Source organism: Mytilus edulis, chromosome 9 (genome assembly GCF_963676685.1).
Source record: "Mytilus edulis chromosome 9, xbMytEdul2.2, whole genome shotgun sequence".
NCBI classification, from domain to species: domain Eukaryota; kingdom Metazoa; phylum Mollusca; class Bivalvia; order Mytilida; family Mytilidae; genus Mytilus; species Mytilus edulis.
The window spans coordinates 4,918,044-5,062,222 of NC_092352.1; the positions used below are offsets into that span (position 1 = coordinate 4,918,044).

At 32.9% G+C, this 144,179-nt stretch overlaps 2 protein-coding genes across 2 annotated transcripts; one reads left to right on the forward strand and one right to left on the reverse strand.

Annotated features, from left to right (window-relative positions):
• Nucleotides 1-22,658: 22,658 nt before the first annotated feature.
• Nucleotides 22,659-88,448, forward strand: LOC139489453 (uncharacterized). Its single transcript, XM_071275784.1, has 25 exons — nucleotides 22,659-22,788; nucleotides 33,493-33,678; nucleotides 35,994-36,155; nucleotides 37,676-37,852; nucleotides 39,441-41,055; nucleotides 42,894-43,075; nucleotides 54,259-54,432; nucleotides 55,916-56,059; nucleotides 56,798-56,922; nucleotides 64,798-64,947; nucleotides 65,262-65,426; nucleotides 69,239-69,376; nucleotides 70,293-70,395; nucleotides 71,123-71,343; nucleotides 72,152-72,382; nucleotides 73,109-73,565; nucleotides 74,118-74,257; nucleotides 75,758-75,991; nucleotides 76,738-76,926; nucleotides 77,623-77,783; nucleotides 79,246-79,948; nucleotides 81,416-81,545; nucleotides 83,577-83,830; nucleotides 86,210-86,384; nucleotides 86,947-88,448. Exons 1-25 carry the CDS (start codon nucleotides 22,752-22,754, stop codon nucleotides 88,320-88,322), a joined length of 7,629 nt encoding a protein of 2,542 aa, XP_071131885.1. The 5' UTR covers nucleotides 22,659-22,751; the 3' UTR covers nucleotides 88,323-88,448.
• Nucleotides 88,449-99,729: 11,281 nt separating this feature from the next.
• LOC139489404 (zinc finger MYM-type protein 3-like) lies at nucleotides 99,730-100,404 on the reverse strand. The gene has a single exon (XM_071275721.1). It carries the CDS (start codon nucleotides 100,402-100,404, stop codon nucleotides 99,730-99,732), a length of 675 nt encoding a protein of 224 aa, XP_071131822.1.
• Nucleotides 100,405-144,179: the final 43,775 nt, after the last annotated feature.

Below are 144,179 nucleotides of genomic sequence, written 5' to 3' on the forward strand. Positions count from 1 at the left end.
CGGGCATCATAGGAAGATCTCCCATCTCTGACTCAAAATATGGATAATTTTATGTCAAGGGTTTTATGATTCTCCCTGACAATTTCAGACATAATAATTTTGCATCTTCTATTTTTTTTAAATAGACAATCCAATTTAGAATGGAAATGGGAAATGTGTCAAAGAGATAATAACCCGACCATATATAAAGAACAGACAACAGCAGAAGGTCACCAATAGGTCTTTAATGCAGCGAGAAACTGCCGCACCCAGAGGCGTTCTTCAGCTTGCCCCTAAACAAATATATATATACATGTACTAGTTTAGTGATAATGGACGCCATACTAAACAAATTAAAAACTAAAAACCTAATTTAAAAATAATACAAGACTAACAGAGGCCAGAGGCTCCTGACTTGGAACAGGCGCAAAATAAGTGGGGTTAAACATGTTTATGAAATTTCAACCCTCCCCTGATACCTCTGACCAATGTTGAAAAGTAAACGCATAACCATACACCCAGTAAAATTCTGTTCAAAAGAAGTCCGAGTCCGATGTCAGAAGAGGTAACAAAAGAAAATAAACAAAATGATAATAACACATAAATAACAAGAGACTACTAGAAGTTACTGACATGTCAGCTCCAGACCTTAATTAAACTGATTTTAAGATTACGTCTTCATCATGGGAATATCAGGCAACTCCCGTTAGGGGTTCAGTATTATACAAATTATAAAATATTTAAGAGAAGAATATAACCCGTGTCATGCCAACAACTGGTTTTTAAAAAATATGTTTAATCCCGATGTAAAGACCCTATAAGTGAAACAATATCAAAACCAAAATATGCAAACTTTAATAACCTGACAACCACAACAGAATCGTACTATATCCCTTCTTCCTAAGTCTGTTTAACAGGTTTTTTTTTTTATCTTCTATAATGTTCCTTGTTGTCGTTAGTTTATGTGATTCATAAGTGTTTCTCGTTCTGTATATAGATTATACCGTTGTTTTTCCCGCTTGAATCGTTTTACACTAGTCATTTTGGGAACAATTTATAGCTTATTGTTTTATGTGAATCATGACTCTGTATTGAAGACCGTACGTTGACCTATAATGGTTTTTATTTTAAAAATTGTGACTTAGAAGGCAAACTGTCTCATTGGCACTCATACCACATCTTCTTATATCTAGAGAAATGTAAACTAGCTTCACATTTGAAGTTAATTTTTAGCTAAAATGCCACCGCACATTCATTCCAAATAAAAGAAAATCTGTCTCAAAATGAACAAACTTTAAGTAATCAGCAATATCAGTCTTGACAACATTAAACATATTTTGACTATACATTGACACAAAATGTACCAAATAAACCATACTATAAAAATAAAAGACCACAGGAACAATTATACAGCTACATTTTCAAAACTTGTCTCCTAAAGACAGTCGTATCTAATTCCACCGAGCACTGACTCAAATGTCTGCTTTATTTCTGATTAGTTTTCCCAAAATAATGTATTTCAGTTAAAAACAGAAAAATCGCTGTAAAATTCAACATCAACCTCGCGGGACCAACATTTAGCATTAGTAATTCTGATTGAGATTCGGAGATGTAAACCACAGCTTGTTCTAGTTGTAAACAGAGACGATTGATGCCAAATGTTAAAGCACTATTGGTATTAAAATAGCTAAGTAATACTACCCCCCCCCCCAAAAAAAAAACCAGTGAACAAATTATTTAATTCATTTTATCTAGTTAAGAAAGGGAGCATTCAATGACTTCCAAAATGAGCTGTATTTAGAAGGAAAATGGCTTATTAATCAACCTTATACAGAGACACTGGGAACAGAACAGCTTTTCTAGGTGTTGTTTTTATCTTTACATATTTTCTAGGTTGTCAACGAGGGTATCACCAAATCCTTAGCAATTGCATGAAAGTACGAAATCTTATGTTACAATATTTTCATTTACTATTTAGTGATGAATAGCTCTCAGTTTTGGTGAAGCTATTTAGCTTTCCGCTATGCTAAATCCTTTAATGGCAATAACCGAACCGTGTTGTTACGAGCAGGGTTATATATACCTTGATCTAAGCGTGTCCGTATTGCTCAGATGTTATCTTAAATGTATATTAACTTTTTAAAGAAGTTTACAAATGTTTTGCAACGGTGCAAATACTAAACTTTGGAGTAAAAATAAATATCTCTATCAATGAATTAAACAAACCAATATCCATTTGAATTAACAGATATAACGAGAATATGTAGTTAACCTGAATGTGAATAACAAAATAGGGAAATATAAAGTTAAGGGTTTTAAGCAAGGGAAATAACAATAATTTTTTGCATAATAATCCTGCGCCACATCACAAAATTTTGCTGGTGCGTTGTTGTACTCCTATCTTTTCGGGGTAAGGTAAAAAAAATGTATACACGGGTTCACACATACACATATGTGTATTATATTCAAAGTATAAAAACAAAACTTTGATTAAACAAATTGAAAAATCCTCAACACAAAAAAAACATTAGAGATGAAAATTCAACATTTTTCATTTTTCAATATTTCAAAGCAAATTGAAAAATGCTCCACATTGGAGCATTTTTCATTTTTCAATTTTTTAAGGCAAATTGAAAAATGCTCCACGTTGGAGCATTTGTCATTTTTTGATTTTTGAAGGCAAATTGAAAAATGCTCCACGTTGGAGCATTTTTCATTTTTCAATTTTTAAAGGCAAATTGAAAAATGCTCCACGTTTTAGCATTTTTCATTTATCAATATTTTATGGAAAATTAAAAAATGCTTAAGGTTAGCAATTTCAATATTTTGTCCTTAAGAAGGAGATTGAAATTTGTTTCTTTTCTAAAACAAGCAAATTCAAATGTTTTAATTAATTCAAACTGTTGATAAGATGAAATCTTTTTAAGACAAACTTATCATTACTTTTAATATTATCCTCGTGAAATTAAATAATGTAATGTCATGAAAATTACAAATTTCAATTCTCATAACGAAAATGATTTTTCAGAAGTGACTTCAACAGATGTTTGTTACATTTATCAAACCAATTAATTTTAAAATGTGTAGGGTATTTTCAAAATCTATTTGTTCAGCTTAAAATGAAAAATGTTTGGCGTAAATATACACGGTCTATGAATGGTGTGTAATTGGTGACTGACATTATAATGTATTATAATGTAATATATAAACAAGATACTTGAAATGATAATTTTATAGAGGAGGCATGTTGTCAACTATTATAATAAATATTAATAATCTTAATTTTTTTTCAATGCTACATGTTTGTATTGTTTTGTATCTATTGCTTTGTTATTTATATGTTTATATGTTTGGTTTTTTTTTGTTTTTTTTTGTGTATTTAGTAACAATCCTAATGTTTGAAATTTAAACCAATAAAAGTTCTTATTCTTCTTTTTCTTCTTAATGATATATAATAAATATTGCACTGCTTTTGATGTTAATTTGATTCATGAATAAGTCATTAGAGCTTTGTTCAGACATCTATCAAGAAATAGTTAATAATTGTCACAATAGTTGTATCTGTTAAACTCAAATATGGTTATTTTTGTTGATGATATATCATTGGCAAATATCGCAGATAGCAGAACGTAGCCGTTGTTATATATGTTTCTCACGGCAGTTGATCAATGTCGCCTTTCTTTCTTTTCGCTTTGTTATCATTTTTGTTTGATGGGGGAGGTGTTGCGTCCAACAAAAAATATCAAATAAATCCTCAAATCAAACAAGTTACTCAGTAGGCAGGAGAAAAACACATGCACACATATAAAAATCAGACCCATAAACTAAACACGTCAAACAGTTTAATGACATTATTACACTATTATTATTATTAACAGATGAAGATATGCGGTTTAAGTTAATGACATTACAACCTAACGACAAAAATAACAAAAGACGATAAGAAGGAAATAAATACCTTCAACAATAGACATGTATAATCTAAACAATGTGTTAAGCTCTTCCCGAGAGTATATAAAAGTATCATCTAATCTATACAATATGTTAACGTGTTCCCGAGAATTAAAACAGAAACAATCAGAGATTATTTATGTACTGAACAATATGTGATGGTTTTTATATCTGGAACAAAAGAAAACTACGAGACATTAGGTTTTACAAGGAACAGAGATAGTGCGAACTCATGAATTTAATTCACAGCAGGGCCATTTTCAAAATATCTTTCAATCTTTTATTCAAATTTATATACAGCGTATTATATCTCAGCATAATGTGTGCACCCTAGGGTTTTAACAATATAATATCTTATTTCTAATATATCACCTAGTTCTTAAAATTAGCACAATCGCTTTAAGCGTTAAAGATCATCAGTTACTTAGAAAGTTCTGCATAGGGAATCTTTGTAGCATTAGGTCGATTACAAAGATCTTTTGATTTTGAAACTTATTTCATATTCAAGGCTGTATTGATTTTGGAAAGACCGTTGGCAAAGAAGACAAAGTTGTTTTAAATGGAATAGCAAAATTTAATTTTGAATAATCCAGATAAAATTTAAACGAGGTTTTGAAACTTTATCCTTTCATCTAAGTCTTGATTTCCGCAAGAAGCTTAGATTAGAATTCCAATTAAGAAAACCATTAGGTTCTATTGGTAAAATAATATTTGAGACGCTTGCCTCATAATACCACCTCTTCCCCCCCCAAAAAAAAGAATAATATGAAAACAACTGTTTTCAAATTTCATGAGTCCGAAGCGCTTTTCTGGATTGACCTAGCTTCATCAGGAACGCCCAAAGCCGAATATTTGAAAGTATATAGTTGCTCTATGGTTTTGGTTTTGATCATTGTTAAAGGTGAAATAATGACCTATGTTTGCTATGTTGTATCTGGTAAATAGTTGTATCATTGCCAAATATAACATATATTCATATTTTTACATTGTCATCTTTCGGTAGTGTTTTTTCAATCGGGAGAAATCTCCATGATTAACTAAGGTATCCCAGAATTGAAAATACATCTTCATTTTTAGTGCATGATTTCGACAACAGAGACGCATTCAAAAATGCAAGTAAGTTACATTACTAAATGTCATTTTATTTTTTAGGACTTTGGCATTTTCCAATTGAAATTCAGATCTGTGATTCTGTTATCCTTGACATCGTTTTATGATTGCATTTTTATTCTCGATATAGACATACATTATTTGATTGACTGTATCATGTTCATTTGTTCATCTATCTCGCTCATTTCCTATGTATATATATATATGATATTAAAGTCTTTACACACATGGCCATTTTTTTTCAGAATATTTATAAGCAACTGTAAATTATAATGTGTTGTCACCCACAGAAAAAAGAACATTTTTAAGGAGAAAAACAATAACCCAACGTTTAAAATTGTCGCATGCAAGAGTAGATGTTTCATATTATTGAATCAAGAATACAAAATTGACATCTACAAACATAATAGCTATCAACAAAGCCACTTACCGGGCGAAATTTATCTTCATGACTTCTTTTAGGAAATTATTCAGTGTTCACATTTTGTCATTGTTTGTCAATCAAAAACACTAAACCATATCGTAAGGCCATGACAACATCGCTGTACTAAACGCTCCTCGATATGACGATGTTACTACCCGTGATGACTTCAGCATAAAATTCTTGATACTCGTTTTACATACTTTAGACATATGCTCTCTTCTTTTAACCTAATTTAAAAAAAAAAAACGTACATGAAATGTTCTATAATTTTTCATGCGTTTAAAGGGGCATTAGGTGTCAAATTCATGTTCGCCAATTTCACCCAAATTATATATTTTACAACATACTAAATCATATATTCTAATTACGAAGATTAACAACGCATGGATTTATCAACATTCCGTGCGTTATTTTTTAGAACGCCATTTAATAATCCATCGAGATGACACCAATTAAGAGATTACCGATGGTCATATGGGGATCATAAATAAACAAACATGCACGTGCTTTTGTATAATGACGATTTTTTCATATGCTTGTTGAAATTCTCGTTATAGATTAAAAATATACTGAACGCATGCGCAACCATCTTCACTTAAGGTGAAATTAAAGGTTGTATAACTACGGATTCAAATGAGTTGAATTTTGACTTGCAAGCCTACAATACATTATAGATGTTTTTTTCTTAGCTTATTTTGATGAAGTTGAAACAAACTGTCTGCTTTTAGCAAAATATTATTTCATTATTCCGCTTTTAAAAATGTTTGCAGACATTTTAACGATAACATAATTTATTTTTTGTCTAACTCGTTACTATAATCCCCTTTAATAGTTGTATAATTATCGGACGATTTGAAATAAATAATTCGACTTATTTGCAAGAATTACTTTTAAAATGTATGAATAAATTTGGTAGTCATTTGAAAAAAAACATGAATAATTGATAATATAAAAAAAGATCATTAAACAAGAACTCAAAATGTTTTTGTCTGCAAAATAGTTTTGTCTGCAAAATGTATCATGTGGAACCATATTGATTGTCCATATTGTCCAAAAGTACAGATAATAATAACGAATAATAATGGAAACTATTAAATAAACATGTTTCGTGATATAAACGTTACATCCCAATAATTTATATAACGCATTATGATAGAACAACATCTGCTCTATTCTATTTTTTATTTGTAAGGATTCAAAGATTATGAAATTATATAATCATATATTTATGTGTTTATAATATTTTGATTGTCTGTACCAACTGTAATATATCACTGACGCGCATTTCGATAATTTCGATCAATATCTCGTCAGTGATGATCATGGCCAAAATCTTTGAAAATTCCAAACAAAATTTGAATAGGTGTTAGAACTAAAAGGGACAAAGAATATAGCCATAGCCTGATGAGAAATCATAACTTTGAATGAGGGATAAAAGTCCTTATTCAAAATATAAATTTATAAAAAAATAAATATAACCTGTTAAAATTAATTCCAATATCCGTAAGAATATTTTAAGCCATTCAATACAATGAACATAGCTTTATAGAAGGATGATTATAGTGTTGTAACATTTTATCATGATTTATAACATATCTGTCTTCTATTTACGTACAATATTCTTGGGTTTGTGCGTTCCTGATACAGGTAAATCTAGAATATATTATACAATGGTTTTAAATATGGTTTTCGTACACATTATACAGGCCCAAGGGTTGCTTATGAAAGCAAAAATTTAAAGTCTGTTTTACAAGATCCAAGTTTAGCTTGGAGAAAAGTCATGAGTGAAGTGGAAAATAGCAGAATTGCGGGCCCCTTTTATTATCGGCCTATTTCAAATCTACGAGTTTCTCCTATTGGCATCGTGCCAAAGAAAACGGGTGGTTTTCGTATAATAACACACTTGTCTTCACCAGCTAATGGCGGTGTCAATGACTTTATCGATGAATTCTATACTTCAGTAAAATATTCAACTTTTGACCATGCAGTAAACATGATAAAAAAGCTAGGTTTTAAGGCGGAAATTGCAAAAATGGATATAAAGTCCGCCTTCAGAGTATTGCCAATGTTTCCTGGCGAGTTTGATTTATTGGGTTTTAAAATTGAAGATTGGTATTTTATAATGAAAACGTTGCCTATGGGGTTATCTGTATCGTGTAGTCATTTCAATAGATTTTCATCGTTTTTGCACTGGGCTGTAGAAAGAAAATCGGGAATTAGTGATATTGATCACTATCTAGACGATTTATTATTTGCTGGAGCGGAAAATACCGACAACTGTCGAAAATTTATGAGCACGTTTTGCAATGTATGCGTTGAATTAGGGGTTCCATTAGCTGAGGACAAAACTGAAGGGCCAAGCACGAGAATAACATATCTAGGTATAACAATTGACACAGAAAAAATGCAAATTCAAAGCCCAGAAAACAAAATAATTGAATTACTCCAAAAGTTGAACGATACCAGTAATCGTAAAAAGATAACGTTAAAACAATTACAATCTTTAAGCGGTTCATTGACCTTTTGTACCAGAGCTTTACCAGCCGGACGTGCTTTCAGCAGACGTTTATATATTGCATGTCAGCGAGGGAAAAAACGCATCATTTAATCAGAATATCAAAGGATATTTTGAATGACATTTCAATTTGGAAAATATTTTTAGAAAATTATAATGAGATTTCTTATATTTTGGACGACGAGTGGTTGTCGAGTTCTGTTTTAAATCTCTTTACCGATAGTGCTGGGGGAATAGGAGGCGGATTTGGTATACATTTTAATGGAAAATGGTCGTATTTACCTTGGCCTATGTATTGGAAGGAAGACGTTTTCAGAGACATAACTTATTTAGAAATGATCCCTATCGCATTAGCGATTTATTTGTGGGGTAGCATATGGCAAAGAAAGAAAATTATGTTTCATTCAGATAACCAGTCCGTTGTTAAAATTATCAATTCCTGCTCATCAAAATCACCTTTCGTTATGTCACTTGTTAGACACATCGTATTGTGGTCTTTGCTGGGTAGTTTTCACATTAAAACCGTTCACATTCCTGGTTATAAAGATGTTTTTGCTGATTTAATCTCTCGTGGAAAATTTCAGAAATACAAGGAATTGGCTTCATGTGCAGAACCTCACCCAACTTTAGTTCCAGCGGACTTTTGGACAATTTTAGACCAGAAGTGCTGAGCCTAATTGAAGCCTCAAATTCTCCAAATACTTGGCTTATGTATCAAAATGGACTAAATTCATTTCAAAACTTTAAACATAAAGTAAATTTGTACGACGTATGGCCATGCCCTGTTTCACATTTAGTTAATGATATAGCTTACATGTTTAAGGAAGAATATTCTTATTTAACTGTGAAAGCGTACCTTTCGGGCATTAGTTTTTATCATGGTTTAATCAAGATTAATGGTTTGTTGGACAACACTCAATGTTTCATAGTTCAAAAAATGCTCCGTGGCATGCTTCGTTCAGATAAACGACATGACTGTCGTAAGCCTATTACCATTGTTATATTAACTAGACTTTTAGATGCACTGAACTTAATATGTTATTCAGTATAAGAAACATGTTTATTTAAAGCTTCATTTTCAGTTGCATTTTTTTGGATTTCTTCGTGTAGGAGAAATTGCAAAATCTAATTTTAATGAGAATCATATCGTAAAACAATCTAATATAACATTTGGAAATAATTCAGGGTCACTATATATAGTAGTTCCTTCTTCTAAAACTGATCAGCTGGGTAATTCAGTAACGATCGTTCTGGAAAGGTATAAAATTAGTTCAATTTGTCCTGTTCAGTTGATGTCGGACTATATTGCCATGGGACATAAAGATGATGGACATTTATTTTGTCATGCAAACACGAAAACCCTAACGAGGTACCAGTTTTCTAATATTTTAAAGAAAACACTAGCATTTCTAGGTTATAATCCTTCTGAATTTGATACACATTCATTACGTATGGAGCTGCAACACAGTCTTTTCTCGATGGTTTAGATGAAAATAGTATTAAATTGAAAGGTCGATGGAAATCGGCTGCTTACAAAGGTTATATAAGAACAAACCTCACATTAGGCCTATAGGTGATTCGCTAGGATTAGAGAAAATTGGATGTGAGTTAATTTGGATCGGTATGTCGGGTATGAAATGGCAGAACTTGGTTAGTTTAGTACAAAGTATTCTCAATTGGAGAAGTATTCCGTTTTCTGTTATCATTCACTGTGGGGGTAATGACATTGGGGACACACCATGTGGTGAATTACTCTACCATATAAAGTTTACCATAGCCATTCTTTCAAAGATGTTACAGGACACTGCTGTAGTATGGTCAAATATTTTACCTAGATATAAATGGAGGTTCTCTAATAATACTGGAGCTATGGAAACTACTAGACGGAGAATAAATAGGGGAATGCGTTCTTATTTGCTAAAAATAGGAGGATACGTTATAAAACATATTGATTTTGAAGATAAACATGTTGGCCTTTTTAATGATGATGGGGTTCATCTTTCCTTCATCGGCAATGATATATACTTAAATCAGATTCAAGTAGCTCTATAAATGTTTTTCAAATTTCCTCATTGTTTGGTTTTCCCTTACAATGAATAAAATAACTTAGATGTTGATAATATTGAATTTAAGTTGATTTTAATATTTCAATTAAATTGTCTTATAACTTTTATAGTATTGTATTTACTTTAAGCTGCTATGGATTACCCAGTGGCTCCTGATATAACTTTATTACTGCTGGATCGCCTTTCAGTATTCCAATCGTCATCAAGTTTTTATTGACAAGTTGGTTGTGTTTCTTTGTTGCAATAAATGCCATGACAAATTTACAGCCAAATAAATCTTAGTTTCTTTATGCCTTTGATTCATAGTTTAATTGTTAGATTCATTACGTCATAAGGTCAAACAATGAAATTACATAATTATACCTACAAGTACACTTGACATTTTATCTAGCTAAGGCCTCCTTTTCAATCTATGTGCGCGTATATATATATATACAATATTAGAATTTAATTCAATAATAATTAAATTCGGTTATTGTAATTATATAACTTGGTATGATTTTAATTGCCGGTGTGTTTGATTTTATTTTTTACTGGTCACTTTTATATGCTAATTAGTTTAGCCCGCGAAATGTTAGTCCATGCAATTTACCTCGTGTAGTTTGGTCATTTTGATTCAAACCTTACACGGAGCTTGACCAAAGCTATAAGACTTACCCGCCCTCCCAGATTCCCATTATGAATTTTTTCTGCTGCTTTTCATTTATCTTTTCAGTTTTGGAAGAATGATTATAGAACCAGCGTCATGGCATAAATAACAGACTCGAGTTTAGTGCTTTCGTTTATTGTGAATGGTCAGGCCGAATTTACTTTAAGCTGCTATGGATTACCCATTGGCTCCTGATATAACTTTATTACTGCTGGATCGCCCTTATGTAATTCAATCGTCATCAAGTTTTGATTGACAAGTTGGTTGTGTTTCTTTGTTGCAATAAATCCCATGACAAATTTACAGCCAAATAAATCTTAATTTCTTTATGCCTTTGATTCATAGTTTAATTGTTAGATTCATTACATCATAAGGTCAAACAATGAGATTACATAATTATACCTACACGTACACTTGCCATTTTATCTAGCTAAGGCGGAGCTCCTTTTCAATCTATGTGCGCGTATATATATATATATACACAATAATTGGAAACAAAGAATCGACTTTTGTTTTAAATTTTTGTATAGAGTTTCCCATGTGAAACTGAAATATTCAAATCTACAAAATGACATTATTGCTGTCTGTATTAGAATTATGTAAAGTATGTTTCTTTGTGTAAATTGTTGCAGTAAAGTTAGAAAAATATTGAGTAATTTAAGCAAAAGTATTTTTAAGGTCACGGTAAGTGTTTTAAATTTATCAATCAAATGTAATTTAGACGATCTTAACTGAGTCATAAACTGCGATTCACATCAGTACAATACATTATACTATTTGAGGAGCGCAATTGGGGTCCATATGAATACATACAACCTGTCGATAAAAAGTATTGCCGAAACATTCATAGATGTTGTCAAGGAGAAAATTTGCTTGAATCAACTTATTATAGTTCCAGTAAGTATATCTGGCATGTTTTCCTTTTTCATTTTAGAAGAATGCTTTATATGACATGAGTTGCAGCAAATAAGTCTACGACCAGTTTTTAGAAGATCATTTAATTATATAAGAGAAAATCTGTCAAAAAAAATTGTATGGTAGAGTAGTGTTCAGAGTGGACAAATCCTAACTGTCAATTATGAACGGACCAAAAATATTTAATTTCATTATTTTCATATGCTTTATTAGAAAAAGATATAACAAGTTCTTTAATAAAAGTAAATGAACTACTTAACAACATAGAAAAATAAGTCGATAACACTTACTAGAAGCTGAAGTGAAACAACATTTGTACGGGTTTTTGTGTAGTTTAGGACGCCAATACATGACTTTCAAATTGTTAGAGGAGTCTTTATGCCGAGGTATGGTGGTGACATCACTATAACTATTTGTTAGAGGAGTCCGTATGCCGAGGTATGGTGGTGACATCACTATTACTATTTGACTCTCTGTGGAACGCAAGGCCTTGAATGCAGAGGAATGAAGAATTTCGTTCTTAATGAATTCCGTGTTGTTTTGAAGACACCCATTATAAGGTTAGATGATTGATAATTAAGTTGACTTAAAATATTCGTATTAAATGTCAAGATATCTAAGTATCTTAGAAGTAATTTAACGTATTCGGTTATAGATAATGCATATTTTAAGGTTTTTCTTGTCGTAAAACACACCGAGAGGTTCTACGACAAGAAAAACCTTAAAATATGCATTATCTGACCTATATACCGTCAAAAATATTATTTCTTATAAAGATTTGCAAAATTTAGTATCCTATTTTACCGATCACACTAAATTGGGATACTCCTGTCTAATGCATTAAGGTTTTAATACGGCCTTCGGCTCATTTAGAATGTGAAATAAAACTCACTAATTAACTAATTAATCTAGATATAAACCTTTTAAAAATTACTATCCCTACACAATGAAAATACTACTGTAACTGCATGAAGGAAGAAACAAATGAATTGTTACAATCCGATAACGGATATATGACTAATACAAGACACGGTGCAAGTAATTCATTGTACCAACTTAGTTTGAGGGAAAAAGGAGGGTATGTGTTTTTTTCTATTTGTTATGACATTTCTAATTTTTCAACAATTTTAATTGTATCAAAGAAATATTCAGAAAGATTGTCTTTTGAATAGCAATACATTTTTTAAACAGATAATCAGGATATAGTCATATACCCTCCCCACCCGACCCTATTGTGAGTTACGTGAATAATTTTCAATAGAATATAAGAATTTCTTATTAGTTGATCAATTGATAGAGTAAAAGGTAAACATAAATTTAAAAAAGTTAAGAACTGACACGAAGACGAATATAACTACATGTAAGTCACAGTATGATTTCCTATTCAGTGGGTTTCGTCCTGAACATGTATGAAATATTTCCCACTGGATGTAAAGCACAAGCAACCAACAATCAATCAACCTATCGAGTGTGACTCAATAAGATTTCAAAATCTTACACACGAATATGTTAAATCTGGCTTTATTTTATGAATGTCTTCATTAAAATTCATCCCACTCATATGAAAATGTTTCTGTATTGAAGCGATCAATTATCAAAACTTCACGTTATATTTGTTTTTAAAATCAAAATGCGGGCAAAGACGTTCCCAAAGCGTTAAAAATAAATTATAAGACGAATATAATTTTGAAGTAAATTATAGATTGCTTTTTATCAAGGAAAATAATGACCTTACACACAGGTCATTATTTTATGCCTTGAAGCATATTTCTTTGAAACATGGTATCGTCCAGGTTGAATCTGAAAAAGAATGACCTATGGTTCTGAAAGAAAATAACTTCATAAGAATAAATGTCCGGTTAATTAACTCGGTACCTTTTGACTAACTTCATCAACTGACTACTCAGAAAGATATTGATTATCTGAAAATATGTTTTTTCATCAATGCAAAATTAACACTTCCATCAAAACAAGATGGTTTATTTGAAAACCTTATTAATCGTGTTATATATTTCAAAGAACAGAAAATAATACCTTAATTTATTATGCAAATGTAAATTATACTCATCAACAAGATTTCAAAGGATTTAATTAAAAAAAAATGAATACATTATAAGTAGCAATAAAGTTTTCCCACTAATTCAACTTGTTTAATTAAAAAAATATTATGCTCAATAAACACCATTTTCCGCTTTTTATAACAGGTAAAAGGGAAGCTTTAACAAGACAATTTTTTCTAGTGAAATTGAAGAATATTTTAGAACTTTGCGGTTATGACTCAAACTTGTATACTGGTCATTCTTTCAGATCTGGTGCCGCAACTAGTGCGGGGAAAGCACGCGTAGAAGATCATATGATTAAAGTACTTGGTCGATGGAAATCAGATAGTTTTTGTAGATATATCAGGATTTCCCCAACTTCTATCATATATGCTCAACAAAGTTTAACTGAGTCGTAAATTTATTTTTACATTTGTATATACTCATTGTGTTATATAGGATTGTTTGCTTCTGTATATTAATACACTTTATTTTAGTTTACGCGGTTAACTTTTACTTGTCTTTGAAACATGTTTATTATTGTTGATATATTGAAGGCTAAACCACCTCACATCATCCTCGGGGGCACTCAGCTGATTCTCATCTGAGTTTTCGGACATTAATGAATTTTATTGTCTGGATCTATAAACCAAATTTCATTTATTCCCCCAGTAACTCAGTTGTCTCATCACCACCGTCAGTTCAACTCGTTCGGCAGCCATGCTGCGCTGTCTTAAGCAGTAGGGAGCCATGATGTGTTCCCTCGAAACCATGCTGTGTTCCTTCGAACTGACCGGTGTGTCGTTGCCTTTGACGTTTGCTTCTCGTGAATGCTAATAAACTTTTTAGGCAGGGACCGGTCAAAATTTATACATAGCTGAGATGATTCCCGAGGGCCAAAAATAATTGTATAATCATAAACTAATGTATATCTATTGAATAAAATTTGGTAGTCTGTATTCTCAATTTTATGTTTAGAAGTACTTGATTTTTCACTGGGTGATGTTGACCACAAATCGCCAATGAGACATATTTATTACTCTCGCGGTCTTTATCAATGATCTAAATATTTAATAATAATATTTGTTTTACAGTTTAACTCACACACAGATTATGTTCTCTACAGATGTCTATTACTCTCGCGGTCTTTATCAATGAACTTAATTTTTATTTGTTTTACAGTTTAACTCACACACAAATTTTGTTCTCTACAGATGTCTATACTTTTGTGGTCAGTCAAAACTTTGATGTATCACTATTGAATCAGTATTTCGATAGGTACGTGCATAGTATGAAAGAGATATTCCGGACATTAAGCTGTTCTTCATCTAATTATAGAGTTTCAAATGCACGTAGAATCTTGGGTCATTTAGGGTCTTTCACCTCAAGGATTCCGAGATGATTGACAGGAATAAATGTAAGCTTACGTATAATTTAGGCCTGGTTTATTCGTGTAAAGAAGCTCGTGTCTGCATGTTCTACTCTTTTTGGTTGTTCCTTATTTAGAAGAGATACACGTGGCAGAACTCATCTTTGTTATTTTGTTTGGATAGAAGGACGCTATTTTATATTGTGAAGCAAATATTTTCTGTAACCGCCGCTTCACCACCTCACGCTTTCAATATATCAATGATCAGGGAATTATTTCAGCTACTGGACATTAATGAAATTTTATTGTCTGGATCTATAAACCAAATTTCAGTTATTCTCCCAAGAATTCAGTTGTCTCATCAACACCGTCCGTTCAACTCGTTTGGCAGCCATGCTGCGCTGTCTTAAGCAGTAGGGAGCCATGCTGTGCTCCCTTGGAACCATGCTGTGTTCCCTTCGAACTGACCGATGTGTCACTGCCTTTGAAGTTTGCTTCTCATGAATGCTAATAAACTTTTTAGGCAGGGACCGGTAAAAATGTATACATAGCTGAGATGATTCCCGAGGGCCAAAAATAATTGTATAATCATAAACTTATGTAAATCTATTGAATAAAAGTTGGTAGTCTGTATTCTCAATTTTATGTTTAAAAGTACTTGATTTTTCACTGGGTGATGTTGACCACAAATCGCCAATGAGACATATTTATTACTCTCGCGGTCTTTATCAATGATCTAAATATTTATTTGTTTTACAGTTTAACTCACACACAGATTATGTTCTCTACAGATGTCTATTCTTTTGCGGTCAGTCAAAACGTTGATGTATCACTATTTAATCAGTATTTCGATAGGTACGTGCATAGTATGAAAGAGATATTCCGGACATTAAGCTGTTCTTCATCTAATTATAGAGTTTCAAATGCACGTAGAATCTTGGGTCATTTAGGGTCTTTCACCTCAAGGATTCCGGGATGATTGACAGGAATAAATGTAAGCTTACGTATAATTTAGGCGTGGTTTATTCGTGTAAAGAAGCTCGTGTCTGCATGTTCTACTCTTTTTGGTTGTTCCTTATTTAGAAGAGATACACGTGGCAGAACTCATCTTTGTTATTCTGTTTGGATAGAAGGACGCTATTTTATATTGTGAAGCAAATATTTTCTGTAACCGCCGCCTTCACCACCTCACGCTTTCAATATATCAATGATCAGGGAATTATTTCAGCTACTGGACATTAATGAAATTTTATTGTCTGGATCTATAAACCAAATTTCATTTATTCTCCCAAGAATTCAGTTGTCTCATCAACACCGTCCGTTCAACTCGTTTGGCAGCCATGCTGCGCTGTCTTAAGCAGTAGGGAGCCATGTTGTGCTCCCTTGGAACCATGCTGTGTTCCCTTCGAACTGACCGATGTGTCACTGCCTTTGAAGTTTGCTTCTCATGAATGCTTATAAACTTTTTTAGGCAGGGACCGGTCAAAATTTATACATAGCTGAGATGATTCCCGAGGGCCAAACATAATTTTAATCATAAACTTATGTATATCTATTAAATAAAATTTGATAGTCTGTATTCTCAATTTTATGTTTAGAAGTACTTGATTTTTCACTGGGTGATGTTGACCACAAATCGCCAATGAGACATATCTATTACTCTCGCGGTCTTTATCAATGATCTAAATATTTATTTGTTTTACAGTTTAACTCACACACATATTATGTTCTCTACAGATGTCTATTACTCTCGCGGTCTTTATCAATGAACTTAATTTTTATTTGTTTTACAGTTTAACTCACACACAAATTTTGTTCTCTACAGATGTCTATACTTTTGTGGTCAGTCAAAACTTTGATGTATCACTATTTAATTAGTATTTCGATAGGTACGTGCATAGTATGAAAGAGATATTCCGGACATTAAGCTGTTCTTCATCTAATTATAGAGTTTCAAATGCACGTAGAATCTTGGGTCATTTATGGTCTTTCACCTCAAGGATTCCGAGATGATTGACAGGAATAAATGTAAGCTTACGTATAATTTAGGCATGGTTTATTCGTGTAAAGAAGCTCGTGTCTGCATGTTCTACTCTTTTTGGTTGTTCCTTATTTAGAAGAGATACACGTGGCAGAACTCATCTTTGTTATTCTGTTTGGATAGAAGGACGCTATTTTATATTGTGAAGCAAATATTTTCTGTAACCGCCGCCTTCAACCACCTCACGCTTTCAATATATCAATGATCAGGGAATTATTTCAGCTACTGGACATTAATGGAATTTTATTGTCTGGATCTATAAACCAAATTTCATTTATTCTCCCAAGAATTCATTTGGCTCATCAACACCGTCCGTTCAACTCGTTTGGCAGCCATGCTGTGTTGTCTTAAGCAGTAGGGAGCCATGCTGTGCTCCCTTGGAACCATGCTGTGTTCCCTTCGAACTGACCGATGTGTCACTGCCTTTGAAGTTTGCTTCTCATGAATGCTAATAAACTTTTTAGGCAGGGACCGGTAAAAATGTATACATAGCTGAGATGATTCCCGAGGGCCAAAAATAATTGTATAATCATAAACTTATGTAAATCTATTGAATAAAAGTTGGTAGTCTGTATTCTCAATTTTATGTTTAGAAGTACTTGATTTTTCACTGGGTGATGTTGACCACAAATCGCCAATGAGACATATTTATTACTCTCGCGGTCTTTATCAATGATCTAAATATTTATTTGTTTTACAGTTTAACTCACACACAGATTATGTTCTCTACAGATGTCTATTCTTTTGCGGTCAGTCAAAACGTTGATGTATCACTATTTAATCAGTATTTCGATAGGTACGTGCATAGTATGAAAGAGATATTCCGGACATTAAGCTGTTCTTCATCTAATTATAGAGTTTCAAATGCACGTAGAATCTTGGGTCATTTAGGGTCTTTCACCTCAAGGATTCCGGGATGATTGACAGGAATAAATGTAAGCTTACGTATAATTTAGGCGTGGTTTATTCGTGTAAAGAAGCTCGTGTATGCTTGTTCTACTTTTTTTGGTTGTTCCTTATTTAGAAGAGATACACGTGGCAGAACTCATCTTTGTTATTCTGTTTGGATAGAAGGACGCTATTTTATATTGTGGAGCAAATATTTTCTGTAACCGCCGCCTTCACCACCTCACGCTTTCAATATATCAATGATCAGGGAATTATTTCAGCTGCTGGACATTAATGAAATTTTATTGTCTGGATCTATAAACCAAATTTCATTTATTCTCCCAAGAATTCAGTTGTCTCATCAACACCGTCCGTTCAACTCGTTTGGCAGCCATGCTGCGCTGTCTTAAGCAGTAGGGAGCCATGCTGTGCTCCCTTGGAACCATGCTGTGTTCCCTTCAAACTGACCGATGTGTCACTGCCTTTTAAGTTTGATTCTCATGAATGCTAATAAACTTTTTAGGCAGGGACCGGTCAAAATGTATACATTGCTGAGATGATTCCCGAGGGCCAAAAATAATTGTATAATCATAAACTTATGTATATCTATTGAATAAAATTTTGGTAGTCTGTATTCTCAATTTTATGTTTAGAAGTACTTGATTTTTCACTGGGTGATGTTGACCACAAATCGCCAATGAGACATATTTATTACTCTCGCGGTCTTTATCAATGATCTAAATATTTATTTGTTTTACAGTTTAACTCGCACACAGATTATGTTCTCCACAGATGTCTATTACTCTCGCGGTCTTTATCAATGAACTTAATTTTTATTTGTTTTACAGTTTAACTCACACACAAATTTTGTTCTCTACAGATGTCTATACTTTTGTGGTCAGTCAAAACTTTGATGTATCACTATTTAATTAGTATTGCGATAGGCACGTGCATAGTATGAAAGAGATATTTCGGACAGTTAGCTGTTCTTCATCTAACTATAGAGTTTCAAATGCACGTGGAATCTTGGGTCATTTAAGGTCTTTCACCTCAAGGAATCCGGGATGATTGACAGGAATAAAATGCAGAATTAAACAACAAAAACAAATTTAACCGTATCAAAAATGTGTACTTGAAATATGATTAGCAAAACAACCTACAGTATTTAAGATAAAGGCCGTCTCTTCATTGATTTATTGTTATCGTTGGATCGCATTGCGTAAAACCGCACATCCCTTTTCCTGTTGCATTGCGGACCAGGCGTCTGATATAAAATAAAAGAATTTGAATTTCACCCGTCAACACCCCTTTCCATTTTGTTTGTCCACCAGACGGTGATATAACAATTGATCAATAGCGCGTGTGATTATCGGGATCCTAATCGGGCTTTTAAAGATGAATGATATACTCGAATTAAAGCACCATTATCACATTGATCATTGTCAACAAAATTTGATAAATAAAAGACTTAGGTAAATACTACTTGCTTGAAATATATCTACGGGATAGTGAAAAAAATTGATTATGTATTATATATAAAAATTATTAAAAGGGTTATTATTGTAACGGATGGTTGAGTGAAATAAACAGTTTGAATATGATTTTGATGTCATGAATAAGATGCTACATCAGTGCTATCAGCTCTTTGATTCATTTATTTTATCACATAACAATGAAAATTTTCATTTATATTCCTAATCGAAGATTTCAATCTTACTATAATTAATTTGTTCATATTCAGTGAAATGCTTGTAGATTGTATAAAAGTGAAATGCTAAAACTTTTATTCTTATCTGATACTGGTTATAATATTGAAACGTTATGACATTTTTTTTTTATACAAATATTTGTGGTTATGATTCATTGCATCGGGTTGCATTCGAATTCTCTATAAGGTTTCTTCAACAATCTGATCACATACTTGCCAGACTTTATTTATTCTTTCACGGTCATTAATATTTCAAATAATGGCCGCGAAGTAGAAAAAAGCAAAACGTCGATAATTGTTAAATTAAACCAATCGTACTTATTTTTTGTTCTATGGTGGATAGTATTCTAATTGGCAATCAAACAACACTTCCTCTTTTTTTTGCATTAATAATGATAAATCAATGGACGTTGTATACAAAGTAAAGATCAGATACATATTACATTACAATATAATGTGTGATATTAAAGAGGTCACGAATAACCCGGTTGTTTGTAATTGAAAAAAAAGATACTAACCGCAAAGAAATCAGTGAAATTGATTTTTTGCTGAAATGATACATTGAGATAGTAATGTTCTTTACCTGGAAACATTTTTCTGCTATTTAGCTGAAATAGCTAAAGATTTTCTACCTCAGGAAGATATTACCGTAGCTTCCACAACTTTTTTTACTTTTTTTTTTTATTCGAGCGTCATTTATGTTGTAAATGTTATCCTTGTATATATAATAAATTTAAAATAAAATCTTGAAAAATAATATGATTATTATCTGTGTTGATCCTTACATCGTTTATAGCTTTGGAAAAGGAAGGCGGAAGACAATAAAGTGATATCTAAACTTTTAAGACAGAAGACAAACTGGCAATCCCATATCAAGAAAAACTACAACACGTCAAACAGCAGTCTACAAAACACAACAGAAAACATATCAACTGACCAACAGGAATCTCACCAAACGTTTGGATCATATCATTACTTGAAGAGAGTTAACAGATCCTGCTCCACATTTGGTACCAGTCGTGTTGCTCATTTGAGTACACATTTTGGTGATTAGTCTAATTTGATGATGATTTATGATACTTTAAATATCGGTAAACTACTGTAGCTTTAATTTAATATACGAGGGAAGGAGAATAGGGTGTCATTAGTTGAGCAGGGGATGCATATACTAATACCAAGTGTGTGTTAAATGATACTTGTATTTAAATTATCAACTTTAATTTTAATTTAACACTGTAATATTCGTCAAAACCATGTTTGTTTGATAGGAAATACTTTTGATTACATTAACAGTAGAAACTGTACGAATTTCAACAAACATACTATTAAAGGATTACGGCAAAATGTGTTCATAATTACGATAATTTTATTTAAACGAAAACAATGACAATGGTTACATGCTTGATAAATTGATTCCATACAATTTATTTTCCAATAAATGATTATTAAATCATATTTATAATGTTTTGCATTATATGTAGTGCACTTAAAGACATTGATAAGCAACAGTTTAAATTCAGTCAGTTTATTGATGGGAAGATGTTTTGTATATAACACTTTTTAGATGCAGATACAAGGTTTTTCTACAAAAATTTGTCCTTTATAAAAAAGGTTTTTTTGAAGCGTCTAAATTAATACAGTCATTGGTAATACATTTCTTGATATCAAATATGAAATGAAAAAAATATATACAAAATACCTGTCTTTACTTCGCATTAATTTTAGTCAGCTGTTATGTTTTCAAGAATTATATTCAAATGTGCAGTAAATCACTTTGTTATGTATTATAACACATCTTAAAAGTTTGATGGTTGTCTTTGGCACTAACAGTAAATCAACAGGGTAATTTAGCGTACATTTTTACTAGTAAAGATCCCATGAATGTTATCTATCATACAGGGATACTGGACATGGTATCAGATCGTTATTTAATAAAGACGTAAATAATGAAAACAACAATTTATATACGTCATGCGTCCGGAGCACTTTTCTGGATTGAGCCGAAAATTTAAAAGCCAACAATGTATAAGAAACGAACAGCTGAGTAGCTATATAACCAATTGCAAACAGAGCATCAAAAAGAAGCAAATCCATATAAGGTAAACTTTTTATGATGGAAACGAAACCTTAGTTTGTTTTTAATATCAAAATTTATTAACGGACAATATTTGAAAAATGTGTTTTAAATTTTGGTAACCTAAATAACGCCCTATTTGTATGTTGTCGATGTTGCTAAATGATTTTATGTTTAACACTTTAAGACATGTGGAGAAGTCAGAATGCTGACCTCTCTCTGTTGATTAGTGTTATGTGTAATTGGATTGCAATTTCATTTACGTAGCAAAATCAACAATTAAGTTACAAAATATGATCACATCAGCGATATTTTATGTCACCACATGTGATTACTAATGAGCTAATGATAACGTCCGATACCAGAAGGGGTCACGACAAAGTAGTTGTAACTAGGCATCAACAATACATGTTTTACAATTCACAAAATAAAAATAAAATGTATTACGTTGGTCTAAACAAACCCCACCAGTGACACAAGTTAACTTTGAGTCCATTAAAAAGTTAAAGTTATACCAAACTTAGCTAAGTCAATCTTTGTTCTAGAGTCTTTAAACTCAAAAGATCTGAATTACTGTTAAATGTCATTAACAATTTCAGCCACAGAAAGTCAGTATATCAATGCTATTTGATATACTGACTTTTTCCATTCTCAATTTTATTTGATGTAAGGAAATTTAAAATGTGCAAATGTAAAAGTGTGCAGATATGATATTCAGCTCACTAACACATATAATTTCTTTTTCATTACGAAACGTTTGATAGAAAGAAAATTTGAATTATATTTAAATCATTATGATTCAATTATTGGTAATTTTTCGTTCAATACCTTAATAGTTTAATGACCAATTACACGAGAGAGCTATTGGATCGCCTAAAAATTCAATATTAATTTATGAAATTAAATGGGAAGTGTACTTCAATATTCACTGCATACGAATAACTATCCCTGATACATCGAGTGAGAGCAGAAATATGTGAGTTTCGATAAAGGTAACCCATGGAATTTAATTGAAGATTTAAAATGAGGGAAATCATTTTATTACTGTATCTTCTAACAGGTGAGTTTGTTACATAATAACTTGGAAATTAATTACGGGGATAAAATTGACGACTTAATATAATACAATTACTGTCTTTTTATGAGGCAAATATTCGGTTTAATTAACTTTTGAAAAGTGATATTTACTGAGGCCAACGGCTAAAGTGAATATCAGTTTTTCAAAAGTTAAATATACCACATATTTACCGAAACAAAAGACAGTTCGTGTTTGTTTTTTATTTTTTTATTTTCCGAGAGAAACAATGTATTTGATGTCAAATATTTACCAAAACCAATTATCTCAGATGGTGCCATTAAAACAAAATACATATATGGTTTGGCGATATCTGGCCACAGCTTTTATTCATAATATGATAGATTCATATAAGACGTACTTATGAATATAATTATTTTCTGTGACTGTATCTTACATTAATTTGTAGGATCCTTTACTATAGATAAATTAGCTGATCTGTAACAATAACATCTTCATGCCTTATATATCATGTACTGTAGTACGCCGCTAGATTAAAACTGACGTGAAAAGGTAACACATGCCCACCGAAAGCTCTTTATTTGAGAGCCCAGGTGGTCGTGTGGTCTAGCGGGACGGCTGCAGTGCAGGCGATTTGGTGTCACGATATCACAGTAGCATGGGTTCGAATCCCGGCGAGGGAAGAACCAAAAATTTGCGAAAGCAAATTTACAGATCTAACATTGTTGGGTTGATGTTTAGACGAGTTATATATAATATATATAGATAGATAGATAGATAGACCATAGACCATGTACATGTAGATAGATCTATGGTCGGTTACCCGAAGATAATATGGCAACTGGTCAGGTAGATAGATATATATGAAGATAGATATATGTGAAGATAGATATATATGAAAATGTAAAGATGCACCGTGGGATACACTGGTGCTTTAAATTTAGAAAACACCGTGGGATACACAAGTGTAGTCTGTATTATCCAAAAACCTAAAATTTCATAGTTAACATTAAGATTCTATGCAGCGAATTCTGCCATTTACGGGAATATATTTATGATGCTCAAAGTTCAAATATAGGTCACTTTTCTCAACAGCAAACGAGTTAACATCATCAGTCAAATCTGTATCACCACTATCACCGACACAAACCTGAAAAATAAATACAAAAGAGCAGTATCTTGTTCAATAAAAAGGAGTGAGAGGGCGGGTTTTCAAGTTTACCGCTTACAAAATTTAAACAGCTTGCTTGCTGCGATGAAATTCTAAATTTACCGCTTACAAAGTTTAAACAGCTTGCTTGCTGCGATGAAATTCTAAACAGGACTAAATGACGTTACAGAATATAACGTCACTCATGTCGGGTAAATCTAAAACATGAAACACAATCCGTGAGTGGCCCCGGCGATAACTGAATTTAAGTCTATTAACTTAAATTCCATTGTATATCAAAGTTTACCTTAACGTTACATATAAAAGCCGGTGACGTTCATCGCGGTGAATTTTACTTTTCTCCAGGTGAATGTGCTTTTTAAAAAAAATTCAAAATCAAATTCATGAAGAGGAAAATAGTAAAAAAATACAAATATGGAATAAACTTGAATATTCACTTAACTACATTGTATATCAAAGTTTACCTTAACGTTACATATAAAAGCCGGTGACGTTCATCGCGGTGAATTTTACTTTTCTCCAGGTGAATGTGCTTTTTTTTTAAATTCAAAATCAAATTCATGAAGAGGAAAATAGTAAAAAAAATACAAATATGGAATAAACTTGAATATTCACTTAACTACACAAATGATTTAAATGGATGATTTATTTTTATACAGCAAAATTTTTACACGGCAAATCTTAGTAGTCTTAGATCGTTAAATACATTAATAATAATTCAATTTTAATTTTACCGATTGTGTCCTATACCGAATTGCAGATTTTATTTTTACTGAGGTTGAATTTACGTGGCGGTTGTTGCATGCACATAATACGACGAGTACCCTTTTGACCCAACTGATCTCTCCCTTTTTAAAGTTCATGTAATTCATTCAGTTTATGTTTGTGATTTCGTTTTTTTTCTCTCTCTCTCGTATTAATCGATTTACAAAATATGAACATCAGTAAACAACTGTCTTAATTCAAACGTCAGAAAATTAACATACATGAAGAAAATTATATAACTGTTCAACTATTCAAACGAAAGAAATACGAGTAATCTTTAGAAAACAGATCTGCTAACGGATGCAACTTGTAATCACATTCTAAAATCAAAACTCATCAGTACATAACTCATGACTGCAAAACTCATTAAAGATACCAGACTTATAATTCTAATACGTCAGAAGCCCGTTTCTAAAAAAGAATTAATAGCGGCGCTCAAAAAGTCAAAATACCGAATAAAGTAAGATCCAAAAACATTTGAGGGCAAGTCTTTTTTCCAAGACATGTTTAAGAACAATGTCTGTACTTATAATTAATTTCCCCCCTTTACATGACTAATTTGAGCTGTCGCTCAAAACATGTAACTCAAAACAATCTTTTCTTGAATTTACATTTCGCCTAGGAATGACACCAATATCAACTATTACTACCTACGGTTTTAATTTTCTGCAATTCAACCAATAAAGATAGATAACTCGGTAATTTATTTCTTATGGAAAAATACAATATGCATCAATAGTTCATAAGTGATAAAAAGGGGCTACAATAGACATTTAATGCTGTCGTTGCTCACAATGTTAAAATTTGTCAACCTTTGCGAAGACAAATCTTACAAGATATTAACTTATGACTTGTTCTACTCTTCTCGGTTGTATTTAACAACCTATCGATTTGGCTATTGCCATGCTTATAATTTGTTTTTTTGTCTTTGTTTTTCTGTGGGTTTTTAAAGCAGGTGGAAAATTAAAAGTAAGCATTTGTGACGTATGTATTATACGATAACCGTTTAAAGAGATTCCTATCCTGAAAATAACTGATACAGGATTTGGTTTTATTTAATTGCTAGTCTGATATTTTAGCTTTTATTCTACATTGCAATATTGTTAACTCAAATTGCAATACGATCACAAGGGAATGGATAGATTTATCTAAAAAAATATTTTTATATCAAAACAGGCTTTTATAATAGAATATGAATGTAATTTGATGGTTTTTGTTATCTTTAAGTTGAACAAAACGTTTTAGAATATTGAATTCTGTAGTGCATAAAAAAGTTTATCTCTAATAATATTCATATCTAAATAAGTAATGAAATGAATCACACAATATTGTCTGGTTGTTTATTCAGACAAAACGACGACAACACATCGTGATATATCAATTGACACCATCGAGTAAACAAATAAAACACAATATGCGCATTTAGAAAAAATCTTTGTTAACCACTTTGATACAAAATCTATATTCAGAGGTTCTAAAAATTCTCATGAAATGAAAGTCAACTGGTTTTAAACAAAAGAAGCTTAGATGATACATTTAGAAAACGGGTATACCAAGCTGCTGCTTAAGGTATATGTCACCGAGGAATTGCAATTTGCTTTTTGATAAACAAAAACAATGAAACATCGGATGCTTTTTGTAGTTTTTTTTTTAAATAAATGATTGGTAATTAAAACATTAACACTTATCAACACTGATTATTACAAATGGTCCCTTGCAATAATAGAAGTCTCAGTAATCGTTTACGTAGAAATTTAGCAGGACAGCAATACCGTGATATAGAATAGAATTCCCATTTCTTTATAACACAACTTCAAAATATAGCAAATGAAATGACGTTTACTTTAAAACTTTAAATTATTTTTTGGAAAAAAGATGTTTAACGGATTTAAATGAGAAGTAACGGTTCAAGTAAAATATAATCGAAAAAAATATATTGTTACGATTATTTGGTTTATAGACGTTTTAACCCTAATTGTGCTGTATATATCTCCTATGTTTGATCATTATTCTTATTAATCCAATCTCATATAAGAAATCAAGATATACAAAATAAATATGAATAAAATTATGAATTATAAACAAATTATTTCATACATTAGTTATCATATTTTACTGCAGTAACCACTAATAAAAAAAAACCACATTTCAAACTGAAAACTGCATAGGCAAAACCCAAGAAGTGAATAAAGCTAGAAAGGCAATAAAAAGTTGTCATCTGGTGAAAATATGGGCTGCTACAAGATTTGGTTGAAGTTCTGACAGATGTAGATATAGATCCTTGTGAGAGGTTTAGTTTGCTATGAAACCAGCTTTAATCCATCATTTTCTAAATAAGGACATGTCTGTCCCAAGTCAGGAATATGACATGTGCATATAGTAATACTTGTGATAAAAAATTGCATTCAGGTGATTGATTTCCTCGGAAATTTCAAACAAAAATGTGTTACTTTTGTATTTGTGTACTGATTGTCTACTTTCCACTTAAAAAGTAAAATCACAAAAATACTGAACTCCGGGGAAAATTCAAAACGGAAAGTCCCTAATCAAATGGCAAAATCAAAGGATAAAACACATCAAACGAATGGACAACAACTGTCATATTCCTGACTTGGTACAGGCATTTTCAAATGTAGAAAATGGTGGATTGAACCTGGTTTTACGGCGCTAAACCTATCACTTGTACGACAATCGCGTCAAATTTAATAATATTGATAATAATGCGTGACCAAACAGACACAATCGGTAAAAATGTCACAAATAAAGGTAAAAAGTCTAATACGGAAGGTCACATTCGTGAAAAGGGAACGGGATTAAAGGGGTGTATGATTAATTTTGTCCTTGTAAAGAGTTAATTGCCTACACTGCTGTAAAACATGAAAACAACACGCGATACAAAGGAGGGGCAAAACAATCTGACAAAATCAAATGCTAGACTATTAAAACCAACTGAACGAATCTAAAACAAATGTCATATTCTTGATTTGGAACAGGCTTTTTTTTGACGAAAATGGTGGGTTAGAACATTCAGTATGTACCTGTCCCAAATCAGGAGCCTGTAATTCAGTTGTTTTCTGTTTTTGCTGTATGTCAATTTGTTTTTTCGTTTTTTGTTTTGTACATACATCATCACATCAGTTTCCTCGTTTGAATTGTTGTTCATTTGTCATTTCGGGGTCTTTTATAGCTTACTATGAGGTATGGGTTTTGCTCAATTTTGAAGACAGTACTGTGACCTAAATTTTTTAACTTTAATGTCATTTGGTATCTGGAGAAGAGTTGTCGTTTGATTACCACTCACGCCACACCTTCTTACTTTTATATTTATAGCAAGCTTAACCTCCACTTAACGTATCTAAACGGATAATAATTAAACACAGGTCCAATGAGTACACAGATATGCATAGCAAAGTGATTTGTTGAGTATTGTTATATTTCATAAAATTATTATGTTGACGATAACATAAAACGCCAAATATAGTTGTATTGAATTAACTTCAGAAGGTTCCAACTTTTAACAAGTTGCTGTGGTTACTAAATAAAGTTCAGATCTAATATTTTTATGAGACAGATTGAGGGGTACACTATAACACCATGTGGGTTCGATTCAGATAAATATTGAGTATAAGTTTATTTCAATATGAAGTAAATAATTATAATTTCAGTCTCTTTTCAACAATTCAACTTTATTTATAACTAATATAGGACAATGCTGTTGATTAAAAAATACTCCATTCCAGGACCTTTTGTTTTCCAAATTTCACCAATAATTGATAAGTTCCAGGTCGACGGGTTCAAACACAAAGATTTGAAAGCATAGAAAACTTATCTTATAAACGGCATTTGAGTCATGACAATACCAATACTAAAATGAGGCTTATGCATAGTTATATACTTTAATTCAGTCACGGGTGTGTTCTAGTGTTTATAACAATTGCACAATACCTTGGTATACGTTGTTCTCAGCTTACACAAGTGCCACTTATATACGAAGATAAAGAATATAGTTCCCACAATCCCTATTATAGTTTTATAAATATTTAAAAACACAGCAGTGTCTGGAAAAGAATATTTTGATAACAAAACTAACGTTGTAACGATCTAAACAGCATAACATATAGGTGTTTCACTTGGTTCTCTCGTAACATAACTTGCAGCATGGTGAACGAATAATGCGTTTGGTTTCTCTACATGTTCAGAATAATGATAACAGGTTTAAGAAAAAAAACGTAGAGGGTGAACAAAGCAATATTTAATGCTTAAGAGATTTTTCAGTTTCAACGTATAGGTTGAAAATAAACTTATCAAAGATACCAGATGTAAAATCATTTACGCCAGGCTCGCACTTCGTCTATAAAAGACTCATCAGTGACGCAATACTAAAAACGGTTAAAAAGTCCAAATAAAGTACGAAAATGAGGAGCATTGAGGACCCAAATTTCAAAAGATATATATTTTTATATATATATGTAGGACTCTAAAGTGCGACGGGGACGCTAAAGTACGATGGTCACGTTAAAGTACGATGGTATACGCTAAAGTGCGATGCTTCATTACACTAAAGTGCGATGCTTCATTACGCTAAAGTCCGATGGTCCGCGAAAATATAGACGTTAGAAACGTAGTTTGATAATGACGTTAACAGTCGTTTATACAAACCAAAAAAATGAACATGCCGGAAGAAGATTAGGAATATTTGATTAACAACTTTTACACCATATGTCCATGACTTACTAGTACATGTAGTAATTGACTTAAACCTAACCGTTCTTTGTCGGCTGAAGCACATTGTTTATTTTTGGAAGAAGGACTTGTATCCTATAGTCGACCTTTTTTACTATATAAATACAAAATAGTATACGCATACGTATCCTGCTATCCCTATTTGAAGCGAACGGATACATTTGAATCGTTACCTTCTCTCGCATTTAAATTAAAGCTTATACAAATAGATGTTGCATATTCCGACAATGAACGAATTTTGTATTTGTAATTTTTAATACCGACTGTAATGGAGGTTGTAACATTATTGTGAACGGCAATCTACACAATTTTCCAAATATTCAAAACGCTTTGAATTGTTTAAAATTTATTTTACATGAAACATGATATTTTGCGACACAAAGGTACCTTTTTAGCAATTATTACGCGTGGTCGGCCTTCTAAATTTAGAAACAATCACTTAAGCCTACCCTAAATTATAAAACCTAGCATATATGTTATACCTTAGCATACTAGCTTTTGCAAAAAAGACTATTTTTTAACCGGCTTGATGTTTTGATCCCTCGAATCTTACCTTTTTGGTCCATCGCACTTTAGCGTGATATACTATCGTACTTTAGCGAACAAACAACCATCGCACTTTAGCGTGAGAAACCATCGTACTTTAGCGTGACAATCGAACTTTAGAGTACCATCGCACTTTAGAGTCCAACATATATATGTCTCAAACAGGTAAATAAAGTATACGGAACAGATTTACACTTGAAATATTCGACCAATTTCTTATTTTGATCCCTTAATCTTGGTGACATCATATAAAGTTAACACTATCCATACATGCCATAGGTTTATATTTCTTGCGATTTTAAATGAAGTTAATAAGATATAAAATATGCAATATACGATATCTTTAACAATTACTTTATGAGATATCTTGTATAGTGTATAAAAAGTAAATAAAAAAAATTCTGAACTCCGAGGAAAATTAAAACGGAAAGTCCCCAACTAAATGGCAAAACCAAAAGGTCAAAACATCAAACGAATGGACAACATTTTTTCTTAAATATATAAGATATCTCATTTTCTTTATCAGATATCTTATATACTTTATTAGATATCTTAAAAACTGAAATGGAATATATATAAAAACAGCTTGCCATAGACTTGCGTTTAAGAAATGGGATCGGACACGAAAAACGGACTCTATCGGGACTAAACTATTGGAAATGTGACATTTTCGGAAGAAAGCAATGTATGATACCAGGCTTTAAAGCTTTTATTCCTGGTTAGAAAATCCTCAGTATTTCGAAAAATTCAAATTTGTGTTAACAGTTGATTTATAATTATGACCATATAAATGAAAATTGATGTCACCACAGCAGTGCTGGATCCTACCTTGTTATAGTCTCGGGGAAGAAACCTAAACAAGCAGTTCAATCGACGGAAGTACGGAACGGGGGGGGGGGGGGGTTACGTGCACAGGAAAGGTTCCCGCGGAAAGGGAATATGAAAGACGATGCACTTGTTGAGTTGTCTAGTCTAGCTGCAGGGCTTAAGATGATAACGTAACAGAACTGTTAAAGAATTGCTAGGCGGAATAGAAAGTTAAAGAATATTTAAACAGGGACATAGGTCCCTTCATAAACCACTTTGAAAATATCTAATTGTGATAGAAAATATATTATCATAAAAAATTCAAATGTATAAAAAATAGTATATTAATTTCCTTGTGCATGTTGTGCCGTTTGGAATTATAAATTGGGGCTCCTGGTGTGAAGATTTTGTTCTGCCATTAACTTGATCACCGGTCCATGAGCCACTGACAAATTGGAAGCTGTCCCTGTCATTGGTGCATTGTATAACGTTTATGGCGAAGATACATTAATTAAATTGTTCTATGATCTTTACACATCCATACATGTCGAAAGAAGCTGGAGTTGGTCCTCGTGTTGATGGCAACGGATCGTATGGTGACAGTTCAGTTTACCTTTTAATTTTGTCATTTGCTGGCCCTTGCAAATGAAAATCCTTTGTTGGTGAATTACCTTGCCTCCTTCGATAGTTTCATATCAAAATATGCGGATGTCAATGATTTTTTACGATTGCATTTTTTTAAAACTTTTATATATCTACAAGAGTGGCTAGTTCAATGTAATGCTGAAGAGTCATGTGACGTTTATTTGCGGGAAACGAGAACCGGATCCGAATGACGCAGTAATCATTTCTCTTTCATTAAAGTGGTTTATCTTATAAATGAGATAAACCGTATTATGTCGCAGTCCTCAACATGGAACACTGCCAAAATTGAAAAGATAATGTACAACTAAAGACCTACATATCCTATTTATGTGGTTGAGAACGCTACCTTTGTATAAACCTAAGATATGGCAAGTATTGTCTTCGCCTTTGTAATTAGTTGAAACGATATCAAGGCTTCATTTCTTGTTTCACTTTTATTGGAAATCATAAGCGTTTGATGGTTCGTTAGTTAAAAGTTAATAAAGTAAAGCAAACTTTGCATATAAACCATTTGGTCTTGACAGTTTGTTATAACTACAAATATTAGACGAATTAAATATTTTCCTTAGTTTAAAACAAACAGTGAAACGTCAATTACAGACTGTGAGTGATAAAGTTATTAACTTTTAGTTACAGACAATGTTAACTTTTAATTACACATGCAGACAATGTATTATTGTCTTATTTGAAGCTTGTTTTTTTATATCATGTATGAAATGCAATGAAAACGTTCAATTATTAACCCTTGTCTTTTATTTGCAAATCTTCGAATTTCACTCACTTTTAATTTGATTAAACGAATACTTCCCTAATAAATGTACTAGAACGATGCAAATTACTTAAAACTGTGGTTGGGTATTCCAATTTCAAGGTTCGATAAACAAAATTTCTTAAACAATAAAATGTCCTTTATTATGAATATAACGATCACATAAATTGAACTGTTTAAAGTCTAAAAATACCAGAGGGATTTTCAAACTTGCAAGTCAGAAACAAACTGACAATGTTAGGCTAAAAAAAAAATAATAAAAAGAAAACGCCAAAAGACAAACAACAGTATATAAACATGATAAAACATTTTGTATTTTGTAAACTTCCAATGATCGTTGACCTCGTGTTGTTTTGTTAACGTTTTACGTGTGTTGGACTAAATACATATTGTTTTGTAAACTCCTATTAACTTTGGTCTCACGGTGTCTTGAAATGGGAGTTTCCCTCATGTTGTTTTTTAAACGTCTGACTTGCGTTGGCCTCATGTTGTTTTGTAAACCTTCAATGAGCGCTCGCCATATGTTGCTTTGTTAACATCTCATATGCGTGTGCCTCATGTCGCTTTGTTAACCGCCCAAATGCGTGTGTCTCATCCTGTTTTGTAAACTTAAATTGAGCGTTTGCCTCATGTTGTTTTGTTATGATCATTCAATGAGCGTTCCACTGATGTTTTTTCGTAAAATGTTAACTAGCGTTCGTCTCATATCGTTTTACAACTTTCTATTGGGTGTTGGCCTCATGTCTTTTGTAAACGTTTTAGTCGCACTTCTCAAATTGTTTATAAACTTCTAATGATAGTTCGCCTGAGATTTAATTTAAACATCTATGAGCGTTTGTCTCCTGTTATTTTATAAAATTATCACGAGGGTTTGCCTCCTGTTATTTTGAAACATTCTCATGTGCCGTCGCCTGTTGATGTTTTGTAATCTTGTAGTGAGCGTTTGTCCATTATATTTTGTAAAATTCTTGTGATCGTTTGCCTTGTGTTGCTTTGTAAACTTCCAACGAGTGTTCGTCTCATGATGATGTTTTGTAAACTTTCAATAAAAGTTAGTCTTATGTTGTTTTTAAACTTCTCAACTGCGATCGTCTATATTGTAGTCTTCGTAAAAGCTACTCTTAACAATGCAATGATGATTGTCGACACTTTGATAACTACAAAATATATAAGTTATTATGTCAAGATAAAAAACTAATAAAATGGGTAAAATTGTGTTCGAAAAAACTTAAGATCAATAATCCCCACATAACAGCTAATACAGTTGATCTTTTATTTCTAGATCCAATAGGTCTCTCTGAAGCTACAATAACGACAACATGGAATTCTTGGGGAGCATGCATACAAATTTCTGGAAGTTTAGATCAAAACTGCAGAGGTACACAGACAAGAACAGGAATAACAGTGGACAGTGAAGCTAATACTGAAACACCTCGTTCACAGTCACAAGTCTGTTATCTTACATATGGTGAGTCGTTACAAATACGTGACAAAGGATACCAAAGAAACAATAAAAATTCATAAGATGGAGAGCGAATAACAAACAAACCCATGGAAAAAAAAATATTCAAAAGAAAAAGTCTAGAAAACATCGCATATAAAACTGAAAAACAACAAAACCGAATAACAAAAATCACATAAAAGGCCGGGGTGCTCTGGTAAGGTAAGGTAAGTATATAGATCCTGACCCACATGTGGAAACCGTCATGCTGCTTATGGTAGGTTCAAAGCTAATTTATTGGTAGAGCTTTTTGTGAGAGTAATATAATGACAGATATTTATTTTGAACGAACAAAAGAATATCCAAGAAAAAATGGATTCAATTTGTATTGTATCTGAAAATATTTAAATATATATTTTTTTAAAAGTTTCTCATATCTTTTGATTAAGTATTTATAGTATTGACAAAATACAATTACAAACATATTTTAATTTTGTTAATTCTGTTTCGTAATAAAGGTGATAGCAAAAACATTTATTAATATCATTCATTAGGTAGTTAATCCATCATTCACATATGAAAAGTCAAGGCAAGTATATACATATTTTTATCCCCTTTTTAGTTCACCTGGCCTGAAAGGACAAGTGAGTTTTTCTCATCACTTGGCATCCATCGTTCGTCGTCATCTGTTAACTTTTACAAAAATCTTCTCCTCTAAAATCCGTCGTCGTCTGTTAACTTTTACAAAAATCTTCTCCTCTGAAACTACTGGGCCAAATTTAACCAACAATCATAATTGGAGTATCTAGTTTAAAAATGTGTCCGATGACCCCGCCTGCCAACCAACATGGCTGCCATGGCTAAAAATAGAACATAGGAGTAAAAAGCAGTTTTTGGCTTATATCTCTGAAACTAAAGTATTTAGAATAAATCTGACCTGAAATACAAATCTTCATCAGGTTTAAATCTATCTGCCCTGAAATTTTCAGACGAATCAGACAGCCCGTAGTTGGGCTGCTGCCCCTGAATTAGTAATTGTAAGGACATTTTGCAGTTTTTGGTTATTATCTTGAATATTATTATAGATAGAGATAAACTGTAAGCAGCAATAATTTTCGGCAAAGTAATATCTACAAATAAGTTTAATGATCAAAATTGTCAATTGACCCCTTAAGGAGTAATTGTCCTTTATAGTCAATTTTACAATAATCTTTTCCTTTGAAACAATATAGACAAATGTAACTAAACTAGGCCACAATCATAATTAATGTATCTTGTTAAAAAAATATATCCGATGACCCTGCCTGCCAACCAACATGGCCGCCATATCTAAAAATAAAACATAGGGGTAAAATGCAAGTTTTGTCTATTATCTTGAAAACTGCTATAAGTAGAGAAAATCTAACAGGGTAAAAAATGTTCAGAATGTTGAGATCTACCTACTGTCTATTTAAGTCAAAACAGTCAGATGACTTCTTATCTTTCTTTTTTTTTATAATGAATTTCGTTTTATTTGCACATGAACATAATAATAAGTTATACACACTTTATGCACAATAATTATAATATATAAACAGAAGATATACACCATATTAGATAGACACAGCTGAAATAGTTTGGTACATTGCAGAAAATGATTGCAAGACAAAGGCTGTTTGGATATAGAATATTATATACAATATATGTGGTGTCTGTGTTTATCTTTGTTTTTATGACATTTAAGTAGTCCAGGGGTTCCAGCAGTTCTCTGCCCTTGTTTTTATGACATTAAAGGAGTCCAGGGGTTCCCGCAGTTCTCTGCCCTACTGAGTCTTTTCTTGATAAACGAATAATACAGAAAACATTATTTTAAGAACAGTATAAAAAAGAGGTGAGATATCAAAGGTTTTTGTTTTATAATTTTGTAGCTTAATTCCTAATTCTTATTCAAATTAAATAATTATATTTTTTTCACTTTTCTAATAGGGAACGAAACACAAACCACACAACATTAGAGTTTTTAGTATTATAGAAAGATTAAATATACGTAGGGAAATAAACATTGTCTCTCTTAGTTCTCGGATAAAACTGTTGTGTGAAAGACTTCTATGTGGTATGGATTTTTCTCATTGGTGTAGGCCGTACGGTGACCTATATTTGTTAATTTCTGTGTAATTTTATCTCTTGCGGAAAGTTGTCTCTTTGGCAATCATACCATATCTTCCTATTTTTATATTCTAACATGTTAATAATGCAACTATAAGTATATCAGTTATTTTTAGATATTATAGACATATTGTTATCTTACATGAAAGAGAATAAGGGGAAATGCTCTCTACAAATAATTATTATTTCCGAATTAGATAAAATTGATGGCGGTTACACAACATGGGGTGAATGGGATGATTGCTCACATAAATGTAACAAAAGAACAACTAGACGCAGAACATGTCATAACCCCACACCATGCAATGGCGGCGAAGATTGTAGTCAGTTTGGAAGAGATACCCTAACAAAAGATTGCGGTGAGTAATTTAAAAAAAAAATGTTGTCGAATATGTGAATTTAGCATAAACTTTTGAATATTTGCCAAATCCGGCAAAGTAAAACTTTCTCTCAAAAAAGTTTAAACTTTATTTTTAATAATTTCTTTTTTTATCAAAGGAGAATCAAGTATTTTAAGATAGAGTTCAAAAGTGGACAAAGGCAGAACATCTATGATAAAATATCTTTGATAATCGAGGTAAAAGTCTGTTGATTCAATAACTAAGATATAAACTCTGATATATAAAACTTACTAAAAACGATTCTGCCCGGTTTGTAATTGACATTTTGATTTTATATATAGCTCTCTGAAGTATTGAACAAGTGTTTATCTGGACACTGATGAATATTGTGTATTGGTTTATGTCAATGTATATATTGTATGTCAACGTATATATTGTTGTTCTTTTTCTGATAAAGAGTAGTTCACTGGGTCGATGCAACTGCTGGTGGAGTTTTAATTCCCCGAGGGTATCACCAGCCAGTAGTCAGCACGTCTGTGCTGACATGAATTATCATTGATATAGTCATATTTATAAGTTTTGATACGACATTCACCGATAGAAAACATCATTGACTTTGACACGACATTCACCGATGAAAAACTTCATTGCCCTAGATACGACATTCACCGAAAGAAAATATCATTGACTTTGACACGACATTCACCGATAGAAAACATCATTATCTTTGACACGACATTCACCGATAGAAAACATCATTGACTTTGACACGAGATTCTCCGATAGAAAACATTATTAACTTTGACACGACACTCACCGATAGAAAACATCATTGACTTTGACACGACATTCACCAATAGAAAATATCATTGACTTTGACACGACATTCACCGATAGAAAACTTCATTGCCCTTGATACGACATTCACCGATAGAAAACATCATTGACTTTGACACGACATTCACCGATAGAAAACTTCATTGCCCTTGATACGACATTCACCGATAGAAAACATCAAACATCATTGACTTTGACAACATTCACCGATAGAAAATTTCATTGACTTTGACACGACATTCACCGATAGAAAACATCATTGACTTTGAAAACAACATTCACCGATAGAAAACTTAATTGCCCTTGATACGACATTCACCGATATAAAACATCATTGACTTTGACACGACATTCACCGATAGAAAACTTCATTGCCCTTGATACGACATTCACCGATAGAAAACATCATTGACTTTGATACGACATTCACCAGTAGAAAACATTATTGACTTTGAAAATCATTGACTTTGACAACATTCACCGATAGAAAACATCATTGACTTTGCCAACATTCACCGATAGAAAACATCATTGACTTTGACAACATTCACCGGTAGAAAACATCATGGTCTTTGATATGACATTCAACGATAGTAAACATCATTAATTTTGACACGACATTCACCAACAGAAAACATCATTGGCTCTGAACAAAAATCATACAAATGAAATATTCAACGCGTTTCATTTCATTTGACTAGGACCTGTGGCAGGACAATGGGGAGCATGGGGAGCTTGGGGGTCGTGTTCAATGCCTGCTGGTTCTGGCACTTACGGTACTGGTACCTATCTACGTTCCAGAAAATGTGATAATCCAGTTAATATTTGTGGTGGGGATTATTGCATAGGAACAAACCAGACTAAAGGAAATTGCAGAGGTAAGGTATATAAGTACAAGTAGACATTAAATTTGAAATTAGACAACCATGTCAAATGATAAAGATTAGTTTAAACAGATTTTATTGTTCAAAACAAATGGATTAGACACAAGTTTTCCAACTTAGTTAAAGATAAAGATTAACGAGACTGATTGTTGCACTAAAATATTGGTTTCTTGAAAAGATATAAATTGAGAAGACTAGATTAGATAAATAAAATTTTATAACAAATATCTACTCAAGTGTACAAACAAAGTAAAACAAGACAATTCAGTCACATCAAATTGATTAACGTTCCAGTGAGGTAATAATCTCTTGATGAAAATAATAATGTGCTGTAGGTTGCCGATGTTCATGAACTTATGAAATCGGTCAGAAAATACAAAAAGAATCTAAATAAAATTCAAATCTGATGAACTCCAAAAAGAGCCAGACTTCTAGTGTCCTGCTATTTGCGCACCAACAATATACTTTTATTCTATCATACATTAATAGGTGTCGTTTGCATGCATTGAAGAATTTTGAATTCGTAAATCTTATTTTGTCTGCAAATTATTTGAAAAAAATCTCAAGGAACCAAGATCTGGACAAACGTGACCTTCCTGAAATTTAAAAACAAAATGTCATTACACTAAGATAGTGACCAAAGTGAAAGTGAATATACGAAAAAAAAATATGTCGTCTATATGATAATATATATGATTTACAGATGTTGAAACACATTATATTATGCTATTTACATTTCTACAAATCATAACCACTTTATTTTCATTTTTACTAAAACAGATAGTGGCACAATGTTTCAAACAAAAATCCACGAATTGAAAAACCTTTGATGTATTTGCGTAAAGTTCAGTGGGGAAAAAAGTCAATAAGAGTCAGAAAGAAAAACGATTAACAATAACATTTTAAAAGGTGAGCCGACCGTGGTGAAGGTACAACAAATATCATATCTTTCTTTCTCGCCTTCTCTCTCCATAATGAGTTGAATATCCCAACAGGACATGGCTGCAGGTACATTAATCTCCCATAACAACTACTCGATGTGATAAGTCAAGCTTAGGTTACAATATCTGTGTTTATCTTACCCTCTATACATTTCTAGGAATATGATTGGTTAAAAGCAACCGCAAGTATATCCCATATTAGGTTAGTAGGGTTCCATATTAGTTTAGTAGACGGGGCTTATTTCAATACACGGTTATTAGTGGTGTTACGTCCCTTTATAAAAAAACAACACGGTGTTGAAGGAAAATATTCAAGGTTTCAACAGACGAAGAAACTGATAATGAACGATTAAAATAAATTCATAAAACACATTTAAAGCTAACAAGTTGTTATTGTTGGCATTTGTTTTTGTATAGACCAATGGAAGTAGGTTCTTAATACTAACGGTTTAGAAGACTTGATCACTTTGATAGGCCACTAGTCTAAATAGCACATGTTAAGATAGTCGGTAAGATAAATTCGTAATCTCAGTCAACTATTTGTTTTGTCTACGTCTTTTGTGTACCTCATCATATGCAACAGCTAGTGCATCTATTTTGTAGATCTCAAAGTTCATTTAAACAAATAAATTGTTTTTCAGTTGTACCGCCATGTCTAACATACCAAATGTTTAGCGACAAATTTCTTAAAATAGACAATCCTATGTCCATTTATACCTCAGCACAAGTAGATATATATCTTCTGACGAAAAATAAGTGTACAACGGCAACTATAATTCACACTTATTTTGAATTATACAAGATAACAAACATTACTGCGGATACAGGTGTACAGGTTGGAGAAAAACAGTCGGATGTTAAGTTCAAGTTTAACCCAGGAGAACATGACATAGGATACTATCGTTTGTATGCTAAAATAGGATATCCTGCAAGCATGACAGACTGGATGGAAGAATCAATGTTTGTGAAAATAGAACAACCACCACCGCATGCATTTATAAAAGGTGGAGCCGGTAGGACTATTGGTCAAGGACTCTCAGAATTTGACGCTCGTTCTGTGTCGTATAGTTTAACTAATGGCCCTGGTGATCCTTCCGGGCTCATCTTTTCTTGGAGATGTCTCAGTTTTGTAACACATAATATTTATAATCTACTGCAATTTAACATTGACCCAATATTAGCGTTTAAAGATATAAGTAACTATAAAAAGAAATGGTACGAAACTAGTTTTGTTCAATATATAAAAGACAAAGTCGCATTCATCTATGGCTCTACACTTGACCCCGTTGTAAAAAGTTTAAAGAATTCTAATTCTCGTTGCATGTATGGAAGTGAGTTTTACGTCAAAGTTAAACCTGATAAATATCTTAAAACATTTGTAACAACAAAAACTACAACGGACACAACTACACCGGACACAACTGCACAGGAGTCAACAACAGAAGAGACAACTACGCCAGTTTCTCCTTATGATCGAATACCTTTGACAAGATTTTTTGATATTGACTTTATGTATGAAATGGATCCAAAACCTAAATCTGAATTGAAAGACACACAGTATGTCCTGCCTTTTCCAAGAAATTACACACGCCTCGTTTTAAATGAAATGCTGGAATTTCTTTATGATTTATATGGTGAAAAGTCTGATGATTTTCTTCACGATACAGACGACTTTTTTGAAAGGTTATCGGATAGCTCATTGACTCTTGATAGTTTGTATAAACTACGTGAACTTTCTGGGTTGCCTGCAAGTGCGAATGATACATTTTTTGATGACCTATTTAAATGGCTGCAAAATGCAAATATATCGAAAGAATTTGCATTTGCACTGCGGGATTTGTTTAATAGCTTTAAATCTGTCCAGTCTTACGTGAGCAGTGCAACAGACTTATTAGATTTGATAGGAATTGATGGTTACTTCAAACTCATCATTGATGAATCGGGAAAATGTTTGATGAATTATCTGGGAGATATCTTTGACGGGTTTACTAAGATTAACTCATTTGATTGGAATAGAATGAAAAATCAAGAAAAGTATTACTTGAACTGGCTAGAGATAGAATTTTTCAACTCTAGTGCTTGTAAACTGTTCAACGGAATCGAAGATGGAAGCGGAAGTCTGACCGTTACCTCTCAAGATGTCTCAGAGGGAAGGGGATTTTTAGTGTATTTAAGAGTAGAATTTGAGGAGTCTATTAGTTACTTTATACAACATGCGCAATCAGATACAGGAAATCCTCCAGTCTTGGATATAGAGTAAGTAAAGTTTTCAGTTCTAATTAAAAAATGTTATTACACGAAAAGAATAATAAAAGCTAAAGATAGATCTCAAAGATCTTATGATGATACTTTTATCCCAGTAATGTTCACGGAATAACGTTTTCGATTTCATTAGGCAAAATTGACCTTAGGTTTGGCCATTATTTTAATATCCTTTTTGTCATATCTCTCTCTACACATTTACGAGCTTAAAAATGCTTTGCTTTGCATTTTTTTTTTGAATTGAGGTACAATAGCTTCCATTACATAGGACCCATTAGTAAGGGTCTTGATTTTTTTTTTGGGGGGGGGGGGGGGAGTAGGATTGGGTCCCCTTTTGCAGAATCTTTGATTTTTGGGATATTTTTCTTTATCTTATAACCGCCTTTTCTTTATAAAAAATACTAATAAATGTGTTATTATCTGCACATTCTTCATTGCTATACCTAGTATTATATTACGTAATGTTTACTTTATATAATAAGTAGTTGTGGTATGATTGCCAAAAATAAGGAGTTGTGGTATGATTGCCAAAAATAAGGAGTTGTGGTATGATTGCCAAAAATAAGGAGTTGTGGTATGATTGCCAAAAATAAGGTGTTGTGATATGATTGCCAAAATAAGGAGTTGTGGTGTGATTGCCAAAAAATAGAGTTGTGGTACATGTATGATTGCCAAAATAAGGAGTTGTGGTATGATTGTCAAAAAAAAGGAGTTGTGGTATGATTGCCAATGAGACAACTATCCACAAAAGACCAAAATGACACCGACATTAACAACTATAGGTCACCGTACGGCCTTCAACAATGAGCAAAGCCCATACCGCAAAGTCAGCTATAAAAGGCCCCAATAAGACAATGTAAAACATTTCAAACAAGAAAACTAACGGCCTTATTTATGTAAAAAAATGAACGAAAAACAAATATGTAACACATAAACAAACGACATCCACTGAATTACAGGCTCCTGACTTGGGACAGGCACAGACATAAATAATGTGTCGGGGTTAAACATGTTAGCGGGATCCCAACCCTCCCCCTAACCTGGGACAGTGGTATAACAGTTCAACATAAGAAAGAATATATATAGTGGTATAACAGTACAAGAAAAGAAGTAAAATTTCAAAAACTCAAACCATTAAACCGATAATAGACATGTAACAAAGACCCACACCGGACGTGGCAGTGTATATTTACATGCACATACAAAAAAAGACACAGCAGTAACTGACAGCTAGTTCAAATCTAAAAACAAATATTAAACAAATCATAGATATAGGAAGATTTGGTGTGAGTGCCAATGTGACAACTCTCCATCCAAATAACAATTTTAAAAAAGTAAACCATTATAGGTCAATGTACGGCCTTCAACATGGAGCCTTGGCTCACACCGAACAACAAGCTATAAAGGGCCCCAAAATTACTAGTGTAAAACCATTCAAACCGGAAAACCAACGGTCTAATCTATATTAAAAAAAACGAGAAACGAGAAACACGTATAAATTACATATTAAACAAAAGACAACTACTGTACATCAGATTCCTGACTTAGGACAGGTGCAAACATTAATGTTAGACTGAAATACCAATCAGTACATATCTAAAATCTAATGGATTTATATAAAAACGGACATAAAAATTATAAAAACACTCATCGAAGGCCAGTTGTGTGTGGAACCTTAGTTCTTTAAATGTTCTTTTAAAATAGTTTATCGTGAATAAAAATCGACTTGTTTGTATGTGTACTCTTTTACATCCTCGACTACTGACTTGTTTGTATGTGTACTGTTTTACATCCTCGACTACTGACTTGTTTGTATGTGTACTGTTTTACAGATGCAGATTAAACTGCATGAAGAAGACTGCTTTGACTTCTATAATGTCGTTAAAGGCTACATGTCCGTCTTGTACGTATGAACAACAAAAAGGATTTAAATTTTGGTGGATAGTAAAAGATTTCGATATATTCAGCAGGAAGGCAACAACAAATAATTACTGGGAATCTTGGATGTTATCTGGTAATTTTGCTCAAGTTTTATTTATATATAAACAATTTAACATTAAGTATAGAAATAATTAGTATCAACCTTGTAAAATATTATCATAAAACACACTATTTCATATCGTTAGAACTAAAACAAACATTCCACAGAGTTGGTGGTATACTGCATTTGTCTTGCCTATCCGCCCATCCAATCATATGTTCGTTCGTCCTTCTGTCCGAAACCTTCGCTGCATATTTCTTTGCTTCTTGAAAATACTTTTTTGCTCTGTGAGACAGTCACTTCTTGTTAGATGACACTTTGATTAAATCCGTCGGAAAGCCACTACTTGTTAGATGAGAGTTTGATAATTCCGTAAAACAATCACTTCTTGTTAGATGACACTTTGATTTTATCAGTCGGGCAGTCACTTCTTGTTATATGACACTTTGATTTAATCAGTCGGGCAGTCACTTCTTGTTAGATGACGCTTTGATTTAATCAGTCGGGCAGTCACTTTTTGTTAGATGACGCTTTGATTTAATCAGTCGGGCAGTCACTTTTTGTTAGATGACGCTTTGATTTAATCAGTCGGACAGTCACTTTTTGTTAGATGACGCTTTGATTTAATCAGTCTGGCAGTCACTTTTTGTTAGATGACGCTTTGATTTAATCAGTCGGGCAGTCACTTTTTGTTAGATGACGCTTTGATTTAATCAGTCGGGCAGTCACTTTTTGTTAGATGACGCTTTGATTTAATCAGTCGGGCAGTCACTTTTTGTTAGATGACGCTTTGATTTAATCAGTCGGGCAGTCACTTTTTGTTAGATGACGCTTTGATTTAATCAGTCTGGCAGTCACTTGTTAGATGACATCGGACAGTCACTTCTTGTTACAGAAGAAAACATTTGAGTGAATCCGTTGGGTAGTAACTTCTTGTTACAGAAGAATACATTTGAGTAATTCGTCGGATAGCAGGGGCGGATCCAGGATTTTTGAAAGAGGGAGCGTATTTTTAAAGATCGCCGAGCGGCGCGAGGCGTAATTTTTTTTTACCCTTTTTAGGACTAAAAACATAAAATAAGTGAAATATGCACTTTTTAAACGGTTCCTGGCGTGGGGCATGCATATTTTGTAGTTGCTGTTAAGGTGTAAGGGTTGGACATTTTCGATGCTGTATTCTCCCTATTAATTGTCTATCATAAAATGATAGTATGGATCCAAAGCTATGTACTGATACATTTAATGTGGGATTTGTCAGTAAAACATAGACATGGAAAATTCTCGCACGTATGTTGTAAGTTAAGTTAGTATAACCTCACAGATTTCTTGTTATAAACAAGATATACGCTGGGCTATTCGATTGAATTTGAAATACGACCGACACGAGTTAAAAAAGACAAACAAGCAATTTGTATCCAAATGTTTGGTTGATATGTTTCACCAACAACATTAAGGGAAGTAAAGGGTTAAAAATCAATCAAAGGCTAAGAACGAGTCTGCAATGACAACGAATTTATGAATAACGGCCGACAAATGGAGACATAAAGGCCACACCCAGCAGGCAGGTTGCAGTCTGGTCTTGAAAAAAGTATTCCATATATATCAGTTCGACGAAACAGACATTCCGGTCAGACATGAAAACCCCTGCCACAAAAAAATATGCACGCTTTTATTCATCATGTTCATGTAATGCTAAATAATTCGTTTCTAATAGCAAAAAAGTGGACAAGATTTTTGTTTTACGTCCAGAATTTTTGTTTAAGGCAAAAATCAGAGTCAATTGTTTTCTCTCTCAAATATCTAAGACTGTCTCCTCAAATCAAATGGTTCGTACTTACGACGTTAAATCTATATAGAGCTTATACTGTTATGATATTGTAATCATTATGTTTATTTATGTTGGCCTAATTTGTGTTGTATGGCCTGATAGTTGTTTACCAAATAATCTTATAACTGTGCAGTTTAGGAATGATTGGAACTTTCTAGAATGATCCTTATAAAAGATGCGTAATTTAAACTTCTACGTTATTCCAGAAACTTCCGTTGTAACTTTCCAGGATTTTCCACAATGTTCAATTATAGAGTGTTCCAGAATTTTCCATGACAACACTATATATACAGACACTAAAGTTAAACTCTCATATTAAACTTGGACTTAGACATTGATAGACATTAGTATTCACGGCATTTGGATTGACACTTTTATTCTACAAACAACATCATACTGGATTGTGACATTAGTAGTGAACGTAATATTCAAATTGGATTCCGAAAGATTTCCGGATACAGATAAAGATAACAGATTGGACTCATATTTTGACAGTTAAGTTAACAGTAATATTTGTGTAATACCTTTTGTAAACTTCTGTATATTAAATATTGTTAAATTTTACTATTGATTTGTGTCTTTTGTTGGCTACAATTTAAAGGCGATTTCTGGCCGTAACAGAAATTGGGGGCTCGTCCGGGATAACGTTAATATCTTTATAGAAATTTGTTCAGTATTTTTATAAGAACTAGCCAACAAAATTCTACAAAATGGCATTTGATGCCGGTAAATTTTTAAAAACGCCGACCTGGGACACTGGAGCTTCTCAGTCTTTATTGTTAGAAGGTGTGTTGCCTTTGTCCGAGAAGATTTCTGTTGGTGCCTCCGTTTTGTTACAAGGTGTAGAGTTAGGTTGTATAGATGTTCCTCTCCATCGTATTTATCTGAAGTCAGATTTAATAACTGGACCAGTTGTTGTAGGTGTTCGTCCTAATCTCCCTGTTGAGGGTGTTACCTTATTGCTAGGAAATGATCTAGCTAGGAACAAAGTGGTTGCTGAACCAATTGTTACCAGTGAACCAGTGGTGGATGTTAAATCACCTGAAGATGAAGCTGAATTGTATCCAGCTTGTGTTGTAACTAGGGCGATGGCTAGAAAACAACAAGATGAGGATTTGCAAGAAAACCAGTTTGATTACATGGACCTTTCTGACACTTTCCTAGCCGACATTGAAGGTCCTGGTAGCTCAGAAAAGGCCATAATAAGACCACCTAATGTTAACAAGAATGTAGTTATGCCATGGCCAGACGTAAACAGCCATTCACTAAACAGAAAGAACCTTTTGGAAGAACAAAATAAAGACCCTGAGGTTCTTCAGCTCTGCAAGAGGGCTCAACCACAGGAGGAAGCAGACAAAGTGGCTGAATGCTATTTCCATCAGGACGGCATTTTAATGAGGAAGTGGAGGCCTCCTGATGCTACCCCAGAGGAGGAATGGAGAGTGGTATACCAAGTGGTGGTGCCTAAAGTTTATAGGCAAGAAATTATTGGTCTTGCCCATGACACCCCCTTGGCTGGACACTTAGGTATAAGAAAGACTTGCCTTAAGATATTGCAGCATTTCTACTGGCCCAGACTTCGAAATGATGTCGCAGAATACTGCAAATCATGCCATATATGCCAGGTTGTTGGTAAGCCTAACCAGACAATACCACCAGCACCACTTCTGCCTATTCCAGCTTTTGACGAACCTTTTAGCAGAGTTCTTATTGACTGCGTTGGACCTTTACCAAAGACCAAGACTGGAAATGCGTATTTATTGACAATCATGTGTACATCTACTCGCTTTCCTGAGGCTATTCCGCTCAGAAATTTTAAGACACCTACTATCGTCAAAGCTCTGATCAAATTTTTCACATTAGTAGGACTTCCTAAGTTTATACAGTCCGACCAGGGATCAAATTTCATGTCAGGTTTATTTCAGCAAGTCGTGTACCAGTTAGGGATTGCTCAGTATAGATCAAGTGCGTACCATCCAGAATCTCAAGGTGCCTTAGAACGTTTTCATCAAACATTGAAGAACATGATTAGAACTTTTTGTCTTCAATTTGACAGAGACTGGGATGATGGAGTTCACTTTCTACTTTTTGCGGTTCGAGAGGCTGTTCAAGAATCCCTTGGATTTAGTCCCTTTGAGTTGGTATTTGGTCATACTGTAAGGGGACCGTTAAAATTGATTAAGGAAAAGTGGTTTACTGAACATACTGACTTGAATCTTTTAGACTATGTATCTAGATTTAAAGAAAAATTGTATACTGCTTGTCAAATTGCTCAGAAAAACTTAAAAAATGTACAGAACAAGATGAAAATATGGTATGATAAAGATGCCAGGGACAGAGTTTTTGAGCCTGGTGATAGCGTACTTGTATTTCTGCCTGTCCCTGGACATCCTTTACAGGCTAAATATTGTGGTCCTTATACAATAGAGAGTAAAATTAATGATTTGAATTATATTGTAAAAACTCCAGGTCGGCGCAAACAAAATAGAGTGTGTCATATTAATATGTTAAAACCATATTTTGAGCGTACTAATGTTCTATGTGATAGTAAACCAGTTGCCACTTTAGGCATGGTTAAATTTGAGAACAATCATGACAAACCAGATGTAATTGAACCAATTTTTAGTTGTAAAACTATGGAAGAGACAGTTAGATTGAAAAATTCAGAAATTTTGTCAAATTTAGATTCAAAACTTGCACATCTGTCTTTTGATCGTAGAGAAGAAATAAAAACTTTGGTATTTTCTTATAAAAATCTTTTTCCAGATGTGCCAAAAAAAACCACTGCTGTTTGTCATGATGTTGATGTCGGAGATGCTTGTCCAATTAAGCAACATCCTTACAGGCTCAATCCACTCAAACTTGAAGTTATGAGAAAAGAAATTAAATATATGCTTGACAATGATATTATTGAGCCGAGTAACAGTGAATGGAGCTCTCCTTGTCTCCTGGTGCCAAAACCAGATAAAACTTTTCGTTTCGTGACTGATTTCAGGAAAGTAAATTCAGTCTCAAAATCTGATTCCTATCCGATTCCAAGGATAGACGATTGTATTGACAACATTGGTCAAGCAAAATTTGTGAGCAAATTTGATTTGTTGAAAGGTTATTGGCAAGTTCCACTGACACAGAGAGCTCGTGAAATATCAGCTTTTGTTACACCAGATGGCTTATTTCAATATACTGTAATGCCGTTTGGCATGAAAAGTGCACCAGCTACATTTCAAAGAATGATCAATAATGTTATAAAAGATTTAAACTGTTGTTATGCTTATATTGATGATCTAATTGTATGTAGTGATAGCTGGGAACAGCATTTAACTCATTTGTATGATACTTTTGATAGATTGTCACATTCAAATTTGACTGTTAATCTTGGTAAAAGTGAATTTTGTCAGGCCACTGTTGATTATTTAGGGCATACAGTTGGCCAAGGTGAAGTAAAACCTATTATGGCTAAAGTGGAAGCTATTTCCAAATTTCCACCTCCTACAAATAGAAAACAACTTATGAGATATTTAGGCATGATAGGATTTTACAGGAAATTCTGTTCAAATTTTGCTACTGTTGTTCAACCATTGACTCATCTTTTACGGAAAGATTCTAAATTTATCTGGAGTGAAAATTGTCAAAAAGCTTTTGAAAATAGCAAATCACTTTTAATTAATAGTCCAGTTCTGAGTACTCCAGACTATGAAAAACAATTTAAACTTGCCGTTGATGCAAGCGATGTAGGAATAGGAGCTGTTTTATATCAAGAGACAGATGATAATGTTGAAAAACCTATATCATATTTTTCTAAGAAATTAGATAAACATCAGAAAAATTATTCAACTATTGAAAAAGAGTGTTTTGCAATGTTGTCAGCACTTCAACATTTTGATGTATATTTGAATCCCACTGTATATCCAATTCTTGTTTATACTGATGATAATCCTCTCACCTTCATGCATAAAATGAGAAACAAGAATCAGAGGTTGACTAGGTGGAGTTTATTGTTACAGGAATATGATGTAATTGTAAAACATATTAAGGGTAAAGATAATGTAATAACTGATGCTTTATCTAAAGCTTATTAAATCACTTTGTATATATTATGTATTTTTGTTCATATTATTCATGATAAGTTTTTGTTACACTAAAACTTCTTTTAAGGGGGGAGGTGTTATGATATTGTAATTATTATGTTTATTTATGTTGGCCTAATTTGTGTTGTATGGCCTGATAGTTGTTTACCAAATAATCTTATAACTGTGCAGTTTAGGAATGATTGGAACTTTCTAGAATGATCCTTATAAAAGATGCGTAATTTAAACTTCTACGTTATTCCAGAAACTTCCGTTGTAACTTTCCAGGATTTTCCACAATGTTCCATTATAGAGTGTTCCAGAATTTTCCATGACAACACTATATATACAGACACTAAAGTTAAACTCTCATATTAAACTTGGACTTAGACATTGATAGACATTAGTATTCACGGCATTTGGATTGACACTTTTATTCTACAAACAACATCATACTGGATTGTGACATTAGTAGTGAACGTAATATTCAAATTGGATTCCGAAAGATTTCCGGATACAGATAAAGATAACAGATTGGAATCATATTTTGACAGTTAAGTTAACAGTAATATTTGTGTAATACCTTTTGTAAACTTTTGTATATTAAATATTGTTAAATTTTACTATTGATTTGTGTCTTTTGTTGGCTACAATTTAAAGGCGATTTCTGGCCGTAACAATACTGACTGGGGATCATTATTCGGCTATATTATTTTAAAAGAGGCTGGGGCGTTTGGGGTTAAACATGTTTCCGTAGTTAAATAATATTGCTGTGGAACTTTTTTTTCATGAGAGTGTAATAGTCTATAGAGCATTACTTTCTGTTTAGTGGAATAGTGAAATAGAAGTCAATATGTTCTTGCTAAATCCTGTGTCGCTTTGAAGGTGTCATGATTGTCATCCTCAGCCTACGCAATGTGTTACTCTAATTTGAATTTCAAAATGACTGAGAGACGTTTTATTCGACGCACTGCAGTTCAATTCCACCATAGCGAATCACATGACTTTGATAATCAGTAAATTCCAGCGAAGAATATCTTTATGAGTCAAGAATTGTCGCATATAAATTAAATAGTAGTACACGGGAAATGGCAAAGTTCACGAAGTCTAGTCAGATTAATCATTTTACAAAAAAAAAAAAAAAAAAAAGTCCGAGCAAAAAGGGGGGGGGGTAGGCGTACGCCCTCTACGCCCCCTCTGGATCCGTCACTGGGTAGTCACTTCGTGTTAGATGTCAGTTTAATTAAATCTTCTTGTTTACTGACACTTTGACTGGATCCGTTGGACAGTCCCTTATTGTAAGACGGCACCTTGATTAAATATGTCGGCAGTCACATATGTTAGATAACACTTACGTTAAGTCAGTTTGTACAGTAAAATACAGTTTATATCTAATTAGTATAATTCAAACTTAAAATATTAAAAAAGTTATTAAGTATGACTACTACGAAACCAATCAATGTACATTAATAGAAAAAAACTTTTGTCTTATTGTTAGTAAGTTATATAAGTCCAATATATTATGATTGTTTAAACTTTTTCAATTAGATATACTATCAATTTACATATAATCAAATATAAACATCGGTTTTTATTCATTTACCAATATATTGCGATAGCTTGTCAATCAGTTTGATAAATATCCTATATTTGTCGATAGTTTGCAATTTAGCTTGATTTGGGCCCTATACGTTTCGATGGTTTTTCATATATCGATATCGATTGTAACACAAACGAATGCAATTAATCATCATATTTGAAATGAAGACAACACGTTCGATAATTTCATGCGTCCGCAGCGCTTTTCTGGATTTACCTTCGTCAGAAACGCTCAAAGCCAAATATATGAAAGCCAATAATGTATAAGTACTATCAGGGTTAGGGCTAAATATGTTTATCATTAGCATAATGTGGTTGATGACAAAGTACTAGTCAAGTACACTTTGTCAGCTTTCACATTTGAATTATGCAATGCTTAACTCAACAGTTAAATAGAAACCGCGGTTGACGTACACAAAGTGTCTAACTTTTCATACAAATTCAAGATGAGAACAAATGTGATAAATACAATAATTGTGAAAGCTCTGGAGATTGATTTAACAGTGACTGATTGGAGTTTGAGTTAACAGTGACTGATTGGAGTTTGAGTTAACAGTGACTGACTGGAGATTGAGTTAACAGTGACTGATTGGAGGTTGAGTAAACATTGAATGACTGGAGATTGAGTTAACAGTGACTGATTGGAGTTTGAGTTAACAGTGACTGACTGGAGATTGATTTAACAGTGACTGATTGGAGATTGAGTTAACAGTGACTGACTGGAGATTTAGTTAACAGTGACTGATTGGAGTTTGAGTTAACAGTGACTGACTGGAGATTGAGTTAACAGTGACTGATTGGAGATTGAGTTAACAGTGACTGACTGGAGATTTAGTTAACAGTGACTGACTGGAGATTGAGTTAACATTAACTGAAAGGAGATTGAGTTAACAGTGACTGATTGGAGATTGAGTTAACAGTGACTGATTGGAGATTGAGTTAACAGTGACTGATTGGAGATTGAGTTAACAGTGACTAACTGGAGATTGAGTTAACAGTGACTGACTGATTGGAATTTGAGTTAACAGTGACTGACTGGAGATTGAGTTAACAGTAACTGACTGGAGATTGAGTTAACAGTGACTGATTGGAGATTGAGTTAACAGTGACTGACTGGAGATTGAGTTAACAGTGACTGATTGGAGAATGAGTTAACAGTGACTGACTGGAGATTGAGTTAACAGTGACTGACTGGAGATTGAGTTAACAGTAACTGATTGGAGATTGAGTTAACAGTGACTGATTGGAGATTGAGTTAACAGTGACTAACTGGAGATTGAGTTTACAGTGACTGACTGATTGGAATTTGAGTTAACAGTGACTGATTGGAGATTGAGTTAACAGTGTCTGATTGGAGATTGAGTTAATAGTGACTGAGTGGAGAATGAGTTAACAGTGACTGATTGGAGATTGAGTTTACAGTGACTGACTGGAGATTGAGTTAACAGTGACTGACTGGAGATTGAGTAAACAGTGACCGATTGGAGATTGAGTAAACAGTGACTGATTGGAGATTGAGTTAACAGTAACTGACTGGAGATTGAGTTAACAGTAACTGACTGGAGATTGAGTTAACAGTGACTGACTGGAGATTGAGTTAACAGTAACTGACTGGAGATTGAGTTAACAGTGACTGATTTGAGTTTGAGTAAACAGTGACTGACTGGAGATTGAGTTAACAGTGACTGACTGGAGATTGATTTAACAGTGACTGATTGGAGATTGAGTTAACAGTGACTGACTGATTGGAGAATGAGTTAACAGTGACTGATTGGAGATTGAGTTAACAGTGACTGACTGGAGATTGAGTTAACAGTGACTGACTGGAGATTGAGTTAACAGTAACTGATTGGAGATTGAGTTAACAGTGACTGATTGGAGATTGAGTTAACAGTGACTAACTGGAGATTGAGTTAACAGTGACTGACTGATTGGAGAATGAGTTAACAGTGACTGATTGGAGTTTGAGTTAACAGTGACTGACTTGAGATCGAGTTAACAGTGACTGACTGGAGATTGATTTAACAGTAACTGATTGGAGATTGAGTTGACAGTGACTGATTGGAGATTGAGTTAACAGTGACTGACTGGAGATTGAGTTAACAGTGACTGACTGATTGGAATTTGAGTTAACAGTGACTGATTGGAGATTGAGTTAACAGTGTCTGATTGGAGATTGAGTTAACAGTGACTGATTGGAGATTGAGTTAACAGTAACTGATTGGAGATTGAGTTAACAGTGACTGAGTGGAGAATGAGTTAACAGTGACTGATTGGAGATTGAGTTAACAGTGACTGACTGGAGATTGAGTTAACAGTGACTGATTGGAGATTGAGTAAACAGTGACTGATTGGAGATTGAGTTAACAGTGACTGACTGGAGATTAGTTTACAGTGACTGATTGGAGATTTAGTTAACAGTGACTGACTGGAGATTGAGTAAACAGTAACTGATTGGAGATTGAGTAAACAGTGACTGATTGGAGATTGAGTAAACAGTGACTGACTGGAGATTGAGTAAACAGTGACTGATTGGATATTGAGTTAACAGTGACTGACTGGAGATTGAGTTAACAGTGACTGATTGGAGATTGAGTTAACAGTGACTGATTGGAGATTAAGTTAACAGTGACTGATTGGACTGGAGATTGAGTTAACAGTGACTGACTGGAGATTGAGTTAACAGTGACGGATTGGAGATTGAGTTAACAGTGACGGATTGGAGATTGAGTTAACTGTGACTGACTGGAGATTTAGTTAACAGTGACTGACTGGAGATTGAGTTAACAGTGTCTGGTTGGAGATGAAGTTAACAGTGACTGACTGGAGATTGAGTAAACAGTGACTGACTGGAGATTGAGTTAACAGTGATTGACTGGAGATTGGTTTAACAGTGACTGATTGGAGATTGAGTTAACAGTGACTGACTGGAGATTGAGTTTACAGTGATTGGCTGGAGATTGAGTTAACAGTGTCTGATTGGAGATGAAGTTAACAGTGACTGACTGGAGATTGAGTAAACAGTGACTGACTGGAGATTGAGTTAACAGTGACTGATTGGAGATTGAGTAAACAGTGACTGACTGGAGATTGAGTTAACAGTGACTGACTGTACTAATCTCCAGAGACTTCCCAATTATTTATTGATATCAAAGTTAATAAGTGTTTTATTACATTACATTTTTTAACCATCTCCAATCTTGCTCAAGATATCTAATTGTTTCTTGTTTTGATACTAAATATTTTTTTTATACTTTCACAGTTGCTTACTTTTACAAGTTAAAGTAAATATTCAATAAAAAAAGGAAGGAAAAAAACAAGACTTTTCATGACGTCATAAACCTACATTAATGTTGTTGCCTAGGAAAAATCCTATCTATAGGTTCTAAATCTTATATTATATTTAGCCAATGCGAAAAGATAATTTTGATAGTCATGTAATAAAATATATTGAAGAGTAGCATATACTACAGATAGGGACACATTAAAACGCCTAATGTGCAAGAAGAATTAGGTTGGTCCCCTCCGTAAAACATTCAGTATGCCTTCGGGGTATACAAATGTCAAGAATTTCAATAACGGCCGAGAAACAGACTAAAGAAGAATATACTATCGGCTACGTGACATTTATGATTATATTTACATTTATTTCTCTTTAAAACACATTTATAAATCTATCGTTAATTTATTAAACGTAATGCTTTATTTCCTGGCAATTTCAGAATTTGAAACCAATGCATTTGTTATGAAAGCCAATGTTTTGAACGCTAGTGCTGGATACCTTATAGAAGCTCACATAGAACTTGCAACAGGGGAGACAAGCATTAGTATTTGGACCGTCAATACAAACATACTACCGTATGGGGGATCTTGTGAGATTGAAGATGCAATCTGGGGTAAGTAGTCTGAGATGTGTTTTCTTGCATTGTAATTCGAATTAAAATTGACGTTAGGACGTTAATCGTTTCGAATGCGAATTAAACTAATTCGAATTAGTTAATGCGAATCGAATTCGAATTACGTGTGACCTCAGCATTATACACAATTTTTATTACCACAAAACACAGATCACGCTTGAATTTCGGTGTCGTCACTTCTATTTTCTAGAGTTATGCTCCTTTACAAATGGAATAATTGCTAAATTTTTCATTTTTTTTCTCCAAAAATATCAATGTCGTTATTCAAGTAATTCTTAAAATTTAAGTTATCTTCCGTTTTCCATGATTATATTTAAATCAACTACAATTAATGCTTTATACAATGCAATGTTTTTTTTAATTGTGCCTTCCACTGATAAAAATCAGATCAAGTTGAATTTGGGTAGTGTCACTTTAACCATTATTGAGTTATGCCTCTTCATAAATCGAAAAATTGAAAAAAATTTAGTTTCCATTCTGTTACTTAAGTTTGCCCCAACCAAACATTATGAAACCTTTACACAGGTAAAGTACAAAATTGTTTCCGTTCTCTAACTTTAGTTTGCCTCAACCAAATGTTATGAGACTTACACACAATGCTTATTACAACAAAACTCAGATCAAGTTCAAATTTGGGTAGCGTCACTTTCACCGTTCTTCAGTTATGTCCCTTTATAACTATATGATATGCAAGCGGGGACATCATCTGTGTCCACATGTGGACACAATCCACATTTATTTAATTCAGTTTAAAGAAGTCTTCTAACAGTTGATTTAGAATGCTACCTAGACGAAAATTACGTAAAGCTATCTTTTGAGTTATTGATGCAAATACGGTAAACGATGTTATATTGTTTTATCTGAATAAACATTCATTAAACTCTAATTTGGGAAATATTGAGAACTACGTTTCCTATATTTTAACTAATAGTTATAATTGCCCTTTTCTGTTATTTTTTTATTAGATAGATGGAACGATGAATGTGTTACGTCTAGTGGCAAATTTAAATGCACATACTGCAATCAAAATATGTGGATGTGATTTAGATATGGTCCCTGTTTTTACTAGACCACATCACGAATCGGTTCATTAACATCATAGTTCATACGAATCCATACGGTAACAGTCCTAGGGAAGACATTTCGTCATACTTGGATACATTATTCTGACTATGGGAATACCAGTTTTAATTTAAAATGCTGCATACTTGATGCGAACTAGCAAATATTAATGTTCAAGACTTTGGGTTGACCCAGTCGGGCCTGAGCCCACGATCTTAGCAATTGAGGAAGTGAGCACTAGATCGTATTTTTTTTAATTTGATATGTGACATAATCTTAAATTTTAACAGAATTGTGTAGCAAATAGACACCAACCCCTCACTCCAACCCCTAATCAACTATTTTCGAACTCATTGAAACATTCACTTCAGCTGACAATATTTTATATTTTCCATTTTAGGGGAAAAGAAAGTAACAACAAATGGATGGAATGACGAAGGGTTCCGAACATCAACTGATACCAGTTATGACTGGAAAGAACAGCTGAATTATCGAATAGTGCAGACGAATGCAGAAGGAAAAGAGACTCTCCTTTATTATGGTTGTAAGTTGTATATACTTAAAGTTATGTTCGAATAATGTCGTTGAATATAAGTTAAATGATTAACTTAAAAAAGTAGGACAGTAGTGATGTTTTAGGTTTTGCTTATTGAAAAACGTCATCTCGATTGAACGCGATTGGCAGTTTCAAAAATTGTCGACAAAAAATCCGGTTTTATTTTTAAATAACGATGATTATAGTTTCGTGTCTTGAATTAAACAAAATAATATATGTAAATCATCGTTTTACCTAAATAAGAATGATTTTTGCGAACCGAATGAGTCAGAAAAATACTTTTTCTGGTGATTTTGTTGTTTTAGTTTTCTATTTTACATTGATCATGTTGTTTTCTTTTGATAACTTAACGTCATAAGTATCGAAATATCAGGACTGAGACCATACAAAAGCAATATCAAATAAAGAGAAACTTGCATGCAAACGGACCAAAATAAGGTCGAATTGCTGCCAACAATACTATATACACGATATTGATTAACTTATTTTTGCCAAAATGAACCAAACTTGTCGAGATAAAAGAAATTCTACAAATAAGAGCATCTAGAAATTCGTTTTGAGTCTTCTTTTGAACATGCATTACCGTGTAAACCATTAAATTATTCAAAGTGCTACTTGTTCTTTCAATATTTTGCCTGTTTTAATGTTTGAATCAATAAAAATCATTCATTAAAATATTTATTGTCGTACTCGATGCTAATGCACTTTTGATTATCTGATTACAAGATGAGGAAGAGAACTACATCAAAGTAAAGCCCGGTATTGAGACAGATGGTTACAATGTTACAATAAAGATACAGATCTATGATATCTTTATTGATTATACAGAATGTACCAAAAATATCGGACAGGTATGGACACTAAGTAATAATTAAAATATCGATACAGATGATTATCATGTTACAATAAAAATACAGATCTATGATATTTTTATCGATTATATAGAATGTATCAAACATATCGGACAGGTATGTAATCGATTATACAGAATGTACCAAACATTTCGGATAGGTATGTTATCGATTATACAGAATGTACCAAACATATCGGACAGGTATGGACACTAAGTAATAAACATAATATCGGACAGGTATGGACACTAAGTAATCAATATAATATCGGAGAGGTATGGACACTAAGTAATAAACATAATATCGGACAGGTATGGACACTAAGTAATCAATATAATATCGGACAGGTATGGACACTAAGTGATGAACATGATATCTGACAGGTATGGACACTAAGTAATGAACATGATATCTGACAGGTATGGACACTAAGTAATGAACATGATATCTGACAGGTATGGACACTAAGTAATGAACATGATATCTGACAGGTATGGACACTAAGTAATAAACATAATATCGGACAGGTATGGACACTAAGTAATGAACATGATATCGGACAGGTATGGACACTAAGTAATGAACATGATATCTGACAGGTTAGACACTAAGTAATGAACATGATATCTGACAAGTATGGACACTAAGTAATGAACATGATATCTGACAGGTATGGACACTGAGTAATGAACATGATATCTGACAGGTATGGACACTAAGTAATAATAACAATATCGGACATCTATGTACATACACATTTTAATGAACCATTGGAAAGGGATGTTTGTAAATAACAATTTACAAAATGTCGAAAAGGTATTAACTCGAAATAATTTAAAAATAAAAATACATATAATATCGGACATCTATGCACATACAACTTTTAACAAACCCTTAAACAGGGATGTCTGTATATAACAATTTACATAAAAGTCGAATAAGTATTAAAACGAACTAATTTACAAAGTAGAAATACATATAGTATATCGGACAGGTATATTATCTTAATTAGCTTTACAAAATGATTAAAGAGGCATAAGTTGTCAAATTCATGTTCACCGATTTGACTTTTAATCAAAATGTACATATTAAAACGTATATTCAAATTAAAAAAACTCTAAAAAGAAACCAATTTCATTGCATTGACTCGTTTGACAATATCAGCATTTCGTGTATATTCTAGACTAGCGACATCGTATTAACCATCGTGATGACCTCCGATATATACTGGTTGTCCTTCGAATCGATATAAACATCAATGTAAGCAAGATTAAAGACACAGAGACAGGCACGTGCAATCGTTAACGTAAAACGCCTATTTGTCTATATGTGATTGATTTTATGACACGATTCGAAAAAAAAATACATGATCGTTTTACCTGATTAAGGATGATTTCTGTGTCCGGAATCAATCAATGAAATGGATTCTCTCTTTTGGTCATTATTTTCACTCCCTATTATTGACACTCTATTCGTTTTGATAACTGAACATGTTGCATGCATATGTAATCCATCTCAAAACGAGGGTTATATCCAAGTCAGCTGAATACATCTTCAAATGAGTTGAATTATTGGCTTGCAAGCCATAAATTTATACCAATGTTTGGTAGCTTATTTTTACGAAATAGAATCAAACTGACTACAAATAGCTAAATTTTATAAGGGCCCCGCCAAAGGCGGGTCGCCCTATAGTGATCAGTCTGTCCGTCCGTCCGTCCATAACTCTTTAACTTTGTGTCCGCTCCATATCTAGAGAACCATTATGATTTCATACTTTATACTTTACATGTTTATTAACCACCACTAGATGGCGTGTCATGATGTATGTACAACTTCTGCACGTCTGTCCGTACGTCCGTCCGTCCGTCCGTAACACTTTAACTTTGTGTCCGCTCCATATCTAGAGAACCATCATGATTTCATACTTTCTACTTTACATAAAATTGAGAATGGAAATGGGGAATGTGTCAAAGAATGTTTATTAACCATCACCAGAGGGCGTGTCATGATGTATGTACAACTTCCTAGGTCAAAGGTCAAGGTAAAAAAAACTTTGGTTTCAGTTGACAACCCTGTGTCATGTGGTGAAGATCGTGTCCACTCTATATCTTGAGAACCGTTATGATTTCAAAGTTTATACTTGACATGTATATGAACCAACACCAGAGGGTGTGTCATAATTTATGAACGACTGCCTAGGGCAAAGTTCAAGGTCAAAAACTTTGGTTTCAGTTGACAACCCCATGTCCTATGGTAAAGATCGTGTCCGCTCTATATCTTGAGAACCGTTATCATTTTAAAGTTTATACCTGAAATGTATATAAACCAATATCAGAGGGTATGTCGTAATGTATGTACAACTTCCTAGGTCAAAGGTCAAGGTCAAACACTTTGGTTTCAGTTGACAACCCCATGTCCTATGGTAAAGATCGTGTCCACTCTATATCTTGAGAACTGTTATCATTTCAAAATTTATACTTGACATGTATATAAACCAACACCAAAGGGTGTGTCATAATTTATGTGCAATTTCCTTGGTCAAAGGTCAAGGTCAAAAACTTTGGTTTCAGTTGACAACCCCATGTCCTATGGTAAAGATCGTGTCAGCTCTATATCTTGAGAACCGTTATCATTTCAAAGTTTATACTTGACATGTTTATAAACCAACACCAAAGGGTGAGTCATAATTTATTTACAACTTCCTAGGTCAAAGGTCAAGGTCAAAAACTTTGATTTCAGTTGACAAACCCATGTCCTATGGTAAAGATACAATTTTTTAATGCTCATTATTCACAGCGGGGCCCACAAAGATGGCTCCCATCTCAATGATATCTAGTTTTCACAATTCTATTTGAAACAAAGAAAATCGTATTTCAATGATTTGACAAAATCGTAAGTAATGCCCGTTAAATAGAATATTACACTGTAATCGGTAGAAGTCATCGTCTTGATAAATTAGAAAAAAATATATGTATATAGTCGACAACTATATAGAAATGACAAAAACAATATAGAACTTCATATTGTATATTAATTGGTTATCAGGGGTTTTGATTCTAAGACAATAAAACATCAGTTAGCATGTCGCATATAAGTTTCATATTGTGTAGACTGATATGTATTTATTTCCATTAAATCATAAAATTAAATCATAAAATCAGAACTATGTTAAAAGTGATTTAAGGAATAACAGTACTGTAGTTAAAGAGTTGCCACCGTCAATTGTAGATTTGACGATCACAAATGCAGTTTTACTGGCGACACGTAGCGAAGACAGTAGAACTGAGATTTGCGACCGTCAAATCAAAATTGACGGTGGCAACTCTTCAACTACAGAACTGTTATTCCGATTCTAATGCATTACAAAAAGAAATAATGCGATTAAACTTAAAATGTCTTAATTTGACAAATAAAAAAAATCCGCGAAACTTTATTTTAATTTAATGATTTTGGCACAAAGACGTCATGGGTAAACGTGACATCGTATAAATGAAAACTTACAAACTGAATGTTATTACGTTACCTGTACGATTCAAATTCGGATAAAATTACATTAAAACGGCGAATTCGAGGTAGGTGTTGTTTTATTTTCGATTATATAGCAGTATTCGAACATTTGTTGATTTATTTATTCAAAATGGCAGGTCCCTCCTTAGTTACGCCTGGTCAACTGTGGATTTGACGGCAACTATTGGCCAATGAAAAAAAATGTTACATAAAAATTGCATTAGAATGATTGATTGATTGGTGTTTTAAGGGCATACGATACAGTTTTGATTCTGTATCTAGAAGTTGATGAAAATTTGCATATAGGCTATTTTAAACCTGATCAAATCAAATATGTAATAAAAAATATACCTTCATGTGCTACTTTTTGAGTAAATTGAGGTTCAAATTTCAAAATACGGATTTGTGGACATATTTTTCCTTTCGATAGAAATACATAACTTTTTTGTTTTAAAAGATAAACACGATCTGTTTTTTGTTAAATTATTTGTAATTTGTGTGTTATAAAAATATTGCATAAATTTGTTACTTTTTTTCTTTCAAATAACTCAAATTTATCAAATGATCATGAATGTTAAGGGCATACGATACAGTTACAGGGGAGGTAATGACGTTGCTAACGTAAATCGTTATTTTCGCGCCATCAAACTATGCCTTATCGGAAAAATATTCAGTTTTCGACCAATTTTCATCATTCAAACTTATTTAACTTGAAAACGAGTTCATGGATCCCTCTTTTTTAAAATGCCATTTGGTTTGATTACGCGAGAAGATTATGTGTGCCAATTTTCATGAAAACGTAAATAGTGCAATTTTTTAAAATTTAATAAATATTCAGCAAAAAGTGATGTTTTTTTTTCTACATGCATGAACATTTGATAAATATGAGTTATTTTTTAATAGTTTAATTTTGGATGAAACGCGTCTTCTAATTGGCTGACGTTATTTTGTTATCAGCCCATAGACACAATTTAGTCATGTGACCGTGACGTCATCAACGTTTTTTCCATGGTTTTTACGGTTTAAAATGACTGTAATATTTTTTCTGCCTATTCGAAATAGCATAAAAAATGTGGTGCACACTGTTAACTAACTCGCTACGCGCGTTATTCAGTGTTTAACCATTGTGGTGACGTCAGCCTATTCATTTACCGTGGATTCTTTTTCTAGAATTAACGCTTCCTAAATCTGTCTCTGAAATAAGCTCACCATAATAGATTCTTTTGTTTCCTTTGTGTGCCTAATTTCATTAAGTTTGAATTGACTAAATTGTAATTAACTGATTTCTGTTCACTAATGGAATTGTTTTAAAAACTTACCTTTAATTTTTGTGATCTCTATGTCTCGGTTATTGTATAGAAAGGTATATACTATGAAAATTAGAGCGAGGGGCTTTGCCCCAAGCTCTTATTTTCATAGTATATACCTTTCTATACAATATCCAATTTAGCACATATTTACAACTTGAGTAATCCTGTAATTAGTCTATTGATATGTTTTGGCTGACTGGATGTAGCTCATTTACGTAGTTTTGTAAATCTACTCACTATAATATCATTGTAAAAATGGGATTTCAAAGGCCCTTGACTTTAGAATGTAAAGAAGGTAGCTGCTGGTGTAAGTATGTTTATTGATAAGAACGAAGCGTTGTTTTACTATACAAGTACTTATTTTCATGGTAAGATGACAAAATGAATTGACCAAGAGCAGACAATTCTTAAATTGCAGTGAAAGCTTTACATTCTTGAAAACATTTTTTTAATTTCACATAAAACCTAAAACTATCTTAATACAAACAGTTGGATCCCCCTCCCACATCTTTGGTTGAAACATCTTTTAAAAATGGCTGGATCTGCCCCTGGTATGTACCCATAGGTAGTCTAGTGGATAGTTTATATGCATGAAATATTTGTCACTGGACATTAGGCAACCAATTATCGACCAATTTATGACTAAATATATCAAATTGCTTTATTAATAATTTCCCTTCAAAAGATTCATGGTTGACTCTTTTTGTGTACAAAGTAATTGCATGGAAGATGAAAGATTACAAATTTTAGAGTGAGTTGTACTTTAATCAAGGTATAAAGCACCATTATTATTACTCTTTATTTAAATGAAACAAACTTTTTTAATTGTCAAAACAAAATTTAGATCAAAAGATTGATTTAGTAGGATGTTAAAAATCTTTTTGAAAACTAATTACAAACTATTTAGTTAAATTTGGAACACATCATTTATTTCAATATAGCCAGTAGCAATTTTTGTTCTAAGATCTTGATTACAATACAATAAAATCTTACCCTTGTGGTCATTCATGCGTAGTTACTTAGTACACGGAAAAAGTATGTACTATGAAAATTAGAAAGCAAATTCAAGCAATTTTGTTTTATAAATCAATATAATATGATTTCATCTGTTTTACTACATAATTTTACATCTGTTAATTCGTAAATTCCTATGCTAGAAAATCGTGATGTGCCTAGAATTTATAGGCTATTTGTTAGAAATTTCCGAAATATACTTATTATATGCACTATATATATGTTCTTTGTCGGGTTGTATTCCCTTTGACACATTCTCCATTTCCATTTTCAATTTTAATAGAAATAAGTTCGATATATCTTATTTTGTAAAAACAGCCAATGTTCAGATGCCTGATAGTATGAAGATCTTTAAGGACAGACGTGTTGTGTTATAATATATTTGTATTTTTGTTTTCACCATTTAATTGTGATATTCAATTTATTGTAATGAATCATTTGACACGATTACGTGGTTATTTCAACTCACTTACAATACCTTCTAATTAAGATTAGGCGATAATTTTTAAAAGACATTAACACAATATTTTAAGTTATAGATACAATGGATAAGCGTTGATTCATGAAAAACAAACCATTCGCCCTCCGGGCTCATGGTTTCTTTTTCAAGAATCAACGCTTATCCATTGTATCTATATCACTGCACCACATTCTTTATGTTATTTCTTCATAGACAGAAAAAGTATTACAGTCATTCCTTAAATAAAAAATGTATAATTGTTTAAGATACTTATATAATACAGAAATTACAAATTATTTAAAGTCATAAGAAACGAGTGACCGGTGAAAAATAATGTTCTTCCAATTCTTGAACCAATGCATACAAACATCATAAACTTAGTCTTCTGTGCACGAATTTATCATTTTTTTCGTGTAAATTTCGTATAATCGTTAATTTTTTTTTCAATCTGTCAGTGTTGTTGTGAAAATATGGCAGGTAATTAAAGTTCGTGTTTTGAAGCCGAAGTTTAACGATTGTCACCTGTTTGTCAACAATCGACAAAAAATCAACAAAAAAGCATGGAAATTGAGCACGTGTTTAACATGTAAATTCAGATTATAGTTTATTTTAAGGACATTCATGCGTATTGTGATCACCGGATTTTTACGAGATGGGTCAAACTGAGGTCACTTTGCATACGGAAAATATGTCGGGGGGAATTGCTTCCTGGAAGGAAGGAAGCAATTAAAATAAAGTAAACTTATTTTAAATATGAATAAATTAAAGAATTTTCTTCAGAAAAAAAGTATATGTACATACGTTTTATAATGAAAACTATCCATTGAGTTATAAAAAAACGTATGCATTATTTTTTTTTGATTTGAGGTTTCTTATGACTTTAATCAGGTAAAACATAGTCTATATGGATTTTTTTTTATCAAAATGTAAATACGGAATCAAAAATGTCTCGTATGCCCTTAACGCCACTGTCAGCACTATTGTGCTATTTCGTGGTGGTCAGTTTTTATTGGTGGAGGAAGCCGGAGTGCCTGGAGAGAACCACTGACCTTCGGTAGGAAACTGACAATCCTAGTCAATTACGATTGGAATAGAGTGCACCTGCCCCGAGCGGGATTCGAACTCACAACCTCAGTAATGACTGACTAGTGGTACATATCTCAATTACTTACATCATTCGGCCACCGAGGCCCCTGTTAAAAGTGAGGAGAAAGTTACCAAAATAGGCGGAGGACACAAAAGGGACATTAAAAATCTTACCTCGCAGACAAATTAGCAACGCTTTGGCAAAATTCTAAAACCGACGAAAAGATTATCAGCAGTTTACAAAACACGACATAGAAAACTAAAGACTGAGCAAAACGAACCAGGAAAAAAAAAAAAAAAAAAAAAAAACCGCGGTAATACAGTTATTATTTTAATCTTCCGTTTTTCACCAATATATGGTATCTCATGTGTATCCACTCAGATGTAGTATTTTTTTAGATAACCAAACATTTTAATCACCTTAGTAAAACACAACCGTTCAACAAAATTCAAAACAATTTCTGATATGCACACAAATAATTTTGAGACACGTTTTAGATTCTACCTAATTATACTACATCAGACCAAACTAGTATATCGTCATTCTTGCATTCCTCGGTTGAAAGCGTGGATTATTACTGGAAAACAGGGAATGTAAAACAAGTGGCCATGAATGCAGAGGTAGCCGGAACACCCGTCACGGATTTGGTATGTTAATTTTCTAACTTTTAGCAATTTGATTGGGTTTTATTTCTTTATACTAAGATTTTATCGAAAACTTTAAACTTCCCTTCCGTATAGAATTTCGATGTTTCACTGAAAGTCATGTGCTTGAGTTTATCATTTCTTGTATGTCCTCACATAAACACTTATATTCAAAGCTAGGTGCCAGAAAAAATATGGAAAACACAACAACAAGGATAGTTATATGCAAGAATACTATATCATTAAACATCTTAAAAGCATTCAAATCTAAATTCGAAATAATTGTCAGTTTGTCCAATTGGAATTTATTTCTGTAGAATACAACAACGACAATATTTGACACTGAACCTGCACAATGGGTGAATATTGGAGTAGAAATACTGTCTGATGGTAAAAATATTACAAAATCATTTGATGAACTGTGGGATATGTATCAACATCCTGATTATGGAGATGTCATTACACAAAGGGATATAATAGAGGTAATGATAATACATGGAAGAAACCATTTATCAATTGAATTCAAATGCTGGCTTACTGCTTCTTTCTGAAATTACCATATACCTTGTGATTGCATTTACGTTTTGATACAGCTCTTAAGAATGTTATTTGTATGTGTTTATTTTTTTGTTTAATTGAATCAGCCCCAAACATGTTTTTATCAGAATATCAATTATATAGATTTCTATTTTTTAAACATATTTAAATGAGATATATAAAACATAACTCAGATAAACAGATGCAGACCTTATTCTGAATCAATAGTTTACCGAACGATCAAAACCTTAAGTTAAGCAACAGACTTAATGTGATGCTCATAGTAGGGGTGTCATTGTTCCGCTTGTGTCACGTGATACTCATAGTAGGGTGTCATTGTTCCTCTTATGTCACGTGAAACTCATAGTAGGAGTGTCATTGTTCCGCTAATGTCACGTGATGCTCATAGTAGGGGTGTCATTGTTCCGCTTATGTCACGTGATACTCGGAAGTACGAACCTGAGTCTTTTTTCAACATGTTTTTAGTTTTAGTTATACATTTCATGTACACATTATGGCTTAACTATTTACACCACTGGGTCGATGCCACTGCTGGTGGACGTTTCGTCCCCGAGGGTATCACCAGCCCAGTAGTCAGCACTTCGGTGTTGACATGAATATCAATAATGTGATCATTAGCTCACCTGGCCTAAAAGGCCATGTGAGCTTTTCGCATCACTTGGCGTCCGTCGTCGTCGTCGTCGTCGTCGACGTCGTCGTCGTCGTTAACAATTTTTCAAACATCTTCTCCTCTGAAACTACTGAATGGATTTGAATGAAACTTAACATGATTGTTCCTTAGTATATCCTGCACAAAATGTGCGCTTCGATTTTTGATCCGTCAAAAAACATGGCCGCCGTTACTTAAAATAGAACATAGGGGTCAAATGCAGTTTTTGGCTTATATCTCAAAAACGAAAGCATTTAGAGCAAATCTGACATGGGGGTAAAAATGTTCATTAGGTCAAGATCTATCAGCCCTGAAATTTTCAGATGAATCAAACAAACCATTGTTGGGTTGCTGCCACTTAATTGGTAATTTTAAGGAAATTTTGCAGTTTTTGGTCATTATCTTGAATATTATTATAGATAAAGATAAACTGTAAACAGCAAAAAAGATCAGCAAAGTAAAATCTACAAATAAGTTAATATGACCAAAATTGTCAATTGACCCCTTAAGGGGTTATTGTCCTTTAATGACAATTTTTCACAATTTGTTCATCATATTTGCTAACTTTAAAAAATCTTCTCCTCTGAAACTACTGAATGGATTTGGTTAAAACTTAGCATGATTGTTCCTTAGATTATCCTACACAAAGTGTGTGCTTTGATTTTTGATTCGTCAAAAAACATGGCCGCCGTTACTTAAAATAGATCATAGGGGTCAAATGCAGTTTTTGGCTTATATCTCAAAAACGAAAGCATTTAGAGCAAATCTGACATGGGGGTAAAAATGTTCATTAGGTCAAGATCTATCAGCCCTGAAATTTTCAGATGAATCAAACAAACCATTGTTGGGTTGCTGCCACTTAATTGGTAATTTTAAGGAAATTTTGCAGTTTTTGGTCATTATCTTGAATATTATTATAGATAAAGATAAACTGTAAACAGCAAAAAAGATCAGCAAAGTAAGATCTACAAATAAGTTAATATGACCAAAATTGTCAATTGACCCCTTAAGGGGTTATTGTCCTTTAAGACAATTTTTCACAATTTGTTCATCATGTTGACTTACTTTAAAAAATCTTCTCTTATGAAACTGCTGTATCAATTTCAGCCAAACTTAGGCTAAATGAGTTTCAGAGTTTCAGAGTATCTAGTATAAATTTTATATTTCATTTCCTTGTATGTCAAGAAACATAGCTCCTATGGCTAAAATAGAACATAGGAGAAAATGATTTTTTTTTGCTTTTGAAGAAAATAGGACGATTCAAAGAACATTTAAATAAATTGAAAAGCCAAAATAATCATTGATGAGAGATTAAACCAAAAAAATTCAGGTGAGCGATTCAGGCTCTTGAGAGCCTATTGTTTTTATAAATTTCCTGATACAAAACTTTGAATTTTTAAAAAACTAAGGATTTTCTTGTCCCAGGAATAGATTACCTTAGCCGTATTTGGCACAACTTTTTGGAATTTTGGATCCTCTATGCTCTTCAACTTTGTATTGTTTGGCTTTATGACTATTTTGATGTGAGCGTCACTGATGAGTCTTATGTAGACGAAACGCGCGTCTGACATACTAAATTATAATCCTGGTACTTTTGATAACTATTACACCACTGGGTCGATGCCACTGCTGGTGGACGTTTCGTCCCCGAGGGTATCACCAGCCCAGTAGTCAGCACTTCGGTGTTGACATGCATATCAATAATGTGATCATTTTTATAAATTTCCTGATACAAAACTTTAAATTTTTCGAAAAACTAAGGATTTTCTTGTCCCAGGAATAGATTACCTTAGCCGTATTTGGCACAACCTTTTGGAATTTTGGATCCTCTATGCTCTTCAACTTTGTATTGTTTTGGCTTTATGACTATTTTGATGTGAGCGTCACTGATGAGTCTTATTTAGACGAAACGCGCGTCTGGCGTACTAAATTATAATCCTGGTACTTTTGATAACTATTTACACCACTGGGTCGATGCCACTGCTGGTGGACGTTTCGTCCCCGAGGGTATCACCAGCCCAGTAGTCAGCACTTCGGTGTTGACATGAATATCAATAATGTGATCATTTTTATAAATTTCCTGATACAAAACTTTGAATTTTTCAAAAACTAAGGATTTTCTTGTCCCAGGAATAGATTACCTTAGCCGTAGTTGGCACAACTTTTTGGAATTCTGGATCCTCTATGCTCTTCAACTTTGTATTGTTTGGCTTTATGACTATTTTGATGTGAGCGTCACCGATGAGTCTTATTTAGACGAAACGCGCGTCTGGCGTACTAAATTATAATCCTGGTACTTTTGATAACTATTTACACCACTGGGTCGATGCCACTGCTGGTGGACGTTTCGTCCCCGAGGGTATCACCAGCCCAGTAGTCAGCACTTCGGTGTTGACATGAATATCAATAATGTGATCATTTTTATAAATTTCCTGATACAAAACTTTGAATTTTTCGAAAAACTAAGGATTTTCTTGTTCCAGGAATAGATTACCTTAGCCGTATTTGGCACAACTTTTTGGAATTTTGGATCCTCTATGCTCTTCAACTTTGTATTGTTTGGCTTTATGACTATTTTGATGTGAGCGTCACTGATGAGTCTTATGTAGACGAAACGCGCGTCTGGCGTACTAAATTATAATCCTGGTACTTTTGATAACTATTTGTGTGTATTCTTGCGGGATTATCTTAGCAAACTCTTTTTTTTTTATATTTGGATTAAGTGGACTTTCTTTGAGAAACAAGTTACAAAAAGGATACTAACGAACAAAATTATCTGCGTATAAAAATTGATCACAAAAATACTGAACTCCGAGGAAAATTCAAATCGTAAAGTCCTTTATCAAATGGCAAAACCAAAAGCCCAAACACATCAAACAAAAGGAAAACAACTGTCGTATACCTGGCTTGGTACAGACATTTCCTTATGTGTCAACGAGTATTGTAACTTATATACATTATATAACTAGTAAATGATATGAATAAATCATTATTGGTCTTTGTGCTGAAATGTGTATCCCAAATATATGTTATGTTTAAAGATCTTCTGGACATATCAAAGTGAGAGATTTTTTTTATACATTTCAGCAATTGACAAACTTTTCCACGATACTGGCTGAAACATCTAATATAGTTGATGGAACATCCACTGTGAATTTAGATCAGGTTGCAAACAGTATTGGTACAATTATTGGAAACAAGCTATTCACCGCAAATTCCTCAGCCGTAGGTTTTATTTATTGTCCTTTATTATACCATAAACTTGGGAAGTTCATCCAAGATACGTATTCCGAAATAACATAGCCTAAATCTTACCCGAAAGGCCAAATGAGCATGAAAAACTCGAAATTCAATGAACGAAGTACTAAATAAAAGTTAGAATGGAAATGAGGAGTGTGTCAAAGAGACAACAACCAGACCGAAGAGCAGAAAACAGCCGAAGGCCACAAATGGGACTTCAACACAGCGAGAAAATCCAGCACCCGGAGGCCCCTAAACAATATTGTACTAGTTCAATGAAAATGAACGTCACACCAAACTCCAAAAAATATAAACGAAAAAAAAGTAAAATACAAGACTTACAAAGGGCAGAGGCTCCTCACTTGGAAAAGGTGGGGTTAAACATGTTTTATTGGATCTCAACCCTCCTCATATACATCTAGCCAATGTATAATAATCAAACACACAGAAATACGCACAGTAACACTCTGTCCGACAAGCTGTCTATTGACACATCAATGTTGACGATAAAAAAAAGTCATCTGCGGTATATTTGTTGTTTGAATAAGTGTATTTTCTTCAAAGAATTATATTTATCATAAGCCTAATTAAGGAATTTGTACGATTCCCATTTGTGTAGACAAATCTGATAAATAAGACGATCTGTAACTATTAATCGGGTTTTTTTTAAATTCTATACGAAGTGAAGGCAAGTGACAGTGACAGTTTTAACCAAAAAAGGCGCATCCAAAAGTGTTGAAAGTATTCAAGAGGTGGTTCATTAACTATCCTCTTAAAACAATGAATGATCACCGTCTTTCGTATTATCTACACTAAGTGATATTTGGTTTTTTAAATCTATATAATAATAATATTAATTTAATGAAAATGAGAATGTATTTTTATTTGTACGTTTTTGTAGTCCAAGGCATTTGATGGAAATAAAGGTCTTTTGGAAAAGCTTAAAATATTGACAGATAATGAAACATACCCAAAGTATGAAGACTACATCTCAACATGTCAAGGTAATGTTTTCAAAAAGTCATTGTACATTGATACATATTCATAGTATGAAGATTACATCTCAACTTGTCTAGGTTTTGTCTTACGTCTCTACGAGCTTATACATGAAACTCAAGTGAACATGTTCATGTGAATTTCACGTGAATTGAGATTCATACGAATCTGATGTGAATTTTTTTACATGAATTTCACGTGAAATTTACAAAAAAATTAAATTGATATTTTTCATGATTTTAATTCAATTTGAAAATTAAGATGTTATTTGAAATACTCTATTTTAAAAAAAAGCATGTGAATTTCACTTGAAAACAATTTACGTGATTGTCATGTGAAATTCACATGAGTTTCACATGAGATTCATGTGAAACTCATAAAAACTGATTTCACACGAGTTTCACGTTTTGAGGTGAAAATGATGTGAATTTCACGTGAGATTCACATGCATTTAAAATCACGTGAAATTGATGTGAATGAAATTTGCCTGTGTAGGAAAGGCATTAAAAACAGGTTTATTTCATTTCTATCTTTTCCGTAATCCGTGAACAAATTATATCGTACGTACGCGTATTTAATAGTAAAAGCATACAGTTAACCACCACAGTAAACATATTCAACATGTTCATGATTACTTTATATAATTGTTTTGAACGTCTAGAAGCAAACACTTCTTCTAATAAAGATTTATTTTGATTGTTTGAGAAAGGTATGTATAGAAGAATATTGTTTCAGGTATGTTAAGAGTCCTGAACAATGCTTTGGAAGCCATTTTACCCAAGACATCAGTGGAGACACCAGCAACATTAGATATATATACCATAATGTCGGATATCTCAAGCAGACAGGAGTTATCTGAACCAAACGACGCTGATCTTACTCCTGCAGAAAGAGCATTCATTGCTTCACAGATTGCTATGAAGAATGAACTGGATGCGGATATAAAAAATGATGTTGTAAGTAGTTCAACTATAGCAGATTCATCTTACAAAGTTAATATGAAATACATGTCAAAATGCATGTGATGCACAAAAAACCGAGTTCGAGTTCTCACTTGCTCTCAACAACACAAATTTATCCCGCTTACGAAGAAGCATATAATACTAATAATTCGCAAAATCTGTATAGCAATTTTATTTAATTTGGAAGAAGACGTTTTAAGCATTAATTGTTTGTAAAATGGTTTAACACCATTTCTCGTAAAATACAAAATTTCATTTCTAAGGATATAAGAAAAAAATAAGGCTTAGAATGTGAAAGATTGCCTAGTTTATATCTTCATAAAAAATGAAAATGTCTTATAGGTAATTTCCTTTAATTATATGGAAATATGTCTATATACTTCAAACTTTATATAGTTCAAAATCCTGTCTGTGTTCCTAAAGTCCTAACCATTGTGATACATTTAGAACAATCAGATTAAAAAATCATAAATAATGGTAAACATGATATAAATGATATATATATATTTTTTTAATTTAAAAAAGTTTTTGCCCTTTATTCTAAAAATCGGACTAGAAAAGTTACGTATAGCCGTTTATCCCCTTTGACTTTAAACACCGTACAAACAAGGAGTGCCGAACAGAGTTTTTCAATCCTCCTAGATTTTGAAGTTGTCAGTCATTAGCAACACAGGTTGACTTAATAGACCTTTGCCTTTACGTTCCTGTACATTTGTCTAGCCTCATTTTAATGCTGAATGTCGTGGTACCCAACCTTCGTTTTCTATTTTGTCGTTATTTGCTGAACTATTTCTATATGTAGGTTAAAAACGAGGTTCAAATACTATTGGACAGTATTTCCGATTTAGGTCATGTGCTTCAGAGGTTGAACTATCGTAAACAGATGCCTGTTTACGTTCAAAATGGACACATCAATTCCACAGAAGACAAGAAACTGATAGCAGAGCTGATTCAGAATGGTTTTCAGAACAATAACGTGGATTTGAATTTTGTAGAATCTGATTCCCAGTCTCCACATGAGCAAGCCGTACAGGTACATGCAATAATAAAAGATTTTAAATATTAATTTTTATTATTAGGCATTACCATAGAGGTGTAATACCACCATTGATTTCCCCTATTAGTCTTTGTTAAATTTGCACTTTTCAAAACAATGTGCAGAATTTATCTTTGTTTCAAATAAAGAAATACTTGGCATGAGTAAAGTTTTATCCTGTCCAGTACTATAGAAAAAAATTCACATTACATTTCTTTGCATATAAGAAAATAACCATCATTGGAAGTTAACCAATCAAATGTCTCCCCTTATTTTATCTGTGTACAAGGTTTAGTCACCATGTAACCTCAAGATTACAAAATTTTTTATAGAAATCCCAAAAAAAAGATAATGGTGTTTTGAAATACCCAAGACATATGTTAATGACACAGAAATGTTTTTACTGCAATAAAATGTAGGATTAATTACCTACAACTGTCAAGGGAATATTTGTTTAGACCTACTTTCGTATACAACCGGATGTGATGTACCATGATTTGGTGATATTACACCTAGATCAACATCTTTAAAAAGGAAAACAAAAAAGTGGAGAAAACATCATTATGTCTAAATATGTGTTATTCCATTGATCTGTTATTTTGGTAAAGACATTTACAGCATGTTTGATTTCTAGTAAATCTAAAACTTCATGTGTGATATTGATAAATTGCTATCATGTAGAACATTTTAAAACGAATCACTGATTTAAATGTTTCTTCAAAGGTAACATTATATGATCACACACCTTTTTCATGGGATGAAGAGTCTAAGTTCATATCATCAAAGACGGTAACTGTGTCAGTCGGAGAAGGCAATGTAACAAACTCAGCAATACCATCTAAAATTAAATTAAAAAATACTGATTTAGTACCAACAAGAAAAACCATCAATATAGCCATTCCTGTAGATAAAAATGAAACCACTTCACAAATGCTGGCGTATAAAATGTACTGGAAGACACCTGCAGACAATTTGATAATCAGTATAAATAACGCCATGGATCACCTCAATCATACTATTTACATTCGGAAGAAAGAACCCCCAACGGAAGACGAATATGACTGGAAAAAAAATACAGAATCAAGCGACTGGTTAACCACCAGCGAAATAAAAGTGGTAGTAGACCGGGGATTATACACAGTCCCAACAAATGTGTATATTGGAGTCCTTGTTCTAAAAGGTATATTTACGTTAACACACAGAAAAAAACTACACAAATGGGAAATTTGCATTTATTTATTATCAGTGAGGTTGTTAATGTCTTTTGTGTCTTCTAAGGCTAATATGAATGCTATTACGTGATTTTATCTCAATTAAAAAAAAATGAAAAACACAAAAATTAACATCAAGGAATTCAATTATTAAAATGAAAGGTACTGCAAATATATTGTAACAAATTAAACCTTCTACAATAAAATATAATATAAAACTGAATACAATACGTATAGCTTTCCATAAGGTATGTGTTGTGTGTTATTTTACAATTTACGTCTACGTTATTTTGTTTCTGAAGAATAATTGTCTTCTCGGCACTCATACCACATCTGATTATGTTTAGAGTAACAACTGTTTAAAAACTCAAAACAACATTAGTTGAACAAGACCGTGTCTTACTTACAAGTAAAACTTACAAACACTAAACGCATACATGTTTTATTAGACTTATGTCCATTACCAAATATGTTTTTCGTTGTTCTGGTTATATAATAATAATGCTGTTTTTTAATAACAGAAACGTCTTCTGCTCCTACATTAATCAGGCGAAGACGATCATTGAGTACTACCATTGTTGAATATGAAATTATTGGTGCTACGGTTGGTTGTAGAGTATGGGATACTGTAAAGCAGAAATGGGACAAAACGTCATGTCAGGTATGATTTTGATAACCCCATGTTCTATTATATTCGATGTAGTTCTATTTCATCAATGAACATTTCGTATCGGAACAACGTGGTCGACTTTAGTCTAGATATACATATTCTATAGACAAAGACGGTACTCTTACTTAAGCATGCACATTGTGTCTTTTGATGTATTTATTACTTTTTTTTTTTATTCAACAACAATATAGCACACGATGTTAATAATTACTCCACTAACACAGATACCTCAGTGAAGGTCCCCGTTTAAATAGTTCCATAGTATAAAAGAAAAATCAATTAATTCATACATAGGACCTTATACAAATCATATAATGCAAATACACCTTGACCTAAATATATTTTCTAATATACCTTTTCTTTCGTTTTTTTGGATTTGTTTTGTATAATTAGCACCTTTCTAAACTCTGTTTTAAATACTAAAAAAATATTACCATTTTTGTTCTAAATTGAATTAAGACAGATAATGTATTTATTATATTTTATTGTATAGCAATATAATATTTCCAACAGAAAGTAACCAAAAGTTAGCGTGCAATAAGTTCTATAATTGCACTAGTGCAATAAATCTTCAAAATTCATGACGTCATCAATGACAAAATCTTAGTTTAAACCAATTTTTACTTTCAAATATTATATAGCTATACAATAAAAGGGTTATTGCATGAATATTGGGGAATATTGTCCCTCGTAGAACATATATTGCACTCGCAAACTCGTGCAATATAAAATTCTACTCGGGACAATATTTCCCAATATTCATGCAATAACCCTATAGTATTGTTACTGTTAACGTGCACGTATGTCATTGCTTTATAACATTTAAATATCGGTAAGAAACAATTATGATTATTTATTGATGCCAACATATGGCATGTTTTTTGTATAGTCGTATTTTGATAGTTCTCGAATTTTCCATGCTTGATAGAATCATTCAACACTTAGGACGAAGCAGATTTATTAGTGTTATTTTAATTTTATAGCACTAGAAACGGATACTTTTGGAATAAGTAATAACATTTTCGCAACTGACGAATTTCTGTTGATATATAATAAGAATGATTTTGAATTAAAGGGTTTATCTTCCTTAGACAAAATTGACAGTCAAATGTTTTGGTAGTCTGCTCAGGTCCCCATTTGGTTATAAAGCTCTTCGTGTACATCTGCATGGAATGATTTAAAATAAATGGTTTTATGCGTTCCAGGTGGAGGTTAATACAAAAAGCGTTATGAGGCATCATGCAAATTATTAAAGTATTTTTGTGATTTTACTTTTTTTTAAAAGTGATAAACAAACTTCAAAAGTTGAGTTAAAGCCAACAGAAAAGGCAAACAACGTAAATCGACGAAAATTTAGCAACAGACTACACAACCAAATAAGGAAAACGAAAGACCTAACAATACAATCAATAAAAAACCGGGTGTGATCTCAACAGCTGCTGACGGGCTAATACTACTGGTTGATATAACTAGTGTTTTTCTGTTATTTAGCTTTCTGCTGCATCAACAATCAATGAGACTGTTTGTGAATGTTCCAGTCCACCCGGAAACAGTTTTGCAACAACTTTCTACGTTCCCCCAAACACAATCGATTTTGGAAGTGTTTTTGAAAAGTTTGATTTGAAAAACAACGCAGCGGTGTTTGCAACAGTTGTATCGCTGGTACTGTTGTATATGTTGTTATGTGTATGGGCATTCAGACAGGACAGAAAGGATCAAACAAAGGTAACGTTATTGGCTAACTTATAATGTGTATTCGACACACGATGTATATTTTTCCAAACAGAATAAAAACTGTATGTAATCGCCAGTATTAAAAAATGTCAAAGTAAATAATAAGATCTGGAGTTCATGACAATTTGTGTAAAACCAATAGTTTAGGCGAAATAAAGTTAGATACGATAAAAAGCAAAACATAAACTTAGATAAAAGACAAGCTTTACTTTAAATTACTAGAAACAATTACAACTTATGTTTATTCACATTGGCTTTGGTCGAACACACCAACCAAAGTAACAACGTAAGTTCTGATTCCTCCTTCTAATAAAGTATGACGAAGTCCGAGGTGTATAGAATTACAAGTTATACCATCCATCTAATGCCAATCTCATATATATACCTCATATAAATTAAAGTATATTTTTTGAAAGGTATCACATTCGATGATGAAAGCATCCGTACGATAAAAAACATTCGTTCGCTCCAAAGGGAACAATTGAAAAAAAAACATATGATCTAAATTATTTTTATAATGAAAACATGTGAACAAAATAGACATAGAAAATACGTCATATACATTTCCTCAACAACACAAAGAATCAAACAAACATCTATAGCTGTTCATTTATGGAAAAGAAATAAACGAGGGGTTTCGATTTTAACGTTGTCTATGAAATGCGACTTCATGATTTTCACAGTATAAAGTCAACCTTTCCCTCATTATAACTGAAGTTTTGATAAAAATCTTACAGTGGGCTTTATCATACCTGAGTGACAATGGACCTTACGATGATTACTTGTACATTATGACGGTGTTCACAGGACTACACAGAAATGCTGGAACAAAATCCAGAATAAGTTTCATGATAATTGATGACAAACCAAAGGAAAGCCATTTTTATGAACCAGATGTACGATTATTAGATGACGAATCACATCGAGTAAGTGTTTTGCTTAAACAAAAAACGTTTATGATTTATATGTAAGATGAAACACAGGAACTTTGTATGTGGAAAATTAGAGCTATATACATTTGTGTATTAAGATAGATCTATTACATATGTTCATAAATACCATAAATAAACACTCATGGTATCGGTGATGGTGACCATACAAACGTCCATTTCAGTCGTTCATTTTTATTAGAACCCTTGTAAACGAGTAACTATAGTGAACATACACGAGCAAAATGTATTGTCTGAGATTTGAAAATGCCATTGGACGTTAATCAACAATCAGTAAAAAAATGTCTCGTTGCGATAATGTCTGGACTAAGCGATGAAAATCTAAATTATATGCCATGCGAATTTTACAGGCAGGGATAAGTAAACGTGCTGTTGCTAGAAAAGTTCACGTAAAATTCTCTATTTAGTCCTCCCAACAATGGTCTTGTAGATGGGCTTAATCGATGACTACCAAAGATCGGGCAACATGTAGTCACAACACCAAGTTAAATAGAATTCAATTTGCAACACCCTTTCCAGCAGGATCTGCTAACCATTCCGGAACATCTTTGATCACTCGTGGAATTTGGTAGGGTTTCCGATGCTCGGTTGTTTACTATATTGTATTTTTAGACTGTTGTGTGGTCGTCGAAATTGGACGGGCCTAACTAAGTTGTTTTGTTTATATTATAGGGTTTTGGTGTTGGTAGCATCCGGAAATTTGTCATGAGCGTTTCTAAACCAATAAATGATCCAACGGTATTAAAAATTTGGCATGATAATAGCGGACAAGGAAATTCGGCATCATGGTATCTTAATAAAATCCTACTGGAAGATGTGCAAACTAGTGATAGGTAAAGCTTACACGTTAATCAAATTGGTTTCCTTTCATAAGTAAAAGGCTACATAGAAAAATATATGTATATATTTATGTACCAATGAGATTTTTAATCCGATGATTGATAAACGTAAATAACATATACAATTATATTTCTTTTTCTTTTTATATTGATGTTTTGAAGAGAGAAAAGCAGCCTGCAAACTGATAAACAGTAAAATTTTCAAACCTTACAAACTTTTGTTAATTTTATTGAATGAACAGGTTTGGAATAAATTAAAAAAAGATTACTTGTCAATATGAGCTAAGGCCTCACAAAAAAGAAAGTTTACACATATAAACATCCTTGTAATATACACACTTTACTGGGTCGATGCCACTGCTGGTGGACGTTTCGTCCCCGAGGGTATCACTAGCCCAGTAGTCAACACTTCGGTGTTGACATGAATATCAATAATGTGGTCATTTTAATAAATTTCCTGTTACAAAACTTTGAATTTTACGAAAAATTAAGGATTTTCTTATTCCAGGCATAGATTACCTTAGCCGTATTTGGCACAATTTTTTGGAATTTTGAATCCTCAATGCTCTTCAACTTTGTACTTGTTTGGCTTTATAAATATTTTGATATGAGCGTCACTGATGAGTCTTATGTAGACGAAACGCGCGTCTGGCGTACTAAATTATAATCCTGGTACCTTTGATAACTATTTACCTCACGTAACAAAATATCTTCAAAGTCTTGGATAATAATTAGATATTAATGACAAAGATCTCAAAAGTAGACTATTTCGAAAGTGTTGTAGTTTTGCCGCAATTGCTAGGTCTTCAGCTGAAATGCAAATATTTCAGACAAAATTTCGATAGTTACATTATCATGTCATACAGACTAATGTCTTGTAAAGGTCTAACTGACTTTGGTAGATTTATAACACATTTTAATTTCAAATTTATGTAAAAGTGCCAACGAAATTGCCTTATTATTCTTCCTCTTCGTGTATTGGTTCACAAAACAAAAATAAAATATTTGTATAATGAAAATCTACACATGTACCAGAAATGAGCTCTTTTGAAGACTAGTATACCTAATTACCAAACGTTATAAATTTCAAAAAGTCAGTTCATATGTCTGCATCATCTACTTAAACACATTACGGCTCAATCTCAGACAGTGTATAAAACAGTCATATATATACGGACTCAAACACAACCGTTCATTGAAACATGAATATGCATCGATCTACAAAACAGAAAAAGGAATGCAAATATTAAGAATTATTATAGCCTTTACTTTCCACTCAAGAACTAACAAAGTTTTCTAGATTAGGGTGCGTAGGAAAGTCTTTCCGTACATAGAAAGCAACAAATACCATCCAATGCAAACCATTATGAACATTAAAGGGACAAAAATGTTTTATCGAAGCAAGTACATATGCTTCCGTAATATCAATAAATATATATTTTCTTTTCTTTGTCAGGTATCTGTTTATATGTGATCAATGGCTTTCTTTGGACCACGATGATGGCTGCATTGATTGTGCCATTCCTGTTTCAGATAAGTTGGATAAACACAAATTCTCATTTTTATTTCACGAAAAAACCAGACAAAACACTACAGACAATCACTTATGGCTATCGGTTGCTATTCGACCCGAAGACAGTAACTTTACAAGGATAGAAAGATTGGCTTGTTGTTTGTCATTGTTGTTTCTTACTATGATCTCAAACGCAATGTTTTATGGACAAAACACCGGCAGTTACTTTTCAATTGGACCGATCAAATTATCACTTTCTGGGATATACATTTCACTTATAAGTGCAATAATTGCAGCACCTCCAATATTCTTAGTATCTTATATGTTTAGAAGTTCTAGACATCGTAAAGCAAGCGAGAAGAAGCCTCTACCAAATAATAAAGAAGTCCCTTACATTACACTACAATCCACTAAAAAGACCAATGAGGAAACCCATCCAAAAGCAGATATTACAGACGACAATGAATTTTCACTTCCGTTTTGGTGTAGATATGTAGCATGGGGAATTGTTACATTAGCCGTCTTTACATCAGGATTTTTTCTAATTTTGTATAGCATGGAATGGGGAAAGACGAAGTCAGAGGAATGGCTGCTATGTTTCTTTATGTCATTCATCGAATCGATGTTCCTCGTTGATCCACTAAAGGTAACATAATACAAGTGTCGCTGTACACATGGAATAGTCAGCCATAATTCTCACAACAGTGTTTCGCTATAAAATTATATATACGTAGTAATTCAAGTAACACAAATTGAAAACAACAGATAATGATTGCAATATGTTGCATGGAATAAACTAATTCCGTATATGTTGTCAAATATGAAATGTAAAAAGAAACGTATTATAATTTAAAGATAAGTTATAGTTCTCCATGACCTGTAAGTTTTGAAATTGATTTTAAATGACGTTGCAATGTGTTTGCAAAATATAAATTACCAGTGTTTAGTGAAATAGAATGTCTGTTTTTAGGAACGTTTAAGTGGACAATATATACATGCTGAACATGCTTCATACTCGTATTGTTCAAAGCAATTCATTATATATCATACAAGCAGATAATTTTAGTCGAAATTACGGTCTTACAATATTTTTCAAATTTGAAATAAACGCTGATTAGACGTTTTTAAAATCACAACCGACTTATATGATTAAAACTAAAATACTGATATAACTCCTGTTTTTACATTAGCAATACATTTTTTAAATTCATATTCAAATTATTAAAGCTGTTCATTTGTTGCAAGATTATTGCGATCTCAAATTTCGTTTTCTCGTAAATCATACAAATATAAAGCATACTCTCTTCAAGCTCATATATTACTTTTCACAAATCTATATGTTATTGTTACAAACTATTTCAAAGTATGTCGATTTTCTGAATGGTGGTACTTTTTTTTAATCAAGTTTAAAGTAAATATATCGTAATTTTAATGCTTTCTACTTTCACAGTTACGTTTTAGTCACATAGATATATTCAAAATAAATTGATTGTTTAGTAACATGCCCAATTGGCCCGGTAGTGGAGTACTAGTAATATAAAAATAAGGAGATGTTATTTGATTTTTACTGAGAAATCTATTCACCAGATACCGAAGCCCAATAATGCATGCAGCTTCTTACGATGCCTTGTGTGTATCTTACAGTGTTATATGTCAACTTTTGATAAAAGTATATATATATATATATATATTTGATATCCAAATGCAATGGTCTATCTCCCTATACAACTATATATTACGATATTTCTACACTATGAGATTTTGTCAGAACTTCAATGTTCTGTCTCCTCCACACTCCTATTGGATTATTATAGCTTATTCACCTAGTAAGTTCTGTGTCTCCCCTGTATGTCAGGTATTTTTGTAATACAAAATTGTTAACAAAATTATCTTAGTAGTACTATGCTTGAATTGTTTGGATGCTTTTAAAAGTTAAAATTAATATTTATTTGTTTTCAATCAATGTGTTTAGCTAACATATTATATACAACAAAAAGATATGGGATATAAAACGTCTATTATTGTGTAAATACTAAAGGACAAAGATAACACATAATAAAAAACAAAACAAAAAAAGAAATAACCTACATTTGAAACTTCACTTTTGTTTTAGATTATACTGCTGTCGCTTTTATTCTCTTGGATTGTAAAGAGTTATAAAGAGAAAACTGTAAAATACGACAGAGAGAAACTTCTTCTTGAGACAAAAAGACGTGCAGCAAGTCCATTTTTATATCTTTTAGGTAAATATATATAGGGTGATGTAGTATGAGTGTCAATGAGACAACTCTCCACCAAAGTCACAATTTATAAAAGTAAACCATTATAGGTCAAGGTACGGTCTTCAACACGGAGCCTTGGCTTGCACCGCACAACAAGCTATAAAGGGCCCCAAAAAATACTAGTGTAAAACCATTCAAACGTGAAAACCAACGGTCTAATCTATATAAAAAAACGAGAAACGAGAAACACTTATGAAAGTTTGTTTACATTCATCTTTGAATTTCAAAGACATATTTGTTGTTCAACCTCATTATTCCCCATTTTTTTCATTTATACTAATGAAGTTGAAGTAATAAACTAATAAAATCATTATAGAATATCATGATTATATTCAATATAAAAAAAACCCATGTAATTACTACATAAACAACTTGATTTGATTGTTCACTTTTTGGTTGAAAAAGATTAAACATTCCGATCATCAATAAAGAAAAAGTAAGCATATGATTATCATGTCAACTTAAGCATATCTGTTATTTGTTAATTAAGACCACGAATATGTTTCAAAAGAGGGACGAAAGATACCAAAGGAACAGTCAAACTCATAAATCTAAAACAAACTGACAACGCCATGGCTAAAAATGAAAACGACAAACAGAAAAACAGTAATACACATGACACAATATAGAAAACTAAAGAATAAACAACACGAACCCCACCAAAAACTAGGGGTGATCTCAGGTGCTCCGGAAGGGTAAGCAGATCCTGCTCCACATGTGGCACCTGTCGTGTTGCTTATGTGATAACAAATCCGGTAAATAGTCTAATTCGGTAGGTCACATTCATGAAAGGGAAGGGGATTGTAGTTACGACGTAAGGAACATATCCGATATCATTTGTGAAACGGTTATTCCATAACGGTAAACCAACTCGTGATGGCGTCCGTAAAATTTACGAAGGGATGATTTAAACTTCACCCTTTGGAACTCTTGGTTTAATAGCTTCCTTGTGAGCAGTAACCCTCTATCAAGAAAATCATGATAGGAAATGCAAGCACGGGAATATCGTATCAATTGGGAGATATATATCCCGTATGCAGGTGCTGCTGGAATATTGCTACTTAGAAATGGAAAGTTCACAATTGGAAAGCTGAAATCATCAATTTTGTCGTAAAGTTTTGTTTTCAACCGACCCTCATTGTCAATTTCTAGATGTAAGTCAAGATATGAAGCCGACTTAACTGTATCTGTAGTATCCTTTATCTCCAATTCGATGGGATAGATGCGTTCCACATAGTCACCAAATTTTGAATTGTTTAGTGAAAGAACGTCATCTATATAGCGGAAAGTAGAGTCAAATGTCGTAACCACAATCTAACCCTCCTTTGTTTCGAGAATATGAATTACCATAAAAGACCTATCACCGGTTTGTCAGTTCATTCTCGATTTATGATAAAATTGGAAATCGAAATGGGGAATGTGTCAAAGAGACAACAACCCTACTAAAGAGCAGATAACATCCGAAGGCCACCTCTGGGTCTTCAATGCAGCAAGAAAATCACACAGCCGGAGGCGGGCTTCAGGTATCCCCAAAACAAAAAGGTGTACTAGTGAAAATACTTAACTCCAAAACATATTAATGAACTAAAATTGAAAATTGTACAAGACAAACAATGACCAGATACTCCTGACTTGATACAGGCGCAACAAGTCGTTTGAATGTCCCTTTTGGTTTCTTTCAAATTTCTGTTGGTTTATTTTATGATTAAGCGCTCCTTTGATATCTTGTTACTTGATTTTATTGTAATAGAAAGGTCTTACTGATCGTGAAACGTCATAGTAAATTGGCACAGTTTTTTTTCGAAAAAGAAACTTCTATGAGAATGTGCAGTGTCTATATTTATAAAAGCGAGACATTCATACATTTGTTGTACCTTTCCTCAATTGATCTCTATCGATAACACTCAAACCAACACATTTAAATGTCAGAAGTTATTGCCTTCAATGATTTTTTTACCGCTGTTCATAACTTTCCTAAGTTGTGTTTTTTAGATGTGTACAAAAAGAAGCAAGCTCCATTGAAACCAAGGAAACTTGCTAAATTGAAAGAAAAAAGACAGCAGCGACTTAAAATGCAAGAGATATTTATAGAACTAGTTTTATATATGATTTTCCTTGCTGTTTTGTATAGTATCAGTTTTAGTAACAGAGATTCGAGATGGTATAACGTCAAAAATCATCTAGAGCAGCATCTTGTTACATCGAATAATATCTCAACAGGCGATTCAACGTTAAGATACGATCAGGTTAGTTGTCTTTCCTGTTTTATATACCGTTGTTTTTCCAATATTAAAAAGTATAGAAAAAATACGAGATCAGTACAGCCATATTACACTTCAAGTATAGTGCAAAATAGATGTACGATAAGGAATAAAACAATTTAGCAAAAAGGCGTCCATATAAGCACCTATAAGCCTGGCAAGATATCCCATGCATCGTAATGTGATACCAGCAAAAAAGGTATTCACAACTTGTGAATAGCGACACAAGTTATACATGTACATCACAATTTTGAATAAAGGGGTATTGCTAAAAACTTAAAAACTTACCAGTGACATTTTTGTCGAGCCTGCGACTATTTTCGCAAACGCGAGACATAGCGATCCTACATTCAGTCGTCGTCGTCGTCGTCGGCGTCCACAAATATTCACTCTGTGGTTAAAGATTTTGAAATTTTAATAACTTTCTTAAACTATCCTGGATATCTACCAAATTTGGACAGAAGCTTGTTTATGATCATAAGATAGTACCTAGAAGTAAATTTTGTAAAAAAAAATCCTGTTTTACCGCATTTTAGTTATAAATGAACTTAGTTTTTTCTGCCAGTTAACATTACATTCAGTCTGTGGTTAAAGATTTTCGAGATTTAATAACTTTCTTAAAATATCCTGGATTTCTACCAAACTTGGACAGAAGCTTGTTTATGATCATAAGATAGTATCCAGAAGAACATTTTGTAAAAACAAAATCCTATTTATCCGTATTTTACTTATAAATGGACTTAGTTTTTCTGCCAGTTAACATTACATTAACTCTGTGGTTAAAGTTTTAGAAATTTTAATAACCTTTTTTTAAACTATCCTGGATTTGTACCAAACTTTGACAGAAGCTTGGTTATGATCAAAAGCTAGTATCTAGAAGGAAATTTTATGAAAAATTATTTCCTGTTTTTCTGTATATTACTTATAAATGGACTTAGTTTTTCTTCCAGTTAACATTACATACAGTCTGCAGTTAAAGTTTAAAAAACATTTATTAGATTCATAAACCATCCTGGATTTGTACCAAACTTGGACAGAAGCGTCTTACAAGCAAAAGTATATAGAGGAAAATTTTAATAATATTTTCGCCATTTCTGTTAAGCCTGCGACTTTTGTAAAAAATATCTTCTTTATCATTTGTTCATTCAATAAATTTATGTTTCAACTCTTTTATGAATCTATAGATTTGATTGCATACTGCATTCATTTTTAACAAGCATTCATTTTTTCCTACATTTCAAACGTTTTATTTCATTAACCGTAAATCTATTATGTACATTACCCTATCACACTGAAAACATAGACAACAGCAAAAGTAGGCGAGACACTTACGAATTTTAAATACAAGCTGACCAAATATGCCAGACTTATCATTTACCGTCAGAAATTCGTAATTCAATGTGCTTATCGACTACTTAAATATCACGGTTGACACCTATAGTCAAAACAGTTGGAAGGCCGAAATTCTTCACGAAGTTAATTTTGACATAGAAATACTATTGTTTTTTTACACTAGGCACACATGGTCGTAGGCTGATTTTCACAATTCAAAATGTTTTGTTTTAATTCTATTCAAGTATTCGACTGTTTAAATTCGACATAAGAGATCAGTCTTTTGTAGAGAAATACGCATCTGGGTTACTAAATTATAAGGCTAGTACTTTTTTGTGAGCTTTTACAACCTTTTTGTCAATACCACTAGTACTGCATGATATTTTTTTCTGGAAAAACACAAGCCATGTATGTAGTCAGTACTACTGCTCTGACATGAAATATCAATGATACGTCATTTTGTAAATTTACTATTCATAAAACTGTAAAATCTTCATTTTTTTTTTAAATAATTCTTTTTTTGGTCTTCAATATTTCTAAGTTGATTTGACTTTATAACTGATTTGAAGAGTGTGTGAAGACGAAGCACGCATCTGACGTACAAAATTAAAAGCCTTTTATCTTTGAAGAATTTTATTATAGGATACCGTAGTACGTCCGATTGTCCATCCATATGTTAACTCAAAATATAATTTTCGTGGTCTCATAGTTGCATCAGTTTTAACCATTTTCTATTGTATCTTGCCAGAGTTATAAGACTTTATTCAAGGATAAGTTGAAAGCTTCTCAGATGTTGTATAAAAGGATGTTAAAATTGAACACAATTTTTTTTTATCTTGCCATTTGCTTATTTTTACCTTTGTTTTATCCAATTTTAAATAGGCTCTTCATTTAATTTGAGATAATAACCAAAAATATCTGTAGCTAATGTTAACCATTCATAATTCAATATGTTTAACTAAGACACAAAATATAAAATTCGCGTGATAACTTCTGTGGTCATATGTCTTATAATATTATAATGTTTTACAGGTTAAAACTGCATCTAATTTATATACATGGATCGATGAGACCCTTATTCCGTTTCTGTTTCCACGATACCATACCAATGGAGATCAACTGAAAGCCGATAAAAGATTATATGTACAAGATCAAGTCAATTTTCGTGTTGGTCCAATGAGACTAAGACAACTAAGAGCAGTTCAAGGTACGATACATAAAACATGTAATGCAATTTGTATTACTTTTCCGATGAATTTAATGACCGGTTCTGACCAATGAAATTAAAGATTAGAGCTTACTCTGGCATCAAATATCTGAGTAGTTGTGTCTGTTCCTTAATGTTTTGGAAAATTTTAATCAAACAATATTCGTATTAAGTTGATTAATTAAAATAACATTAAATAAGTTGGTTGCATCCGCAGACTTTCTTTTCTAGATTTACTTTTATCAGGAATGCTCTAACCTAGACATTTAAAAGCCGTAATATATACATACGTAAACGTATACTAAAGTATACGATAATACGAGACATTAATATACATATTGACAGTCTTAACATAATTCAGAATATCATTCCAGAGAGAATACAAGATAACAGCTCAAAAAGCGCAACTTAAATACGAAAAGACAAAACTAGTATAATAATCAAGCCATCAAATGATTTAAACTGAGATTCTACAATTCAATTGGTCTTTGTCTTTTTCACCTGAAGGTGAAATTTATTAATTGAAAGTCATGTGATATAAAGTAGATATTGACTTTTTCAGAGCCATGTAGAAAACAGTTTTGGGGTAATTTTACCTGTTATGATGACTATTCTATTTACGGAGAGGATGATGGAAACTATTGCGTAGCGTGGGAGCCTCACCCTTGTGTCAGAGGTCAAGCTGTATATAATATGACATCTGCTGCCTGGAATTTTGTGTCGTCTGTTGATATTTGGGGACGTCCGGTCACAGGACTACATTCTACCTATGGCGGTGGTGGATACATAGCAGAATTCATTGTCAACTATAACATATCACGACTAATTCTTAATGAGTTGTATAAATATACATGGATAGATCGTAAAACGAGAGCCATATTTACAGAATTCTCCTTGTACAACGTGGATGACAATGTTTTTGTATTCATCACGTTTTTGACCGAATTTCCTGAAACAGGTGGTGTCATTGCAAGTACATCAATCAAGCCGTTTCGGCCTTATCAACATATCGGAAGTCTTGGTATGTTCATCTTTATTTGTGAAATTATTGTACTTATTGGAATACTTATATTTTCTGTTCATAAATGCCTTTTGTTTCGGAGAAACGGAAAGAAGATGTTTAAGGAATTATGGCATGTTCTTGACATATTAATTATAATTTTATTCTTTGTTGCCACCGTAATGTATATCGGTAGATGGATAATGATTAATTTAGCTATGGACGAATGGGAAAAACATAAGAATAAATTCGTCAACTTCAGTCATATTGCGTCATGGGACGAACTGTTTAACGTTTTCTTGGCATTCATTATATTTCTGACAACTGTCCGAATCATGCGAGTTCTCAGCTACAATGAAAGAATAAATCAATTCGGAAAGATTCTTGCTCACGTGAGTCATGATCTTTGTGGGTGTTTTGTAATGTTTTTGATCATGTACGTAGCGTTTTTTACTTTTGGACATTTAATATTTGGCAGGCATTTAGAAACATACAAAAACTTATTTGTGTCATCAACGACATTAGTCAATGCTATTATCGGTAAAAACAGCATCAATGATCTGTTCTCTGTGGAGCCGGTTCTGGGAAGAGCCTATTACTTTCTCTTCGTTTTGTTTTTGTTGTGGATTTTAATGACAATGATGAATGCAACATTAAATGTAGGTATTACAACCGTTAGGAACAAACCTGTTCGGTCAACATATGGCATAACAAACATTGTAGCGAGCTTCTGGAAAGAGGCGGTTGGTCTCATTATTGCATCAAATAATGCCACAACAAAGGACAAGATAAAATTGTCACCAGACTACATATTAAGTAAGGAAGTTCCAAGGGAAATAAAAATTATACGACAGGAAGCAACAAAACAGATCGAAATAATAAAACCGAAAGTCGATTTAACGAAAAAGAAAATACGTCCCAGACGTATTTATCAGTAGTATTAATATAATTCATGTGCAATAGTTGGTCTTAAGGTTATTTGTAACATGACAAATGCGATAAATACCGTTAAGGTTATTTGTAACATGACACATGCGATATATACCGTTGAGTTTCGTTTAAAACGGGACATAAATTAACACGACTACTAAAACAGTTGATGCAGTCGAATATAAAATGATGCATTCAAATCGTTTTCTGCAATCACCATTTTTCTGTGCACCAATAAACTTGTGCAATATGAAATAATCGTGTTTTGTCTGAGTAGTGTTTAATAAATAAAAGGTCTGTCATCGTTTTCTTTTAAAATGTCATCTTATTGAAATTTCTTATTTCAATGCACTCAGGTTTATTTCATCACATGAGACATATAATACCAAATATGCCTATTCCCTGCTTTATATTACTGTCAGTGTAAAAAAATGTGTGCTTATGTTGGATTGAATATATTCAATTGTCAACGTTTATAAACACCTTTAAAATAAACCATTTAAGGTAAAAAAAATAAAAATAAAAAAAAACTAAGCGAACGCATGCACTTAAAAAGGAAACCGGATGCGCCTTAAAGGCTTGGCAACGTTTTGACAGAATTGTCATCAATATATTAGGAGGCAGGTGTTACTTGTTATAGTCCCCACTACCATATTTTAACTTCAGAATCTGTTGAAAAAGAAACGGAAATATGGAACCGTTATCGGTGTTAGTCCTGGTGTTAGGGATTTTCAATGTGTACAAACAAACGTTATCATCATTCTGGTAACGTTTTTTGTTTCATAACAATTTTAAGATAGAATTGTTATAATTTATATGACTTCTTTCCCATATAAAAGAAAATTATCGTCGTTTAAAAACCGCTAGTTAAATAAGACAATAGATATAGGAAGATGTGGTGTGAGTGCCAATGAGACAGCTCTCCATACAAATAACAATTTAAAAAGTAAACCATTATAGGTTTAACAATGTAAAAAGTAAACCATTATAGGTTAAAGGTTGGCAAACCAATTTGTAAACACATGCAGCTGCGACGATAAGAATTCTAACGTAAAAATCAATACAAAAAAGGAGAGTATGAAGACATTGGACAAACATATTCTGCTTGAGCAGCGTATTGGTCTCTGGCCATTATCTGTCAGCTGTGTGCATCGCCAAGAAATAAATAGAAAAATCAAAATAATGAACACAGAGGAGTGTGAAGAATTTTGTTTTGTCTATAATTGCCTTTTTTTGTTGTTGTTGACTTATTGTTTTAGTTTTTATATTGATAAAGATTATAACACAATGTCGACTGCTGAACCCTTTTTTTGACATTTATATTTACCTATTATGTCTGTTTACTTTGTTCACACATTGTTGTCAATATAATGGCATTTTATGCGACTGCAACGTAGTGTTGTCATTTAAGCTATTCTTTTATATTGCCATATAAGCGGGAGGTTCCGCTAGCCATAAAACCAGGTTCAACCCACCATTTTTTCTCAAAATGTCCTGTTCCAAGTCGGGACTTTGGCAGTTGTTATTAAATAGTCCGTTTCTATGTATATTGACGTTTATTTTTGTTGCACTTCATTGTTTCTGTTGTTCCGTTCTTGTTCTATGATAGTTGATGTGTTTCCCTCGGTTTTTGTTTGTAACCCGGATTTTTTTCTCTTAATCGATTGATGACTTTAAAACAGCGGTATACTACTGTTGCCCTTTTTCATACAAGTGAAAGGTTTAGCTAGTTATAAAACCAGGTGTAATCCAACATTTTATACATAAGAAACTGCATGTACCAAGTCAGGAATATGACAGTTGTTATCCATTCATTTGATATTTTTGAACTTTCCATTTTGAATTTTCCTCTGGATCGGTATTTTTGGTATTTTACCTTTTACTGCACAGTGCTTTACCAACAGCTGGGTACATCATCGACCTGAAATGGGTATGGCTAATTACTTTGCATATAATACAGTGTTCATATTTCCTTGACTCATACATAATGCACCAACACCATAGTATGTGAGACCCCCTCCCTTTTCCTCATCGACATGGTTCCAAAATGTCCTTTTGTTTCGCAACATGTCGATGATATATTTGGTACATGATACTTAACAGTTACTGCGCCTCTTAAACTCGCCGAACACTTTTCCACATGGGAGCTATATGTCTGTTTATTTTTTTGGTTATCGCTTCTCCCCAGAAAGCGCAAAAGTTATCACTTAACTTTTTCTCCAAAATGTTCATTACATGTCAGGATGATCTATTTTAGAACCGAAGCGATCAGGTTAGATGTAACAAGAGTTATTTCCCTTTTTGTTTTGTTGTGACTCATAAAAGGTATATCCTAGATATTTTTGTTAAGACATCATTGGTCCTTAAGCTGAAAATTGATTTCAGGGTCAAAGGTGAAGATCATGTTCCAAGTTTTGAAATTTGCTTGTTATTGCAAATACTCAGAAACCTTAAAAGTATCCAATATATCATTTTTGGCAAATTTTTAGTAAAGACATGTCCCTTTGTTATCTTTCACTCTCTTTTGCAACGCCAATGCGTTTGGTCGAAGTGCTCTTGTTACTTTTAATAGAAGATTTCTCCGATGAAAATATTCAAATATAAAGTGTTAGGTTATATAACTTTAAAGCCATGCATACTCTAGACCTATGGTGTTTTTAATTAAGATATATGACCTTTGATCTCAATTTAAGGTCAAAGGTTAATTTGACGCTCTTGATTTTGACTTTTGCAATAACTTCATATTGTTACGGCCAGAAATCTCCTTTAAATTGGAGCCAACAAAAGACAAATCAATAATAAAATTTAACAATATTTATTATACAAACGTTTACAAGAAGTATTACACAAATATTACTGTCAACTTAACTGTCAAAATATGAGTCCAAATAGTGTATCTATATCCGGATATCTTTCGGAATCCAATCTGAATATTATGTTCACTACTACGGCCACAATCCAGTATGATGTTGTTTGTAGAATTAAAGTTTCAATCTAAATTGCTGTGAATACTAAAGTCTATCGATGTCTAAGTCTAAGTCCAAGAGTGTGCGTTTAACTTTAGTGTCTGCATATATATAATTGTCAAGGAAAATTCTAGAACAATCTATACTGGAACATCCTAGAAAGTTACAATGGAAGTTTCTAGTAAAATGTAGAAGTTTATATAACGCATCTTTTATTAGGATCATTCTGGAATGTTCCAATCATTCTGTAATTGTTTCAGTGATTTCTAAACTGCACAGTTCTAAGATTATTCTGTAAACAACTATCAAGCCATACAACACAAATTAGACCAACATAAATAAATACAATAATTACAATATCATAACACCTCCCCCCTTAAAAGAAGTTTTAGTGTTAACAAAAACTTATCATGAATAATATGAACAAAAATACATAGTATATACAAAGTGTTTTAATAAGCTCTAGATAAAGCATCAGCTATTACATTATCTTTACCCTTAATGTGATTTACAATTACATCATATTCCTGTAACAATAAACTCCACCTAGTCAACCTCTGATTCGTGTTTCTCATTTTATGTATGAAGGTGAGAGGATTATGATCATTACAAACAAGAATAGGATATACAGTGGGATTCAAATATACATCAAAATGTTGAAGTGCTGACAACATTGCAAAACACTCTTTTTCAATAGTTGAATAATTTTTCTGATGTTTATCAAATTTCTTGGAAAAATATGATATAGGTTTCTCAACATTATCATCTGTCTCTTGATATAAAACAGCTCCAATTCCTACATCGCTTGCATCAACGGCAAGTTTGAATTGTTTTTCAAAGTCTGGAATAATCAGAACTGGACTATTAATTAAAAGTGATTTGCTATTTTCAAAAGCGTTTTGACAATTTTCACTCCAGATAAATTTAGAATCTTTTCGTAAAAGATGAGTCAATGGTTGAACCACAGTAGCAAAATTTGAACAAAATTTTCTGTAAAATCCAATCATGCCTAAATATCTCATAAGTTGTTTTCTATTTGTAGGAGGAGGAAATTTGGAAATGGCTTCCACTTTAGCCATAATAGGTTTCACTTGACCTTGGCCAACTGTATGCCCTAAATAATCAACAGTGGCCTGACAAAATTCACTTTTACCAAGATTAACAGTCAAATTTGATTGTGATAATCTATCAAAAGTATCATACAAATGTGTTAAATGCTGTTCCCAGCTATCACTACATACAATTAGATCATCAATATAAGCATAACAACAGTTTAAATCTTTTATAACATTATTGATCATTCTTTGAAATGTAGCTGGTGCACTTTTCATGCCAAACGGCATTACAGTATATTGAAATAAGCCATCTGGTGTAACAAAAGCTGATATTTCACGAGCTCTCTGTGTCAGTGAAACTTGCCAATAATCTTTCAACAAATCAAATTTGCTCACAAATTTTGCTTGACCAATGTTGTCAATACAATCGTCTATCCTTGGAATCGGATAGGAATCAGATTTTGAGACTGAATTTACTTTTCTGAAATCAGTCACGAAACGAAAGGTTTTATCTGGTTTTGGCACAAGGAGACAAGGAGAGCTCCATTCACTGTTACTCGGCTCAATAATATCATTGTCAAGCATATATTTAATTTCTTTTCTCATAGCTTCAAGTTTGAGTGGATTAAGCCGGTAAGGATGTTGCTTAATTGGAGAAGAATCTCCTACATCAACATCATGACAAACAGCAGTGGTTTTGTTTGGCACATCTGGAAAAAGATTTTTAAAAGAAAAAACCAAAGTTTTTATTTCTTCTCTACGATCAAAAGACAGATGTGCAAGTTTTGAGTCTAAATTTGACAAAATTTCTGAATTTTTCAATCTAACCGTCTCTTCCATAGTTTTAGAACTAAAAGGTGGTTCAATTACATTTGGTTTGTCATGATTGTTCTTAAATTTAACCATGCCTAATGTGGCAACTGGTTTACTCTCACATTCATTAGTACGCTCAAAATATGGTTTTAACATATTAATATGACACACTCTGTTTTGTTTACGCCGACCTAGAGTTTTTACAATATAATTCAAATCATTGATTTTACTGTCTATTGTATAAGGACCACAATATTTAGCTTGTAAAGGATGTCCAGGGACTGGCAAAAATACAAGTACCTTATCACCAGGCTTAAAGACTCTATCCCTGGCATCTTTATCATACCAAATTTTCATCTTGCTCTGTACATTTTTTAAGTTTTTCTGAGCAATTTGACAAGTAGCATACAATTTTTCTTTAAATCTAGATACATAGTCTAAAAGATTCAAGTCAGTATGTTCAGTAAGCCACTTTTCCTTAATCAATTTTAACGGTCCCGTTACAGTATGGCCAAATACCAACTCAAAGGGACTAAATCCAAGGGATTCTTGAACAGCCTCTCGGACTGCAAAAAGTAGAAAGTGAACTCCATCATCCCAGTCTCTGTCAAATTGAAGACAAAAAGTTTTAATAATGTTCTTCAATGTTTGATGAAAACGTTCTAAGGCACCTTGAGATTCAGGATGGTACGCACTTGATCTATACTGAGCAATCCCTAACTGGTACACGACTTGCTGAAATAAACCTGACATGAAATTTGATCCCTGGTCGGACTGTATAAACTTAGGAAGTCCTACTAATGTGAAAAATTTGATAAGTGCTTTGACAATAGTAGGTGTCTTGATATTTCTTAGCGGAATAGCCTCAGGAAAGCGAGTGGATGTACACATGATTGTCAATAAATGCGCATTTCCAGTTTTGGTCTTTGGTAAAGGTCCAACGCAGTCAATCAGAACTCTGCTGAAAGGTTCGTCAAAGGCTGGAATAGGCAAAAGTGGTGCTGGTGGTATTTTCTGATTAGGCTTACCAATAACCTGGCATATATGACATGATTTGCAGTATTCTGCAACATCATTTCTAAGTCTTGGCCAGTAGAAATGCTGCAAGATCTTAAGGCAAGTCTTCCTTATACCTAAGTGTCCAGCCAAGGGGGTGTCATGGGCAAGACCAATAATTTCTTGCCTATAAACTTTAGGCACCACCCCTTGGTATACAACTCTCCATTCCTCCTCTGGGGTAGCATCAGGAGGCCTCCACTTCCTCATTAAAATGCCGTCTTGATGGAAATAGCATTCAGCCACTTTGTCTGCTTCCTCCTGTGGTTGAGCCCTTTTGCGGAGTTGAAGAACCTCAGGGTCTTCATTTTGTTCTTCCAAAAAGTTCTTTCTGTTTAATGAATGGCTGTTTACGTCTGGCCATGGCATAATTACATTCTTGTTAACATTAGGTGGTCTTATTAGGGCCTTTTCCGAGCTACCAGGACCTTCAATGTCGGCTAGGAAAGTGTCAGAAAGGTCCATGTAATCAAACTGGTTTTCTTGCAAATCCTCATCTTGTTATTTTCTAGCCATCGCCCTAGTGACAACACAAGCTGGATACAATTCAGCATCATCTTCAGGTAATTTAACATCCACCACTGGTTCACTGGTAACAATTGGTTCAGCAACAACTTTGTTCCTAGCTAGATCATTTCCTAGCAATAATGTAACACCCTCAACAGGGAGATTAGGACGAACACCCACAATAACTGGTCCAGTGATCAAATCTGACTTCAGATAAATACGATGGAGAGGAACATCTATACAACCTAACTCTACACCTTGTAACAAAACGGAGGCACCAACAGAAGTCTTCTCGGACAAAGGCAACACACCTTCTAACAATAAAGACTGAGAAGCTCCAGTGTCCCGTAAAATCTTAATTTTTCTTACAATAAGCACAAATCAGTGACTTCTTCTCAAAAGTATCAAATTATGGACTAGACATATTATAACTGGACTGACTCTTATTCTGTGCAACAGGCTTACTATCAGTACGCTCAGTGCTTTGATTTTTGTAATTTCCACTTGAAGTATTAACATTTTGACCCTTGAAACTTCTTTTATGTGAAAGGGTATAATTATCTGAAATTACAGCTGCATCATGTATTGTCCCAACAGTTTGGTCGTCTAAATGTGTTTTTAAGTCTAAATGAACACATTGTTTAAACTCTTCTAATAACATCAATTGTCTTAGGTTATCAAAATTGTTATCTTAGAAGTAAGCCATTTAGAAAATAAATCTTCTTTTTCCCGAGCAAATTCCACATAGGTTTGTGAATCAAACTTTTTATAAGATCTAAATTTCTGTCTATATGCTTCTGGTACTAGCTCATAAGCTTTCAAAACTTCCTGTTTTAGCGTGTCATAATCGGAACTTTTTTTCTGATGGAAGTGCGGAGTATATTTCAGCGGCCTTACCCTCTAAAACACTTTGTAGCATCGTAGTCCAATACGACATTGGCCATTTCAAATTATTAGCAATTTTCTCAAACTGTGGAAAATATTTATCAACTGTTTTTTCACAAAACTTGGGAACCAAACGTATATTTTTTGCTGCATCAAAATTTTCTGATTTCGACTGGACTTTAATGTTGCTTTCTTCTTTGACCATTTCAGTTTTCATTTTCCCTCATTTCAAGTTCTGCCTGTTTTAACTTAAGTTCATCTTGTTTTTTCTCCATCTCCAACCTTTCCTTCATTTCCAGTTCTTTTAGTTTAAATTCATCTTCTTTTTCTTTTTTTTCCATTTCTAATCTTTCCTTCATTTCCAGTTCTGCTTGTTTTAATTTAAATTCATCTTCTAATTCAAGCTGTTTTAATTTAAAGGCATCAACATGTTCAACCTTAAGTTCAAGAGCCTCTTCACCTTAAATTTCTGCGTCAACTAATTTGTCTATAACCAATCTTTTTATAATTTGTTTTCTCATAGATACTTTAAAAACTAATTGCAGATGTTTAGCAAGCAACACTAATTCGTCTTTCTTTATCAAAACTCTCCAGGTCTGGCGTTTTCAAAAATTTACCGGCATCAAATGCCATGTTGTAGAATTTTGTTGGCTAGTTATAATAAAAATACTGAATAAATTTTGAATAAGATATTTTCGTTATCCCGGACGAGCCCCCAATTTCTGTTACGGCCAGAAATCGCCTTTCAATTGTAGCCAACAAAAGACACAAATCAATAATAAAATTTAACAATATTTATTATACAAACGTTTACAAGAAGTATTACACAAATATTACTGTCAACTTAACTGTCAAAATATGAGTCCAATCTTTTATCTGTATCTGCATCCGGATATCTTTCGGAATCCAATCTGAATATTATGTTCACTACTACGGCCACAATCCAGTATGATGTTGTTTGTAGAATTAAAGTTTCAATCTAAATTGCTGTGAATACTTAAGTCTATTGATGTCTAAGTCTAAGTCCAAGAGTGTGCGTTTAACTTTAGTGTCTGCATATATATAATTGTCAAGGAAAATTCTAGAACAATCTATACTGGAACATCCTAGAAAGTTACAATGGAAGTTTCTAGTAAAATGTAGAAGTTTATATAACGCATCTTTTATTAGGATCATTCTGGAAAGTTCCAATCATTCTGTAATTGTTCCAGTGATTTCTAAACTGCACAGTTCTAAGATTATTCTGTAAACAACTATCAGGCCATACAACACAAATTAGGCCAACATAAATAAATACAATAATTACAATATCATAACAATATTGTTACATGATAAAACCATTAGTGTTTTGCATTAGGCTTGGCGACATATAAACTTGAAAAAGGTGTACCGGGATGTACCATACGTCAACCGGAGGTATCCATCTTTGAACTATTTTCATGTAAAGTTACATATATACCCTAAATGTCTTGAATCGCTGTGAAGGTATCTATCAATTTAAACCGAAAAGGATATTTAATATCCTTAGATAGCAAATAATCTCTTTTAATTGAAGCAAATGTATAAAAAAAAAAAACGTATTGTTTTTGAATAACATATGTTTGGAATCTACTACTGTATGATACCCTTTTCTATATCGATGGCTACCTTTTTGTATAAACAAAAACCAGCTTTTTCTGGACAATTGGTTGTTTATATTGTTTGAAAGCTCTTCAATGCCTTGTTTTTTTCAATATTTCAATATTAGGTATCTGTGGATATTTCATGACTCCGTTAGCTGGTATGGAGTCGACTGTTTCAGATGGGAATGCTTATTAGAACTGTTCCTTCAATATTAGTTTGGTGAATCAGATGTAACTGAACCCCCTTTTCGGAGTAGTGGTATGTTTTCAGATTTTTGTGATTTTTTATAGGTGAACAGGATTTTGAGGAAACTTTTTGATATAGTAGCTGAATTTTGCTCAGTGTGGTTTACCACATATAATCTTATTGCGAAATGGAGTAGGAATAAATTGTACCTTTAATATTTGCATGACTGTTGTTTAAGACAGAGATTAAATTGACAGAATTTGTACATGTGGCATATTTTTTTCTTTTTATCAATGAAAAGCACTTTTTGTGGGTCAAAAATAACATCCAATACTATAACATCCGTAGATTGGCAGATAATGTACCCTTTTAAGTCAGTGAGTGGAAGTTGTAGTCATACATGTCACCTCTGACAATGGGAAATCATGTCATGACATGACATGATATGTCAAAAAGCGTGTGAAAACGCGTGACGTGGATTCGGAATTGTTAATATAAATGTGGTAATGTTCATAATTTCATACAAATTTGTGAATATAAAAAAAACAATATATATTCTACTGTGAACTTTTATTGTATTAAACAGTGGTCTGTTATGTTGCTTTTAAAGCACCACCACTAGGCACATATTCAAAACAACTGCCAGTTTCAAGTTTAGTTTCATTATTTGATAACAGCACACAATACAAATGTAACACAGTCAAGTTCTGATCAGAATTCAGTGTCAATTTCTTTATAATTGAAAAGGCTCTCCCACAGTAGAAATTAATATTTGACTGAATTAGCTTCATCAAGATTTGAAAGAATGTCATGATGTGTTGTTTTTTTTGGCAATGTAAAATGTCATCTATTATCTCTGCCATTGCTCCCATTGCTATTGTCTGGTTAAAACTGGGTAGTTCATCAGAAGAAAGCTGGTACTATGAGAGCTGATCCAACAGTTCTATGATATTTTTATCCCAATGACCTGTAGAAATCTGTTGCCGTGTTGGCTAGATTTGAAACTGAAATTGAAAAAGAAATATTCAAATAGCTACATTGTATTTCTACTCTTACATGTATTGTTTTTTATCATTGCAACATAGAATGCACAAATTATGCGTTACTTGTCACTCGATCATTTAAACTCGAACTCAAAAAAATAATTTATAAATCTTGTAGTACAGGCTGGTGCTTTACGATATATAGTACATGTATTATCAAAAGCAAACATATGAAATTGTGACACAGTAAAATTATATTGCATCATTATTGACTTTGATCATGTTAGCTTCTATATATATTTTAAAAGCAAACAAAATAGTAAACTGTGTAAAGATCAGCACGAAGAATTAAAATAAAAGGATTTAAAAGACAAAAGACAAACGATACAATGAATCCATCTACGAGAATTACTGAAAGCTAGTTGAAAGCCAGTTAAAACCATTAATTACTGTTTTTGCAATTTAATATAATGGAACCTATTTAACGTATATATATATTAGAAACTCATCATACGTATGTTAGGAAAACGTATTATCTGTTCTAAACATAAAACATAAAACAATTCACCATTTCATTGTTTACTATATGTGTATTAAAACAAAACCGTGTTGAACAGCATAATAGCACAATAAAAGAAAACACCGTTGATCTTTGAGTTGAATTCTGCCAAGACTGATTTTTTTAAAACTTCTGTAAATAAACTAATCCTACACCCCATCTCTATTGTTCTACCTCACAGTTTCTGTTTCTGAAACAAGTGTAAATTGAATAGATCTATTGTTATGAATAACAATGGATTTTGGCCACAGGGTATAATAAGCGGGGTTTCTGGAAACCCCTGCTTCTACATCCAGAAAGCCCAGTTCATTGTTATTCATAACAATAGATTTCTTTTTGCCAATAAAATGAACTGAAGTGATAGTGAAAAGTGTTCATAACAAATTGTCTCGTGACATATTAAAAAAACAACATAGTTCAATATAAAATCTTATGGTAAAAAAAATTTTCAGCATCAATTTGGAATAAAAAAAAATAGGTTTAAATACACCTTTGCTTGAAATCTAAATTTTAAACCTTTATGCCACCTTCTCAAAGAACATAGTATAACGTTTAAAGCACTTTTATTTTCATTAAATTATTTACATTAGACACCATCACTTGCTAAAATAGATATTAATGTTTGAATTGTTGAAAACAAATGATGGAACTGACTCGGCACTTATTGTGGTGGCTTGCTTAGCCGCAGTAGGGCTGCTGCTGTTGGTTGCTTGTTTTGACACGGTCGGTCCGATACTGGTGCAACTATCTTCATTCAGTTTCAAGATTTCGGACACTTTTCGCTACTGTGGTTCAGATGGTCGGATGTATGACCACAAAGCGTTGCTTCGATGACCAGTTAACTCCCGTATTAGCTGCTCCGGAATGTTCGCGTTAAATAGACGAGTTGCTGTAGTTGCCCTAAGAGAATGGTTGGTGTAAAATCCATCTATGCCTGCCTTTCCCATCATAGTTTTAACAACAACTTCAAGTTTGTTTTTCCCGACTGGTTGCTTCGAAAACCAAACGGACTTATCTTTATAGCATGCAAGGGGCTGAAAATAAAAGGCTTCCTTTGCTCTTTCTGATGGTAATTTCTTGATGTATGTATTGAAAATGTGTACAGGACACCTATCTGGTTGCTGCCTATTTTGAAATGCTCTGGCCGTGTGAGGTTTTATGTTTCTATGGTCCAGTCCTCCCCTGTATGTTTTTGACACTGTTTCCCTATAAACTAAAACTTGTTCCCCGTTATCTGCTGTTTCTAACCTAAAGTTTTCCATGGAGAGGTCGCGATGTTCTTGACCACCCCGAAGACCAAAATTAATACCTATAATCCAAAATATTGTATGGAATAGGGTTTCCGGATCCCCGTATCCAAGAAACCCCTTTTCCCACAACATGGTTTCCGTTTCTTTCGGGATTACCTGGGCCTGTCTTTTGAAAAGTCCAATTCCCTTTTGTACTTTTTCTCTCATAGTGTTGCTGACGCAATTCTTAATGCTATTGAATTTTATATCCGAAAGAAGCGAAATGTTTTTTCCATTAATTTCATAATACTTTTGAATTGATGTTATAATCGAAAAAATTGTGTCACTTTTATATTCTCCACAGTCTTTTCTTCTGACAGACATTATAAACTTGGGAAACAGAGATATTATTTCAGCATCAGTAAGACAAAGTAAATCTTTCTGTAGAATGAGTCGTTCTTCTTCTTCTGCGTTCAAGATTGCACCAAGGCGCCATGAATTGTACATGTTTTTTGCCCAATTTGCCTTTTTAATTGTATTGGCTGGTATGTATAGTTTTGATTGCGCATCAACTTCGCCGTTCTCTACGGGTCTGAATCTAGAATCCACATTGTCTTTTTCTGAAAAACGAGGTTACTATTGAAAACTTTTTTATTAAATAAAATGCACTTTATCTTATATTCAGTAACGGACCCAGGACAAGTGTTACGAGGCAAACAGTATATTTGTTTTTACATTTTAGGCCACTATATAAAAAAGATTGGATATGGACAATGACATCCCAGAATCACCAAATGCAACATATAAAAGAAATCGAGAGATCACCACATGAACTATGTTCTCGTGGGTTTTTTTTTGTTTTAAGTTGCACCACACATTTTAAATTTTTCTTTTAAATACGTCTTTCAATTGTTATTATTATAGATAAATTCTTTTTTAAGCGAGTTGTCAATATTTAAACTCAGTTTGAAACGCTGGCAAAATGTTTTAATACAGACGCGGATTTAGCATTCAGATTCCAATTTCCAACTTTTTTTTAAAGTCCTGTATCCGCCATTGAATTGTAATAGATCTAAGTGAGTTAACTAGAAATGTCAGTACTGTGCTATGATTGCAAAGGGGCTTTGTCCGAATTTCGCAAACAAACTTTTGATCACAGAGATGGATGAAAATATTTTCTGGACAATAATTGTAATTTACAAAAAGTAGTAATTAAATCCTCTGTGCGCCTATGCCATTTGTTTTTAGATTCAACACCCTATTTAATCATCCTGGCTTGGACATTTTGTGAAGATGTTCGCTTCTCCGTTTCAAAAATACAAGCTTTTTGGAAGACTGTCATAAATTGATAGTATATAAATAAAGGAATATAAAAGCAAAACAAAAAGATAAGGGTCTGTTTGCTTGTTTTATAAGGCCTTGGAAATAGTATTTGGCAGGGAATGATTTTCTTAAGATTTTCAACCATTTAACAATTTAACCTTATTCTTTCAAAAACGACTTTTAAATATGTTTTCTTTAAAATATACTTGGCAAATGTCCAAAACCCGATCAATCATCTTCAATTTGAAATAATTCTCTCACTTGACCACCAACCTCCTACCTCGGCCCCATCCTCAATTTTACAATGTGACCTATTTGTTTATAAACAGATCAGTATATATTATATACAATGTTTATCGCTATAACATTTTGAAATCGAATATTATCCTTGTTGTTTACTGTTATTTTTAGTCCTGTGTTCAGTTAATTTCAATGATACAAGAATTTAAGATCCAGTTGACGTTAAACATAAGAAATAAACTCTTTATCATAGAATTTCAAATAGGCAAAGTTGTTTAAAATCAATATAAGGAGAAAATGTGCGCACAAATCTCATTGTGTAATTTTCAATTCTCATGCAGTGTGTGTTTTTCTGTTTATTTCATCTCAGCGTGTCTTTTTCAAATCTCAGTGTGTTGTTTTCAAATCTCAATGTGTAGTTTTTCAAATTTCAGTGTGTAGTTTTCAAATCTCAGTGTGTAGTTTTCATATCTCAGTGTGTAGTTTTCAAATCTCAGTGTGCATTTTGCAAATCTCAGTGCGTCTTTATCAAATCTCAGTGTTTGTCTAAGTTTTTTAATCTCAGTGTGTGTCTTTAAGTTGTTTAATCTCAGTGTGTGTTTTTTTTTAATTCTCAGTGTGTAAATTTTTGGAAAAATGGTTTAAACATAGTTTTGACCAGAACAGCCTGTCTGAGAAATGGTATGATTGCGATTGAGACAACTTTCCCCAAAAGTTCAATTGAAGTGGTTGTAAGCAACTTCATTCAACCATACGACCTTCAAAAAATACTCTATATGTATTGTAAGTCGGTAATTAAAACGCCCCGACTTCTGTGTTAGGGCATCCTGATCCTAGGTCAAGCAACAGCAGCATAAAGAAGTTAAATCACGCTTTTAGTTAGTACATTTGTTGGGGGAAATCAACTGTTTAATGTTTAATGTTTCATTTTACGACATAATTATCGGAAAACAATATGAGCTCCCCCATCAATTGACATATTATAACTATGTTGATTCTAATTCTTTAGGCTGCTGTTACTTGACCGAGTACCAGGATGTCCAACCACATATTAGGAAACCTGTCGAAAAAATGAAACACGTCTTTTTAGAAAACTAACGGCCTAACTTATAACACAACAATTTATGAGAAACAAACAGGACAGGCAGGAACCAAAGACAACCAAGGCTACTGACTTGGGACAGAAATATACATCACATTGCGGTTTGAACAAATAATGAGCGCTCTAAGATATATTCCACAAACCTTGAGCAGTGGTGTAACCGAGCACAACATAAGAACAAACTATAATAAACAGCTGCGCAACGAGCGCATGATATGCCCGTCGCATTTTCAAAGAAAAAAATCCAATAATTTCTCAATGTTATATCAGAAATTCATGACGAACTGTGGGAAGGATATCTTAACAGATATAAAAACATGTCACCATAGTTTCATAATGGAAAATCCCCCCTTTTTATGAATAAATCCATTACTCGAAGCGTAAAATCTATAAAAATTGAAAGGAGCTTACGTCAATAATATATAAACAATTAACCAAAGTTTCATGAAAAATGCTGAAGTATTTTTCAGTTATAACTCGGAAATATAAAATCTAATATTTACAAAAATAAAAAAATCCAAAAGGGACCCCATGTCATTAGATATAAACAATTCACATAAGCTTCTTGCATTTAAGTTAAAGTGATTTTGAGTTATTGTCCTAAAACTTGAAAATCCCATTTTTTAATGAAAAAAAAACCCATCAAAACTCAAAAACTAACAATCTAAAATTTATAAAAAAACGAAAGAGATATACACATAGATATGTAACGTGTTTGGCTTATGAACTATATGTTCGTATCCGTTTTCACAGAATCTGAGACTCTCCAATATCAATCTTTTAATCAACTCAAAAACCCAACTACAACTTGGAGGCTTTACTTAAAACTACAAGACCAACTTTGAAACTTAATAAAGAAATAACACTATTTACACAAATAACTTTGTATCAAAAAGTAGTCTGAAAACTAGAACCTCAATTTATCCTTGATCCTTTTATTGACTCCGAGGTCCCAACTGATTTGACAAATAATTATATTAAACTTAAGAATAAGCTTCAAAAATCCTACGTTCCTGAAACACCTAGTTCTGAGACACCCAGTCTCTGAGACAACTAGTCTCTGAAGCACCTAGTTCCTGAGACAACTAGTTGTGAAGCACCTAGTCCCCGGAGCACCTAAGTCACCAGATTATTACAAGCTATCTGTTCGAGGGATTGCGACCATTCCCGAGAGAAATTACAGTATCGGAACAACCCGGTAGCTTGCAACAATCGTAAAGACTTCAAAAACCGCTTGCTTCAAAACCACAAGCTTTCAACTCAAACTAGGTTTACAAACTTTCCTTTTAAACTACTTTATTGGCTGGTATTCACTTTCCGATGTTCATCCGTCGACGGCCAATTAATAAATGAGCGACTTGCAATGAATCGGTGTCTTTATATACCAAGAGCGCGGACCTCGAAGAGAGCACCCTAGCAACAATTAACGCGTCTCATAACAACCAAGGATAAAAGACTGATTTTATATGTATTATTCGTTAACGCATTGTTCAAACGGGTAATTTATTATGGATAACAATTCAACGATAAATTACAAATATTGTCTTATGCCTAAACTGCATTTTTGTCACATTACCCACGCCTCCGATTTCATGCGTCCTCGCATGACTAACATACTTTTGTTTTTATTATAACGTATGTAATGTTGAGCGTTACTGCCAAAGAATATGTTTAAAATGTCCACAACAAATTTTGCCTCTGCAGCGGCCCCAAGGAGCCTACTCTTAACGAAATCTGCAGGAGGGGTCTTTTACATGCACAGGGCGTGACATGTTCCTGTACATGGGGCCTCGGATTTAACGTCCCCATCCGACGGACTCTACATATATATCTATATATGTTTTTTCTCTTTGCTGGGTGTATTTCAACAGACCTCAACAGTTACAATAACAATAACATTTTATAAAAAACAACAACCAAACATTGCTATCTCAATAACCAATTAAAACTCAACAAAATATAGAAAATTCTTCCTGAACTGTGTGTTTTAATTCTTTATTATTTCCAATATATCTATTAACAGTTTCGAGAAATTTCAAAAGATCAAGTGATTTTTCATTTCTTGGAGCCACAAATTTCACTGGTCCTGACGGCCTTATTGTGCTCCTCGTTTTAAGACACATTTTATTAACAGTCTCGACATCTGTTTTGGGCTCTCTAACAACTTTTTCTTGTATCAGACTGTTTTCGTCATTATTGGCCAAGTTCTTCAACTCTACAAGATCTGACATCTCTTTTCCACTGTCGTGTGTTTCATCTTGATCTTTTGGTAGCTCAAAGTTTTCAGCACCATTACCCTGGTGACACCTTGTCATATGACGTCTATGATATGCTGTCTTTTTATACCGTGTGTTACACTGGTAGCATATCAACTTGCTCTTCTTTTGATATTTATTTATAATTATAATACCAACTTCTGGCTTTGGTATAACAGGTTTTTTTATGTTTCTAGACACCATTACTTCACTAGTAGGAGGCAGTTTTATAGTTGTTGCAACATCTACCCTGTAGCAGCCTATCTGACCTTCAAAATGTAAACGATTTTCTCTTCCGTTTACCCAAATGCTACCTTTAGTAATATTTATTACACGATTATGGCTTCTTTGAAAGTCTATTCCCAATATACCATCTACGTTTAGGTCTGCTACTACAGCAATGTTTGAACAAACATGTCCATTTAAGTCAATGTCAATTATGGTTTTCCCAAACAGAATTAAGGGAGAACCATTTGCAGTCAGTATCTCTCCATCCATTGGTGACAGAACCTGAGATTTCATTCTGTCAAACATCTTTTTTGAAATAAGGGATACTGTTGCCCCTGTGTCTATAAGCATCTTTGCTTTACAACCATTGATCTTAGCCTCTATAAACATCCCAGCCTCATTTGCTAATTTGTTAACTCCTATTACACCGTTTTGTTTTTCATGTGAAACTTCGGGTAGGTTTTGGGAGTTTGAATGTCCTCTTTTCACACTACTATCGGGACAATCTTTCTTGAAGTGTCCAAATTTTCCACAATTGAAACATCCTCGATTCTTGTGATTCTGGTATTGCGCCCGAGTCTGCTTTAAAGCTCTAACTTCTTGCTGCAGATCAGTCAAAGCTGTCTGCATGTTTTTAAGTAGCTCTACTGTTTTGTCGCTAGCGTCACTGTTGGTCCCGTCTCTAGTTATAGCCCTTGAATAGCCCTTCCCATTATCTTGCTTAATTTCGGCCTTATTAAAAGTTTCAAATTCAACAGCGTGTCGAATCGCGTCGTTCGAGTCAGCAGGTCTAGCTTGTTTTATCCTTAGCCTCATGTCTACACTCATGAGTCCGTCTATAAACTGCTCTTTAGCAAGTGTTTCCCTAACGTCATTTGGGGCTGTTGGATATGAAAGGTTCGCTAAGCGTCTTATATCCTGACCTAATTCCGGAAGGCTTTCTGAAGCCTTTTGACGACGCTCCCGTAATTGTGATCGGTACAATTCCGTTTGATTGGCAGGCGAAAATCTCTCTTCAAGAGACATGACAAGCTCTTTAAAATCTTGTCTTTTATCTGTGGGTAGATTTCCTAGTACCCCCTGGGCCTGTCCTCTCAATGAGACTGCCAAATATAAACCCTTTTCTGACTCTGTCCAGCCATTTATACGCGAACAGGCATCAAAATGAGACTTGTAATCTATCAATGATCCTTGACCGTCAAACGTAGCGGGCTTTATGATATTTTTGCTTTTGTTGTCTCCCCTATATGCACCTACTTTATCTTGTGGTTTTGGCAAATTTTTCTTTAACCTTTCAGTAACAAAATTTGTCTCGAAAACAGAGTCTGAATAATTTTTCATCTCTGGAGCTAACTTTATCGAAGCTGGGATATGTTTATCAGGTATTGCAGGCCGTGGCATAACTTTTGACTTAGCCGCCCCTTTCCCAACATTTGAACTTTGGAGTATATTGCTGCCTGTACCAAAGTCAGGGTCTGGAATAATGGAAGTACGAAATCCAGAGTCAGATTGTCTTGGCCATGTTGCTTGATTGATAGGAGTTGACTGAGAAAAGTCTGGGGCATTCTCAAAACTCTTAGATCTTAAGCACTCTATTTTCTTGTTTAATCTATCTAACTCCCTGGTCAAATTTCTTGTTTCGACACTGTAAGGGTCATACAACATTTTATCTTCTTTGTATGTTCGGGACATATTTTGAAGAATAAATTAAACAATTTTCCAAATATATTTTATTAAACAATTTGACAATCAATGTATTTACAAAACAGGGTGTTGCTTCTTGCAATTAAGGACAAATAGGAAATAATGACAATAAAACAATGTGATTATTTACATATAATACTGAAGTTTCTTAGATCCCACCGCTGCCACCAATTTTGTAACATGTTTGGCTTATGAACTATATGTTCGTATCCGTTTTCACAGAATCTGAGACACTCCAATATCAATCTTTTAATTAACTCAAAAACCCAACTACAACTTGGAGGCTTTACTTAAAACTACAAGACCAACTTTGAAACTTAATAAAGAAATATCACTATTTACACAAATAACTTTGTATCAAAAAGTAGTCTGAAAACTAGAACCTCAATTTATCCTTGATCCTTTTACTGACTCCGAGGTGCCAACTGATTTGACAAATAATTATATTAAACTTAAGAATAAGCTTCAAAAATCCTAGGTTCCTGAAACACCTAGTTCTGAGACACCCAGTCTCTGAGACAACTAGTCTCTGAAGCACCTAGTTCCTGAGACAACTAGTTTTGAAGCACCTAGTCCCCGGAGCACCTAAGTCACCAGATTATTACAAGCTATCTGTTCGAGGGACTGCGACCATTCCCGAGAGAAATTACAGTATCGGAACAACCCGGTAGCTTGCAAAAATCGTAAAGACTTCAAAAACCGCTTGCTTCAAAACCACAAGCTTTCAACTCAAACTAGGTTTACAAACTTTCCTTTTAAACTACTTTATTGGCTGGTATTCATCCGTCGACGGCCAATTAATAAATGAACGACTTGCAATGAATCGGTGTCTTTATATACCAAGAGCGCGGACCTCGAAGAGAGCACCCTAGCAACAATTAACGCGTCTCATAACAACCAAGGATAAAAGACTGATTTTATATGTATTATTCGTTAACGCATTGTTCAAACGGGTAATTTATTATGGATAACAATTCAACGATAAATTACAAATATTATTATACCTTACATATATTTTAAACAATTCTATTGGGTGAAACGTTATCACGTGACATGGAATAATTCAGTTGTTTTTCATTCAATTGCAAGGAAGGACGAATAACCCTAAAAATTTGCACCAGCGGTGAATAACCCTATTATTCACCGGTGAATAACCTTTTCAGTTTGTCGATTTGTACTTGAGTTACCTCCCATGAAAATGACGTCACAGACGTAAATAAACAAAATGGCAGCGTGCACGTTACACTGGAAGCCCACCAGAGAAATGGAAATAAGGCAGTGGTCATTAAAAGAGTGCCAGCAGCCGTGTCTCTTATAAACGGTCCTTTTCAGGGCCATCAATATTTTACAAAAAGATTCTAACTTTGTTGTACATTCGAGAAATTCTAGGACACAAAGCCGTAAAGGTATTTTCAGCTTGTGTGTTTGTGTTGACTGTTGTGTAAAGTCTAAAGAAGTGTTCGAAAGGCCTTTCCAATGTTAGTTCGGTATAATAAAGCAATTATGGCCCGTTGAAGAGGTGAATATCCAAAATTGTCAACACGAGAAGGTTATTTCATTGAGGGCGCAGCCCGAAGTGAAATAACTTTTAAGGGTTGACAATTTTGGATATTCATCGACTCTATGCCTTATCGACTCTATGTCTTATCGACTCTATGTCTTATGCCTAAACTGCATTTTTGTCACAGATATAAACAATTCACCAAAGTTATATGCGAATTGGTTCAAAAAGAGGGACGAAAGATACCAAAGGGACAGTCAAACTCATAAATCTAAAACAAACTGACAACGCCATGGCTAAAAATGAAAAAGACAAACAGAAAAACAATAGTACACATGACACAACATAGAAAACTAAAGAATAAACAACACGAACCCCGTCTTTGAGTTATTGTCCGACATATTGACGACGGACAGACGGACGGACGGACCGATGGATTGACAGACCGACGGACTGACGGACAGACGGACAACGGTATAATCCGTCCCGTAAACGGGCGTATAAAAATCAGTTGAAAAAGTTTTTAAGCAGATTTGGCGTATTTGAATTATTTATGTACATCTGTTTCTATGAGCTTTAAATTATAAACATACATGTAGGTGCATGATATAGGATTTAATTTGTCACAAATGTGCATCTCATCAACGTATTTTTACTAAGAAAACCACGAGACAGTGGTTTAAATTTTACTCATTAAGGTCTCTGAGCATATTTAACTAATCTTAGTAGATAGTAGATAACTTTTTCTTTTTAACTACAACTGGCATATGTAAGGATTGAATGATGTTTTGTGGATAAATTGATTGGTTTACAATAGCTTAATTAATAGAGTGTCATCAAGATTGAAAGAATTTGGTGGCGTAATATGGGGATCTTGACTGAATGCAACTGGGGTACCCCAACGTTGCCGATAACTTTTTAGCATATACACGTATATGGACACCATAATTATACAGATTTCGACGATAGAACCACTAAACATTCAATGCAATCTAATTATCCTTGAAATCAAGGATCGGAGTATACCTAAAATTATTTGATATTTATGAATTAAAGCTTTAAACCAAGGAAGTACATAAGTTATGTTAGTTACATGTATACGTCTTTGATTATATTAAAGATGCATTATATTAGCCCTTTAGAAACTTTTTAGTGGCGGATCCAGATCTTTTCATAAAAAAGGGAGAGGACGCTGAATGCCCTAAAAAAAGGGGGGCACTCCAGTTATACTTCAGTGATTCCCTATAAAATCAACCAAACCCCCTAGATCCGTCCATGATTTCATTGTTGAGTCCGATCTATGAAGCTGCATAACATATTATTTACTGTAAATATACCTTTAGGAACAACCTCTTCTAAGTGTAAATCTTCCCTTTCATCCTCAAGTAAAAGTTGAAATGCACCGATGTCAGAACCTTCCTCAGCTATGTTATCTGTGGGGAAAAAGCCACGATTATAAAGAGTTATAAAATGAACATCATGATTTATAGATTGATTGTTGGTTGCTTAACGTCCAGTGGTGAACATTATGAGAAGATTGACTTGTAACAATAGCCAAACGGACTTAATCAAAGACATTATTTCATACACAGCAATTTAATAAATAATGTATGGACAAGTTTTATCTATTTAAAAAAGGGTGTAAATTTTCGACATTTTAGAAATAAAAAAACAGATACCAATGGTACCCATTCGTCAAAACTCGGCCAATTATGTATCTTGATTTACATTACAAAGCTCTGTTGATTTAGAACCTTTTTTTTTTTAAACAGGAACGAATATAAATTGTCTATAAAATGTCTGTTATGTTTTGGATTTGAAATGACAGAATGGTATGTAGGAGCAGATCCTGTCATATTTGCAAATTTGAAAGGTTTTGTTCAACCTGATGGTCATTACCAGAAAGGGGGCGTTTTTGTAATCCCATAACAAACCAGTAACTGCCCTTAAAAGTGGATTTTTACATGTGTATAAAAAGAAGATGTGGTATGATTGCCAATGAGACAACTGTCCACAAGAGGCTAAAATGACACAGACATTAACAATTATAGGTCACCGTACGGCCTTCAACAATGAGCAAAGCCCATACCGCATAGCCAGCTATAAAAGACCCCGATAAGACAATGTAAAACAATTCAAACGAGAAAACTAACGGCATTATTTATATAAAAAAATGAACGAAAAACAAATAGGTTACACATAAACAAACCACTGAATTATAGGCTCCTGACTTGGGACAGGCACATACTTAAATAATGTGGCGGGGTTAAACATGTTAGCGGGATCCCAACCCTCCCCCTAACCCGGGACAATGGTATAACAGTACAACATAAGAAAAAACTCTAAAAATCAGTTGAAAAAGGCTTAACTCATCAGATGGACAAAAATACAAGTGAACGTGGCCGGGTACTTGTACATCCCGAAAACAAAAGACACTAGGAACAGATCTGAGAGTACTCGCAGTTATCTGACTGCTAGTTCAAAGCCACTAACAACTAATAAAACAAATCATGCATCTATGATTAAATTATCAATCCGTATACATACTCTGTTTTTTTTATGTAAGGCGTGTCCAGTCGTCGGGGTATCTAGTCCAGACACACATATTCCCCAGTGTGGAAGTTTTTTATAAGTTGGGAAAAGGGGGAGGGGATTTTTTTTTTTAATATAAAACATGCAAAATACATTTATGATTACCTTCATTAGACTGATAAATATTTTGGGTAATAAATATAGCATCATCTTCAATCTCTTCTGCCAAATCTAATGCCTGACTTAAAATATCGTCAGTCTCATAACCGTCCATACTGGCAACTGCATACAAGTAACGTGATGCTGTTTTTTTTTATATAAAAATGCATGATACGGTCAACCTTGAACTATGTAAAAGCTATGGCCAAGGTTAGAACGTGTATTTGATACATAATTTTCAAAACAGACACTTTGACATTTGTAAAATCTACTCAGTAAACTATTGTAAAAGTTTTAATGAAGATGGTCAACAATGGTCAAAGTTAAGACATTTGTAATATCTACTCAGTAAACTATTGTCAAAGTTTTAATGAAGATGGTCAACAATGGCCAAAATTAGAAGGTTACTAGTGGGGTTTTGAATAACCTTTTTTTGTTTGTTTTTTATTAATCATGGTTTGATAAAAAGTATCCGTTCTTTTTCACTTATTTTGCAATCTTAACAAATATATGGTTTAGCATCGGGTGTTTTGCAATCTTAACAAATATATGGTTTAGCATCGGGTGTAAGTCAGTTATACACTTCGGGATACGGTGTATCTGGATAAGAAACCCCGTCGGCCGGAGCCCTCCGGCCTCCGGCCGACGGGGTTTCTTATCCAGATACACCTTTCCCTCGGTGTATAACTCTTACATAGATACCACGATTAAAATTATGTACAGCAGACGCGCGTTTCATTTACTAAGGTCTCATCAAAGACGGTCTAATAAAAAAAGTTAAAAAGGTCAAATAAAGACCATTGATGACCCAAAATTCCGAACGGCTTTGTTACAGCTAAGGTAATCTATTCCTGGGAGTATAAAATTCTTTGTATTTCGAACACTTTTTTATAAACAGATATTTTATGATTATGACCATATAAAAAAGACTCCTGAGTCAATGTACTTTCAAATTTCATTATAAAAACTGGGGGTCACGGACCTTGTATTCTTTTAACGTTGACATACATTGAAATTAACGAATTCACGAAGTTATTCCAATTTGATAGTATAGGGGCAACTTTGCCATATTAAGGAAACATTAAGAGCAATTCTCTGTTAGCATCAAATGAATACTTATCTTGTACCAATAAAAAAAGAAAACTATAATTTTATCAATCAATAAAGAGAACCATTCAACAAATCATTTAGAACAATGTTATGTGTCAAACTAATGTTGGCAATGGGGAGACACCCTGGTCTCTCAATCTTCCTTATAGTATGCAGACAGTTAGTTAATATGAAGTTACAAACGTGACTAAAAGGAATTTGGGTACACTTCCTGCAGTCTTTTATGTTTACGGAGGGTTCAAAGTGCTAGTTGGATATTCAAAATATATAGTGAAAACCTACCGTAGACCGCATAAATGAGAGTGAGACCCCCTGGTCTTTAAATGTCCATAATTGTCGACGAAATTATAGACTTTGTATATATAGAGATTGTTTCCAAAGGATTTCTCAGAATAATGTCATCTTCGATATCTACGGAGGGCTTAGATTGCCACTTTTTAGCTAAAAAGTGTCAAAATTTCAGGACAAAGGCCACAGTGCAATGTTGAGACCCTCCTGATCTCTCAATCTTCCTAATATTATGCAATAAGTTAGGTAATATGTAGATACAAACGTGACTAAAAGGAATTTGAGTACAGTTCCTGTCTTCTAAGTTTACGGATGGCCCAAAGTGACAGTTGGATATCCAAAATGTATAGTGAAAACCTACCGGGGACCGCTTAAATGACGGTGAGACCCCCCTGGTCTTTCAATGTACATACAATTCGACGAAATCATAGACTTTGTATGTATAAAGATTTTATGAAAAGGATTTTCCAGAGTAATGTTATCTTCGATATCTACGGAGGGCTTAAATTGTCACTTTTCAGCTAAAATTCGTCCAAAATGGAGGTCAAAGGGCACAGGGCGATAGCTAGACCTGCCTGATTTTTCAAAAGCACCAGAAGTGTTCATTACGTTAGGTCCATCAATATTTTCTATCTCAATTCGTGTTACAGATGTAATATGACAACCATATAGTAGATCGGCCGGTGTTAACGGTTCATTGTCATCAATGTCTGTAGATACATAAGTCAATGCTCGATCATTTAAAATGCTTTCAATTTCGGCAATTAACGTTTGCAGTGTGTCCATATTTATCATATTTATGCACCACTTCCAAGTATTTATTTTTAAAATTCGTTTCAGTTAATGCGATAAGTCTCTCCCACCATCCCCGAACCACAGGTAGATAGTGTCTCTATGATCTTCTGGGATTCACACAGTTGTTTAATCTCTTGTGATGCTGAAATAAAAGATGAAGCGTTGTCTGACATCATAACATGTGGGAAGGATTTTTTACAAGTAAATCTTCTGAATCCTAACAAAAATGATTCTTCTGTCATGTCGGGTACAAACTCTAAATGAACGGCTCTTGTCGATGCACAGGTAATTAACATATGTATGCTTTAATTAATGTTCCGTTCTTTTCCTTAATATGAAGTGCTCCAGAAAAGTCTACACCAGTGACGGTAAACAGTAGGACTTCTTGAAGTTGTATTTTATGTAATGGAGGAGGTTCTCGTGCCCTGTACGGTTTAACTATAACATTTCTACATGTTGTACATCAATTCTATGAAGTAATTTGCGCGTAAATTGACGCAACGACGGAATCAAAAATGTTTAACGGACTTGTGTAACCGTGACATTAACTCCCGAATGTAAAACTAGTTCGTGTGAGCTCAATACAAGAAGTTCCGATAACCTGTGTTTTCGCAGTAAAAGGTAAGGGCGTTTTGTTGTTTCAGGTATTGGCTCATTAAGAGTTCTTCCCTTGCATCTCATTAAATCGTTTTCATATATATAATATAATATAACTGAAGTTGTCGAAGTCGTGGCAATTTAGTTTTCTGTATCTGTTTTAGCTTTAGTGCGCACACTTCATCTGGGTATGCTATCGCTTGACAAAATCGTATCCATAATATTGCTGATTGCTGTAGTTCATCTGGTGTTATTGCCCCAATGTTAACAACATAAAGGTCTCGCTCAAGTATCTTCGCTGTTCCGGTTCCTACTTTTTGCAGCTGTTTAAGTAAAATTCAAAATAAATGGCGAACATGTCGCTCCAAACAGTACTGATTTAAATCTGTAAGTAGTTAGATGGCTTCTTGGATCTTTGGGTCACTTTACCAAAGAAATCTTGTCACATTACGATCCTCTACATGTAGTCCAATGTGTAAAAATGCTTTATTTATATCCGTAACTATGGCAACAGGATTTAATCTGAATCTAACAAGTAACGTGGTCAAGTCGTTTAATATTTGGGGTGTACTGAGTAAAAAGCCGTTTATACTTGATAGTTGTCGGGACTGTCGGCAACTGCAATCGTAAACTATTCTAATTGGTGTAGTAGAGTCCTTCTTTACAGGGTGATCTGAAATATAATGAACCTGGCCAATAGCTTTATCCGGAGCTTCCGTTCTCTAGATAAATCCTCTGCGTTCCTGATCCTGAATTATTTTATCGTATGTTTGCAGCATGTGGGAGTCCTGACTTAACCTTTTGACAACGTTTTCGGTTCTCTGTTTTGTTTTACAAAATTTGTTTTTAAGGTCTCGTGATATTGTTTCCATGGCAATTTAGCTACGTACCTGTATTTATGAAATTCTACTGATGTTTTCTGGTACATACTCATAAAGTTGATATCTTCATCCTCTGGTTCTGCGTCGACTACGTCTAGTGACTCCAATTCCCAAAATGCTTCTAAATTAAACTCTTCCGGTATATAATTTGTCAAAATGTTGAACATTCCTACGGCTCCTGATTTCCGATTCAAATGTGGTGATGTCGGACCAGACAACAGGTAACCAAGTTTAGACTTTAACAGTTGTCGGACCTTTTCCTCTTATAACGGTATCTTATACAATCCCAGTAAAATCTGCTCCTATAAGTAAAGATACAATAAAATTGTTGTTGTTTGTGATCGGATGTGCTAATCGTTATCCTTTAAGATGTTTGCAATCTCGGGTATTATTTCCACTATAATTTGTTATCGAACTTGCTATAGTTGGGACTACTAAAACTTCAATGGGTATTTTTACTCCTTCTATTAACTCAATGTATACAATTGTGTTCGGTAAGTGTCGAACTTAAGTACTATTATTTCCTAATGCAGAAAGATGAATCACTTCTGTACCTACTGCCTTTACGTCTATTTTTGAAGCTACGTTCACGTAAGAACGCTGTGCTACCTCATCGAACAATATATAAGTATTACTTTCTTGATTTTCACTCCAAACGGGTGCTACGGCAGTTTTCAGTAATACGCTAGAACGGGATTGTATTGTGGACGAATGCAAACTTGTGGCGGTGGCAATACTTTTATTATTGTCCACGGCGTTTACTGACGTTTCATATTTACTTACATTTGAGGATTTATTAAGGTACGATCTATCGGTAGTTTAGGTACATACACTTGTAAGGTGCTTTTTTTACAGAGTCGACAACGAAATTGAGATCTACATTCACTTGCGCGGTGCGTTCCCAAGCAATTGAAGCATAATTTCTTGTGTTATACGGTGTTCATAATCTGGAGGTTTCAAGCATTTTGCGGGGTCGTGCATATCGTAGCAATAAATGCAAGTATTCTGACAAATATTTGTACTTTCGTTTCTGTCGATTTTCAAATATATCTTGTATTCGCGTGTTATATCGTGTATTGGCGCCTGTCAAAAATGACGCTGTAGACGATAAATTTTCAATAACTACATCGGTGCGTTTTCCAGCTTCTTAAATTGTGATTTCTTTCAATATCCCGTGTCTCAAATCTTCGTACATATCGAAGATGACATTTTTCTTGGAAATCCTTTTGACAGCATCTGCATAAATACATAGACTACAATATTATTCAATTTTGTGGATATTGAAATTACAGGGGGTTTCACTGTTTTTTCAGCGGTCTGCAGTAGGTTTTCACTATAAATTTTGAATATCAAACTGGCACTTTGAGCCCTCCATAAACATAGAGGACGAAAGGTTTACCCAAATTCCTTTTGATGTCATTTATATCGATATATTAACTAACTATATGCTTAATAATAAGAAAATTGAGAGATCAAGAAGATCTAGCCAACCCCTTGATTGTCGTTTCTGGATATAGCTGAATATTTAGTCATTTAGTCAATCGAAAATGCTTTCCATAATTGTTTCTATTTCTATTTTTAAATTTTGATAGAGGGATCGTTTCTTTTTGTTTCTTGAAATATAGCTTTTAAATTTCATTCTTGAATATATTCTTTTGATAAAAATCAATAGGTCATAAGGAGAAATATTCGATTTACTTAAGGGTTTATATTTGAGGACAACGAGAATTTACGATAACTTGAATTGGTCACAAAAAAGACAAAAAACGAGTTCCTATACATGTATATCTATACTATTAAACGAGAAGACCTCATTTTGTGTGTCGCTTCTCTTCTTTCCACAATAAATGAAGCAACACACCTATGTGTCCTATAGGTACAGTGCATAGACGCATTTGTAATCCATTCATATGATTATTCAGATTGAGTTATTTTGGAAGAAAAACGAGAAAAAATGCATCCGAATATTGTTCCGTCATTGGACGAAATTTAAAGTCAGATTAGACTTCCGGTTTGCGTTTTTCTGTATACTTTGAACAAACATATACAAAGAATAAAGTGTATTTTCAGAACTCTATCTGCTATCATTTTCAAGTTTACTATCCACGGCGGTCACAGAGTTTATTAAATAGAGAGGGTCTGTATACTATACCAATGACCACCATGGATCGATTAGTAAACTTAGAATTGAAAGTAAATACACTATATTTATATAGTAATTGAATGTTCATAATATACAGATAAGCGCTAAAAATATTCAAGTGAACTTTTGATACCTTTTCTGAAATTCTCCAGTCATTATATTTTTTACAAAATTCATTGATTACAAAAAAAAAGAAGATGTGGTATGATTGCCATGTTGACAACTCTCCACAAGAGACCAATATGACACAGACATTAACAACTATAGGTCACCGTACGACCTTCAACAACGAGCAAAGCCCATATCGCATACTCAGCTTTAAAAGGCCCCGAACTGACAATGTAAAACAATTCAAACCAGAAAACTAGCGGCCTTATTTATGTACAAAAAATAAACGAAAAACAAATATGTAACACATAAACAAACGACAACCACTGAATTACAGGCTCCTTACTTAACTGTTCATAACATACTAAATGTATGTTCATATTAAAATTGATAGAAAACCAAAAATTGGTAATTTTGGAAATAAAGGAGGAAGGATAAAAAAAACATTTTACTGTCCCCAATAACCTATGACTTATGATACTTTTGCTGAAATTCTCCAGTCATTCAATATTTTACAAAATTCTTCCAACAACACTTTACATACTTTAAACTACGCTCTGAATGCCCGCGATTTCGCGGGTGTGTTCTAGTATATATTTACAACTATTGACTAATAACTATCATGCTTTGAATGTTGTCGAATGTTTATTATTTTTATTATATTCAACTTCGAAAATTTGAATATCGAATAACGAATAACGAACCGGCTGCTAACTTCACCTACATGTGGCTTACTAATTAAAAAATATCAAACTTCAAATGTTTTTTTTAAGATAACAAACAGAGGTTTGCCCCTTCAATTCCTGTTATTTTCGTTGAGCTACACCTCTGTGTAAATAAGCAATTAACATTTTGTGCTTCAAAACTTGATTAGACTACAGAAAAAAACTTTAAGTAAGATAATTTTCCAAACTTTGTTGATACAGTTTTTTCTTTTTTTTTCTTTTTCTGTTAATTTTTATTATCTATTTTTAAATACTGTTTATAGTTAAGGCCAATACTGATGTGTTTTGTATATTTTCATCAGTGTCATCTTATTGTATGTGTATTGTGTGAATGTGATTACAATATGCACTTTCTTACTGTTTTTTTCTTGACTTATTTGCTCTCTGGTTTATGTACTTAATATTATACATTCATAACTATACTATCATTGAATGTAAGGGTTTTTTTCTAATAAGAAGAAAAGATTGGACGTTTTTGATTGAGCAAAGGGCAAACTTGCTTCAATTGGTTGTTTTCAAGAAACACATAGCAGTAAAGATGTTGAAAAATTATGGGAAGAGGAATGAGGCAATACTTGCATTTTGTCATCATAACAATAAAAGTGCTGGAGTTAGCATCATGTTTAAACAGGGGGTAGATTTTACTATTCGTGACATTAAATTTGACCGGATTTGTCGTTATATTGTCATTCATATCACTTTATTTGAACAGAGATTGACTTTAGTATGTCTATATGGATATAATATGGATGAACTATTATTGTTTGGTGATATATTATTTCAAACAGCATTGTATGTTATTACTAGTATATTAGTATATACTGCAGCTGTGCTATTTGAGCAGTCACTGACCGTGTATCACCTTGTTTATGACGTTGACAATGTGTTTCCGTAGAGTGTTATTTATGACGTCAATAAAACATACAGGTTCGCGGAAATTATACGTCTTTAGCTCAAAATTAAAAAATGATGGTTTTTACCCTAAGTACTTCATTTAGAACAGTTATAAGAGTTGCAGTATATAAAGTATATAAAGGCACAGCCTCGCTTTCTACCTGTTTCTAAGCCTTGTACAAATAACATTGATATTTCAAGACAATGCATGGTTATTCTATATATATGATACCTCATGTTTATTAGATTGCATTTGTTTGTCTGTCTTTTAAAGTCTTTGTTTACAGCGTATCACATATACAATAAAGTATAGAATTGTGATTTTAGTTCTGGTTGTTTTAGAATGCTGTTACTCGAATGTAAGAGTAAGGAATTAATTTGGTGGCAATTAATTTGACTACATCAATCACACAATTTGGGGTTCGTGTTGCTTATTTTGTAGTGTTGTATGTTGTGTCATGTGTACTATTGTTTGTCTGTTTGTCTTTTTCATTTTTAGCAATGGCGTTGTCAGTTTATTTTCGATTTATGAGTTTAACTGTCCCTCTGGTATCTTTCGTCCCTCTTTTACAGTCTCTTTGATTTTTTTTAAATCTATTTCTTAACATTGGAATAGTTATTTGTAAGTTGATATCGTTTTGGCTGTTTTTGTTCCTTATTCATTAATCATTCTGTCTCTGCTGTTATATTGTTTGTTTCCTGTTCACCAAACTTTGAAATTGTTGAAAAACTAAGGATTTTCTTATTCCAGGCATAGATCACCTTAGCCGTATTTGGCACAACTGTTTGGAATTTTGAATCCTCGATGCTCTTCAACTTTGTACTTGTTTGGCTTTATAAATATTTTGATATGAGCGTCATTTTGAGTCTTATGTAGACGAAACGCATGTCTGGAGTACTAAATTATAATCCTGGTACCTTTGATAACTATTGTAACCTTGCAAGCTGCAAGTAAGCCTCTATAAGGTATCCAGCACTAGCATTTAAAACGTTGGCTTGCATAACAAATGCATTAGTATCTGCTTCTGAAAATGCAATGACATAAAGCATTTAACATAAGAAATAATTCATGGGGGCTTAAATATATATCGTGATTTTACCACGGGTTGTCCCTTTATGACAAATATTTTACCCTGAGGAATAGCGAGGGGTAAATTATCGGCATAAAGGGACAATCCGTGGTAAAATCAAGATATATTCAAGCCCCAATGAATTAGTTCGATTCTAATAGGACAAATACGGCAATTGTTTTGGATCGAAGCGCTCTAGGTAAAGGCATTATTTACCTTTCTCATTAATAAACGCACTTTTAAATTGAAGTAAAAGAACGGAGCAAACTGAATAAGTGGCAGCTAAAACTATTTACAATAACATATTTAGATGGGTTTGGAGGAATTAATATAATTGTATTTATATGTCTTATTTGTATACAAAACATGGCTTATACAACACATTTTAGCATCGTTTGTTTGCATTTCCTTGTTGTGATGATTTTCGGTTTTACAAAGCGTGTATTTTCCCGTAAAATGCTTATAATCTGACGTTATCGTTCTATGACCTCGGGTAGCTCATTCATAAAAAAGTATACATGTCAGATTTTTCATATATCCCTATTTGAATTTTGAGCCAAGTCGGTCATATAGGTAGGCATCGGACACATTTTGAAAACTAGATTCTCTAATTAAGTACTTTTTAAGGAGGCTCGCGGGTCCAAATCATTTTCTTTCTTAAATAGAAATTTCGCTATATTTTTCTATAAATGAACTCTTATACTTACTTAATACTTAAAATAAGAAAAAAACTGGGGTCACCGTTCATTTACGCTTACAATCTGCCTTCGAAAGAAAGATAATTTTTTTAGAAGTACTTTTTTTGATGAAATAATACGAGAAAAAGAGGTTATATCGAAATAAAAAAGAACTTTATAACAGAAATCGCTAAAATTTTACAATATTATAGTTTAATATAAAAAAAGAAGATGTGGTATAATTGCCAATGAGAAAACTGTCCACAAGATACCAAAATGACACAGACATTAACAACTATAGGTCACCGTACGGCCTTCAAGAATGAGCAAAACCCATAGCGCATAGTCAGCTATAAAAGACCCCGATATGACAATGTAAAACAATTCAAACGAGAAAACTAAAGTACAGGTTATTAGAAAATAATGATAAAAAGTATAGGTCACCGATGATTTAAAAAATATATTTCAATTTTAATGCCAAAAAAATTGCATTTTTGCAACAAAAGGAGAAGAGTTGGAGCTTTTCAATGATATATACATTATAAAACTAATCCGGGCCAAAATGTATTGATGTATTTGAATGATTTTTGTACCATATGATAAAGTAACAACTACTAAAGAAATAAATAAAATTTGTAACGAAAACAAAATTTGTTTTTTTTTCTAAAATTTTTATACCCTCGAGCCTCCTTAAGCAAGATTTTTGTAAAAGCTAAAGTACGACGAACTCCAAGTGATGAGACATGGTCACTTTTTTTGGTTCGTTGTTATCGCAGAGAACTAACAAAAAGATCATGTGAAGGTCGACTTTGTTAGAGGGATTTTTAAATTAAAACCTCTGGGATAAAAGAACATTCATAAGGTTTTTTACTCTTGATATTTTGCTTGCACTAATTGTTTTAAAGAGGAACTTAGAACTGTACTCACTGTATTATCAGTATGAGAGGATTCCCAGGAACTGATTTTGCATGTTGTATAAAGTAACTTATAGACTCCTCGAATTCTACCCTTAAATACACTAAAAATCCCATTTCCTCTCCTACATCTTGAGAGTAACAGTCAGACTTCCGGTTCCATCTGCGATTCCGTTGAACAATTTACAGGCACTAGAGTGAAACAGATCATCATCTAGCCAGCGTAAGAAATACTTTTCTTACTGTCCCATCTTATGCCAAATAAATGAGTTAATCTTAGCAAATCCGTTAAAAATGTTTACTAGATAAGTCACGAAACATTGTCCAGAGTCATCAATGACAAGTTTCAAGTATCCGTCGATTCCTATTAATTTCACCAAGTCAGTTGCATTTTTTATGTACGATTGAACATATTCAAAGCTATCCAACAAATCACGCAGTTCGTATGCAAATTGTTTCGATACATTTGCGTTTTGAAGCCATGTTTGTAAATTATCAAAAAATGTAGCATTGGCACTTGCAGGCAACCCAGAAAGTTCACGTAGTTTATACAAACTATTAAGAGTTAGTGAGCTGTCAGATAACCTTTCAAAAACATCGTCTGTATCCTGTAGAAAGGCTTTAGATTCTTCATTATATAAATCGTTTAGAAATTCTAACATTTCGTTTAAAACAAGACTGGTATTATCTGGATGTATGACAAATGTTATGTTGTCCAATTTGGATAGAGGATTTGACTGCATTTCATACATAAAGTCAATTTCAAAAATCGCGTCAGAGCTATCAGATTATAAAGCGGCCCTGGAGTAGTTGTCGCCTCTGTTGTGGTTATTGCCTCCATTGTTGTCAAAGTAATTCCCTCCGTTGTGCTGTCATTGCCTCAATTGTTGTCATATTACTCAAGGTACTAACAGTACCCCTTCTTTGAATAACAGTTGTTTGTATTGTTGTCATTATTGAATTTGTAACATAGCTCCCGTTCAATGTACTGGACATTGGTGTCGATGAAAAATTATCGTATGCTTCTGTTGTTTCGTCTTTCTGTTCTCAGGTTGGAGGATATTTATAAAGTGCAGCCTTGACGTAAAACTCACTTCCCTTCATGCATGTGGAATTCGAATTTTGCAAGCTATCTATAACGGTGTAAAGAATAGAGGCAGAGATATACGCGACATTGATTTCTATATATCGAACAAAGTTAGTTTCGTACCATTTCTTTTTATAGTCACCTGTATCCTTAAAAGCTGATACTGGTGCAATATTAAATTGCAGAAGATTATAGATATTATTTGTGACAAAATTAAGACATTTCCAAGAAAAAATAAGACCAGAAGGATCACCGGGACCTTTAGTGAAACTATATGACACAGAACGAGCGTCAAATTCTGAGAGTCCTTGACCGATAGTCTTGCTGGCTCCACCTTTTACAAATGCATGTGGTGGTGGTTGTTCTAATTTCACAAACATCGATTCTTCCAACCAGTCTGTCATGCTTGCATGATATTCTATTCTTGCATACAAACGATAATATCCTATTTCATGTTGCTCTGGGTTAAAGTTGAACTTTACACTGAATTCATGTCCTCCAATCTGCACTTCTGTATTAGTCATCTTGTATAATGCAAAATAAGTGTGAATAATAGTTGCCGTTGTACACTTCTTTTTCGTCAGAAGGTATATATCTACTTCTGCTGAGGTATAGATTGACATAGCATTTTCTATTGTGAGAAATTTGTCGCAAAAGATTTGGTATGTCAGACATGAAGGCACTTTTGCAAATTACAGCAAAAATACATTAAAAGGTATTGAAAACAAAAATATGTAAAGGAGAATAGACATATGGCAAAAAGTTAGACTAAGGTATTGATTTCCAAAGTAAATTAGAGAGAGAGAAAAAGAGACGATGTATATTTGCTTCAAATATGTTCTTCAATCACGATAGACTTAACTTGTAAAATTACTTATTTACTTCAAATTTCGTCCTAAATCCACATGAGCTATCTAACACTTAGCGTTAATACAATAAAATAGACAAATAACAATTGAAGGCATTCGTCGGGAGTTCAAGTAGGTTTTTTACAGTACGATAACAACGTATGGAATAGTTCAAACTTTTATTACCTGAATGAACTATAATGCCAAATCTTTGTACCATCTGTTATAATTTTAAATCTATATCATTTTAAGACAAATTATGACTAATTATGAAATCAACATTTTTCTATGTAAACGGAATGCCCATGGCTACAGATCATTCATTGGTTAATAGAGTATGGATGAATCATGAAAACTAGGCGATGCAGACCCTCTTTTTATAATTCGGTATATATTACTTGTGTTGTTGTGACAATCAATGTAATATATTCTCCACAATTCTCTCCTTATCAAAATCTTTTTTACTAACGTTCATTAGGTATTTGTTATAAAACTATACAAACATAACGTTTTTTTTAATGTTTCAGAAACCTACGGTACAGGCAAATAATCAGTTATGATGACGCAATATTGATAGACATAGAACCTCATTGTAAGTTAAATTTTTGTAGGTACTAGTATTCCTTACTCTGCAATTTCCTGCGGTTTGATTTTCTCCTTTGCAATAATGGCCTCCACATATATTAACTGGACTGTCACATTTTCGTGAGCGTAGATAAATACCAGTTCCGTATTTGCCAGAATTAGGGTTTATGCAGTCCCCCTAAGCTCCCCATTCTCCACATTGTCATGCTACAGGTTCTAGTGAAAAAACATAAAATGCAGCTTATAGTTTACGTTTATTGCATGGTCATTGTTAATTTTGATTTCTAGCAGTAAATGTCGAATTTACTTTATTTAAAGAACGGTGATGTCAAAATTGATTTTGTTTTTGTTAAGAAATGTACATGTTCTGATGTCTCAAGTATTTTGTGAGGACTTAAGATTGTAAATGAGACCTAAATTATCTGCTATTTTACCATGTTTTGGAATTGGGAATACATGTGAAAGTTGTAGAAAAGTCATATTTTAAATAAAATTGTGACATGAAAGAGTCTCTAGATTTTGTGTACTCTAAAAGATCTTTGAACTTGTTAAGTATCAATATCTGATTCATGGCATCTCTAGAATATGTGGTTTCACAAAAACGACGAAGCCCGGTTTTGATTGCCGATAACATTTATCTTAATAATTTAAAAGGTGGTTTGTGGAGAACTGGAAGACACAGCAAAATAACGTTGTTTGTCAGGACCCTTGTGTAATTTATGTAATTTTTACAATGGAGGAAGATCCAGTTAATCATCTTTGGTTTAAATTCTAAGAAAACAAAGAACAAACCTTTAAATTATCCAGGATGTTTTCCTTGGTAACTTGGTAAGTGTTGTGAGAGTATATGTTGTATAAAGTGATCTGTTTTGAACAAATGGTATGTTAGATCATACAATGTCACTATCGGAAATCTTAAATCTGAACAAATTAAAGTTCAAAATAAACTTGATTGCTGAATATGAGAAATTAAAACAAATCTCCCCGACAATTAAAGTTATTCAAAAACAAAATTTGATTAAAAGATTAATCAACAGGGACAAATAGATGTCATTAAAGGATTGAAATACAAGAAAATTTACATGTGAATTCATCTACCCCTTTTTGTCTTTTAATATAAGACTGAAAATAAGATAATAATTAGGTGTGATATTATTACAACATAATATTCCAACGAAAAAGCTTTTATTTCTTTGGAAAATAACAAAGGCTGATCAGTATACTTTTTCATTGTTTTTGTGATTAAAAAAAAAGTATACACATTAGTTTCTTTATTATTCATATTTGACTTGATTTTGTCAAGAAAATTATTATCTCTTCATTAAATGACACTCTTTTATACTTTATCTTTAATTGTGTATTTATCTACAAGTCATATAATGGACCCATCCGATCAGAGCAAACAAATCATTGATGTCTGCAGTGTTTTCGAAGATGAAGTTAATAAGAGTAGACACAAATATATATAAATCAGTATGTCCAATTTTTTTTCAATTACAAAATATTGGCAACATCTAGTATTATTACAGGGCACTTTTACATTTGTATACGTTTTTAAGTTAATTAAGCTAATTATTTCCCTTTATATGGACTAGGACTCTTAGACAACTTTATAACTAGCAATTAGATATAAGAAGATGTGGTATGAGTGCGAATGAGACAACTCTCAGTCGAAGTTACGCGGACAATTCATGAATCATCTGAGCTAAGTACCAGAATCTATGACAAACAAGACGATCGTAATTTGGAAATTATCAATTTCTGCCGCCTTAGTAGCAATATCCAAACTGCAACTGCATATTGGATATACATTTCCCAATTTTTTCGGTATTCAAGAGCTTATAGCTGCTATTTCAACCTTGTAAAAAGTAAAATCACAAAAATACTGAACTAAGAGGAAAATCAATTGGGAAAGTCCATAATCACATGGCAAAATCAAATAACAAAACGCATAAAAAACGAATGGACAAAAATGTAAAATGTCACCAGTGTCTGAATATTGATGTACCAGGAGAATTTGATAGCACGTATCCTTCTTTTTCTAAAAATGTTCGTCGGAAGGTACCAACTTCACGAATAACACACGATGGTCTTGATATATAGATTCTAGGTACTGATGTTGTAACCATCTTAATAACGTGTTATAGCATTCTTTTATTTGTCGTTTAGAATATTACTTTTACTGTTTAGTCTATTTTCTTGATAATATGCACTTGATGTGGCTCGGTATTATTATTTACCACATAATATTTGTTTAACAGAAAGGTTGTGGTAAATTATCTTATCATATTGCTTCGGTACCGCAATGATTTAAAACACACCTCTCTTTAATTCATTGTTAATAAAACAAGTTTGCATATAAAGATAATGTTTATACATTTTCAGGGTAAACCTTTGTCGGATTAGAATTTTTCTTAAATCTTTATCTCTTTTGATCAGAAATATCTTCATAGCATTGTGGATAAAAGTTTAAAATATTCAACGACAGTTCTGTTTTCTATAAATACTTACTGCATTTTTTTCTTAGTGTGTCTGTTCCAAGATTATCAATACAATCTTTACACTTATTGCATGGTGTAGGGTCATAACACTTCCGACTTCTAGCTGTTGCTCCTTAACATTGTTTGGAGCAATCATCCCATTCACTCCATAATGTGTTACCGCCATCAATTGTATCTAAATAACGAATACACTTATTATTTGCAGATAGGATCAATCCTCTTTTTTATGTTCAGGATAATAATATTAGTATGGATGACGTACACATCGGTGTAGTTTATATACATTCAACGTCTAAGTCAGGACGTAATAACCAAAAGTGTTGAATGCGAGATATTATTAGTTACATAGTGTGCTAGTGACCTAATACGGTATATATGAGAGATGTATGTGAGAGCGAAGCTCGAATCCCCATATGGAATTTACTGACCCCATATATACCGTATTAGGTCAATAGCACACTATGTAACGTATATATCTTACCGACTATCTTAACGTGTGAAATTTAGACCTATCAAAATGAGCCTCAATACTGTTAGCATTAAGAAACAACTTCCTATGATCCTACAAAAACAGATACCAACAATAACAACTTGTGAGGGTTAAATATGTTATATGAATTTATTTCAATCTTAATCATCAATTCCTTCGTCTGTTGAAACCTTTACGATTTTTTTCTCAGTACCGTTTTGTTTTTTATAAAGGAACGTAACACCACTACTAACCGTGTATGAAATAAGCCCCGCCTCCCTACTACCTTACATGGAATATAAAGGGACGTAACTCCACTACTAGCCATGTATGAGATAAGCCCCGTCTCCCTACTTACCTAATATCAAATATACACGGTCTCCACGAGGGCGCTTTTAACCAATCACATTCCTAGAAATGCATAGGAGGTAAGATAAATCTTATTACCCAACAATTACGACTTACCCTGTTTCAATTGCGTACTATAGGAGACAATACTCATTGTATCTTATTAATAACGACCTGTATTTAATTTGCCTCCACTTGTTACTTTATCCGGGTTTTAGCTAACAAAGGGTTTAGGCAGAGAACATTATCCAGTCACATTTTATTTTATTATGTTTTTGATTTTGTTTTCTTTATCATTTTTCTTTTATTATTAGCCAGATAGGATGCAGGTGCTTTACATTGACATTTTGATAATTGTAGCTCATTGCTACCATGTTTGGTTGAACTGTATTTTATTACATTAAATATAATAAAATACCTTTTGCCCAACACTATACGTTGTCAATTCTAACGTATATTTTTTTAGGTCGTTCTGTATTAAAATACTGTAAATAGATATGTTTTTTAAAACATTTTGTAGAAAGCAATTCGCTTATCAGAAAAAAAAGAGTGGTCCCCTAAAACCTATTTATGAATAAAGAAAACATTATAACAGGTATGCAGATATAAACTTTGGACTGATTAACTTAATTTTGTTATATGATATTGATATTGATATAAGTTAAAGAAGATCACATTTTCAATGTGTTTGTTATTATGTATTATATCATTGCCATACATATGTGATCAACGCAGAATAAAGGTACTTTGAATAATGTACATCAAAGTATTTATAAGTTCCCAAATCCAATAAAAAAATTTAACTCACTATTTGGAAGATTGTTTGTTTATTCGTTCGAAACAAATGTCCACCAGTTTTTCACGTTTATCAAATAAAAGACACACACAATTTGATCTGTACCTGTCATCACATCACGGCAATTTGAAATTGTCGATCTGGATCTAATTACCATACAAGAAGATATAAAATCACCTCGAGGTTTGATGCTATTTGTGCAGTGTTAAATAGACTTTCGGGCTTTGTTTTCATTGCTTTGTCGATCTCTTACCATCTCGTGTGTTTTAATGGTTCCTTTTGTATCGTGGTCTACTTTTTACAACGACTTACCGCGACTTACTGTTTGTAAGCAAATGTTTTTTCTTGTCTGTATTCCATTGCAGTTTTGATCTGGACTTGAACTATCTTTATTACACGAAGACCAATGGGTTATCCATGTAACTATTATTTAGACATAAAGACATACCACTATCCGCAGACGACGGAGAAATATTATATGTTTTTGAAAGATATAACATCAAAATACTTTCACACTACAGAGAACGGTTAAGGTACAAAGATCTGAATACAAATTGTCAAACAGGAGATAGTATAATCATTTGCCTGAAATTTGAAAACCCTCTTTCAAGATTTCTGAAAATAGGAAAGCATTCTGCAAATATAATACATTATGGACAGCCAAGAAAAATCTAGAAAAAAATCTGTAGAAAGTGTTTTGAAGAAGGACACATAGCTGGTGAGTGTACAAACGACTGGAAATGTAAAGGGTGTGGGAAGTCTGGTCACAAACAAGACGCCTGCACTGAAGGTATGTTCACAGAGGATGAACAAGACAATACAGAAAGCACAGAATCTGAGGAAGAGAAAGAAGACGAAACATCAAAAGCACAAACAGGAGATGAAGAAAGAAATGAAACTGATCATGATGGTAAATCAACAGAATCCAGGTAAAATCTAAACAATAAAGGAAAGCAGAAAGCGACACAAAACCTAAGTGACACAGAAAACATAAATCCATTTCAGTCAATTCCACAGGATACCCAAAACACCCCAAAAGACAATATCAAAGTTATATGTCAGACTATGTAGATGTTGTTAAAACATCAAATACAACTAGTGAAACAGTACAAAAAAACACCAAAGTCAACAAATGTCAAATGCCTTTTGAACGTATTTGAAAAGTAACCAGTAACACATCCAGAAGAATTAAGTCAGAGAGAAAATTGTTCAAAAAAGCAGAAAAAGTAACTGCAAGAATAGTAATATGACACAATAACACATTAAATATACAATGTATTTTTTAAATTGTAAATATCTCATTGTATTAACAATGTTCTTATGTTTATACGTAAAAAATATACAAAAATATTTCGTCTGCATGTGGTATATTGCAAAAATATTGTTACAAGATACATACTGGTTATGGAAAAATCAGAACTTATGCAAAACCCTCATTACAATAAACAAACTTGAATCAACTAATATAAAAAACACAAGGTAATGTTTTTATTTACAAACGTCAAATGATAGCAAAATCACATGGTATTGTTTATATTTACATTCATCACGTGACAGTGTCAATACACACATGCGATATTATAGAGTCCAACAAAATAGGTCATTTAAATTAAGGACAGAGTTAGCAATAAATGAAAGGTACGTTATCGGAATAAATAAATTAAACGGAAAGAACAAACAAATAATGAAGGAAAATAAAAAAGAAAACAAACTTACCTTTTCACACAAATGGCTCCTAAACCACTTCACATATGTTCTGTAAACACTCAAGGTTTACTGCAATCTGAAAAAAGAAAAAGATTATTTGAGTGGTGCAAACATAAAAAATGTCAAATTTATAATTAATAATGCAAGAAACACATTTTACCAGAAGTATGAATGACAATTTAAATAATGACTTACCTGGAGAAATTTTTCATAGTTGGGGTAGTAGCTATTTGGTTTACAAAACAAACAAAATATAACATTATCAATGAATTAAAAGATCAAGAGGGACGTTATCCATTTATCAATGTAAATATGAGATAATGTCTATTCTCTTATAAATTTATATGCACCAAATATAGCAAAAAAAAAAGAAATGCCTTCTTTAAAAAAGTAAAAGACTGGACTGAAGAACATAGCTTAGATCAAATTATAATGGGAGGAGATTTTAATGACATTCTAAAAATTAATGATACAAAAAAAACCGCTCATAAAATATTTCAAATTCATAGATATATGGAGAGATAAAACCCCAACACAAATTCAATATACGTGGCGTAGAAAATCAGGATTAGAAGCAACTAGAATCGACTTATTCCATGTCAGTAAAGAATGTAAATCACAAATGGTCAAAGCAGATATAAGGCCTATTATATTAAAATCAACAGACCATAACGGTATTTCATTAAAAATCAGAACTCAAAAAGTAAACAAAGGAAAAGGATACTGGAAATTAAACTCATCAATTCTGAATGATAGAGACTACTGTTGTAATATAGAAAAACTAATAAAATATTACGAAAACAAGGAAAAAACAACAGAAAATTTAGTTATACTGTGGGATTACTTTAAATCTGAAGTTTGGGACATCAGTCTAGATTTTTGCAAACGAAAAGCAAAACAAAAAAGAGATAAAATTAAAACTGATAAAAACGATCTTACCAAGCTAAACACTAAATTAGACCAAAGAGAAAGTACTAATAATTCTGAACTACTTTTGCAGATAAATAATATATCTGAACATTTAGATCAATTATATCTTGAAAAAACTAAAGGAGCTCAAAAAAGGTCAAGATAAAGATAGTAATAGTCTAGAAGAGCTAGTGACATCAGAAGAAAGTACAGAAGCAGTGTTTAAAATTAAACTTAATAAAGCACCTGGTTTAGATGGACTTAATGTAGAACTCTATAGAGAATTTTGGCCCCAAATTCAAAAGATACTAACCAAAGTATATAATGAGTCATATAACAAGAAAAGTTTGACAAATTCGCCAAAAAAGGGGGCAATTTCATTGATCGTTAAAAAGAATGATCCAAAATCTCTGGATAACTATAGGCCAAAAACTTTATTAAATGTAGATGTTAAAATTCTTACTGATACACTTGCACAAAGACTAAAAAAAGTTCTACCCAATATTGTTAATGGAGACCAGAAGGGCTATGTTGTACTGTTATACCACTGTCCCAGGTTAGGGGGAGGGTTAGGATCCCGCTAACATGTTTAACCCCACCACATTATTTATGTATGTGCCTGTCCCAAGTCAGGAGCCTGTAATTCAGTGGTTGTCATTTGTTTATGTGTTACATATTTGTTTTTCGTTCATTTTTTTTACATAAATAAGGCCGTTAGTTTTCTCGTTTGAATTGATTTACATCGTCTTATCGGGACCTATTATAGCTGACTATGCAGTATGGGCTTTGTTCATTGTCGAAGGCCATACGGTGACCTACAGTTGTTAATATCTGTGTCATTTTGGTCTTTTGTGGATAGTTGTCTCATTGGCAATCATACCACATCTTCTTTTTATATGTAAAAAATAGATACATTGGTTTAAGTATAAGACAAATACAAAATGTTATTGACTATGCTGAAAACTTCAATGTTGAAGGAGCAATTTTATTTCTAGATTTTTCAAAAGCTTTTGATTCAATTGAATGGTTTTTCATGATACAAACATTAAAAAAATTTGGATTTAAGAAAGATTTTATACACTGGGTTGAGACTATATACAATGGTATATCAGGGTGTATTGTAAATAAGTGGTGGGTATCAAACCCCTTTCAGATCTGTCGTGGAATTCGACAAGGATGTCCGTTGTCCGCTTTGATTTTTGTACTAGCGGTGGAGGTATTAGCATGCATAATTAGACCTGAGAAAAATAGCAAAGGGTTCCAAACTAAATTAAATGGAAGAGACTGTAGAATGAAAATATGTCAATTGGCTGACGACACAACCTTATTTTTAAAATTCCAAAAGGAAATATCTTTAGTCATGAACTTAATAGAAACATTTGGCTCATTCTCAGGATTAAAAACTAAAACTGAAGAAATTTGACTAGGCAGACTTAAACATACTAAAGATAAATTCGAAAGAATAAATTAGACGAAAGAACCTGTAAAAAGTTTGGACATTTATTTTGGCTATAATAAAGAAAACTGTCAAAAACTTGATTGTCAAAAACAAGCTGATAAAATTGAAAAAAATTATAAACATGTGGTCAAAAAGAAAGCTAAGTATGCTAAGAAGAATAACTGTAGTCAAGTCTCTAATACTGCCAAATATAACATATATAGCAAACGTTAAAACTATGATATATAACTATATATGGAATTGGAAAAGAGAAATGATTAAAAGAGATAATTCGTCGCAAAATTATACGGACGGGGGATTAAAAATGTCTTGTATAGATATCTATATTTCAACAATTCAACTAAAATGGATAAAACAATTATTATTTGAAGAAAGTGATGAACAAAATTGGAAGATAATTCCAAAATATTTTTTGAATAAGTTAGGAGAAAATTTTTTTATATTCAAGATGAATATAGCCAATATAAATATAATTGAAAAAAATATTATTAAACAAATCCATGAGTTTTATATGCAGTTAATAAAGACCTGGATAAAAGCAAAGGAAAAACTATACGAAAGCCTACAATGGTTTGGGAAATAAGGAAACAAATAATATGGGGCAATAAATATATTAACATCAACAATAAAAGTTTACTGTTTAAAAACTGGATTCAAAGCAACATTCTGGTTATAAATGATTTATTATATAAAGATGGAAATATATCCTCAGACATCATACTAAATAAACTAAAAAATAAGGAAAACTGGATAGCTGAGCTTACAAAACTGAAGAAAGCTATTCCAAAACAGTGGACCAATATCATCAAAAACTCACCTTCTAAACATACAGAAGCCAATATAAACATAAAAGAAAATCTGAACATCATAAACAAAAAACCTATTCAAACCCTAAATAACCATGATATTTATAATTTCTTACTTGAAACAAAGGAAATGCAAACACCTTTTGGCTTTTAAAAATGGAAATCATATTTTACACTAGAAAATACTAATCTAACATATGAAACATTAACATTTATTATTACATTTTTACATTTTTAGATGATAATAGATATAAAATATTTAGATGGAAACTACTTCATCATATACTTCCCTGTAATCAATTATTAAAACAATGGCATATAGTAGAAACAGATACCTGCTTACACTGTAAACAAATAGAGAATTATGAACACTTCTTCCTCAAATGTTCATATTTTGAATTATTCTGGGAAAAAGTACAACAAATTCTTCAGAAATTAAATATTGGAAGACATGTTATTAATCAAAAAAGCATAGCTTTGGGATATAAAATACATGATAAAGAGTACTACGAACGTTTCGTCCCCGAGGGTATCACCAGCCAAGTGGTCAACATTTCGGTGGTAACATGAATATCAATAATGTGGTCATCTTTATAAATTTCCTGTTTACAAACTTTGAATTTACCGAAAAACTTAGGATTTTCTTTTCCCAGGCATAGATTACCTTAGCCGTATTTAGCAAAACTTTTTGAAAATCCTCAATGCACTTCAACTTTGTACTTATTTCGCTTTATTATTATTTTGATATGAGGGTCAGTGATGAATATTATGTAGACGAAACGCGTATTTGATTACTAAATGTATATGCTACAGTTGACTTTAGAAATAGAAAAGCAAGCAACGATTGAAATTCATAAATATAAGACAGATAGACGACAACACCATAAACATAAGTAAACAGAAGAAACCACTTAAAGAGTTCAAACAATACTTCACAAATTCTAAATATTCAGCAACACAAATGTATATGTATTATGATATGTATTTATTAGAGCTAGATCAAATTCGATAACGACCAATACAGAATCATGTATCTAAGACTATTATCTTTCCTTTTGTGAAACATTCACCGTATGAGACTTATCTCTAATAGGAGAAACGAGAGACAATAAGAACAATTCATACCGTATGAAACTCGTTTATTTTATTTTTTGGGACTTTTTATGCTTAGGAATTACGACCTTATTAAAGTATAAAAAAATTAAATTTGTCTAAAAACTTTTCAAAAACATATTTGATCTCATATTCCCTAGCCCATCTTTTTGTCTCTCATATTCAAGTCATTATCTTTATATAACTGGAATAATGTTAATGATGTATAAGTGACGAGTGAAACTGATACACCTAAAATGATCTGAAATGTTCATTTTGGCATTGTCAGCTCGTTAAAGACGGAACAATATATCTTAAAGACATTTTTTTTCTTTTTCTGTTCATTTTAGATTTATACACTCTGGTAAATTCATTACTGATCAATTCTTTTTTTGAGATATTGTTTGTTTTTCTAATGATTAGGATAACAACGCAATAATCAAAATACCCTGTGTCTGTATCACTAATGTTTGCCAGTTACAAATTTATTTCACTTATATCAAATATAGAAGGAAGATTAAAATCTCATATGGAATCTCTATACCGCTTCGGTCAAAATTAAAGAAAACGACAAAACGAGCAATTTAGAAAATAAAAGTGTCGGTTTCTTCTATGGTTGCAAAGTATAAGATAAACAGTAATCAAAACGCGCGTTTGGTGCATTAACTGATTATTCTGGTACCTTTTATAACTATTTACACCACTGGGTCGATGCAACTGTTAGCAACAATGAGACAACTCTCCATCGGAGTCACAATTTGTAAAAGTTAACAATTATAGGTCAAAGCACGGTCTTCAACACGGACGTAATTTGATAGAATGCAAATATTTTGGTGCTCAATATGTATCAAAATTTCATAAAATATAGATATTTGTCGATTTAAATAAAAACGTAAATTAGATGAAGTATCATATTATATTAAATTATCTTTATCGATATTTTGCATAACTAATACATTCGATCAATTTAAGCTATTAAAATATTTGTCAAATATTGTAAATTAAAGTATTGATACAATGCAATCAACAACAGAACTTAAATTCAAATTTAAATTTACTTTCTAAATGGTTTTTGTCAGGCAGTCTTGATTTTTGTTAATTATTTTGCTTTAAACCTGACTAGTATCATACTTTACGATTTATATTATGGGGTTTGTTCATAAGACTGAATACTTCTCTATAGCTTTTGACACCCGGCTTCATGTGATTACAGGAGATATTTGTCTCAATAATCATTACTTTTATGAATAAAATATACTACAAAAAGTAAAATTATAAAAAGACCGAGCTCTGGGGAAATTTTAAACGGAAAGTCCTTAATCAAATTGCAAAATCAAAATCTCAAACACATCAAACGAATTGATAACAGATGTCATGATTCTGACTTTGTATAGACATTTTCTGAACTAGACTTGACTGAGCTTAACAAAAAAACAATCAAAAAAAGTAACAGGTTGAAAAATAATCAAATACGTTGAAAAAAGAACGAGAAACCATGGAAAGAACACAGAATGGAAGTTAGGAAAATCAACAGTCCACAAAACACGTCATTAAAAAGATTTTGATATGGATTAGATTATTATAAAATTTTACATTTTAAACGCATCAAAAATTTACAGCTAGTTTACAGAACATGGCAACATCAACTATATTTCTGTCCACAATGGAAGCTCTTACTAATTTGTTAATATCCATCAAGAACTAAACGTACGATAGAAGGTGTGGTTAAGTAAAAAAATAAAAAAAACTATGAAAACTACAAATCCATTATTTTCTGCCAGATATAAAAGATTTATATAATCGACATCGTAGACTTGTTCTTTTAGTACAATACTATTATACTGTTATCAGTTTTCAGGCTAGAACAGTTGGCACGTAAATGTGTCACTATACAAACGGTTGTGACAGTTCAATGGTTTAATTGTAAACCTTTGGGGATGAAACATTTAGATTTAGATTTAAAGTAGCTTTACAGCAAGATGACAGTCTTTTCTCTGATGTATCAGTTTTTTTTATTAAATCAAGAAAATCGCTTGGGAAATACATAATGCAGAAACAGTACAGAGATAAGTGTGTTTTAAAGGAGGGGCGAAAGATACCAAAGGGACAATCAAACTCGTAGATAAAAAATAAACTGACACCGCCATAGCTAAAAAAGAAAAAGACAGACAGACAAATAATAGTACACAAGACACAACATAGAAAACTTAAGACTAAGCAACACAAACCCCATAAAAAACGGGAACTATTGAAGTCATTAATAAATGGGAAACGTCAAACTCGGGAATGCAATACTAGTATGAAAATGCAAGAAAAAAGTTATCAAAGCGTACATATATACTTTTAATTACGATTTTGTTCTATTTTTTCCTTAAATGTGGACCTAATACTGAAACTCACATAATGCTGCTCTCACTTTATTTATCAAGTATGGTAAGTCATATGCTATGAATATTTGAATTTTTTAAATGAATATTGAATTTTTCTGGCGAACCAATAGCTATCTTGTGCAATTGATAATTAAACAAAATTTACAATCATGGGAAACACATGTTGTAAATTTCAGTTAGATTTGATTTTAATCACACTTTTCGAAATTAAAAAAATTATATTTAATTTTTAAAGCATATTTTGTTGATCACTGGTAAATTAAGGATGAATTCTTCTGACGTTTTAGTCTCGTTGAAATCTAATTATTGAACTATTTATAAAACATGTAATATAAGTGGAAAATATAAATGAATTTAATAAATATCATCATCAAACTTAACACTGTGACAAACAGTATGTATTAACAATGAGTAGTTTTTAAATTTTATCACCAATCAAGTCAGTCTGTTTAGGCAATATTTTGAGAAAATGAATGAGGGCTACAAGAAATGATTTAACCATAAACATGTACATCCCGTATTACTTTTTTCTCAAATTTCTTAAATATGTTTTTGTCAATAATGTATAACAAAGAATACATGAAATAATATGCAAATTGTTTTTAAAACAGAGAAAAATCACAAATTTACAAAATTGACATCACGGTAAATTTGACAAGAAAAAGCATAAAATGATAAAACTTTCTTATATTAACACCTACCCGTCAATTTTTTTTAAGCTAAATTTATTCAGATTGAAAGTTTGAAAAAATAACAAAATTGTGGAACTGTGATTTCTTTCAGGATAAAAGCCCAAAAATGGGTAAAAATTGATAAAAAATGGACACATCATCAAAATTGGGTACTGTCAAAGGGCCGTAGCAAAAATAAAAGTGCACCACGATATGATTTTTTCTTCACCAATATTTTTTTACAGTCATATAAAACCAAAAATCAGATTAGGAAAAAAAGTTTAATTCTAAAAATGTTTGGCTCCTCAGAGCTGTACATCCTTAAGTTGCATTGGGATATCAATCTAATGACACATAACACAAAAGGATACATAGAGGTCAGCATTTGGACGTTGACAAAGACAGGTGTAATATAGTATGTTAAATTCTAAATTGCAAGAGTGCACACTTTGCCATAAAACGAAATTCATTAACGGCACATATTATCATAATATAACCCTAAGAATATTATTATCTTAGCTGTATTTGGAAAAACGTTAAACAAAATTCCTGAATTTTGGGTCCTCTGTGGTCTTTTACTTCGTTTTTTATTTTGCCTTTTATTTTTTTTTAAATTTAAGCATTCACAAAGAGTCTGTTGTGAACGAAACGTGCATATGGCGTTCCTTTGACGAGTTAATTACATTATATTACATTAGGCTACCAATAGGTATCACTTTCATGTTTTTTGGTGTTTTTTTAGAAAATAAGATGCTTTATACTTAAATGTTTTATATGAAATCACCTGGGTCATGTTATATATCAGGATTTCAAGTACTTGCCAATGTCATGTATGTAATGTCACTGAGTATTTAAATTGTCTGAAATTTTCTTATGCAAAAGAGCATTTTCCAATACTTTTAATAAATATCATTTTCAGCTTACTAGGTATATAATACAAAATGTGCCCCAACTGACTGAACTAAATAGTACTACATGTACTTAGGGAAGCTCAGTCAGTTGGGGTGCAGTTTTGTTGCATAGCCATAGGGGTACCCGGGTTCGATTCTGTAGAATCATGCTCTCCAGTCACACTTATAAATGCTTCTTTACAGGGGATAGACGCTATGGTGGCATTACCAACATAACCTTTGGTTGTAGTGGATGTGTGTCAGGGTAACAGGTCTGTTCGCGCCATATACATTTTTGCACCCTACACGTTTGCACCTCGCACAATACCACCAAAAGCCCGTTCGCACCCTACATATTCGCGCCCAATTTTAAATTGCCTTGATGTAAATACTGAATGTATTAAAGGCTTGACATGAATATCAATGATGTGGTCATCTTTATAAATTTCCTGTTTACTAAACTTTGATTTTCTCGAAAAACTAAGGATTTTCTTATTCCAGGCATATATTACCTTAGCCGTATTTGGCACAACTTTTTGGAATTTTGGATCCTCAATGCTCTTCAACTTTGTACTTGTTTGTCTTTATAAATATTTTGATATGAGCGTCACTGATGAGTCTTATGTAGATGAAATAGGCGTCTGGCGTACTTAATTATAATCCTGGTACCTTTGATAACTATTGGTATGATTAGAAAATTGAAGATTTTAAATGAAAAACACAAAAGATAATTGTTTTTATTGTGACAACTTGTGAAAAAAAAACGTTGTCAGAATCTCACTTTATTTTGAAACAATGATATAAAGTTATAGCAATACACTCACCAAAACATGATAAAGAGTTATTCAACACAACAACAACAAAAGACGTTGACAGAATCTCACTTTATTAAGAAACTGATTTTTTTTAACAATACACAATCTAAAACATGATTTAGATTTATTCAACACACAAAAAATGTTGAGACACTAAGATTTATTCAACATAAAAACAAAGTTTTGAGATAATGACAAACAATTATACTTAAAGGAATACACTTGCCAAAACTTAATTACAAAGTCATTAAACACAAAACCAATAAAAATAATTGGGCGCTAACGTGAAGAGTGCTAACGGACTTTGGGTGCGAATGTGTAGGATGAGAAAGTGAAAGGGTACGAACAAGACTGGGCGCGAACGTAAATGGGAGCGAACAGACAGGGATTCGTGTGTCAGTCTCATCTCGATAACATATAAAATCCAAATTGGCCATACATTTTGTACAAAATAAGACAGCCTTTTTCAATGAACATCATGAATCCATTATTATTGCTATAATTAAATAATTGCTGGTATGAGTGAACTTTTTAGATAGGACAGTTTTAGATTATGGAATATGCACCCTTTCTTTCATTCTTTAAGACTGGGTAACTTTCTTTGACCCTTCAATTTTTTCCCAGTGACGAAGTTCGTAAAAGGCAACGAGAAGATTCCAGTCGGACAGCTCATCATCTTCATCAATCAAATGCATCAGTTCAAAATCACTTGATATTTTGAATAAAGAGGTTTAAAAAATTGTTATTTACTTTCTGTCCTAATCACAATACAGTGCCACCTTTCTGGGACGTACGTGAGCCTACGGCCTCATCCACTATGGATTTTACTTTCTGTCCTAATCACAATACAGTGCCACTTTTCTGGGACGTACGTAAGCCTACTGCCTCATCCACTATGGATTTTACTGACCCTCTATGGATCCGTAGGGTGTCAGTTACAAACCATATAACTTATAATAGTTGACACAGTAAATGTGGGCGAGTTGGTAAAAAAGTGGTGTTTTGCCAGTGTGTTGATTTCCATTACAGGATTGTTCCTCTTCACCAATCTCGATTTCTCCCCCGAACTAATATAACAAAATCAGTGTTATAAATCTCTTCATTAATCCAATTGTTTGCGACGTCACTATAGTCGTTTTTAACCGAGACATTGATGGAGGAGGCTTTGATTTGTTGGTATATATTGACACTGACAGTTTGTTTCCTATAGTTTTGGCTATTTTTACAGACAATAGAGTTTTATGCTACTTGATTGAAACAAACTGCAGTGTTGGTTTTAGTGTTATACTGCTAAAAACAAAATAATGTTTTTTTTTATCACTGTAACATGGTTTGTCACAGAGTATTTCTCTTTATAAACTCTTAACAGAAGAACGACCTCTGTGATAACAGAAACTGGTTCTGTTCAGTTCGGATAGACTTAATGGTTGCAATGAACGAAATAGTCTATATATATATAAGAAGGGGGGGGGTGGTTATTGTTATGATAAGGAAAAAGAACCAAAAGTTCAAATTCACATTAAGGAGACGTTCGTCTTTCGGCGAGACCTCTTTATATAACGTTCTATGGCAACGTATCTTTCCTAGTTATAATAGTCAATTTTATACATAATTATATTATTGATATTAATAATGTTCGATAGTTTGGGTTAATAATTTAATCAGTTTAAGAACCGATGATTATGTTCAAAGTTATATAATGAACATATTGACCTGCTTGTGATATATTAATTTGATTTAAAACTTATTAGAGTTTTATTATATCAGGAAATAGTTAATAATTCATATGCATGTAATGATGAATGATAAAATATGTTAATTTGATTTAAAACTTATTAGAGTTTTATTCTATTAGGAAATAGTTAATGATTCATATGCATGTAATGATTAAGAGAAAGTGCTTAATCTATTAAGGGATGTTTAACGGCCATGACTACTGCGTCGAAAGTTTCGCACGACCGGTGACCACATACATCTGGGTATTCAAAATAATAATGAAAATTCCGTGATATCTTTTGTATGAACTGTATAGAGATTGATTCATTTAAAAGATAGTTTTAAACCTATACAGTCTGTTATAAAGTTTTATCAAATGTTTTGTCTCTGTGGACCTCACATATGGTTATTGTCTTTCTGTGATTTGTGTTAATGATATAGCATTGGTATAAATATTACAGATAGCAGCATGTAGCGTTGTCATAAACCGTTTTTTATTGTAGTTGAGCCGTGTCGCCTATCTTTCTTTTTTTTGTGTTATTATTTTTGTCTGTGTGGGGTTTGGTGGTGATAACTGTGATAAAACACATCAATTAAATCCTCAAACCAAACAAGCTAGGTAGGAGGAAAATGCACATACATATAAAAATCAGACTCATAAACTAAACACGTCAAACAGTGTAATGACTTTATTACATTAAAACTATTCATGTTTTTTTTGGTTTTTTTTGTTACCCGTTTTAATTTGTTTCAAGCGATACAACTTGTATAATAAATTAAGTAACGCCTTTGTTTACAATTTCATGCATTTCTCAAGATTTTGTGAGTATCAACAGATGAAATCTGTGGTTTAAGTTAATGACATTACAACCTAACGACAAAAATAACAAAAGACGATAAGAAGGAAAAACACAGCCTTCAACAATAGACATGCATAATCTATACAACGATGATAAGCTCTTCCCGAAAATTAATACAGCAACGATCAAAGATTATTTACGCATTGAACAATATATGTTGGTTTCATAGCTGGGACAAAAGAAAATTACGACTTCATGCAGTTTTTTACAAGGAAAACAGGTAGTACGAATTTCTCCTGAATTTAATTCACACCAGATTCATTTTTTCGTGATATGAACGTTACGCCTCAATAATTTCAAAAATGCAATGCCATTATCAGATAGAACAATATCTAGTCTTTTTTCTAATTATTATTTATAAGGATTCAAAGATAAAATCATATGATTGTGTTTCTCTAACATTTTGATTATTATCTATAATAAAACAAACGGTACGAATTGTAATATACAAGATACATTTCTATCAATATTTCTTCTGTGATGCTCATGGACAAAATATTTGAAAATCAAACACATGACAAATTAAATAATCTGAAAGAATCAAAAATAACAATAGCCATAGCCTGAATAGAAATCTTTGAATGAGGGATACAAGTCCTTAACTTGAAATAAGAATTTATGAAAATTTTTACAACAAGTTCTATATTACAATATCCGTAAAAATATTTAAATTCATTGTGGACAACAATGAAAATTATTTTATATACAAGGAGGATTACAGTATTGTTAACATATTGTCATGATTAATAACATATCTGTCCTATCTATTTAGTTATTGATAAATCCTTAGTATATTGCTGGGTCTTCCAAATGCTCCACGAAACCTCTTTTTAAAATACTTTCAAAAATTTTACCAGCAATTACGGTCGAGCTTCAAAGTTATTGTAAAACTATATATTCTAGAAGTGGCGTTAATCAGATGTGGACACTAACAAATTCCGAAATTCTTTAAAAGTACATACAATCTAAGACTATTTCATCTTGCAATAGTATTAAAAAAATTGACCTTTCTACACTTTACACAATTATTACCCATTCCAAACTCAAAGAAGAATTGACAGAATTTGTCCTACCTTTTTTTCTTAATGAAAGAATGACAAGCTTATAAGCAAGTATTTTGTCTTCGGAAGGGATACATCCTACTTTGTAAATTATATCTATTGTTTAAACCCCAAAAAAATCTGTATATGACAATATCAAAATGCTTGATTTCTTGATTAACAAACGTCTGGCGTAATAAATTATAATCCTGGTACCTTTGATAACTATTAACAACATATGTGTTACATTTGGAGGACGTATTTCAAACAAACCATCGGCATTTTCATGGGAACCAACTGTGCCCATCTTCTTGCCGATTTGTACCTTTATTCATATGATGCTTACATCAAACAGGAACTTCTCAGGAAAAAAAAAGTTTGCAGTATCTTTTAACTCTAATTTCCGTGATAAAGATAATGTTCTCTCACTAAATAATTCCAAAATTTGGTGATTATGTTGAACGCATCTATCCCGTCGAACTTGAGATAAAGGATACAACAGATAAAGTTAAGTCTGCCTTATGTGAATGTAGCAACACTCAAGCAGCGTCTGTATACGAAGTAAATATCTCTCAATTGATATTCCAAGGCTTTTGCTTTTGTATTTCCTTTTATGATCACCTTAATAGAGGGTTGCTGCATACAAAGAAGCTATTAAGCCAAGAGTTCCAAGTGGTGACTGATTTTTTTCCTTACAACCGGGTTTGTACTAACTAGAGCAACATTACGGATGCTACGTGTCGAGCAGGATCTGCATAACCTTCCGGAGCATCACCCGAAGTTTTTGATGAAGTTCGAGTTGCCTAGTCATTAGTTTTCTATGTTGTGTTTTGTATTCGTATTCGTTTTCCTTTTAAGTCGTGGCGTTGTCAGTTTATTTTCCAACTAAAAAGTTCAAATAATACCAGGATAAATGTAGTATTTATACCCAGTGGATAGTCAAAACACTTCAAACAAAGGAAAACTAACAAGACGCCATGGCAAAAAATAGGAAGAGGAAAAGACAAACACGTTCTCCAAACAGTACATAAATACCAAAGTTCTTACAACGTGAACCCATACAAACAACTGGTTGGGATCTACTAAATATTTAAAAGAACAAATTTGGAAGCAAAACTGTAAAAACTATTTCAAGTCCTAGTTAAGGTTTCTTTTTTTACAGTAGAACATGTTAGTTATAATAGTAATTTTTGTCCGTCGGATTCCAATGTTTTTGCTATATGGTGTCATCATGAATATATAGCTGAAAATACCAGTATTTCCATAAGGATATTAGCATCTCATGTGTGGAAGGAACAAGCTTGTTAATATTAAAACAAAACCTGCTTGTCCTTGGGTATTATGCTGATTGTTGCATATTTTCAACAGCATTGAATTGGTTGTATGCTGCCACACTTTTTCCTATTTCAGTTTATGTTAATGTCAAGTTTAGCTTTTGTATGTAATTTTTATACTTACATGAGTGAATATGTGGCCCAAGATGTATTTTTACTTGAAATGGTTGAAAAATGTGACTAGGTTTATAATGAACATTTTCTTTTCCACTAGAACTATTCTTTCTAAATAAGAAATAACTTTACTGCCATCAATATTTAAGGATTTTTGGTTGTGTATTTTCAGGATCTATTTCATTGTTATTCATTCGTTTGATGGGATTGAGCTTTATGTTTTGTCATTTGTTTAGGGACTTTTCGTCTTGAATTTTCCTCGGAGTTTGGTATTTTTTAAAATTTGACCTTATAAGATATGAAATACCTGACCGTATAAG

Excerpts from the sequence above, each read along its gene's own strand:
- LOC139489453 (XM_071275784.1), top strand. The coding sequence starts at position 22,752 with ATGAGGGAAATCATTTTATTACTGTATCTTCTAACAG. Across the intron at positions 36,156-37,675 it reads TACCCTAACAAAAGATTGCG|GACCTGTGGCAGGACAATGG; the intron begins GTGAGTAATTTA and ends TCATTTGACTAG. Across the intron at positions 56,060-56,797 it reads GACTCTCCTTTATTATGGTT|ATGAGGAAGAGAACTACATC; the intron begins GTAAGTTGTATA and ends TCTGATTACAAG.
- LOC139489404 (XM_071275721.1), bottom strand. The coding sequence starts at position 100,404 with ATGAGAGAAAAAGTACAAAAGGGAATTGGACTTTTCAAAAGACAGGCC.